A 144,179-nucleotide genomic window follows, 5' to 3' on the forward strand; every position below is an offset into this window, starting at 1 on the left:
ATTTGATCTCTGGTTCCTCTGCCTTTTCTAAATCCAGCTTGAACATCTGGAATTTCACAGTTCACGTACTATTGAAACCCGGCTTGGAATTTTGAGCATCACTTTACTAGTGTGTGAGATGAGTGCAACTGTGTGGTAGTTTGAGCATTCTTTGGCATTGCCTTTCTTTATATATGCACACACACGTACATATATACAATGGAATACTGGTCATACAAAAAAATGAAATAATGCCATTTGCAGCAACATGGATGGATCTAGAGATTGTCTTACTAATTGAAGTGAGTCAGATAAAGACAAATATTACATATCACTTATACGTAGAATCTAAGACCTGACACAAATGAACTTATGTATGAAACAGAAAGAAATTCACAGGCATAGAGAACAGACCTGCGGTTGTCAAGGGGAAGGGAAGTACTGGGAGACTGGGTATAGTAGATGCAAACCAATATATACAGAATGGATTAAAAAAAAAAAAGGTTTACTGTTTAGCACAGGGAACTATATTCAATATCCTGTAATAAACCATAATAGAAAAGAATATGAAAAAGTATATATACGCATGGGGCTTCCCTGGTGGCTTAGCTAGTAAAGTATCTACCTGCAGAGCAGGAGGCCTGGGTTCAATCCCTGGGTCGGGAAGATACCCTGGAAAAAGGAATAACTACACACTTCAGAATTCTTGCCTGGAAAATCCCATAGACAGAGGAGCCTGGCAGGCTACAGTCCATGTGGTCACATAGAGTTGGACATGACTGAGCAACTAACATACATATGTATAACTGAGTCACTTTGCTGAAAAATAGAAATTAGCACAACACTGTAAGTCAACCATACTTTAATAAAATGTATTTTTTTGAAAAGAGTGACTTGTAAATATCAAGTGAGATAAAGCATATACTGTACTTAATGCAGGGCCCTGGCCCACAGCAGGCACTCAAAAGTGTTATCATCTTAATATATATATATGTGTGAGTAATAATGAAAAAAGCAAAATCATAGGGAAAAAAATCTTTGCCTCTAAGTAGTTAACGTCCCCAGCCATTCTAGGGCTGGCCAGGAGTGAGGTATTTTTAGCTGGGGGAAGGGGCAGAGCTGACCCAGCGCAGAAGCAAAGCACAAGAGGGCACTTGAGCTTTCCGGCTGCACACCTTGAACTTTTGCTTGATAAAAGGCAAACATTAGTTGTCACTGTTTTTAAATTATCAGTGTGTTCTGAGAGATTGCAGGGAAACCAAACTTTATACACTATTATGTTTTAAATGCACAAGGGAATTCTCCTTTAATAGACTCCTTACAAATTATTACAGTTTAATTAAATGCAAATGACTGTTCAGTTTCTTTAAAAGAGGACATCCTGAAAGGTTTTTAAATGGCCATTACATGGACTGTAATTTTATAGATGTAACTGAGTGGGGAAAATGGTCATCTTGCCATCTGGCCCCAGTAAGCTAAGGGAGGAAACAATTTTTCTTCAAGGAAATACATGGATAAGCCTTTTGGGCACGGAAGATGAGACCCTGAATATTCAAGTAAGCAAGAGAAGTGGCCAGACTTCACAGGGTTAAAAAGCAGGCATTTGGGGTGGGAGATGAGCAGAGCCTGGGATATTAACCAACTCAGTGCAGGAGGAAAAGACTTGAAAACTAGGGTGGCTGTTAATTTTATGTCAATTTGTCTGGGCCATGAAGTTCCCAGATATGTGGTTAAACCTTGTTCTGTGATGTTCCTGTGATGGTGTTTTGGATAGACTAACATTTAAATTGGTGGGCTTTAAGGAAAGCAGATTGCCCACCATAATGTGGGTGGGCCTCATTCAATCAATTGAACATCTGACTAGAAGAAACAACTGACATATACACACCCTCACACACACCCCAACAAGAGGAAATTCTGCCAGTGGGTGGCCTTTGCAGTTGAACTGCCACACGAGATCTTTCTTCCATTTCCATTCTGTTGGCCTTCAGACTTAAACTACAGACTTAGGACTTGTCAATCTGCATAATCACATGAGCCAATTCCTTAAAGTCAATCTCTAGATAGGTAGATTAAGATAAAGATATAGATTATAGATATAGACCAAGCTCTCTCTTCTTCTCTCTCTACACATACTCACACACACACACACACACACACACACACACACACATCTTATTGGTTCTGTCTCTTAGGAAAATCCTGACTATTACGACCAAGATGTTGAATATTAAATGTGAAGTTGTACTGCCTTGAAGTCTATCTCCACTCCAATCAAACATGTTCAGTCTACAACTCACCCACTTGTCTTGTTGAAGTGGCTCTGTGTGTGTGTGTACATGCTCATATGTGTGAACAGAAGAAAGGGGCAAAGTTCCATGTCTGTGTTGTCGCAACAGAAAACAAAAATAACACCCGCAGATGGCAAGAAGACCTTCAACCTGAACCAGTTTGGAAGCAAGAATGGGGTGCCAGAAGACCCCCTTTCTTCTGTCTCCCTGGGGATTTGCACACTGTCAGAGAGAGCAACAGAGTTCCATAACATTCAAGCCAAACTCAAGGAGCTCTTAAAAGATGGGACAGGAAATTGCTCTTCCCACCTTTCCCCACCCCCACTAAGCTGGACATCTGAGTTGCATAAAATCTGAAATGCTTTCTCTTTCAAATTCCAACTTCAGCCAAGAAGTTTAAAAAGAACTTTTCTTGGCTCCTAGAAAAAGAGCCAAGTGATAAAACTTTTGCTAGTGATCACAGTTTGCTTTTAATTATTCATATTTTTCTCAGAGATTAAGAAAAAAAGAAAAACGCCAAACAAACCAAAACAAAACACTAAGAGAGGCAATACACAAAACAATGAGTGAAGCATCTTGATTCTGTAGAAGAGAAAAATGCCCCCCCGCTTTGTTGTCCTACTGTCTATGTTACAGTCCCACCGGGCACATTACCCACTGGGCAGAAATGGAAAGACAGAGTGGGGAGAAGAAGAGCATCTTGGGAAATTAATTGCTGGATGCCACCTGTAACCAGCCTGGTATGGTGGTCCATTCACTGGAGTTAGCAGAGAGAACCAAGCTCCTTATGATGGCACAAGATGACAGAGGTACTCAAACTAACCAAACATAATGTCTGAAAATAAATGACTTTCTAGGTGCCAAGGGAAGGGATAAAGATCAAACTGAGTTTCAAATGCCTATCTTCAGGGAGGAAAAACTGATAACTTGGACTATAGAGCAGTGCCTGGTAACCCAAACAGAATTCATTTCTAATGTGTTTATTGACAAGTGCTTGGAGTAGACTGTTGTATACTAGGTGTGTGTTGAACTGGTGGCCTTTTATAGTTGTTGGGAAACAGAGGCAGAATTCATGGTGTTTAGTGCTCGTCTACCAGTGCAGGAGACACAGAAGACATGGGTTTGATCCCTGGGTTGGGAAGATCCCCTGAAGAAAGAAATGGCCACCCACTCCAGTATTCTTGCCCAGAGAATCTCATGGATAAAGGAGCCTGGAGGACTACAGTCCACAGGGTTGCAAAAGAGTTGGACGTGACTGAGCAAACCTGGATCCTACTACTATCTCAGACAAAAACCCCACCCTGCTCCATCCAGTTTGTCTCATTGCCTTAATCAGAAAGTTTGAGAGGGGCATAATATTGTTTTCCACTGCCCGGAAAAAAATCATCCAGATTCATACCAATCACTTTTTTCTCTCTAACCTGTGTTACATAGTGCAAGTCTGCATGTGATTCAGAGGTCAAAGGAAAGAAATGTGAGAGTTATGATTTATTTTTAAAACGCAAAACAACACATTCTCAGGGTTAAGTAGAAAGGTCGCCACCAACAAAAACATCTAACCAGCCTCATTATGTTCCTTTAGCCACATTTCTCTTACTTAATAGAGCATGTCTCCTCTGAAGAAGCATTAGATTTCACAATAACACATGCAAAGACCAAGGAAGGAATCTGTGATGCAGCCAGGGAGCATCTGCCTCAGAGGGAGAAAAAGGAGAGACTAAAATTTAAAGAGGAGGATCAAGCCTCTGACATGTGCACCTTACCTGCAAAATTTAATAGAGTTTCGGTCAGATACCCCAGCGTGCAGCTGTGTGCTCAGTCACGTCCAGCTCTTTGCAACCCCCCATGGACTGTAGCCCACCAGGCTCCTCTGTCTGTGAAATTCTCCAGGCAAGAATACCGGAGTGGGTTGCCATTTCCTTCTCCAGGGGATCTTCCCAACCCAGAGATCGAACTTGCATCTTCTGTGTCTCCTGCTTTGGCAGGAGGGTTTTTAACCACTGAACCACCTGGGACAAATGAAACTATAAGAAACCTTGTTATTGAGCACCCTGTATGCCTCCTAGCTGTGGCAGACTCCTGCCTGGGATCACTGGAAGAGCCTCGGGCCAAGATTCCGAAAGCCATTGGCAGTCATTTACCTAACAAGCAAATGAGTGAATAGAGCTTCACTGTCTCAAGTTTCTCTTGAATGAAAAAATGTTTTTGTGACTTATGGATTCCTAGATTAAAATCTTCCTTCCAGGGGTTTTATGAAAAATTTCCCTCTGTGCCCTTGGCCACGGTTTCTCCATCTCCTTTATGCTCCCTCCTCCATCCTATGCCAAATGGGCTGCATCTTCTGTCATCTCCTTTCCCTGAGCAACCTCAGCCAGTCCCAGGACTTTATAATTATCATTTCTACACTGTTAACTCTTACAGGAACATGGTCAACATAGAACTCTCCTCTGAACTCTGAAATTGAGTATCCAGCTTCTGAGCTGACCCCTCTCCTTAACTGAGGACTTCACATCTCCAACATAGAATTTGACTTGCCACCCCAAGATCTGTTTTCCTATTAATAAGTGGCCCCAACATTTACTCCTTTGGTCAAACAAAGCCTAGGAGCCATCCTTGAGTTCTGCCCTTCGTCCATCATCAAATCCTCTCAGCTTACTTCTAAACTATGTTTCAAATCCCTCTTTCTCCTCTGGCACCACCCTTGTGCAGGCCACCACTCTCATGACTAAACTGCTTTGCTTGCTTCCTCAATGGTTTCCCCACTTCCACTCATACCTGCCCTCAATGCATTCTCCACAAAGCAGCCAGAGAGAGCTTTTTAAAATGTAAATCAGATAGCATCACTTTGCTGCTTAAAACTCTCCAGGAAGATTCAGCTTGCACTTAGGGTGCAAGAGAACATAGCTTCCCCAGCAATGAGAAAATGGCAGATAATCTATACAATCATAAATTTTCTTGAACACATCAAGGTATTGAGGTCACAAGGCACAGTAGAGACACAAATATTGTTCCAAGTAAGGAAGGAAGAGGTGGCTGCCATTCAAGTGGGTAGAAAGACATTATTTAACAGTTTGACATATTCTTAAAAGCCAGTGTGGGCTAGCTGATCAGTTTGGAGTAGGTAGGACCACAAGACACAGGAGAATTCTGTACTTGCAAGTTCTTTACCACTGACCTGTAGCTGGTGCTGATGAGAAAGATTGAAGAAAAAGCAAGAGACCAGAGAGAGGCCCTCTTAGTGATACAGGCGTAGCACTAAAGCCAAAGTAACAGTCTACATTGCCAGATTGGATAAAAAGCAAGACACAACTATATATTAATACTTTCCATCAGAACTCATTTTTTGGTATTTTTTAAGAGCTTTTTTTTTAATGTGGGCCATTTTTTTTAGTCTTTATTGAGTTTGTTACAGTATTGCTCCTGTTTTGTGTATGTGTGTGTCTGTTTGGCCGAAAGGCACATGGGATTTCAGCTCCCCAACCAGGGATCAAACCTACTTTGGAAGGAAAAGTCTTAACCAATGGACCATCAGGAAAGTCCCAGAAACCCACTTGAAAAATACGAAAACACAAACTATTTCGAAGTGAAAGAGTGGAAAAAGAGATATGCCATGGAATTGCTACTCAAAATGAAGCAGAAGTGGGTGCATTAATATCAGATGATGTGGATTTCAGACAAGAAAAAAAAAAGGAATATTGCCCGTGTTAAAGGGAGACCTTGCATCACGACGACATGGTCAATTCATCAAAAAGACATTATGATCCTCTGTGTGCATGCACCTAACAGAGCTTCAAAATACCTGAAGCATAAACTGATTAAACCAAAAGAAAAAAAATATATATATATATACATATACACACTCAATTATAATTGAAAAATTTGAAACTTCTCTCTCAATAATTGATAGACAATAGACAGGAAATCAATAAAACTGTATTAACCAACACTATTAAGCAAGTTGATCTGACATTTAGAGAACATGTTAACCAACAGCATCTGAATACATAGTCATCTGTCATGCTTATGAAGCATATGCCAAGATAGACCATATTCTGAGTCATAGAAAAGCCTCCGTAATTTTCACTTTATTTTTTTACTGGAGCAAAGAATGCTCAAACTACCGCACAATTGCACTCATCTCACACACTAGTAGAGTAATGCTCAAAATTCTCCAAGCCAGGCTTCAGCAGTACGTGAACTGTGAACTTCCTGATGTTCAAGCTGGTTTTAGAAAAGGCAGAGGAACCAGAGATCAAATTGCCAACATCTGCTGGATCATGGAAAAAGCAAGAGAGTTCCAGAAAAGCATCTATTTCTGCTTTATTGACTATACCAAAGCCTTTGACTGTGTGGATCACAATAAACTGTGGAAAATTCTGAAAGAGATGGGAATACCAGACCACCTGACCTGCCTCCTGAGAAATCTGTATCCAGGTCAGGAAGCAACAGTTAGAACTGGACATGGAACAACAGACTGGTTCCAAATATGAAAAGGAGTACATCAAGGCTGTATATTGTCACCCTGCTTATTTAACTTCTATGCAGAGTACATCATGAGAAACGCTGGACTGGAAGAAACACAAGCTGGAATCAAGATTGCCTGGAGAGATATCAATAAGCTCAGATATGCAGATGACACCACCCTTATGGCAGAACGTGAAGAGGAACTAAAAAGCCTCTTGATGAAAGTGAAAGAGGAGAGTGAAAAAGTTGGCTTAAAGCTCAACATTCAGAAAATGAAGATCATGGCATCTAGTCCCATCACTTCATGGGAAATAGATGGGGAAACAATGGAAACAGTGTCAGACTTTATTTTGGGGGGCTCCAAAATCACTGCAGATGGTGACTGCAGCCATGAAATTAAAAGACGCTTACTGCTTGGAAGAAAAGTTATGACCAACCTAGATAGCATATTCAAAAGCAGAGATATTACTTTGCCGACTAAGGTCCGTCTAGTCAAGGCTATGGTTTTTCCAGTGGTCATGTAGGGATGTGAGAGTTGGACTGTGAAGAAGGCTGAGAGCCAAAGAATTGATGCTTTTGAAGTGTGGTGTTGGAGAAGACTCTTGAGAGTCCCTTGGACTGCAAGGAGATCCAACCAGTCCATTCTGAAGATCATCCCTGGGATTTCTTTGGAAGGAATGATGCTAAAGCTGAAACTCTACTACTTTGGCCACCTCATGCAAAGAGTTGACTCATTGGAAAAGACTCTGATGCTGGGAGGGATTGGGGGCAGGAGGAGAAGGGGACGACAGAGGATGAGATGGCTGGATGGCATCACTGACTCGATGGCCATGAATCTGAGTGAACACTGGGATTTGGTGATGGACAGGGAGGCCTGGCGTGCTGCAGTTCATGGGGTCGCAAAGAGTCGGACACGACTGAGCGACTGAACTGAACTGAACTGATAATTCCTTTACAGTGTTGTGTTAGGTTCTGCTGCACAACAAAGTGAAGCAGTTACATGTATACATGTATCCCCTCCCTCTTGAGCCTTCCTCCCACCCCCCTCACTCCACTTCTCTAGGCCATCACAGAGCACTGAGTTGAGCATGCTGTGGTTTCCGACAACTTCCTGCTAGCTATCTATTTTACACACGACAGTGTATACATGTCAGCCCTACTCTCTCAATTCGTCCTAACTTCCTCGTCCCCCTGTGTCTACATGTCTGTTCTCTATGCTGCTTCTCCATTCCTGCCCTGCAGATAGGTTCATCTGTACCATTTTTCTAGATTCTGTATATATGCATTCATGTACGATATTTGTTTTTCTCTTTCTTACTTCTCTCTATAGGACAGAATCTAGGTCCATCCACCTCACTACAGATGACCCAATGTCACTCCTTTTTATGGCTGAGTAATATTCCATTGTATATATTACCATATCTTCTTTATCCATTCATCTGTTGATAGACATTTAGGTGCTTCCATGTCCTGAAAAGAGCTTCCATGATTTTTTAAAAATTAAAATTATTCAAAAAGTCTGTTCTCTGACCACAATAGTTTAAAACTAGAAATCAACAGAATCACATCCAGAAACATCAATAAATATTTCTTAAACAACCTCCTTGTAAATAATCCTTGGTTAAAAAGAGGAATTAGTAAAACATATCAGAAAATATTTTTATTAAGATGAAAAAGAAACTGTAACATCCCAAAACTAGAGGGACAGAGTAAAAGTGGTTGTTAGAGGGAAACTGATAGCACAAAATGCTTATATAAGAAAATTTTAAATGGGAAAAAAAACATGATTTCAAATCAATAAGGTAACTTTCAACTACATAACAAACTAAAGAAAAAAGAATAAATCAAACTCAAGCAAGCAGAAGGAAGGAAAGTATTTCATGTTTTTATTATTATTTTCTCATTGTTGGTGCCAAATATTGGCATGATGGTGCTCAAGTCAACATTTTTATATGACTCATAATGTTCATAACCATCCTTTAAAAAATTCCATTCCAGACTCATTGCATGTACCTGATTTGCTACCTATGAGTCCCTAAAGAAAAACATCTCCAGCATGCATCTCATGAAATGGTATAGGTAGACTATCAAGAAATATGTGAAGAATTGATTTCCCACATCTTCATATATGAAATGTATCTAAACAGCCCACCAGGCTCCCCTGTCCATGGAGATTCTCCTGGAAAAAATACTGGAGTGAGTTGCCATGCCCTCCTTCAGGAGATCTTCTCAACCCAAGGTTCCCACATTGTAGGTGTATTCCTTACCATCTGAGCCGTGAGGGAAGCCCAAAGAACAGATTCAGATCAATTAAAATGAATTTATTAGGATCTATGATCTGAAACCTTCTAAGGAAAGGTTTAGGTTCTTTCACTTTGACTAAAGTGTGAACTAAAGTGTGCATTTAAAAAAATGAATAAGGTACTTTCCTGGCCATCTAGTGGTTGGGACTCCAAGCTTCTACAGCAGAGGGTGTGGGTTCCAACCCTGGTCAGGGAACTAAGATCCAACATGTCCTGTGCCATGGCCAAAATAAAAAAATAAAAATAAAAATGTAATGGAGAAATGAAAAATAAGATGTTTGCACATTCACCATAATTATCACTTTAATGAAAGTCTTCTGTCTTCTACAAAAATATGAACAACTGCTAATGAAAGTGAAAGTGGAGAGTGAAATGTTGGCTTAAAGCTCAACATTCAGAAAACGAAGATCATGGCATCTGGTCCCATCATTTCATGACAAATAGATGGGGAAACAGTGGAAACAGTGGCAGACTTTATTTTGGGGGGCTCCAAAATCACTGCAGATGGTGATTGCAGCCATGAAATTAAAAGATGCTTACTCCTTGGAAGGAAAGTTATGACCAACCTAGACAGCATGTTAAAAAGCAGAGACATTACTTTGCCAACAAAGGTCTGTCTAGTCAAGGCTATGGTTTTCCCAGTGGTCACATATGGATGTGAGAGTTGGACTGTGAAGAAAGCTGAGCGCCAAAGAATTGATGCTTTTGAACTGTGGTGTTGGAGAAGACTCTTGAGAGTCCCTTGGACTGCAAGGAGATCCAACCAGTCCATCCTAAAGGAGATCAGTCCTGGGTGTTCATTGGAAGGACTGATGTTGAAACTGAAACTCCAATACTTTGGCAACTTCATGCAAAGAGCTGACTCATTGGAAAAGACCCTGATGCTGGGGAGGGATTGGGGGCAGGAGGAGAAGGGGACGACAGAGAATGAGATGGCTGGATGGCATCACCAACTCAATGGACATGAGTTTGGGTAAACTCCAGGAGTTGGTGATGGACAGGGAGGCCTGGCGTTCTGCGGTTCATGGGATCTCAAAGAGTCTGACATGACTGAGCGACTGAACTAAACTGAAGTCTTTTAGTCAGTACTTTCACATTCCAACAAAAGCAGGCAGGAACTGGGGGTTTGTTGTATACTTGACTATCAAAATCTGATTCATAAACTTGCTAGCAAGTCTTTCCTAAGGTTCAGTTCAGTTGGGAAAACCATAGCCTTGACTAGACGGACCGTTGTTGACAAAGTAATGTCTCTGCTTTTTAACATGCTGTCTAGGTTGGTCATAACTTTCCTTCCAAGGAGTAAGCATCTTTTAATTTCATGGCTGCAGTCATCATCTGCAGTGATTTTGGAGCCCCTCCCAAAAAAAGCCTGCCACTGTTTCCTCTGTTTCCCCATCTATTTGCCATGAAGGGACGGGACCAGATGCCATGATCTAGTTTTCTGAATGTTGAGCTTTAAGCCAACTTTTTCACTCTCCTCTTTCACTTTCATCAAGAGGCTCTTTAGTTCTTCTTCACTTTCTGCCATAAGGGTGGTGTCATCTGCATATCTGAGCTTATTGATAGTTCTCCCGGCAATCTTGATTCCAGCTTGTGCTTCTTCCAGCCCAACGTTTCTCGTGATATACTCTGCATAGAAGTTAAATAAGCAGGGTGACAATATACAGCCTTGATGTACTCCTTTTCCTATTTGGAACCAGTCTGTTGTTCCATGTCCAGTTCTAACTGTTGCTTCCTGACCCGCATACAGGTTTCTCAAGAGGCAGGTTAGGTGGTCTGGTATTCCCATCTCTTTCAGAATTTTCCACAGTTTATTGTGGTACACACAGTCAAAGACTTTGGCATAGTCAATAAAGCAGAAGTAGATGCTTTTCTGGAACTCTCTTGCTTTTTCCATGATCCAGCAGATGTTGACAATTTGATCTCTGGTTCCTCTGCCTTTTCTAAAACTAGCTTGAACATCTGGAAGTTCATGGTGCACATATTGCTGAAGCCTGGCTTGGAGAATTTTGAGCATTACTTTGCTAGTGTGTGAGATGAGTGCAATTGTGTGGTAGTTTGAGCATTCTTTGGCTTTGCTTTTCTTTGGGATTGGAATGAAAACGGGCCTTTTCCAGTCCTGTGGCCACTGCTGAGTTTTCCAAATTTGCTGGCATATTGAGTGCAACACTTCCACAGCATCATCTTTTAGAATTTGAAATAGCTCAACTGGAGTTCCATCACTTCCACTAGCTTTGTTCATAGTGATGCTTCCTAAGGCCCACTTGGCTTCACATTCCAGGATGTCTGGCTCTGGGTGAGTGATCACACCATCGTGATTATCTGGATCACAAAGATCTTTTTTGTACAGTTCTTCTGTATATTCTTGCCACCTCTTCTTAATACTTTCTGCTTCTGTTAGGTCCCTACCATTTCTGTCCTTTATTGAGCCCATCTTTGCATGAAATGTTCCCTTGGTGTCTCTAATTTTCTTGAGGAGATCTCTAGTCTTCCATTCTACTGTTTTCCTCTATTTCCTTGCATTGATAGTTGAGGAAGGCCTTCTTATCTCTTCTTGCTATTCCTTGGAACTCTGCATTCAAATGGGTATATCTTTCCTTTTCTCCTTTGCTTTTTGCCTCCCTTCTTTTCACAGCTATAATACCTTTTGTTTTGACTTTAACCTTGGTTCTCCTTTCATTTTAACATGTCCCTGAGGGCAGGGTTAGTGTTTGCTGAAGGACTGAATGGAGACCAGACCTTGGAGGGCATAGACATGGTCAGTAAAAATTCTACCCATTCAGACACGAGTTTAACCATGTCATGAATGTGGTACATCACAGTGGTTAAAAGTCCTGGCTTTGGAATCAGGAGGACTTGTGTTTGAATCTCACCTCTGCCACTTACTTGCTGAGTGAACTGAGCCAAGTTACTTAACTTCTCTGAATCCCTTTGCAATATCATATTTATACTGACATCACAGGGCTGGTGAAAAATTTTTTTAATTGATGGATATAAAGCATTTAGTATCCTAATAAATTATGGGCTTAATAAATGATAGCAATTATTAAATACTTAATGAAGGAGAAAGTTTGAATTATGGAATTTTTATTATAGAATTATTACTCTAATATACATGTAATAACTAAACTACACATGGTGACTATCATAATGTTTGACAAAATTATCCACAGACATTTCTGAAAATCTATTTAATTTAGGGCAATCAGTGCCATAGGCTAAAAAGAAAAGAAGGCGTGAATAACTATTTAGTTGAAGAAAGAGATTTAGTACAACCTAGTAAGCATCTTGAAAGGTTCTCCCTAAATAACTATGTAAAAATCACTTGAATTAGCATGTCCGTTCTTTGTCTGCTAGAGCTCATAAGTAGTTGGAAAAAAATTTCCTGAGTATTTTACTTATAATCTCTGCTATACTACTAAGGGTCTATGAAAATTCATTTTTGAAATTTATTTTTAAAAACTTTTATCGGAGTATAATTGCTTCACAATGTTGCATTAATTTCTGCTGTACAACAAAGTTAATCAGCTATATGTACACACATGTCCTCTGCTTCTTGAACCTCCTTCCCATTTCCCCTGCCCCTCCCAAAAAACCTCATTTTATTGCTTCCCTGGTGGTTCAGATGGTAAAGAATCTGTCTGCGATGCAGGAGACATGGGTTCAATCCCTGGGTTGGGAAGATCCCCTGAAGAAGGAAATGGCAACCCCGTCCAGTATTCTTGCATAGAGAATCCCATGGACAGAGGAGCCTGGCAGGCTACAGTCCATGGGGTCGCAAAGAGTCAGACACGACTGAAGTGACTTAGCACGCATGCAGGCACTGAGGTTTGTCAATCCCCTGGCATTAGTTTATCCCTTCCTTCAGATGGAGCCAGTAATTAGAAATCTAAGTCAGTTCTGAATTAGGTATTCATGATAACTGAAGAAGGCAGCAGCTCAGAGAACATTCCAACAGAGCCCCTTGACTGAGACACTGGGAGGGAGCCTGGTTGACTCACAGAGAACAGCCTTGACCTTTCAACCTTGCAAATTCAAATGCCGTTTGTCATCCAATGTCAAATGAATTTGGCCGTGTGTAGTGCTGCAGGATGGAGGGATGTTGGCCCGGAAAAACTCGAGAGAACGTGAAAGAGGGGCATTGAAAACCAAAATCCACAAAATGGTTGAGAACGCACATCATTATGCGCCTAACAAATTCCTTTTTCAAGATAATGGGCAGCCCTCTGATTCCTCAGGCAGTTCAGACTCTGTTAAACAGAAGGGCTCGAAGTGGGAAATTGATGCTAATTTTTTTCTCTCCCTGGAATTGGAATTATGGTTTTGTATTTCTGTTTCATCATCTCCTCTTGTCTCTTAAATGAGATCGTTCTGTTAGGAGTATTGTGGACTGAATTTCCTAGGTGGCGCTAGTGGTGGTAAAGAACGCACTGCCAGTGCAGGAGATGGACGAGGCACAGGTTTGATCCCTGGGTCTGGAAGATCCCCTGAAGAAGGGCATGGCAACCCACTCCAGTGTTCTTGCCCAGAGAATCCCATGGACAGAGAAGCCTGGTGGGCTACGGGCCATGGGGTCACAAAGAGTTGGACACGACTGAAGCAGCTTAGCACACGTGCATTGTGGTCTACCTCACGCTGATCACCAAAGAAGAAAGGTTGAATTGCAACTGTCTTTCTTTCATTCCAGAAACTTATTCTTTCTCTGAGGACCTTTCTGAGTAGGTCAGGAGCCAGGACTGGACAGAACTCACCCTTTGGGAGAGGCTCAGAGAACCAAACATAAAATTAAAGCACCAAATCGCTCAAATTTTGTGAGGAGATGTCCTGGGGGTTTCAGAACCTCCACTATTTTTTCCATCCAGGAAATTTTCAGCAGACCTAGCATTATCCCAAAGAGCATCCTCAAAGTAAGTTTCCCCTTTTTTTGGCTGTAGTTTCTAACTTGCTTAATGGCATCATTAATTGAGTAGTGGATGTGAAGACTGGAATGCACTGGAAGCCCTATGAATTATGACATGCAGTAAGTTTTCTATTTGGCATCTGGAGTTCATTATTAACATCCATTTGAAAGCTTGCAATTATGAAATAGAATGACCTTGTAAATAGCCACAAATAGTTTTCCAGTGAATTCTTTGCATGGCACACACTAATTCATGGAAGTTATTTGAATGATAAAGAGTAAAGAAAAAAAAAAAAAACCTCGGTGAATTTACTCTTTCTCTTATCTATTTTATCTTGAAGTGTTTTTAAAATTTCTTTCCTCCCAAGATGAAGGAAATATTCAAAAGTCCCACCTCCACTTGCCAGAGACACCTCTTATAAGGGTTGCCTCTATAATTACAAAAAGAGGATTCCTCTCCTTCATTAGTGGGGAACTCAATGCCCAGAAATTCACCATGACTCAGAGTAATTGTGCTTTTGAATATTTGGAAAGATAAATTTTTTTCTAAAAAGAGTGATCATGAAAATCATACTTCTTGCTTTCTTCCCCACTTTTATTGATAAGAAGCTGGGTTTAAACTATAACAGGAAAAGGGACTTCTCTCGTGGTCCAGTGGGTAAGACTCTGCACTGCGAATGCAGGGGGGCAGAAGTCCAGTCCCTGCTTGGAGAAGTAAGATCCCACATATCGAGTTGTTGTTTAGTCACTAAGTCGTGTCTGACACTTTGTGACCCCATGAACTGTAGCATGCCAGGCTTCCCTGTCCTTCATTATTTCCCTAATAGGTATCTTTTAGGACTTTAAATAGCTCCGCTGGAATTCCTTCACCTCCACTAACTTTGTTTGCAATAATGCTTCCTAAGGCCCACTTGACTTCACACTCCAGAATGTCTGATTTAGATGTCGTGGTTAACCAGGTCATTAAATGAGAATAATAATGATAACAATCATACCTGGCTCACTGGGCTGCTATGAGGAATAAATGAAACAATGTTGGTTAAATGTTTGGTATCTGACATCAAAAGGGCAGACAGCAAAGGTAATTACTAATCTGTGCATCTGTTACTAATCTGTGCATCTAAATGTCACCTGCTTTGTATCCATCCTCAGTTCTCAGGTCTCCATGGAGATGTCATACTCCCTCTTAGCAGATAACAACTTTTACAGTTTACTGTTCTCAGACTTCTAGTAATATTAATACTTCCTTGGCAACTAAGGGAGTCGGGGTGGGGAGCAGAGACAACAGTTTTCAAGACAGAAGCAGAATACTATAGTTAAGTCCCTCACGACAGACAATTTCGAGTGCATTGTTCATATGTGTCTTTCTTGCATTCATGTTAAACACGGGGCAACAGAGCTATTAATAAAGGAAAAAAGAAAAACACTGAAAGGAGGAGACAGCCTGGCAGGAGTGTGTGTGAAGAAATCAGATTCTCTGCTGTTTTGTTTTTTTTTTTTGATGTGGACCATATTTATAGTCTTTATTGAATTTGTTTACAATATTGCCTCTGTTTTATATTTTGTTTTTTTTGGCCTCAATGCATGTGGGATCTTAACCCAAACCCCCTGCATTGGAAGGTGAAGTCTTAACCACTGGACCACAAGGGAAGTCCCTCTGATGTTTTCTTGAACCAAAATAACATGAGTTGGATATTGTTGTTCTTTACTTGGAAAGTGAAGGGGAAAGAAAACGTCCAATGTAAAAGTTCACTGAAGAGAATATGTATCAACATTTGAATTCCGATATGAGTATTTACTTATCTTTCAAAAACGGAGTAGGGACATACTCACTTTTCCCTAAGTTCACAATTGTGAACAGGTCATTTAAGACATCAGAGCCGCCAGCCTGGCAGGAGAGCTCAGGAATGCTGGGAAAAGTCTTAACGCACTTGCACCACCATCCCCATCTTAACTGCAGCAGTTATCAAAAGAGGACTCCAGCTGGGTTCCTCCCTGCTCCCTGCACCCCAGATGGCAAACCGTGTCTCAGTGGGGAGCACTGGGGTCTCCCTTCACTCCAGATTTCTTAATCAGGTTCCTCAAGACTATTCGGAGAAGGCTCAGACACACAGCGGTGATTTTCTTTGTTGTCAGGAGCCTGCAAGCCCCCTTTCATCTTATTAAAATTATACCCTTTCTGCCAAGATTGAAAAGAAAATCAGGAATTTGTAACTGTATCTCACTCAACCCCCTCCAAATTGGGGAGAGTGTTTGATCAGCCCTTCTCGGCTTACAGAACTATTCTGTAGGGTGTCTGTTTCCCACACCCCGCCTCCCCACACGCCAAGATGGGAACCATCCCCAAGGATTAAAATAACGATTAAACTCCAAGTGGCAGACATGGGGTTCAGGGCTTTATACACGTTATTTCCTTAACACTCCCAACACCCCCCAAGAAGAAGGTGTTAGTATTATTGTGTGGGTTTTTTTTTAACATCTCAATTTTCCAGATGACACGTGGGGAGGCAAAGAAACCTGACCACAGTTAAACAGCTATCAAGATTAAGGGTGGAGATTTGACCCCAGGCAGCCTGATATCAGGGGCTTCCGGGATATGTGAATTCAGTTCCTGGGTCAGGAGTATCCCTTCGAGGAGGGCATGCAACCCACCCCAGTATTCTTGCTTGGAGAATCTCACAGAGAGAGGGGCCTGGTGGGCTACAGTCAATAGGGTTGCAAAGAGTCAGACACAACTGAAGCAACTTAGTACGCACGCAGCCTGACATCAGACCCCAAGTGGTTAGCCTGTATTCTAACCTGACTCTCAGAACTCCATCTGGCTGGGCAAAGATACTCACTATGTGACTAGAAGACCTAAAGTCCAGGATATACTCCACAACCCCGACTACTCTGATGGCAATACATGTGACACCCAGCAACCAACTGGCCGTGTGGGGCTTCAGTCTGGCACCCAAGACCACCTCCCTGACCCTGGGCTGGATCTCAGGAGGGTTAGTCCAAACAGGATTGGTAGTTAGGGGATGGATAGTCATCTGAAATTGTTTCAAATTTATGTGCCAAATCTAAAATGTAAATCAATTTTTGAATGCACTTAATCTGCTAAAATGCACTTAATCGGGGTCAGGAAGATCCCCTGGAGAAGGAAATGGCAACCCACTCCACTATTCTTGCCTGGAGAATCCCATGGACGGAGGAGCTTGGTGGGCTACAGTTCACGGGCTGCAAAGAGTCGGACACGACTGAGTGACTTCACTTCACTTTCACTAATCTGCTAAAACACATTTGTATTAAATTACGTTGACTTGTCATGGGTCAGAATGTCCTGTCTTTTTGTCCGTCTTTTTATTCTTGCCAAAACGATGCTCTATAAGCATAGACTTCAAGTCTGTCATAGCCCTAGAGTTATCGACTTTAGGATGAGCCCCTTGATGGCATTGTTTCACCAGGTCGTTTCTGGGAGACAGGTTTTTGGTTCTCTTCATGTGCATGTTATCTTGGATTATTCTCAAGTTTGTGGAGCGGTAGAAAAATTACAGGCTGATATCTCATTTGTATCAGATTAACAAATGATCCAAGAAAAACACTCCATGCATCAAAAGTGTTCTTCCCCTCATCTGTCCATTCTATATAGGTGTCCACTTACATTCTGAGGAAAGTGAGTTGTGTCTGTAAATGCGAACTCACACATTTCCTGTGTTTACCTGAACAGTTTGGTGGAATCATCAGGTTCTGGTGGCAATTTCTAGACTTCTTTGAACACAGGCATCAATCAGGATACAGACCATAAGCATTCTGAAAAAGCCATACATTAAGAGGTAAAAACTGCTTGAGGAATCACAAATATTTATTCTAAAGCAGACCTTAGTTCAGTTAGGGCTGTCTGCTGACAGTGGTCATCTATTCAACACCCCAAACCCATCCCAATAGGAGCTAGTTCATAATTCCAATGGGCAGTCCACCCCTATTTTCAAAGGAGAAAAATCCAGATAGAAAAATCAAATACATGTTAAGCACTTGAAATTATATTACTGATTATGTGGGTCTACAATGGACCTCAAGGAGCTTTATAAAGTGTTCCTGATGACCAGGTGCTGTGGAGCTGCTTGTCAGCAGCCATGTGGCACGATGGGAACCCCCTACTGTTATCATCAACGAAACTGTCCATACATAACAGCCTCATGTAACCTCATCTTTCAAGGCGCTAATGAGATCATGTGAGTGTAAGTGCTTTGTAAACCACAAATTACTACAAAGATGCCAGTGATTATTTAAATTTTAAACTATACCTTAGGGTTTATATTTCTCCTGATTTTCTGAGGTGGGAAACTAGACTCTCTCTCCCCTGATGCTTCACATCCTAAATGGAGTGAGGAAGGAGGAATTAGGGACAACTGACTCCACGCAGCTCTCATCAAGTGCTCAACACAAATGGCCCATCAAGTAAGTGCTATTGATGGGTGAGTCTGAGAAGGGCAGGTATGGACCTCCCCACGAGCATTTTTTGAGCTGGAAGGACATTCAAGATGACATTTTCAAAGAAGCTGTACTGTGATGGAAAGCAGGGACATGGGATTCAGGAAAGTGCAGGTTCAAATACAGGCTCTGGAACCTGAGAGCTCTGGGAACTTGGGTAAGTTATTAAATCACAATTGCTCTGTCTATGAAATGGGAAAACAATACCCTCACCTTGCCGGACACAGTGGAGAATTGTTGACCTGAAAGAAACGCTAAAATCAACGGCCAGCACAGCTGGGTGAGAAAAAAAGTCCTACAGATTAATCGGAAAATAAAGAGAAAAATATTGACAAATCTTAAGTTTCCAGTACTCCAGATATTTAAAACAGATAAGGATGATCTCAAGCATATTTGGTGTTCCTGAAGTAGAGAAATCAAAAATATGGGACAGAAAGAATGAATATTCAAAGATGCAATGAAAGAAAAAATTTCCCCAAAATGTAGAAAAAATTGAGTATGCACCTTTGAAAGAATATACTACCTTCCAGGAAATTTTACATAAAACTCCAGATTCTGGCTTCTCACATGACAGAACTGAAGCTAGGCAGTGAGTGCCCATTTATGAACAGAAAAACACGCCCCAGCTCACCAGAGCCTTCATCTGATTGGTGACGTTTAATGTGCTACTGACTTGGTATCTGTAGGCAGGTGAATTGATGAAGTCTCCCCTGTACTACCTAACACTCCAGCCAAGTACCTTATTCCCAAATGCATAGTATGTCCTTGGTTAGGTTATTCCATTTTCCTAGAAATGCCCTCTCCATCCACCATCCATGTCTTTAAGGCCCATTTCTAACACTGCATCTTCCATGAAGCTTTCTCTGACTTCCCTGCTGGATGTTAGTTACTGCTTCATTTTTGAAACTCTGTTAACACTCCGTGGGTCTCTTATGGCCCATTTCTCATTCTCCACTGGATCAGTCATCAGTATCCTTGATTTTTCCCTGTTTTTCAGGGAGGTGTATTGACAAACACTTCTCCCCAACTCCTCAGGCTTTCTTTTTTATGTGTTTTTTTTTTTTCTTTTTGATGTGTACCATTTTCAAAGTCTTTATTGAATTTGTTACAATATCGCTTCTCTTTTTTATGTCTTGATATTTTGGCTGCAAGGCACATTGACCTTAGCTCTCCGCCAGGGGATTGAACCAGCACTCCCTGCACTGAAAGGTCAAGTCTTAACCACTGGACTGCCAGGCAAGTCCTTCCTCAGGCTATCTTGAGGCTACCTCTCGACCTAGACCTTCCTCCTCCCCAGAGATACAGCGGGTCTCTCTTCCACCCCCGTTCGCTTCAGGGATGCCTTGTGCATGCAGGACAGATGCCTTGTTCTGCCTGGCAGTAGAGGCCTGACTGAGCAGGTGAGCCTGAGGTTGTCAGCGATACCTGATGTGCATTTGCTCAGTTCTCATGTTCAGTGCTAGGAAGTCCACTGCTGCCATACATCTCAGGCAGCATTTCCTTTCCAAGTTTTACCAGCAAACAAAGCGAATATTCTCATTTTCATCTGCTTGAATACTTACCTCAAAACTGCTTCCAAACTCAAGCAGGGACAAGGTGAGGATCTCATTGGATGCTTTCTAAGCCCAAAACTAAAGACTCACTCTTGAATCTGTTGCAGCTTCTAGCAAAGCTCATCATACAGACACTCAAAAAGCATTTATCAAATAGAATCCAAAGGTGTAACTGGTGTGCATAAAACTGACAGACTAAAATTTTTCTTATGCTTATGTGTATCAACTATAAAAATAATTGCCTTAGTGTCTCTGTGAGACTAACAAAATACAATATATTTCATATATAAGAGAAAACATTTATTTCCTATTTACATTTCCATTTTTATGTAAATCATTGCACATCATATCACATATCAAAAAAGAAAGAAAGGAAAAATATAAACTTTCAAAGTCAGTGAAGAAAGCATCACAGTGTATGATAATCAGCAGTCTCGAAGCTCTCGTTTCTTGCTCTTTTTAAATTTTTTGCTTGTTTCTTGACGAATGGTGTCATACTCCAAAATGGCCATGTTGGAAAGTCTCTGTAAGTACTGAGATGGTGCTCCAGCAAGAGGATCGCTGAAGCCAGAACCTGTAAACAAACAAACAAACAGAAAACACTTATTACAATTGAATTAAGCACACATGAATGATACTCTTTAGAGTACAAATGAAATATCTTTTCCTCAAATGACCATTAAACACCACTAGTTCTTCATATAACACATTCCTTGTAGTAGAAATGAAAGCCACTTAACTTTCTAAGTGAGTGGAATGGCAAAGTGAAAGCATTCAGTCGTTCAGTCCTGTCCAACTCTTTGTGACCCCATGGACTGTAGCCCGCCAGGATCTTCTGTCCATGGGGATTCTCCAGGCAAGAATACTGGAGTGGGTTGCCATTCCCTTCTCCAGAGGATCTTCCTGACCCAGGAATCGAACCTGGGTCTCCTGCATTGCAGGCTGATTCTTCACCGTCTGAGCCACAGGGATGACAAGTCATCCAAAAAATATTTAACTCAAAAATGCTCAATGCCGGTATTTAATGATATAAAACTAAATCAGAGTTTGTTATTGTCTCTAAATAAAACCATTTCTCATAAATGTTAAGTGAAGTAAAACAGTAAAGTTATAAAATAAGTCACTCACTAACTGAAACAGCAATAATGAAGTTTCTATTATAGAAGGAGAGTAATAACATAATAATAGATAACATTAATTGAATGATCTCTTGTATGTCAAGTATTTTTCATCTATATCATCTACACATCAATACTATGAAGTCAGTAACTAGTACTATCTTGGATTACAGCTTTAAAAAAGAGTTTAGAAATTGTTAGAGACAGGATTTAAATCAAGATCCATCAATTCAAAGTTCCTATGTAATACGTATAAATTCTTCTACTTAGAAACATACAAGGCTTTAATAGTAATAGACTGATCCATATTTCTTTAAAATGCTATTATTTAACTTCAGTTTCAAGTGCCAAAAATAAAAACTGTCTTCAGTTCTCCAATGTGGTTGGTATTTTTGTTTATTTCAGTGAGTAATGAAGTAGAAATTGCAGAGAAAGAGTAGAGGGGAAGAGCTGAGCAGGATTCCAGTTCTTAGCAGTACAATGAACTGGATGCTTAGAGTCTCTGGCTGCAAAAGGTAGATTCTAAGAATTATTGGAGAAGGAAATGACAATCCACTGCAGTATTCTTTCCTGGAAAATCCCATGGACAGAGGAGAAAACAGGGCTACAGTCCCTGGGGTCAAAAAGAGTCGGACACGACTGAGACTGAGCACCGAGCAAGCATTAAGCAAACCTCAAAACAGTTCAGAGAACTGGTATCATACAGACCAATGCAACTGAACTGGAGACTAACAGTAATTCTAAGATTCGCAAATATTTAGAAATGTATACACATTCTAAATTATTCATTCATCAAAAATAAATTGTAATAAACATTAAAAATACTTATAACTGATAAAAAATTACAAAACTTGTGTGATGTAGCAAAAGTTGTACATAGAAAGGTTTACACCTTAAGATTCCTGTTTTAAAAAAGAAGATTGAAAATTAATAGGCTCAACATAAGACATTCATTAGGGAAAGAACAACCCAAAGAACATGGATGTGCGCAGTCGCTCAGTTGCGGGTGACCCTTCTCGACCCCCTGGACTGTAGCCCGCCAGGCTCCTCTGGCCATGGGGTTCTCCAGGCAAGAATACTGCAGTGGGTTGCCATTTCCTTCTCCAAAAGAATATGGAAGAAGGACGTAACACAGGAAAGAAAATTCAGTGAAGTAGAAAACAAACTTACAAAAAGAAAGATTTTTAAAAAGATAAAAATTCTTCCTTGAAAAAACTAATAAAAAGGGAAGTTCTCTGGTTCAATTAATTAAGAAAAAAAACCAGAAAAGCTAGACTTAAATAACTAATATTAGGAAAAGTACAGATGGAACAAAAACTAAACTGCATGCCAATAAATTTGAAAATGTAGACAAAATGCAAAATTCTAGAAAATATAACTTACCAAAATTGATGGAAGGAGAATTACAATGCCTTAAGAGTCCTAAAATTAAAATGATTGAATTAATATTAAAAAATTCCTCCAAAGAAAACAAGTGATCCAAATAATTTTACAAATGAACTCTATCAGACTTTCAAGGTAGAAATCATTCCAATTTTAGGTCATATCCTTCAGAGAAAAGAAAAAGCAAATACTCCCCAGTTTATTTCATGAAGGCATTATAATCTTGACACTGAATTCAGGCAAAGAGAAAATTAGTGGTAATCTCACTCACTAAGATAGATTTTAAAAACCTAGCAAAATATTAAATATGGTAGTACACAAAATGATAGTGAATTATGCCTTAAATGTGGGTATCCAAGGGATGTAAAACTGGCTGAACATTTTTAAAAATCTACAAATGTCATTTTTCACATTAGAAAATTAAACAGAAAATCACAAGATCATTTCAATCAATTCAGAAGAAAATGTTTGATAAAAATTAAACTTTCATTTGTTTTTAAAATAAAAAACTCTAAGCAAATTAAAGAGAACTTCTTTATCTTGATAATGGATATCCACGCAAAACCTACACTACACATCATTCTTTACGAGAAAACATTAAGAGAGTTTACTTTAAAATCAGAAACAAGTCAAAGATGCCTATTTTTCATTTCTATTCACCACTGTATTGGTGGTTCTAGTCAGCTTAGTAAAATCAGAAAAATAAAAGCTTGGGTGGGGGGTAGGAAAAACCTTTGGAAAGAAAGAATAAAACTGGCATCATTCATATACGGTAATCTACATAAAGAACAATTATATATATTTCATATACTATATTAATATATATACATAATATAAAACATAAATCAAGAAATAACAAGAGACTTTATCAAGGTGGATGACTGTAAGATCAAATTGTAAAAAATTCACTACATTTCCAAATATCTGCAAGAGAAAGCTATAAATTTTAATTGTAAAAGAATTATGGCAGACTACTAATGATCTTTTCAAAACTTTTTACTCTTTCCAAAACAGAATTTTAGCTGAGGACAAGGTCAGCTAAAAGGGAGAGATTACCTTTCTCAGCTTGCTTTAGAGCTAAGTATAGCCTCGTTAGTGAGTGTGAACCAATAAGATACGAGCAAGTGTGCAAATTTTAAAATTATAGTCCTCTTATCCTAGGTTTCTGGACTTAATGTTTTTGTTGGGATGTATTTGATAACTGCTTCAATCTCCTCAATAGTTCAACTATAGCTCTGCACAGTTTGTCCCTTATTCATGATTCAGTCTTGGTAGGTTGTATGTTTCTATGAGCTTACCCATTTTTTCCTAGGTTCCCCAATTTGTTGACATAATTGTTCACAGTAGCGTCTTATAATCCTTTTTATTTCTGTAATCAGTTATAATGTCTCCTCTTTCATTTCTAATTTTAACTATTTGTGTCTTCTCTGTTTTTTTTCTAGTGTAACCAAGGATTCGTCAACTTTGTTTATCTTTTCTAAAAATTAAGTCTTGGTCCTGTTGATTTGTTTTCTGTTCTGTTTCATTTTGTTGTTGTTGCTGTTTAGTCACTAAGTCATGTCCCACTCTGTTGCAACCCCATGGACTGTAGCCCACCAGGCTCCTCTGTTCATGGGATTTCCCAGGGAAGAATACCGGAGTAAGTTGCCACTTCCTTCTCCAGGGGATCTTCCCAACCCAGAGATCGAACCTGCACCTCTTGCAATGCAGGCAGATTCTTTGTCACTGAGTCACCAAGGAAGCTTAATCTGTCTTTTCTCTAATGTTTATTATTTTCTTCCTTCTGCTAAGTTTGGGCTAAGTTTATTCTTCTTTTTCTAATTCCTTGAGGTGTAAGTCTATGTGATTCATTCAAGATCTTTTTCTTTTTTTTTTTTAATGTGTTTGCCACTATAAATTTCACTCTTAGCACACTGCTTTTGCTGCAACCTATAGGTACATTGCATTTTTAAATTTTTATTTGTCCCCAGATATTTTCCAAATTCCCTTGTGATTTCTTCTTTGACCCATTAGTTGTTTGAATGTACTGTTTACTGCAGGTTTTTTAAAGGCCATCTTTATCAAATTAAGAAAGTTCCCTTCTACTCATAGTTTGCTAAAAATATTTTTAATCATGAATATTGAACCCTATTAAAATATCTTTCACAGTTATTAAAGGGAACCTGTGCAGTTTCTCCTTTATTCCATTTACAAGATGATAGACATCAATTGCTTTTCTAATGTTAAATCAACCTCACATTTCTTAGATAAATCTGGCATGGTGTGTTACATTACCCTTCTTATATATCTATCACTGAACTTGAACTGATAAGTCTTGCTTAGAATTTTTACTTCTATTTTCTTAAGAAAAACTGGTCTATAATTTTAAGTTTCTTATAAGGTCAAAGCTAGGTTTCAGAATCAAGGTTAGTGACCTGATAAAATGGGTCTTCAAGTGTTCCTTCTTTTCTTATTTTCTGGAATAATTTATATCACGCAGCTTTTTAAAACTAAATGTTGGATAAAGAAGTTGTGGCACATATATACAATGGAATATTTCTCAGCCATAAGAAGGAATGAAGGTGAGTCAGCTGAACTAACATGGATGAACCTAGAGCCTGTTATACAGAGTGAAGTAAGTCAGAAAGAGGAAAACAAATATCGTATATTAACACATTATATGGAACCTAGAAGAAGGGTACTGATGAACCTATTTGCAGGCAGGAATAGAGATGCAGAGGCAGAGGAAGGACTCGTGGACACAGTGGGGAAAGGAGAGGGTGGGGCAGACTTAGCAAGCAGCACTGACATACCTGCACCACCTTGTGTAAAGCAGGTAACCAGCAGGAAGCTGCTGTGTAGCACAGGAGCTCACCACAGTGTCTGTGACAACCTGGAAGGGCGGGGTGAGGGGCGGGTAGGAGAGGGGCTCCAGAGGGAGGGGACATGTGCAGACTCATGACTGATTCGTGGTGTTGTATGGCAGAAATCAACACAAGAGTTGTAAAGCAATTATCCTCCAATTAAAAATAAATATATAAATGTCGGAAGAATTTACCAGTGTCATTCTGCTAGGTTGTGGTTTCTTTTTTTTTTTAATATGATACTGATAATCTCTCTCTCCTGTCAGTCTTGCTTCTCTCCTGTCAGTCTTGCTAGACATTTATCAATTTTATTCACGTTTTTAAAAAACTAACTTTTGGCTCTTGTTGATTTTTCCTGATTGAATATTTGTTTTCTACTTTGTTGATTTTTGCTCTTGATTATTTTTCCTTTTATTTTCTTTGATTTAATATGCTGTTCTTTTGTTAAATTCTTGAGATTAATGTTAAAATCATTGCTTATTAAGCCTTTCATCTTTTCTAATACAGGTACTTCATGCTTTAAGTTTCCCTAAAAGCTACGTTTTTACTGTACCCAAGGAGTTTTGATGTATCATATTTTCATCATCCTTCAGTTCAAACTAATATGTAAGTTCCACTGTATTTCTCCTTTGACTCACAAGTTACTTAAAAGTACATTTCTTAATACCCAAACCTCTGTGGGATTTTATAATTATTTTTAATTACTGATTTCTAGTTTAATTCCACTGCAGTCAGAGAATATGTGCTACATGATTTCACTTATTTGATATTTGTTTAAAAATCTCCTATAATGTCTACGTTCCTTTTCATTACATTCCTTTGATCTTTGTGTATTTTATCTTAACAGAGCATACAAATTTAGGATGGTTAAATCTTTCTGTTGTATTAATCCTTTTGTTACTATGAAATATCACTCTATTGCACATAATACTTCCTGCTTTGAAGTTTATTTTGTTTGATGTTAGTGTAGCTATAACAAGCTTTCTTTTAATTACCATTTACATGGTTTATATTTTTCTATCCTTTTATTTTTGATCTTTCCTGTCCTTATTTTTAAGGTATGCTTCTTATAACCAGCATATAATTATTTTTATTAGTCTGATGGGTTTTGTTTTTAGCTGAAATATTTAGTCCACTTATATCCAATGTATTTATTGTATGTTTAATTTTAATATTACTAGTTGTTTTCTATTTGTCCTATTTCATATTTCTTTTTTTCCTCTTTTCTTGCTTTGAGATGATTAAATATTTTTTACTTTTCTATTTCCCTATAATCTTGTTACTTGTATCCTTTTCTTTTAGTGGTTATCATACAGATTTTATCACACCTCTTTGACATATTACAATTGACTTTTTAAAAGAAATTTTATTTTTTGGCTGTGCTACGTGGTGTGTGGGATCTTAATTCCCCAATCAGGAAGCATAGAATCTTAACCACTGGACCACTAAGGGGAAGTCCCTACAATCTACTTTAACTTAATTACTATATTTCAAATAACGCAAGGATCTTACGACATTTTAACTCCATGTATGCCCCATCCCACTTCTGTGGTATTATTGTGTTTTATTTCTACATATATTTTAAACTTCATAAGACAATACTACTGCTACTGCTTCTCTTTCCTTTACAAGTTGTCATGCTTTCATCTTGTATCATATTATTTCTTTAATATGCTTTTAGTGTAGCTCTACTGACAATTAAATCTTTCAACTTCTATTTGAATAATAATGTCTTTATTTTGTTTTTGCTTTTAAGGATATTTTCATTGTATATACAGGTCAAGTTTGGCAGTTACTGTCATTCAGCACTTGAAAATACCACTGCTTTGTCTTCTTGCTTCCATTGTCTCCACTGGAAATACAACATACAACATACAACATACACTCAGTTGTATGTCTTACCATTGCTCTCCGGAAGAGAACTTTTCTTTTTTAAAAAATATTTAGCCTTTTTACTATGATGTGACTATGATTTTCTTTGTTGCTATTCTGCTGGAGGTTCATAGAAATTTTGTATCCACTGTTTGGTATTTTTTAGTCAGCTTGGGAAATTCTCAGCCAGTAAGTAAATACTGCTTGTCTCACTTTCTCTTGCTCCTCTTAATCTGGAATTAGAATTATATATGTCTAAAGTAGTTTTATCTTATCACATATTGTCTTTGCATATTCTGTTCCGTATTATCTTTCTCTCTTCACTTTAACTGGGTACTTTCATAATGCTCTATCTTTCATTTTACTAATCCTATGATATATTGTTTTCCATCTTTTACCAATTTTATTGAGGCATATATGATATAAATTGTATATGTTTAAAATATACCACTGATGACTTGCTTCCCTGGTAAGACAGTAAAGAAACCGCCTACAATGCTGGAGACCTGGGTTCGGATCCCTGTGTTGGGAAGATCCCCTGAAGAAGAAAATGGCAACCCACTCTAGCATTCTTGCCTGGAGAATTCCACGAACAGAGGAGCCTGGCAGACTATGGTCCTGCTACTGCTAATTCATTTCAGTCGTGTCCGACTCTGTGTGACCCCATAGATGGCTGCCTACCAGGCTCCCCCGTCCCTGGGATTCTCCAGGCAAGAACACTGGAGTGGGTTGCCAGTTCCTTCTCCAATGCATGAAAGTGAAAAGTGAAAGTGAAGTCGCTCAGTCGTGTCTGACTCTTCACGATCCCATGGACTGCAGCCTACCAGGCTCCTCCATCCATGGGATTTTCTAGGCAGGAGTACTGGAGTGGGTTGCCATTGCCTTGGATCGCAAAGAGTCAAACACGACTGAGCAACTCTCACTCACTCACTCACTGATGACTTGATATACACTGTAAAATGATTATCACAATTAAGTTAGTTAACACATCAATCATCTTACTTGTTTACCTTTTTGAGGGGGAAAGGAGATAAAAACACTTAAAATTCTACTCTCTCAGCAAACTTCAATACACCATATAGTATTACTAACTTCAGTCACCATGCTGTACATTATATCTCCAAAACATCTCCCCGTTTTCCCCAGTCCCCATTTACTGATAACCACTATTCTACCTTGTCTCTGTTTGACATTTTAAAACATTCTACATATAAGTGATACCATGCAGTATTTGTCTTTCTCTATCTGACTTATTTCACTTGTATAAAGTGTTCTGGGTTCATCCACATTGTTATAAAGGTAGGATTTCCTTAATTTTTATGGCAAAATACTATTCCATTGGGTATATATATACTGCATCTTCTTTATCAATTTATCTGTCAATGGACACTTGGGTTGTTTCCATATGCTGGCTATTGTGAATAATGCTGCAGTGAATATGTGAGTTCAGACCTCTTTGAGATATGGATTTCATTTCTTTTGGAAATATATCCAGTACTGAGATTGATGGATTACATGGTAGCTTTATTTTTAATTTTTTTGAGGAACCTCCATACTGTTTTCCATACTGCCTGGCAAGGTACAGGCCCTGGGGCTGCAAGAATCAGACACGACTTAGTGACTAAACAACAACAAATCATAAGGACCAGTTCAGTTCAGTTCAGTCCAGTCGCTCAGTCGTGTCTGACTCTTCACGACCCCATGAATCACAGCACGCCAGGCCTCCCTTCCATCACCAACTCCCGGAGTTCACTCAGACGGCCATCGAGTCATGATGCCATCCAGCCATCTCATCCTCGGTCGTCCCCTTCTCCTCCTGCCCCCAATCCCTCCCAGCATCAGGGTCTTTTCCAATGAGTCAACTCTTCGCATGAGGTGGCCAAAGTACTGGAGTTTCAATTTCACCATCATTCCTTCCAAAGAAATCCCAGGGCTGATCTCCTTCAGAATGGACTGGTTGGATCTCCTTGCAGTCCAAGGGACTCTCAAGAGTCTTCTCCAACACCACAGTTCAAAAGCATCAATTCTTCGGGGCTCAGCCTTCTTCACAGTTCCATTCTCACATCCATACATGACCACAGGAAAAACCATAGCCTTGACTAGACGGACCTTAGTCAGCAAAGTAATGTCTCTGCTTTTGAATATGCTATCTAGGCTGGTCATAACTTTTCTTCCAAGAAGCAAGCGTCTTTTAATTTCATGGCTGCAGTCACCATCTGCAGTGATTTTGGAGCCCAAAAAATAAAGTCTGACACTGTTTCCCCATCTATTTGCCATGAAGTGATGGGACCAGATGCCATTATCTTCGTTTTCTGAATGTTGAACTTTAAGCCAACATTTTCACTCTCTGCTTTCACTTTCATCAAGAGGCTTTTTAGTTCCTCTTCATGTTCTGCCATAAGGGTGGTGTCATCTGCATATCTGAGGTTATAGGTGGTCTCCAAACAATGATGAAGACCTTCCCTGACATATTCCTGGCACCCATGAGAATAGTTACCCATTCATAAATCTTGACTTAGGAATGTTCTTCCCATTTCTAAGCATATACTCCCATACGCTAGGTTAACTATAAATTTGTCCCAACAGCCAGTCGGTAATGCAGAATGCAGCTACAGATGTTTCCAAGTCGTTGTTCGCCCTGGAACTCCCACCCTGGGAATAAGTCACCATATAATAAGCTGATCCATTGATTAAATGGCACTGTCTGCCTTGGTTTTTGGTCTCAAGGTGCCTTCTCATTTTGAGAGGTACTGTTTATTTGCTCCATCTTCCAACATGACATGATAAAGGCATGTATATAGTGAACACAACATGCACTTAAGTTTATAAAACAAGCACAGCTTAAAAGAAAAATTAACAAAACAAAGACAATTAAGTCAGTGGAAAGAAAGGAAGTTTTAAAAAAGATAAGTATTTTCACACCCTTCATAAGACAAGTCATAGGAGAAAAAGATGACCCAGCTTACCTTTTGATTTCTCCTGAAGTGGTGTCACAGTGCATGCGGGCTTAGTCTTCTTTAACCTAAAATTATATGTTATCATAAATTCACTTTACATAAATCCAGGGTACATTAATTTTTTAAAATACATTGAGACAAGAAGCTTGCTTTCAGTGAAATTCACTTGCTGAAGATCATCATATAAAATTAAATAAACATTTAAAGGAAGGAAACTCCTCCCATCACAAATAACCCCATCAGAAGCAGATATGAGCCAACTCAGTATCTCGGTTTTTGCTAATAAATTTTACCAATGGGTGAGTGCTATGTGTCATCCTTTTCCCACCTTTATCTGAACTTATCACTAATCATGATTCAGGGAATGCTAGAGGAAGGGACTTAAGATTAATTAGCATAATATTTAGACATGCCAGATACCAGTTCAGTTCAATTCAGTTGAGTCTTTGAGACCCCATGGACTGCAGCATGTCAGGCTTCCCTGTCCATCATCAACTCCTGGAGCTTGCTCAAACTCATGTCCATCGAGTGGTGATGCCATCCAACCATCTCATCCTCTGTCATCCCCTCCTCCTCCTGCCTTCAATCTTTCCCACATCAGGGTCTTTTCCCATGAGTCAGTTCTTCATATCAGGTGGTCAAAGGATTGGAGCTTCAGCTCCAGCATCAGTTCTTCCAATGAATATTCAGGACTGATTTCCTTTAGGATGGACTTGGTTGGATCTCCTTGCAGTCCAAGGGACTCTCAAAAGTCTTCTCCATCACCACAGTTCAAAAGCATCAGTTCTTCAGCACTCAGCTTACTTCATGGTCCAACTCTCACATCCATACATGACTACTGGAAAAACCACAGCTTTGACTAGACAGACCTTGGTCAGCAAAGTAATATGCTTTTTAATATGCTTTTTAATATGCTCTCTAGGTTGATCATAGCTTTTCTTCCAAGGAGCAAGCGTCTTTTAATTACATGGCTGCAGTCACCATTTGCAGTGATTTTGGATCCCAAGAAAATAAAGTCTCTCACTGTTTCCATTGTTTCCCCATCTATTTGCCATGAAGTGATGGGACTGGATACCATGTTTTTTGAATGTAGAGTTTTAAGCCAGCCTTTTCACTGTTTTTAAGCCAGATACCAACTATCAGTTATTTGTGCTCATTTTACCTATTAATTACCACAATCAGAATTTTGTCATAATCAACTTCTGTTCCTATGAATAAACCTAGATAATGAGTAAGTTATTAGAGGAAATACATAATGATCAAATTGGCTCTAGGTAAGCTAACCCATAAGCATTCCAAATTTCTTGTAAGTACACTAAACTTACAAAACAGCTATAACTTTTTTTCCCCTCTATCCAATCAAAACATATATTCATTCTTAATCCATGTAATACACTAAACAAGGTCAGCTTCCATGGCTGCTTGGAGGTATCATAGCAACTTATTACCATGGCAACAGCACCCCTCCTAGACATCAAATATGGGTACAGTTGAGATAAGTATACCTAGTATTTACACTAGGTTGGAACTCAAGACCAGCCTTACTGACTGCTATGTAATAAGCTTTTAGTGGTCCCTAAGGATACTCCTCAGATTCTCTTGCACCTACTGAGAGATAATTGAAATTCTATGATTAATCTTCTTAGTGTGAAGGGTTTTGTGCATGCCTGTGCTAAGTTGCTTCAGTTGTGTCTGACTCTTTGCAACCCTGTGGACTATAGCCCACCAGGCTTCTCTATCCATGGGATTCTCCAGGCAAGAATACTGGAGTGGGTTGCCATGCCCTCCTCCAGGGGATCTTCCTGACCTAGGGATGGAACCTGCATCTCCTACATCTCCTGCCTTGGCAGATGGGTTCTTCACCACTAGAGTCACGTCCTCAAAAAACACAGAACATCCATTTTTAAAAAAACAGTATCCAATATCAGAACAAATATCTTGTGCTTGGCTGCATGGAACTTTTAAAGATAACACTGGTGAGTTGAGAGGTCATATTGTGTCAGTTTCATAATATTAATTTAATGGAATTAAACTCATAAATCATTGCTTCAGGTCTGCTAGTATGACAGCTGGTGGCAGTTTATCATATCATATGCAGAATAGTCAGCTGTAACTTTTAAATGCACTTCACCTCTAGGACTATTTTCAATTACATTACCAAAATACATCACCTTGCAATTCACTGAAAAATTTTATCATTAAATAAACTTAAAAACACATTAAACTTTTATCAGAGTATAAAATCAAATATCCATATATACAGAGTTTTTCTTTTTTTTAAGGGTATGGGATTGTATACAAGACAGATAAAAATGAGTACTTTCCTGCTTTGCCAAGACTGTCCTTTCACAGGGCGTTGTGCAATATGTAGAGGAGAATAAAATACTTGTAGGCAACTTGATATGTTCTCAGTAGAATGGCTAAAATAAAGACACAGGAAAAAGAAATAATATTTACGTCCACCAAGCACTTTGTAAACAGCATGGTTCTTAGCCACTACTCTTCCATTCTGTGTCTGAAAAACACTTGTCATAACATGAATATAATAAATTCAAATTATTCTTCATTAAAGTAAGTAAATTCACACTCAAGTTAATGTAAAATATTAAGAAATCATTTCACATACAGCCTAATTGTAAATGAAAAAAATAATGAACTGAAATCCGATGAAAAAGGTAGGAAGCCAAATGAAGACTTAAGATCTAAAGATCAAATGGGTTAATTCAGGAGATGCTTTCTGGGTTTGCAGTTTCTTTAAGATGGTCATATGATTGAAAGAAGACTGGTCTGTACTGAGACAAGGCCAAGGCCATAGGCAGCCTTACACACTTTTACTCAAAGGGTGAACTGAGTGTCAGGGAAACAGGTATCTTGATAATAAAAGAAACTCACTGTCCCTAAGTAGCTTTCACATGCATGTTTCCAATGGTCTCTCTTCTTTCTACATCCCCGCCATCCATCCTCTTTAACTGCTACCATCTGCTCCACTAGCAACTCACTGTCTCTCTTCTACCATCTCTGCTTCTGCATATGTTCAGTTGCTAAGTTGCATTCAACTCTTGGTGACCCCATGGACTACAGCATGCCAGGCTTCCCTGTCGTTCACTATCTGCCTTATTTCATTATAATCTCACTTCAGAAAGAATGATTTGGGTTTTTATATTTTATAGCTTGACAGTCTGTCCTCGGATGATATTAAAAACAATGGCAAAAGCTTTATGTGTGTTATTGTTCATTTATGGTGTCATTTACAAAGTGAAAAAAGTCAAAGCAATGACAGGAAAATTAAATAAAATTAAATAAACTATGAATCTAACAATGAAATATTTTATGTGGCCAGTAAGGACTGTTTGAAGATTATGTAGTAATACAGAAAAACTGTATACATGTAATATTAAGTAAAAAGGGTCAGAATAAAAAATTGGAATTATACTAAAATCACAACTAAAATAAAAATCCATGAAAATAGACGATGATAGAAGAGAAGCTCTAAGAATAAAAATGGGTATGTTAAAATGGGTAAGCTATCAAATAATTGTTTTTATTTTTTTCTCTAGATTTTCTACAAAATTCAAATTATTTTCATAAGTCAGATATAAACTATCTACAACTTTTCATCTTTAGTATATTCTAGTTCTTTATATTACAAAAATTTTACTTCAAGAGTAATTAACAAGACCAATAACACTAGTTGAAAAGTCAAGAGATATATATTCTAAAATTCCAATTATGTGTGTGCTATGTATAACTAAATGTCTTTAAAGCTCACTACAGCAGGAGAAAATATGAAAATCTGCATTTTCCACTAAAGAGAGTAACTGGCAAGAAAGAATTATATTCATTAGCCAGAAAAACCTCTACATTCAGCAGTGGTACTACAAATAAATATTCAACAAAAGAAAATGCTTCATCTTTTTCAGGCTGGCAAAGTGAATGAGTACTACACATTTAACACATACTTCATGAAAAAATAAAAGCAGGAACCAAATGGGGTATGAGACTATCTTACTAATTTTTAGGTCCCTTTGGAGAAAGAAGTTTTCTTTTAATGCTATCTGATTTGTAGAAGGAAAGGTATTCAAAATAAAGTTTTTAAATGCCAGAATTCAAAGTCAGTGGGACTTCTCTGGTTGACAAACTCATTTCATCTGATAGCAATACAAGGTCTTCATTAGACTGAATTCTCACTCAGAATTTCCTCTCACACCACTTCAATCAAACTAGAAATAAAACAAGGTTCTCTATTCAGGGTACAGAAGCCAGTTCCTATTGTAGAGATCTTGTTTATTTATATTGCTAAAACTTTCAGTATTCTCATGAGCAATCTATGCTAGAGCAATAAAGATTTTTTTTTTTTTAAGTTAGTTCTTAAACTCATTCTGGCAATGTTACTTGAAAACAGAAAAAAGTACCTACTGGTCAAACTGAATAAAATTGCTAATTGAGATTTTTAAAAATTAAATCCCTTATGCAAAAAAAAAAAAAAAAAGTTGGCAAGAGTTAGATTCACTAGCCAGAAAAATCTCTGTATTCAGTAGTGTTACTTCAAATAAATAGTCAACAAAAGAAAATCAAGTAGAAATGACCTACCTGACAGGAGGCACCTCAGTATCAGCATGCAGGAGTCTTCTATGAAACTCTAGTGGAGTGGAACTTACGCTCTTTTGGCAATTTTGCAATCCTGGTAAATATGGCATTTTGACACATTCTTTGAATTCTTCTAGACCAAATGCTGCAGTGTATTCTAATTTAAAATAGTATTATAACCATCTGTATTATTTCTTGATTAAATGTATATAACTTCTTTTACTATAAATGAAAGTGCATAATACATACACTAAATCAGTCATTAAGAAAATAAAATTAAGCTACTGTAATTGAGCAAACATCTTTCCCAAGAGAATATCTTTCAATTCCTAGGATAGGGACAGTAGAGAAGAGCTCATTATGGGGCTAAATACTAGAAGAAGGAAGGAGAGCTTCACAGATCTCCCAGACTCATCACTGTCCTCTGCCTTCATTATTTGGGTCAACCAGAATTCCCAGAACATTATACCTTCACATGGAAAAATAGCTTATTCTCCAAAGAAGACCTACAGATGGCCATCAAACACATGAGGAGATGCTCAACACCATCAATCATCAGAGAAATACAAATCAAAACCGCAATGAGGAATCACCTCACAGCAGTCAGAAGGCCATCAAAAAATCTACAAACAAAAAGTGCTGGAGAAGTCATCGAGCAAAGGGAACTCTCTTACACTGTTAGTGAGAGTATAAACTGATACAGCCTCTATGGAAAACAGTATGGAGCTTCCTTAAAAAACTTTAAAAAAAGACCCAGCAATCCCCCTACTGGGCACATAACCAGAGAAAATCATAATTCAAAAAGATACATGAACCCCAATATTCATAGCAGTATATAGTCAAGACATTAAAGCAACCTAAATGTCCATCAACAGCGGGATGTTTAAAGATGTGGTATGTGTATGCAGTGGAATATTACTCAGCCATAAAAAGGAACAAAACAGTCATTTGTAGAGATGTGGATGGACCTAGAGACTCTATACAGAGTGAAGTCAGAAGGAGAAAAATATCATATATTGACACATATATGTGGAATCTAGAAAAGTGGTATAGATGATCTTATTTGCAAAACAGAGACATAGACACAGAGAACAAATATATGGATACCAAGGGAGAACATGGGGGTGGGAGCAGTTGGGATATTGGGATTGACACATATACACTATTGATCCTATGTATAGAATGAACAACTAATGAAAACATACTGCACAGCACAGGGAACTCTACTTAATGCACTGTGGTGACTGGAATGGATGTCCAAAAGGGAGGAGATGTATGGATATGTATAGCTGATTCATTTTGCTGTACAGTAGAAAATAACACAAAATTATAAAACAAATTAATTTAAATTTATGAAATTATTAAATTTATTTATTTAATAAAAAGTTTTAAAAGAATTTAAAAGTACTTTCAAGAGTCTTATAATATCTGCTACTTTAAATCTTTCCGGCTTCCTACTTTTGTGTGATAATCAAGAGGCACAAATATAGGATTATCTGAGCTAGCAATGAGAGAGAAAAGAATTCCCTTTCAGGTACTGATTTTAATTTTCTCTCTGCAAAATTCCACACCAAACCTATAAAGAGCGACATCTGAAGTATCAAGACGGCTGCTTCTACTGACCTCATGCATCACTGGTAAAACAGGTTGTCAAAATGTTAACAACAGCAAAGTTCAAAATGATGACAGTGAGTGGAAAAAGCAGATTAAGAGATTAAAGGTTTGGATGACTTTTAAACATAGAGAATTATTTTTTTAAGCTTTCTCTACTAAGTAAATCTAGCACAGAAACAGAAATAGTATTTAATGGGACTGGAGTTATATGCTCAAAATGCCATTTTTCAATCTTTGATTTTTTTCTTTTGGAAAAAAAATAGTTTCTCTTCATCAAAAATCATAGAGTCTTTTTTCAGCAATTAGATGTGGAGGTAGGAGAACAGACAAACTGGTGTCTTCTGAGTGCCTTTACTGGGACACTAGAGGCAACACTGACAACATAGCAACACACAAAAAATGCCTGAATTTTGCTGTTTTCAAGAATTATATCTCCATTACGAAAGGGGAAGGCAGAATTCAGGATAAATAGGAAGTACAATTATATTTGAAATTAAGGGGGAAGCTTTACATTCGTATACAGGTTGAAAGTTCTCAGTTTAGTCTTTAGTGAGCAACTATAAGATATAAGATACTTTCCATATCACTCACTCAAAAAGTAAAATTTTGGTTAGAATTATTAATACAAAAAGTTTCTGCTAAAATTTTGGGTTTCTTAAAATATAAAAAACAACATGAGGTATTTAAAAATAAACACTACTTATATAAAGAAGTATGATCCAACAGAGATAGTACTACACTGATAACCAAGCTTAGGTCTTCAGAATGTTTCTATCGTGATTTTCAGAAATACCTTCAGTAAATTATTTCTAATCTGCTTCCATTTCTCTTTTCCATAAGCCTAAGGTATTATCCTTCTTACGTAAATGTTACAAAAATTATTTAACGTCTGTTGACTGCTTAAAAAGGTATGTGTAAATTCGAGGCACAACTTCTATACTTTATTAAGTAAAATAAGTAAATATGGAAGTTACCTTTCCTCATCTTTTGTGTTTCTAACACTGCTTTCCTCCAACTACTCTCAAAAAGAAAACAACCATCAAGGGTATTTCTGGTGACATTAGGAGGCTCAAATTTGATTTCAGGAGACAGCACTGGCATTACTTCTTCTTTCAACAGTGCTGATGAAAGTGAGATACTGCATCAGATTCACAATACAAAATACAAAAGAAAAAAAAAGGAATCAGAGATATACATTTTTAAAATTTGTTTTCCATCATATAAAGTAAATATTAATATAGATTTAAATGAAAAGTTTACTTATAACATGTAAATACAGACCCTTGGGATTTTAAAGCAAGAGGCCTTCAAGAATATAGCTAAAATAAGTTGTAAGGCTTTTTTCTTCTAAATATTTTAATGAGTTCTTTCAAATTCAAGGTTATAGGCATTTGGCAACATAAACAGTTTTAAATCCAACAGCAAGTGTGTGCTGTCACTCAGTTGTGCCCAACTCTTTGCAACCCCATGGACTGTAGCCCACCAGGCTCCTTTGTCCATAGAAATCTCCCAGCAAGAGGACTGAAGTGGGTTGCCATTTCCTTCTCCATCAACAGCAAGTAATAATCTACAGACAATGTAATATTTAGGATTCCTTCAAAAATATTACCAGTATGCACCATGACCAAATGCAGTTTGTCTCTGAGATGCAAGGACGGTTTGATATACCAAAATTGACTAATGATATATCACATTATAAAATGAGAGATTTTTTTAAAGATTACACGATCATCTCAGTTGATGCATGAAAACTTTTGATAAAATTCAACATCTTTTCATGATAAAAACTTTGAACAAACTAGAAACTGAGAGAAATTATCTCAACGTTAAAAAAGGCTAATCATGAAAAGCCCATAGTTAACATCATAATCAAAGGTAAAAATTGAAAGCTTTCCTCTAAGATCAGGAACAAGGTAGTGATGCCCAGTCTCACAACTTCCATTCATCATGGTACTGGCAGTCCTAGCCTTAGCAATTAGAAAGAAAAGGCATCCAGATTTGAAAGAAAAAAGTAAAACTGCCCCTGTTTTCAGATGGCATGATCATATACAACTCTGAAGACTCTACCAGAAAAAAAAAAAAAAACAACTTAGAACTAACAAAGGAATTCAGGAACGTTGCAGGATACAAAATCAAGAAACAAAAATCATTTGCATTTCTATACACTAACAACAAACTATCTGCAGATTCAGTGCAACCCTTATCAAAATTCCAATGTAAAACAATTCAAAACTGTAGTAAAAACAATTCAAAAATTCATATGGATTGTAAATCAGTGAGGTTCGAACACTCACATCATTCACAAAAATAAACCAAATATGGCTTAAAGACTTAAATATAAGACATGACACTGTAAAATTCCGAAAAGAGAATGTAGACAAATCATTCTCTGACATAACTTGTAGCAATGTGTAATTCGGTCTCCCAAGGTAAGAGAAACAAAAGCAAAAGTAAACAAATGGGACCTAATCAAACTTACAAGCTTTTATACAGCAAGGAAACCACAAACAAAATGAAAAGGTAACCCATGGACTGGGAGAAAATATTTGCAAATGATGCAACTGACAAGGCTTAATTTCCAAAATATACAAACAACTTATACAAGTCAATATCAACAAGACAAACAATCCAATTATAAAATGGGAAGAAGACCTAAGTATGCGTTTTTCCAAAGATGACATGCAAGTGGGCAAAATGCATATGAAAAGATGCCCAGTATCTCTAATTATTCAGTTCAGTTCAGTTCAGTCACTCAGTTGTGTCCGACTCTTTGCGACCCCATGAATCACAGCACTCCAGGCCTCCCTGTCCATCACCAAATCCCGGAGTTCACTCAGACTCACGGCCATCGAGTCAGTGATGCCATCCAGCTATCTCATCCTCTGTCATCCCGTTCTCCTCCTGCCCCCAATCCCTCCCAGCATCAGAGTCTTTTCCAATGAGTCAACTCTTTGCATGAGGTGGCCAAAGTACTGGAGTTTAGCTTTAGCATCATTCCTTCCAAAGAAATCCCAGGGATGATCTCCTTCAGAATGGACTGGTTGGATCTCCTTGCAGTCCAAGGGACTCTCAAGAGTCTTCTCCAACCACCACAGTTCAAAAGCATCAATTCTTCGGCGCTCAGCCTTCTTCACAGTCCAACTCTCACATCCGTACGTGACCACAGGAAAAACCATAGCCTTGACTAGATGGACCTTAGTCGGCAAAGCAATGTCTCTGCTTTTGAATATGCTATCTAGGTTGGTCATAACTTTCCTTCCAAGGAGTAAGCGTCTTTTAATTTCATGGCTGCAGTCACCATCTGCAGTGATTTTGGAGCCCCAAAATCACTTTCCACTGTTTCCCCATCTATTTCCAATGAAGTGATGGGACCAGATGCCATGATCTTCATTTTCTGAATGTTGAGCTTTAAGCCAACTTTTTCACTCTCCTCTTTCACTTTCATCAAGAGGCTTTTGAGTTCCTCTTCACTCTCTGCCATAAGGGTGGTGTCATCTGCATATCTGAGGTGATTGATACTTCTCCCGGCAATCTTGATTCCAGCTTGTGTTTCTTCCAGTCCAGCGTTTCTCATGATGTACTCTGCATAGAAGTTAAATAAGCAGGGTGACAATATACAGCCTTGATGTACTTCTTTTCCTATTTGGAACCAGTCTGTTGTTCCATGTCCAGTTCTAACTGTTGCTTCCTGACCTGGATACAGATTTCTCAAGAGGCAGGTCAGGTGGTCTGGTATTCCCATCTCTCTCAGAATTTTCCACAGTTTATTGTGAAGTATCACCTCACACCAGTCAGAGTGGCCATCATCAAAAAGTCTACAAATAATAAATGTTGGAGAGGGTGTGGAGATAAGGGTACCCTCCTATACTGTTAGTGGGAATGTAAATTGGTGCAGTCACTATGGAAGACAGTTATGCAGGCTCCTTAAAAAATTAAAAACAGAATTACCATGTGATCTAGCAATCTCACTCCTGGGCATATATCTGGAGAAAACTCTTAATTCAAAAAGAAAACTCTAATTCGAAAAGATAAGACCTCAGTGTTCACAGCAGCACCATTTACAACAGCAAAGACACAGAAGCAAACTAAACGTCCATTAACAAGAGGAATGGATAAAGAAGTTGTGGAACATACATACAATGGAATACTATTTAATCATAAAAAGAATGAAAGAATGCCATTTGCAGCAACATGGATAGACCTAGAGAGTATCACACTAAGTGTTAAAAAGTCAAAGACAAATATTATGCAATATCACTATATGTGGAATCTAAAAGAAAAGTATAGATGAACTTAGTTACAGAAAAGAAACAGACTCACAGACATAGAAAAAAAAAAAAAATTCATGGTTACCAAAGGGGAAAAAAGGGAGGGAAAAATTAGGAATATGGGATTAACACATGCACACTATCATATATAAAATAGATAAACAATAAGGCTTTACTGTATAGTGCAGGGAACTATATTCAATATCTTATAATAAATTAAACTGGAAAAGAACTGAAAAAAGATATATATATATATATATGTATAACTGAGTTACTTTGCTGAACACTTGAAACTAATATTATAAATCAACTATAGTTCATTTAAATAAATAAAAATTAATATGGAACCACAAAGGACCCCAGATAACCAAAATAGTCTAGAAAAATAAGATATAAAATAATCCAGAAAAAGAAGATGAAAGTTGAAGACATCAAACTTCCTGATTTCAAAAGATGTCACAAAGCTGTAGTATATAAAATGAAGGAATAGGCACTGTGAGTAAACCTTAGCAGGCCTGCCACGCTGGCTAAGGCAAAGTAACTCTTTAAAAACGAGAACGTGTCATTACTTCCCTCCAAGTCTGATAATATAATGGGGCTTCCCTGGTAGCTCAGATGGTAAAGGATCTGCTTGCACTGTGTGAGACTGGGATGCGATCCCTGGGTCGGGAAGATCCCCCAGAGAAGGAAATGGCTACCCACTCAAGTATTCTTCCCTGGAGAGTCCCATGGACAGAGGAGCCTTGTGGGCTATAGTCCATGGGGTTGCAAAGAGCTGGACACGATGGGGGAACTAACATACACGCAAGTCTGATAATGTAACACAGGAACTATTCAGCAATGGTCCAGCAGAATATGAGTAGTATACTGCTTTAATTCTCAAACAAGAATCTCAGTACAGACTACAGGAAGGTATTTTTACATATAGAAACAAATGATAGCTGCTATTATCATAATCATCATGATTATTATTATTATAGGCCAAGAACCAATTAATACCTGCAGTCCAGGAGGCACTGCTTGACTCAGTGACTCTTCCTCTTTACCCTTCTGGCTAAGAGTACAGTCTTAGACCTCTCCTGTTCTTATTCACACTGTCCCATTCTTGCCTTATGGTTTTCATCCCTTCATCTCCTTAAATACTGTAAAATTTTTTCCAAGATGTGTATTATTTTCTGTTTTTCAGCACAGATCTGCCATTTGCTGCATCCACTGGGTCTCCTTCCTTGTGGTTCCATTCCCTTGTATGATTTATAACCTTTGACTGCAAGCTCATTTTTATTTTATAAAAGTTTTGGGCTGCACTGGGCCTCCATTGTGGTATGTAGGTTTCTCTAGTTCTGCTTTGCAGGCTTAGCTGCCTGTGGGATCCTTGTTCCCCTACCAGGGATTGAACCGAGTTTCCCGCATTGGAAGGTGGGATTCTGGTTTGTTTGTTTTGGCTGTGCTGGGTCTTTGTTGCTGTGTGGGTTTTTCTCTAGTTGCAGCGAGCAGCGGTTACTTTCTAGTTGCGGTGCGTGGGCTGTTGTGGAGCATGGGCTTCAGAGCTGCCAGGCTTCAGCAGTTGTGGCCCCTGGGCTCGAGAGCACAGGTTCAATGTGGCACACTAGCTTAGTTGCTCCAGGGCATGTGGGATCTTCCCAGACCAGGGATTGAATACAAGTCTTCTGCATTGGCAGGCGACTCTTTACCACTGGGTTACCAGGGAAGCCCCTACAAGCTCATCTTTAGAGAGATTGCTATCTACAGGACACCAGTGCTCCCTGAGCTGTGGAAACCGCTATACATCTCTCCGTATGCTCTCAAATGGTCTCTGCCTGGCCCTGGGTTTCAGAGGTATCAGGTCAGTCAATACACCAATTTCTTCAACTGTGGTCCCTGAACCACGTGGTAATGTGACTGAACCATTTTGTGAGGAAGCTAAGTGACAGGGAGAGGCCACCATAGAAAGGTTCCATCTGATATCCACAGCTAAGGTCTCAGTCCACAGCCAGGATCAGCCACCAGATGGAGGAGTGAGCCTGCCTGCAGGTGTTCTCAGACCTAAGCCTTCAAATCTTCCATCTGAGGCCCCAGACATGGCGAAGCAGAGGCACGCTGTTGCTGCCACATCCAAATTCCGGCACGGTCCCACAGCATCTGTGAACTCAATAAAGGGCTGTTTTGTACCATTAAGTTTTGGAGAAGTTTGTGATGCAGTCATGGTAACTGGAACAGTACTCCTTTGTGACTCAGCTCCCAGCAGATGCTCAGCACTGCCTTCCTGTGTGAGCTTTCCTTCATTTCTGCCACCTGGGGATTGCCTCCTCTTGGTTCCTAGCTCAGCCACACACCCATAAATTATCTTAATACACTTTACCCTGCATTTGAAATACAGGGAAGCCAAGTGGAGCCTCTTCCATGTCAGCTTCCTCTGCCACACTGGCCAGAAGTTCCCAGAAAAAATGTTTCAAACAATGACATGAAGAACTGAAGAATTTAATTTCTTTTGTATGTAAAGATACTTAAAAGTCAATAGGCAAGTGAAGCCCAAGACAGTGTGTTTATTAAAAAACAGATAACTCGCTACAGGGAAAAAAAAAACCCACACATGGCCAATAAAGGTTTGACCTCACTAATATTCAAACAAAAGCAAAATAACATAATGAGCTATGACTTCTGTCCTGAAAATAGTAAAGACTTTTTTCTCTACTACTAAGACAGTGTAAGATGGGGTCCAAGGAAGCGGGTACCCTCATAAGATTTCACTGGAAATGTTAGTGTGATGTATCCAGAGAGCAACCTAACAATACTTCTGTCTTTATAATTTTATATATTTTGGGCTTCCCAAGAGCCTCAGATGGTAAAGAATCTGCCTGCAATTCTTCGAGACTGGGTTCAATCCCTGGGTTGGAAGATTCCCCTGGAGTAGGAAATGCAACCCACTCCAGTATTCTTGCCTGGAGAATCCCATGGACAGAGGAGCCTGGCGGGCTACAGTCCATAGGGTCAAAATTTTTTTTTTTAAATATACTTTGGACCCAGAAATCCCACTTCCAGTTTATCCTAAAGGAATGATCAATGATACATCCAAATATTTACATTCAAGAATGTCAAATCCTACAATTTTTTATAACAGAAAAGCAAAAAGACTGAAAACAGCCCAACATCAAAGAGCAGATGGTAATATTACCTTTATTTTTAGCTTTGATTAAACCAAAATAATCAAATGAACATAACGAAAGGCAAGTTGTGGATTCATTGAGAAAACTAGTTGTTTATGCATCCACAATGCCAGTCATTGTGTTAGGACTTGAAATACAAAAATGAATATGATGCAAAAGCGTACACTCTACTCAGGGGAACAGTAAATGAATGATTACAGTTCATTATGATACACATTGATGATCAATCTGTGCTTAGATTTTGTGGGACAACAGAGCTTTCGCTGACCTAACCAAATTAGGGCAGTAGCAGAGTTTTCCTTTTTTTAAAAAAAATTATTTATTTATTGTTGGCTGTGCTGGGTCTTCCTTGTTGTGCGGGCTTTCTCTAGTTGTGGGGAGTGGGGGCTGCTCTCTAGTTCCAGCTCACAGGCTTCTCTGTAGCGGCTTCTTGTCGCAGAGCATGGGCTCTGGGGCACGTGGGCCCAGCAGTTTCAGCACAGGGGCTTAGTTGTTCCACTGCATGTGGGATCTTCTCAGACCAGGGATTGAACCTGTGTCTCTTTATTTGGCAAGCAGATTCTTTACCACTGAACCAGCAGGGAAGCCCAAGTTTTGTTTTGTTTTTGAGCAAGGTATCTGCAAACAAAGCCCTACAGATTTTGATAAATAGAAATGAACTGTGGCAGAGAAGGCTGGATGCCCCAAGTTCTTTTTTCCTCTGGAGAACAGAGTTGTTCCTAGAAAGTGGCCATCTACCCTTGATTAGAATCCAGGTGAATGCAATGTGTAGCACTTTCTACAAGAAGCTTACAGGAAGCAGGCTTGCTTTTTTTTTTTTGAAGCCATTCAGCTTGTGGGATTTTAGTTCCCTGATCAGGGACTGAACCCAAGCCCTCTGCAGTTAAGAGCGCAGCACCCTAACCACTAGACCACCAGAGAATTCCCCAGGGTCTGCTTCCTCCAAACTTTCTCCTTTCCCTCCCATAGGCTGCACTTAAACCAACAGTGAAGCTAATGAATGGAAAAGCCTTGATCCTAGTACCAATAGGAAAAAAGCTGCCTGCTGATCAGGAACATCTGCCTTGGAACTGTCCTGTAAGAAATGAATTTCTACATTATATCAAAAATGTTTGGGACTATTTGTCATTATAGCTAGCAATACCCTAACACATAGGGCTTCTCTGGTGGCTCAGATGGTAAAGGATCTGCCTGCAATACAGGAGACATAAGAGACTTGGGTTAGATCCCTAGGTTGGGAAGATCCCCTGGAGGAAGGCATGGCAACCTAATCCAGTATTCTTGCCTGGAGAATCTCACAGACAGAGGAACCTGGCGGGCTATATAGTCCATGTGGTCGAAAAGAGTCAAACAGGACTGAAGTGTCTTAGCACTCACACAAATACCTGCGATCTTTTATTCCCAAGGGTGAATATATTAACTCTCTTACTCAAACATGTTCATTAAGCATATACTATCTACAAGTCTATGCATGACAAAAGCGCTACGTGCATGACAAATGCAAAGGTGAACTAGAGATTCTGCCTTCACAGAATTTCCAGCGCAGAAGGGAAGACAGTAGCCACTCACACAGCTAGCTATAAGACAAGGTGCCACATTACGGTCTTAGGGGAGCTAGACAGATAGATATACATTATCTCACATTAGAAGAGTTCAAAGCAGGGAGATATAATTTTCATGAGGGGGTTCACAAAATACTTGAAATAAACTGGAAAATGACATTTAGATAGAATTTAGATCAGCTGAAATGCAGGTAGAGGCCCTGCTGGGGAAGATGTGAAAGGAGGGAGACTTCTTGGCAGTTTGTTAATTAAGACTTCACCTTCTAATGCAAGGGGTGAGGGTTCAATTGGGAGTTAAGATCTGATATGCCTCATGGACATAAACATCAAAACATTAAAAAAAAAAGAAAAAGTAATATTGTAACAAATTCAATACATGCTTTAAAAATGGTCCACATTAAAAAAAAAAAAGAAAAGATGTGAATAGAGCCCTAAAATTGAGGGCTATAGGTTTGGTTTGGAGATGAAGTTCTGCTTTGTTTTTTAATATGTACTTGTCTGGTTGCACCGGATCTTGGTTGCAGCACGTGGGGTCTTCGATCTTGGTTGCAGCATGAGGGATCTCCCATAGTCATCTCACTATTTGAAATCTTTTACTTGCAGCATGAGGGATTTAGTTCCCTGACCAGGGAACAAACCTGGGCCCTCTGCATTGAGAGGGCGGACTGTAGCCACTGGACTACCATAAGTCCTGGAGATGAAGTTTTTAAGAATTATTTATTTACTGGTGAGAATTGAGAACAAGATTGGACTAGATTTGCAACGGAGATTTTCGAGGGAGAAGAAAGCCAGACTCCCTTAAAATATATGATGGGTAGGAAGATAAAGAGAATGCAGAAAAGTGACTAGAGAGGGAAATAATCCAGGGGAAACCAGAATCGTGCAAAAAAACTGGATCATGTCCAATCCTACAGGAGTTAGTAGAGCAAGAAACTACATACTAATAATACTGCAACACCAAACACATAATCTCACTGAATCCTCAAACCACCCAATGAAACACAGTTCCCTGTCAGCTACTGACCAGGCATTCAGATCCAACAAAGAACACAAGCATTGCAGTTAAATGAACCTGGATTCTAATCTTGGCTCTGCTTTTCAAAAGCTGCATAATAATCATGGGGTCATGGAAAAATTAATAGTGACTCTGACTCTCACAGTTAGTGAGGATTAAATTTTTAAATGCATGCCAAGTGCTCAGCACCATCCTGGACATGTAATAAACACTCAATAAGTGGGAGCTATTGTTTTTTAAATACTAATAAACACAGGTTTTTGTTTTTTTTTTTTTTCACCACAGCCTGTTTATGAAAATGTAAATCAGTAAAGACATTTTGGAAAGCAAGATTCCACCAACATCTTTTTAATTACATTTGACCCAGCAATTCTGCTTCAAGGAATTCACTTTATGAAACTGTTCCCATGTGTAAGAGTGTTCACTATTGCATTGTTTGTGATAAAGAAAAACTGGAACCAAACTTAAGGATGCTTACATAAACTATGACATATCTATACCATATGATCATACTTCTATATGACACATCTATGAAACATTCAATGAAGCTCTAAGTAAATTGATCTGAGGGGCTTCCCAGGCGGTGCCAGTGGTAAAGAATCCACCTGCCAATATACAAGATGTAAGAGGCGTAATGTGGGTTTGATCCCTGGGTCAGGAAGATCCCCTGGAGGAGGGCATGGCAACCCACTCTAGTATTCTTGCTTGGAGAATCCCCATGGATAGAGGAGCCTGGTGGCTAGAGTCCATGGGGTTACAAAGAGTTGGACATGATGGAAGCAACTTAGAATGCACGCATGCTGATATGAAAGGTATTCTCCATATCTTCTTAAAAAGGTAATTTCTCAAAAGAATCCATATGATTTCATTAAACATTAAAAAACATACATAAAAAGAATGAAAAAATAAATACTAAATTAACTATGAAGTGTTGGAAAGTAAAGGAGTAGAAACTAAGGGCTTTCACCTTTAAGTCTGTATACTTCTGTGCTGTTTGAATGAGAAGTACAACTGTATTATAACGCAATTTCAAAAATATAAGAATTTGAAAAAAATGTCAGAAGTATTTTAGAAGAAATGCCATGTAATGTAAGATTTAAACTCACCATTAACAATGTAGGTGGGGTGAATTGTGGGATTAGGATTGACATACATACACTATTATTACTATATATGAAATAGATAACTAATAAGAACCTACTGTATAGCTCAGGGAACTCTACTCAATGCTCTGTAGTGACCTAAATGGGAAGGAAGTCCAAAAAAAAAGGGGAATATATGTATACTCATAGCTGATTCACTTTGCTGTACAGCTGAAACTAACACAACAAACACTGTAAGCAACTGCAGGCTCCTCTGTCCATGCGATTCTCCAGGCAAGAATACTGGAGTGGGTAGCCATTCGCTTCTCCAGAGTATTTTCCTGACCCAGGAATCAAACCTGGGTCTCCTGCATTGCAGGCAGATGCATTACTGTCTGACCCACCACAGAAGCCCAAATGATCCAACAAAAATTAATTTCAAAAACAATGTAGATAAAAAGTCAATAAAGATAACAAACAGGGATTCTTGCACTTCAGAAAGTATAATACCCTGAGTGAGTGAAAGTTGCCCAGTCGTGTCCAGCTCTTTGCAACCCCATAGACTATACAGTTCATGGAATTCTCCAGGCCAGAATACTGGAGTGGGTTGCCTTTCCCTTTTCCAGAGGATGTGCCCAACCCAGGGATTGAACCCAGGTCTCCCACACTGCAGGCGGATTCTTAACCAGCTGAGCCACAAGGGAAGCCCTGAAAATGGTTGCAAATTTTCATTTATCTATGGAGAAGCTCCACAGTTTCCATGTCTATGACCCTAGGAAGGTGTAGGATGAGATGACCAGTACAATAGAACAGACTACCTGCATCGCACAAATCTTTTCTAGCATTTTTAATCTCTCCAAGAAAAAAGTAATAAATACACAAACTACATAGGTAAATCAAAAGTGGGACAAGGGAAAATGGCAATGAAAAGAGGGCCAGAGCTATGTGACTAACACGGTTAGCATCCGAAGTGCTGCTGGGGAAGGAAGGGAGATGCCAAGGCAATCAAAGAAGAAAACAGAAACACATTCAACCCCCTCTTCAGTTTAAGCCCTAGGAGGGTCGGAGGGCAAACCCGTAAGGGTGTGTCCACTCAAGGGGCCACTGAGTGTGCTGGCCCAGTAAGCCTCGATGCTGCAGGCAGGCCTCTTCGCCCGATCTTGCTCGCATGTCTCTGCACCGGTCCCGCCCGCAGCCTCAAACCCGGTCCCCCGCCAGCCCCTTGCCAGGAGAATCCGGAGATGCTTGGGGCGATCCACGTGCGTCAGGAGATTGGTTCCCCTGGATGGGAGGGGGCCGGACCAGCTGACCTCAGCGATCCAGCTCCCTTGCAGGACTAACTCTTGGCCACCCCCTACCCCCGGGACGTCCCTGGCGGGGGCTCCCCGGCACCAGGACCGGTGGCACTCACTGTCCCCGCAGCTCGGCCGTGGACGAGAGGGGCTTCTTCGCCGGCCCGGCCCGCGGCTGCGGCGCCCAGGTCTGCGGTTCCCGCAGCGGCTTCAGCGGGGGCAGCGAACCGCGCTGGAGCCAGCGGCGGCCCGGCGCCGAGCCGAACCCCCGGCCGGGATGGGCCGAGCTGCGGCGGCGGGGCGGGGCGAGCGGCCGCGCGCTCGCTCGGGCGCCGCTCTTCGGGCGAACATGCTCGGCGGCCGGCAGCCCGGCGACGCTCTGGAGGGCGGCGCGCCCGCCGCTCAGCCCCGCCCTGCTGGGCCCGTAGGCGGGTGATACGGCTGCCGCCCCGCCCGCCCGCTACGCGCGCCCGTTGCTAGGCGCCGGGAGCTTCCCGGCGGGCGGTCACCTGAGGGCGTGCCGCGGGGGTCAGGGAGCCGCGCCAGGATGGGGCATGGGCGGCGGGAGGCAGCCAGGACTTACTGGACAACTACTCTAGGGTGCCGCCGCCTGCGAGCTCACGGCTGCAGGGGGTAGGGTGGGAGGAGGCTGCGGAAACGAGGCTCAGACCCGACAGCAGGTCAGTGCGGCATGAAGCTGGTGCCACGTACTATAGATGGAGTGGGTGGTGGGCACTTGCACAAGATTAGTGAGGTGAGGCTCTCTGGGTTGCATTTTAATATTCAAACTAACCAGGCTTTCCAGAGTACTGATGAGTCTAGACCAGCAGTACCTGACTAGTCTATCTCTGTAAGTGACTCAGTCGTCCCGAGTTCCCGTTTCCCTCTCCGTGCCCTCAAGAATTCTGCGTTCTACGCCTCCTTTGTCGAGGTTCTTCGGTAGAAGGTTCGGTGGGAAGCCTAGCAGCCTGACAGCCTGTATATGCTCTTGCCGAGTTGTTGTAAACCCTATTTCTTGACCTCTCCACTGGGGTTGCAAGTTTAGCCCTGGTAAAAGGACTTCGGATTCCACAAAATCCGAAGGGCTGAAACTGCTTTCAGCACACCACTTTTCCGTTTTCATTAAGCTCGATACTAATCTTTCCTAGCTCCTCTGATTAAGAAAACCAACTCACATTACACCTGGAACCTAAACCCTTCGTTGTGTGATCCCAGAGGTCAGGAAGGTTATTAGTCCATTGACTAAAATATGAGACATCCTTGTGTAGCCTTATCTCACCATCTTTAAGTCTATTTTGCCCATTAGACTAATACATGAAAGCAGAGCTAGTTTCCTTTGTACATCCCTCTCAATGCTGAAGTTACACAGCAAATAGCATTTACTTAGCACTTTGGACCAGGTACTAACGACCTGTCATACTTTAATCTTCACCAAAATTCCTTTATTCCTTCACCACTATTTCCTTTATTTTGCTAAGGAAGGAGAGATGAAGTAATTTAACGACTCAAACTATTAAGTGGAAAAGTTAAAAGTTGCTCAGTGGTGTCTGACTCTTTGCACACTATGGACTTTACAGTCCATGGAGTTCTCCAGGCCAGAATACTGGAGTAAGTAGCCTTTCCCTTCTCCAGGGATCTTCCCAACCCAGAAATCGAACCCAGGTCTCCCGCATTGCCAGCAGATTCTTTACCAGCTGAGCCACAGGGGAAGCCCAATTAAGTGGAAGCTGGATATGAATTCAAGCAGTTTGGCTCCAGAGCCAGCACTCTAAATCATCTTACCACAAAGAAACCCTCAAAGATAAGCCAAGACCAGGGTAACACTGCTAAAAGCCAGTGAGTGCAACAGTTAAACTTTATGGCTAGGGTAGCCAGGATGACCTAATAATAAAGCTGGAGCTTTGAAGGCTACAACTGTAATGTCCTTCAGTTCAGTTGCTCAGTCGTGTCTGACTCTTTGCAACCCCATGAATCGCAGCACGCCAGGCCTCCCTGTCCATCACCATCTCCCGGAGTTCACTCAAACTGACGTCCATCGAGTCGGTGATGCCATCTAGCCATCTCATCCTGTTGTCCCCTTCTCCTCCTGCCCCCAATCCCTCCCAGCATCAGTCTTTCCCAATGAGTCAACTCTTTGCATGAGGTGGCCAAAGTACTGGAGTTTCAGATTCAGCATCATTCCTTCTAAAGAACACCCAGGGCTGATGATCTCCAGAATGGACTGGTTGGATCTGCTTGCAGCCCAAGCGACTCTCAAGAGTCTTCTCCAACACCACAGTTCAAAAGCATCAATTCTTCGGCGCTCAGCCTTCTTCACAGTCCAACTCTCGCATCCATATATGACTACTGGAAAAACCATAGCCTTGGAATGTCCTTACATGAGATCAATCTTTGCATAAGTGCAACCTGGGTGCCCAGAGTTTCATCAATGAGGCTGGTTAGCTTTCTGGTGATCTCTTATAGTAAGTGAAAGATTTGGGGTGAGTTTAAGTAAAATAAGGCATTAAGTTGCATTTTAGCAGGTTCTAAGAGTTCACAAAATATTCTCATGTGTTTTTAGTCCTTACACTCCTGTGAAGGCAGACGGTATCCTCCCCATTCTCATACATTTCCCTATTCTCTGGACCCATTTGGAAACTATGTGGAGAGTTGAATTTCTAGGATTGATTGTCTGCAGAAGACCTGTACAGCCCAAACACTGTTTCTTTCCTCTCCATATATCTAGGATCTTATCCTCACCAGCTTCAAAAACTTGGCTACTTTGGGAGATGAGTCAACATCCAAGGACTGTAACACGTGCCCCTCAGTGTTGATAGTGGGGGAAACTGGGTACTGGGCACAGCAAGATACATGGGAAATTTGCTGTGAACCTCAAACTGCTCTTAACGTTTTATAAGAGGCATTGTTGAAATACCATCCCACATATAATACCATTCCTGTTACTACTGCAAATCCTACACTGTTTCCCTCCACCCTCCCATGCCTAGGTAGTTAGCTGAACGCCACTTGAACCACCGTTACAGTAACCAGATGTTTTCTTCTGAGCCCCTTCAACCTTTCAGGATACTGGGATGGTCATCAAAGCAGTAAAATGAAATAGGTAATTTCAAAGCTTAAGACTTTTAGGCTACACCAAGAAATTAATGATTTTTAAACACAGATCCAACTGTTTACCAAGACATTAAATTTCCTGCAAAACACCTGATACTCATGTAACACTGGTTATAACAACCTTCTTAATTGCCTTCAAGGATTCAATGACTCTAAACTCACAGATAAACAGCTTTCAAGACCCAAGACTGTATTTAAATATACTTAACTTTCACATACTAAAAAGTAATGATTCTGGTACAATATTATCAAAAGTCATACTGCATCATACCCTTGGCTCAATCAGTGAGGATAGTAAAACTTTTTACTTATATGTATATGTATATTCCATGTTATGCAGGGAGTGTTATTTATAAATTACATCCACAGGCACATATTTTCTTTCTTGTTTACAATACATAGTAGAAATATTAAAAACTCTACTCAAGTATGGGTAGAAGATGCAAAGCAAAAATAAGATGAAATGCAAAAAGAAAACTGACATTAAGATTACCATTTTGTAAGCAAGTCAAGACCTGAGAAAACTGAATTTCTGCAACATTTTTAATCTGTAAACTGAACTTTTCATCATGCACAAAGGCCTATGAAATAGGCTTTCTTAGATTAGACCCAGTTTGGCCAACTAAAAATGGAAAATCAGGATGTTTTTTGTACAGGAAAATCTTCAATAAACCCAAGGAATGTTTTTCACAAGACACAGGCTGGACCCTAAGTTTTGCATCCAAGAGGCCAGGCTGTTGATTTGACTTAATCTTGTCGCACCAAGATTTGCAAAGGAAAGATAAAAGTCAACCAAGACACTACATTTCAATTTGTTTCAATTGTTTATTAACCAGAACACAAAAATAATCCTGGTAGATACCTGAAAGGAAGGAAAAAAACCCCATTAAACATAATAGTTAAAAATTAACATATACCAGGAGTTATCAATACCAATTGTTCCCACTTTTAAGTAGGAAAAAAAAAACCAGGCCTTTTCTTCTCTCCATATAGTCCTCAAAAGGGAAAACCAAATCAACTGTGATCATATTACACGGTTGATTTTCCCCCATTAAATGCCAACTCAGCAAAACCCTTATCAGCATTTACATTAAGTAAACTTCTTTCTGGATGTAGTTGCTCACCTTAGTTCATCCTTCTAATAAGCCTGTTGATCTGGTCTTCCCTGTTGCCAGCATCTCCACCTTCTACAAAATGGGTGGTCTTTTTCTTCATTCCACCTCGTGGAGAAGACAATTTAAAGGGCCACAGGAAGTTGTTTGCTTCTTTGAAACGTTTTCCAACGGTATAGATCTCATGAATCAGATCCTCCATGCAGATGATTCCATATTTCCCTGAATGTGTTCAAGATTATTTAAGATTAAAATTGTTTATTTTGAGACTATTACATTTTAAGGCATTAAAGAGTATAGGCTGTAACAGAGTTAATGGTAAATCAAGAGTGAAATTAACAAGGAAATATGAGGCTTTACATACAAAGATACAGTTCAAGCCAGTGAAATCACACCTTCCATTTTTTCATAAACAGTATTGGGAATAAGGGAAGGTTCTTAAAGAGTAAGAATAGCCAGGCTATTCTCAAGACACCAAAAAACAGCTTGTCTGATACAATAAATTTTATAATAATTACCTTTCCCAAAAAGGCAGAACCTACCAAGAGATCGAGCAATCAATGCATTGTCTGTCAGGGCAATTCGCTTTTTGTTGATTTTGCCATAACCACGCTTGTAGATCAATTCATTTACAGACTTCAGATTTGGGTACCTAAATACAAAAAGAAAAACAGGCATAAATGACCAAATAAGACTATCACTGTCAAAACCTCTATAATTCGTTTACCAAAAAAGAAGTCAAAGACACCTACCCCCATGCAATGTATGGCTCCACAATTCTCAGCATATTAATTGATGCCTTGTTGAGCTTCACAAAGGTGCCGTTGAAGATCTGCCGGAGGCGAAGGAGCTGCAGCACCTTTCGAACCTTTGGGCTCACACCGTTGATACTGCAAGGAGAAAACACAGAAAATTCCTTTAGCTTTCATCAAACCTTTTACAATAAAAAGACAGGGAACTAACATTTTGGGGCAACACATCACACCCAAATAGGAATAATCTCCTGTTACAACACCACTCTTTCCTTTAGTTATAGCTGTATTCCATCACCTGTCAACTTGCCTCCCCTGCAAGGAAACAGTCTTTTGGTATGTATGTTTCATATTCAAAAACTTCCCCAATGTTCTTATTACTTCCTTTTATATAGATCTGTTTTAAGTCATTCTCCAGGACACTGAACTCAAGTGTCACTCAATGGACACACGCTTTGGGCACAGGGCTTATCACTAAAATACTCCCCCACCCCATTCCACTTACCATTCAAGTTTCTGTTCCAGTGTATGAGAACCAAGGTCCCCACAAATGTGAAATTATGCAGAGTGGACAGTTTTCCCTTTAAAAATAGAATGCAATAAAAACTGAACCTACCCTCTGATCCTGATGACAAACGCCAATTTGGGTTCCGCAGGTACATAGAAGTTGCCGGCTTTTCGTGCCATCCTAGCCATTCGAATTTCAGTTCTGTACATCTGCCTGTATTCCTTGTGGTAATGCTTAGCTTTTTCATAGATAAGCTTCCTCCTTGCCTTTCGAAGCTGGAAAACCAACATTCTTCTTATTCATTTGCTTTTTGGCTCCCAAACACAATTAGCAATACCAGTTAAGAGAATACTCTTCTACCATATATATTAACATTCCAAGAGAAAGACACCAATTTCATTAGAAAAGATCATTCTAATAGTTAACCACACTGACTGGAACAGCAGCTGAAATAAGCCTTGTTAGAATTTCAATCACAGGACCTCTTCTTTACTGGTGAGTCAAAAAGTTTACTTACCATCTTTTGGGCAAACTTCTTTCTCAGTCGCTTGATCTTAAGCTCTGCGAAATTCTTCCGCTTTTTCTTAAGGGTTTCTGGCACAGCAGGAACCTTCTTTTTCTTCTCTCTGACAACAGCAGACAGAAAAAGAGTTAAAAGGCCCGCAGCACTACATCACTCCCCATTCAGTACTGGGCACGCTCTCAACGTACCTTTAACTGTTCTAGTATGCTATGCCTGTAATCTTTATGTCTAACAAGGGCCACTGTCTTTAAAACGAGTCATAAAGACAATCAATTCACAGTGAACCTACAATCAGTCCCGGGGTCCCAAGACAACAAAAAAAGCGACAGCCAAACACAGAGAGTCAAAGACTGCTCCAAGACACTGACCCCTAGACTATTAGAGTGACTACCAACCACCACCCCGATTCAAACCTCAAGTTCCACATGTTTAAGCAAAGGCCTGATACCAGGGATGCTTAGGGCAAAAGCCAGCTAAGGAAGAAACCAATTCGGAGGTTCGGACCCTCCCCCCTAGAACGAGGAACTGGATAACCCGCCAACCCCACATATATTCAGCTCTCACACCTTGTTCCCGGTACCTCCAAGACCTCCGCCCCAAGGCCTCCTGAATCCCATCTTAGCCTAAGACCACCAGTAGTGTCACAGCGCGTCACAAACACACAGATATGTTGTCAAAGATACAAGCTACAGACGGATAGAGGGAGACAGAGACTGGAGGGCTCTGGTTTCGGGGATGGAGGAGGATACTCGAGACGACGAGGAGAAACTTACTCTGCAACCTCCATGGTTCCAGCCGGGAAAGAGGAAGTTGGCGCATGCGCGCTGTCCACTTAAAGACGGCGAGGATGAAGCCCCACGACTCATAGGTGTCTCGAGATAAGCCAGAAAAGAACTCGGAACTAAGAACTAGACTCGCAGACGCAGAGCCAAGAATGCCTGACTCAGCCTCTTTACGATCAAGTTTCGGGTAAAATATGTATGGGGAAAATGAATACATTGGCTAGACTCTAATCGATACGATGAGAGCAAAGAGTGCCGATTCCTTGACTATTCGGGGTCCTAATCTTTAGGCTGCGTCGACAGGATATGGCTCGAATTCTACCCAGTAATGTATGCAAACGACACGCCGGCGGGGCGCGAACTACAAATCCCGGCATGCATCACGTTCACGGCCCGCCCGCCGAAAGGGCAACGCCGGTCCGTGTCTGAAGGGAAGCGCGGCGGTGGTGGTGCCAGCAGGGTAAATGGGGAGCCTCTTGGCCTTCTACCCAAAGGGCCAGCTACGATTCTAGGCTGCTCTCGGCTTTTGGCCGCCTTCCCGGCCCTTCGCTAATACCAGCAGCCGACCGGCACGCCCGTTGCCGCGCTGCCGAGGTCCTTGTCTTCGTTCCTTCAGACTGCAGGGCTGTCTTCCGCAGCGCCTGATCGCCGGCGGAGCCGTCCAGAACTCCTGGGTTAACGAAAGTGACTTAGACGGGTGAAAAGCGAGGACCAGACGGCCGGAGGACAGCCCGGGCACTGCCGACTGTCCGGCCTGGCGGGCGGAGGTCGGGACGCCCCAAGGCGGGGTGGGGGTGGGGGCGTGAACCGCGATGGGAGGTGCAAGGAGGGCTGGAGGCTGCGGCCACGGCCATGTGAGAGGGGCTGCCCCGCCGCTGCTCGGCGGACGGCGGGCGGGCGGGGGGCTGGGCCGGGGGCGGGGTGCGCCCGGGGGGCGGGGAGGGCCGAGCTGGGGGAGGGCCGATGCCGCCGCCGGCTCTTCCCGGTCGCGGGTTATATATCGCGGAGCGTGGAGCCCGCTCAGCGGCGGCTGGCGGCTCAGCTACTCGCCAGTGGCGCTGCGCTGCGGAACCCGGTGCCCGAGTGACAGCCGCGGGGGGGCGCAGGGCCAGGGTCCACGAGACCGCGAAGGCAGCCGCAAGCCGTGGGGGAGCGCTCGCCGGCGCCGATCGAGTCCCCTCTTCCCGGCGCTCCCGCTGCCCCGCACCCCACTCTCCCATCCTCTCGCAACTTGGGTCAAGTTGACAACTCCCGCGGCGGCCGGCCGACCCGTGCCGTCTCCGCCACGCGCCCCTCGCCCGGAGTGAGAGGGAGCCGCGGCGGCGCCTTGGCCATGAGAGCCGCGCGCGCTGCCTAACTCGCGGCTGTCACCGCCGCTGCAGCGGGACCGGCCGGCAGGGCGGGCGCTCCGGGACCGGCGGGCGGCAGCCGGCAGGAGGCGCCGAGCCGGGCACAGCCTGGGGCCACCGCGCCGAGCCCGGGCGGGAGTGGCCCCGCGCGAGCGGGGAGCGGCGCCGCGCACTCCAGCCCGGCGGGCACCTCGAGGGCGGGCGCGGGGCGCAGCCTTCGGGTCCCAGCAGCTCTGACCAGCGCCCCCGGGGCAGCTCGGGGAGTGGGGCGGACGCAGGCGCTGGGCTCGTGCGGGGGCTCCCCCGGGACGTCGCGATGAACATCGTGGTGGAGTTCTTCGTGGTCACTTTCAAAGTGCTCTGGGCGTTCGTGCTGGCCGCGGCGCGCTGGTTGGTGCGGCCCAAGGAGAAGAGCGTGGCCGGCCAGGTGTGCCTCATTACGGGCGCCGGCAGCGGCCTGGGCCGCCTCTTCGCGCTGGAGTTCGCCCGGCGCCGGGCGCTGCTGGTGCTCTGGGACATCAACACCCAGAGCAACGAGGAGACGGCGGGCATGGTGCGCCACATCTACCGCGACCTGGAGGCGGCCGACGCCGCGGCGCTGCAAGGTAACTCGGACCGGCGCCCGCGGCATTGTTGGGTCAAGCCTCTTCCCAGCCCCGCGCCCTCCCCCCGAGGGCGCCGGAACCCCACGGTCACAGCCGGTCCTGCTCTCAAGGAAGAGCACCCTACCCCCCGCAGCCCAGGCTTCCGCGAGTGGAATTTGCCCCCTGATCAGGGGCATGGGCCCTTCTGTATCAGAAGGGAGAAAGTGTGCCAAAGCCCGGTCTTAACGGAGGTCCAGTCCCTTTGGGGAAGACTGTGGGCTAAGAGTCTAAGCAGGGCGAGCGAACTTGGGACCCCCGGTTTGAATCCTAAAGAGATGTCTCAGTCTCGTTTGGGAAGGAGAAACTAGTGTCTTTGGGAAGTTGTTCTCAGACTCGCTCATTGATGCATACGTGTAAGTTACTGCGGTCTGAGGGGCTGAGACGAGGGCAGCATTGATGATTTCACTATAAGTTTAGCCACGGGAAAATAATTAACATTGTTGCACCGGAGATGTTAAGTCAGTGCTTGAGTTACATATTCAGCCCGATTGAAAGACACACGGCCTCTTAAGGGAAAACGCTTGAAGGATTTAAGCCTTATTGTAAAATTAATTCCATGTTTTTGATAACCTTAGGAAATCTGCATTTCTGGGTATTTATTAACTAACCTGAGTCTGAGACTTAAAAAAAAAAAGCCAAAGTGGAAAACATAACCGACCATAAGTATCGGTCTGGATTTGATAATGGCTCTTGCTTTTTGACAATTTTTTCATTTCCAGAGAAAACACCCAACTATATTGGGAGGATTAACTTGGACACCACCCCTCCCCGATATCGATCATTTGTCACCAAAATTATTGGCACCTGTCTTTTATGTCAGAAAACCGAAGGTCAAAACTGGTACATCTCCATTGGTATGAGGGTAGCAAACAGATTTCTGTGCTCCCTGCCCAAACCTAAAAGAGAAAGGTGGTTGTTTTCCAGAGAAGAGATCAGGTTTTTAGATTGAGTTCTTATACAGGAAAATCGCACATTTACCTGTCAACTCAGTTTATGTTAAGTCTGCTTCTTGGGGGTTTTAGCTACTCCAGATAGGACCAACCAGTGTGATCCCCACTTTGTCATAACAAATTCGGTTCACTTCTGGACTTTGGCTGAATTCAGATTATTACAGTTTTGATTTGTGAGCCTCGGGGCTCGCAGACAGACTAAATAGAGTAAGAGCTGCTTCTGACCACTGTTCCTCCCAAAGAGAAGTGTGTGTGTGTGTGTGTGTGTGTGTGTGTGTGTGTGTTAGGGAGGAGGAGGTGTTACTCTCTGGGCTGAGATCCGTTCATTCCAGGTGTCTTTAGCTCCAGAAAGCCAATCCCATGAGGTCTGACTTGTATTGGGCTGGTCACAATTACATGATTTTCCCCTAAGCAAAGTTATCCAGTAAATTGCTGTAATTCCCAGACTAGAGGGAGGAAGGCAGCTGTAAGTGCAGTCATTGGCAAGCCTTAGGGTGTTAGAAACTTGAAGCTCACTGTAGTATTTTTGTTTTGTGTGATCTTTGTCCTACTGATGGCCACGTGACTCACGTTTTGCACCCCCTCCCATCCCTTCTCTGTTCCATTTCTTTCCCTTCATCTGGACTTCTGAGGACAGCGGGGAACGGTGAGGAAGAAATTCTGCCCCACTGTAACCTGCAGGTTTTTACCTACACCTGTGATGTGGGAAAGAGGGAGAACGTCTACCTGACAGCGGAAAGGGTCCGGAAGGAAGTTGGCGAGGTCTCCGTCCTGGTCAATAATGCCGGCGTGGTGTCTGGGCATCACCTCCTGGAATGTCCCGATGAGCTCATTGAGAGAACCATGATGGTCAATTGCCATGCACACTTCTGGGTAAATATAAACATCCTTGTTTTTATTATTGGGCCCTACTCAGCAAGAAGGTTGGGAAAGAGCGAGACTTCAGTACCAGCCTGAAAGCCACCTGCACTCTTTCACCCACAAAGCTTCCTTCCAACTCTCTCTTCCCCCCTGGTGAATTACAGCATATGCTGGTTACTATTAAATGATTGTTTTCCTCCCCCCGACCCCCACTCCCAATTCAGAACTTCTGGAGAGGGTAGAGGACTGAACATTTTGAACTAGTTTGAAAGATTGCCATAAAAATAACAAGAGGGAGTATAAAACCCTGGGTTTGTTTATTTTACTTTCTGTCGAGTTTGTAAAACATCAGTTGTTCTTATGAATTCCTAAAGTCAGAGTTTAGGCTTCCAAATTACTGCTGAGCCACATTTCAGAAAACGCCAAAGATTCTGAGATCAGCATCTGTGGTCCAGTGGGAGTGGTCAGGCCACCCTGGCAGCCACTTACCATCCATTGACTATCCCCAGGGTCTGTGGCATATTGGGGCATATCTCAGAACTTTCTCAGCTTAGAAGATAAATCTCTAAGAAGTCAGTCTGAAAGGACCACAGAGTTCCTCTGTAGGGGGCAGAGGGGTTGAGAGTTGAGACCTAGCAAAACAGAGACTTGAACCATTTCAGCCTCCAGTCATCTCAGAACTATTACCTCATCTAAATAGATGAGAGAGCGGGCCTTCTGCTCTGGGGGCAAAACTAATCCCGGTTTGCCAGCTGACCTTTTCTAACGGTAGGCGTGACGCTCTCCCCTTTAACTGTACACTCTTGACCCACTTTATGCTCTTCTAACCCCCTTTACTTTTGTAGGCAGGTGGGATCCAATAAAGCAGGGATAAGGAAATAGGATTTTTGTTTATTTGTTGTCTCATAGGCGGATTAGTCTCCTAACAGAGCACAACAAAGAACTGTTTCTCCTAAATAGGTCACATTAAACCTCATTAATTTTTTAGCAACTGCTTAAAAACTTAATCTGGCTTTAGAAGTACTCGTTCAAACGTTGCTCCTTGAACAGTAAACCATTTCTCTGACCCCCGCAGAAGCTCATTTTTATGTTGTCTATTCAAGCATGAGCTTTAAATCATTTCCAAAGCTCTAAAACTGAACATATAAATGACAGACGCTAACTCATACCTATGTTTTAAGTGCGTAAAGTTACCAAATACAGTTTGGAGGGCTTCAAGTGTGTTTTGTGTGTGCGTGTGTGCACGCGTAGATGGGTATGTGTGGTGCGCAGTGGGAGTGGGAAACTGAATAAAAATCCTGTTGCCGTGGGGGCCGCAGAAACAGGGGGCAGGTGATCAGGTGGGTAAAAGTCAGTGCAAGAGAATAAACTTGGCAACACAGTTCATCAGGAATCTTGTGTGTTTATAATTTGGAGTAAATCAAAGAGCCACCACTTGAAGTAAAAGATGTACATAAATTGCAGGTAGACTGTAGTTTTCATATTTAAAGCCTGGTGAGGATGAGGCTGCCTGAGCAACTGCATCTGATTTCAGTCCATTTGTCATTCTTAAACAGAGCTCTAACCATCAGTTGACTAGTTATGAACCATGCATAGCAGGATTGGTTTTTTTTTTTCCCAGTCACCTCTGACTGAGATGATGCTGGTTTCCAAACTGTGAACCTTTACCTTCACAAAGTACTCTAAAGTTTAACCACCTTGCCCAATTGCCCTGCCTGATTATTTTGTTAAATTGTACAATGTCACACATAACCAGATTTTTAGAAAAACCCTGTACAATCTGAAGTTAGGTACTTGTAAGAGGAAAGCTTCTTTTTGTCAGACATCGTATAAAAAGAGAGCCAAGTCAAGTGTCTTAGGCATAAAGCATCCATAGCCTCAGCTTTGAAAATGCACATCAGTTGATAGACTTTCTAACCTAGGGAGGAAATTAAAGTTTGAACAGAAAAATTTTTGTGGCACCAAATCTCTCTACCAATGAGGAACGTACCACCTTCCCAGAGTGCTTCTTTTGCTTGGCAGTGTTGTTTAACTGCACAATTTAGGGAGTTCTTGGACGTTTTGACAGGAATGACGTCACTTCATATTAAACTATGGGAGGCTCCTGAATTCTCCAGCTGTTTTTCCCTTAAGCATCTAAACCTCAGAATTTATTTTCAAAATTGAGTCAGAAAATTCATTTTTAAGAGTTGGAGTTTCTGACTTCTTGCCAAGACTCACAAACCATTTAGGAAGAAATCTAGCAAGCCAACATTTAAAAGACGACTTACTATAATTTTATAGTGATTTCTTTGGGAGAGAGCATCGAGTAGTCTAAGAACCACCTGAATTCAGCTTCCCTTCCAGTAGTCCCCTTGGGTGAACATGTTCATGGTAACTATTCCAACATGCACTGCCATGTGCTGCTTTCCTTCCAGGAAAAGATGACTAGCGCAGTGTCTTTTTACTGCATCGGGGTGGGGAAAAGTAGTTGCCCCATACATTTTAAAGAGTGGATCATCTGAGCCAAGACTCGTTCAGTGATTGGAACAGGTCACCTTGAGCCAGACTTTTTAAGTAGCAGTTGATGTCTGTGTTCATAACATAATCAGCAGTATGTTGACCCTGACCCAGCTCTACAGTCATAGGCAGTGAACTGGAAACCACGTAGACGTTCACTGTGGGTGTTCGATTTCAAACCACCCCTTGTACCACTCCCCCAGCCTAGAGGGCCCTCTGCTCTGCTCCATATGTCTTTTCAGAGCTGGCTCAGGTGCTTCCTATGACCTGCATCCTCACTCTGGCCCTTATCTTGTGTTTTGATGTGTTGGAGCCACAAGGATCCTTAGAGACCATCTTGTCCAACCCTTTGTTTTCTGATGAAGCTGCAGTTGAATAACTGACCTCTTCTTTCTGTTGCTCTCTCGCGGTGTTTGTTGTCATCCTGGTCCTTTGTGCCTGCTATGTGCTCTCTGGGGTGCTTCCTGATCCATTGTGTCCCCGGAGCCCCAAGTAGATGGCAAGCTGTCTGAAGGCAACTTGTTACGGACCTCTGTTTGTTTTCCTCTGCCAGGGACAGAACTCTACTCCTAGTCACTTAGTAAATGTTTGATAGTAGAGGCTAGGCTTCTGCTTAAATATTTAGAAGATCACCTACTCAGAGAATGCTCCCATGAGCCTGGCTTCTGAAGTTTCAAAAGGTAAGCATTATGTTGGACTAATTCAAGCTGTGGAAGATTGACAGGATCTCCAAGTGAGGGATCTTATGTTTGTTACCGTGTGTCTCTCCTTTTGTTTTCATCCACAACTTTTCCATTCTCCGTGCCCACCTGTAAGCTTGCTTTTTGCTATAGTGTATTGACTCTGCTCATTGGTGCAAGGCTGGTGGTTGATAGATAAGTTTAAATGAGCTCAGTTTGAATATATGGCAGTCATTCCTGTTTCTAGCTGAGCCTTAAGGAAAGGATTCTGGCCATGGTTCGTTTCTCTTTTGATTTTTTTTTTAAACTTTTATATTGGAGTATAGCCGATTAACAAGGTTGTGATCGTTTCACGTGGACTGCAAAGGGACTCAGCCATACATGTACATGTATCCATTCTCCCCCAAACCCCCCTCCCATCCAGGCTGCCACATTACATTAAGCAGAGTTCCGTGTGCTATACAGTAGGTCCATGTTGGCTTTGCATTTTAAATACAGCAGTGTGTACTTGTCCATCCCATACTCCTTAACTATCCTTTCGCCCCATCCTTCCCTCCTTCCCTGGCAACCATAAGTTCATTCTTTAAGTCTGTGATGCAATTCCTTTCTTGCTTCTCGTCCTCTCGGACCTATTTCCATACCCATTAGAAGTGTTTGCAGTACTTAGCATTTTTTTGCACAGCCCTCCAGTCTGCTCTGGGCTTTCCTGGTGGCTTAGACAGTGAAAGATCTGCCTTCAGTGCAGGAGACCCAGATTTGATCTCTGGGTCAGGAAGATCCCCTGGAGAAGGGAACAGCAATCCACTCCACTATTCTTGCCTGAAAAATCCCATGGACAGAGGAGCCTGGTGGGCTACAGTCCATGGGCTCACAAAGCTATGGTACTCAGGGTTCTTCTAGCCCAGCAGCTCTCCTCAGAACCTTGTCTTGGTTACCAGTCAAGAAGTGATAGATTTTGAGGGTAGGTTTTAATCAGCATGATCTGTTGTGCAACGTTCAGTTAGGACATGAACGTGGGAATGTGCCATACAGTTCTCTTGACTTTTGGCATAAATCAGAGAAACCATCTATTCAGACTCACTCTGTATCTGGGTAAGAGGCAAAAACTTGAAAATACTTCTCTAGTATCCTTTGAAATATGGAGAACTGGCCTCCACATAGGAGCTACAAACCCATGTTTCCCCAAAAAACATTAATACTTTGCTTCACTTGTTATTTTTAAAGGGAATCTTTAAAAGAAAACAAAAAATCATAACTTGTCATTTCTAAAAGACAGAATTTATCTGTAGGTCCTTTTTGACCAAAGAGCTGCATTTGGCTTTTATACTTGAGCAGCAAATTGATCCCCGATTAACCAAAAGGGGGAAGCAAAAGCATTTAACTCCAGGCCTTTTTATGTTCTAAAGAAATTTTGCATGGTAAAGGGCTAAATCTGTCAAATTGCTAGTCGGTAATTTACTTCTATTGATATGATAGTCAGACAAGATAATTGGTAGTTAATTAATAGACCACTTAACTTAAAAGGTTTCACAGTTTTAAAATACTAATTACTGAATTGGGCATTTATCTATATCCAAGTGTCTAAAGTCTATTTAGTTAAAATCCATCCAGGAAAAGTAAAAGCCCACCAGCTAGATCTGAGTAATGTAGCACTTAAAGACATTAGTGCTGTGGTTGTACCTAATATCTCATGAATGGTCCCTAATCATTAATGTTTAAGTTCTTACGTGATTTATTGGTTTTTAATCTCAAATACTATATTCCTCTGTCCTCTGGTTAGAGAAATCTAGTTTTGTTCGTGGCTTCTTGGATTTAGAATTTTTTTTTTTAATCACTTCTAAAGTATTCTTATAAAACTATGTAGCTGATACTTCCTCCTCTAAAATGTAATATTAAGAATTCTTAGGGTAAATATTTTATAGAGTATTGTTTTCCTGTCTTAGGACAGCAACTAAAAATGTGAAAGTCGGGGTGGATTTTCAGATCTGTACTAAAGCTGGCTTTTGTTATTAAGTAAATTCATATGCATAAAAATCAAATGTTTTGAGCTTCTGCAATAAACTTTTTGTGTCTTGGACCAAATTGTAAACTGACATAGGGTCAGCATACTTTATGTTATTAATGCTCATGGTCACAGTTAGAAACCGAGTAAAATGTTTCTTTAGATAGCAACTGCTTGGGTACCTGGAACTCTTACATTCCTATCAGGGTCCTTTCATAGCCTTCTTTCCTAACATAAAATAAGATCACGTGCTCATTGAGCTTCAAGTGTCTGTATTTGATACATTACATGCTGGACCCAAATCTGGTGCTACTAGAAATAAACATCTATGACATGATAAATAATCGGTGTGAGCAGGGAACCATCCTACAAAAATCTTCCCAGCACCTTTGATATATGTTGTAATCTGGTTATCTCAGTTGTTTAGAGAATATTGCCAAGTAACCAATGTCATATGAGAAAATGGCCATATCCAGTGTGTGGCATGACCTTTCTACAGAAAGTGAGCCTGTCAAGCATCTCTCTGAGATGCTGGCGCCCTAGCTGCCATGATAAGCCCACTTTCTCCTGCTTCTCCCCGCATCTTCCCGGTTTTCTCTTCTCCTTGCCTGCAAGATCTGAGGGCTGTCTAGTGTGGCATGCTCAGACCGCTTCTCACTGTGCTCCTCAGCCTGGGTAGTCTGTTTACTTCAGTGGCTTTGACGGTGATTTCTGAGAGCTCCCAAGTTCATACAACTGTCTTGGCTCTTCCGTGCATTCCCTAAAACCAGAAAATCTCAAAACGGAAAGCGATTCCTCTTTGCCCCGTCTTGAATCCCCTGGTGTGTAGCAGATGCCAGGCCTGGAAACATCAGCAATGTCTTTAATCCTCCATCCTGCACACACTCGTGGGTCACGAAAGCCTGACTCTTCTGTTGCTACTGTGTACTTTGATCCCCTCCTTTCCATTCCCGCATCCTCCTCTGTGCTTCCGTCACCTCTTGCCTGGTCTCTGCAAAGAATCTGTGAACTTATCTCCCTGTTTCCAGCCTTTGTTCGCCAACCTCAGGTTACCTAAGCAGACCTGAATTGGTTGTATGCCTACTTAACGATTATGCTGACTAGAACCTTACCCCAAGCCCTTGCGTGACCATATTGTTCACAGCGTGAAGTCCAGGCTCGTTAGCGTGGCAGCTCCAGCCTTCCAAAGCCGATTTCCACCTGCCTGCCAAGCGCATTGCCTCACTGGGCCTGAAGGGGCCGGCACACTCACCTCTCCTACCATTTGGGTCCCGTCTTCCTGGGGGACAAAAGTTGAATAGTTCAGACAAAATGTATCACTACTCCTGAGAAAGAAAAACAAACACATTTGAAATCTTTTCACATTGACTTCATAGTGTCTTGATATACCAAAGGGGCAGTCCTTGTGGAATAGAATAGTTGCCTGTTCCTTCTTCAGGGAATGGCACTCTCTTGTTTAATTATGTGCTGTTTATCTTGATTTTTGGAAGCAAAATTGATGTTCTTTTCTCCTTCATTATTTCTGCATCCAGGGCTTTATCCAGTATCTGCCCAAGTAGACATTAACCTACAGGGCACATCAAAGTGGCAGCATTCGTTAACCTGCGCTAATGCCGACACTGCCGGATAGCTTTTTCAGAAAGGCTGAGTGGGGAGCACCTGGCAGAGTCCTCTGCCATCTGATTGGCTGCAGGATCAGGTCACCGTGGCCCAGAGGATGGCTACAGACCCTGTGCTTAAATGCTTCACTGCTCACATTCTCAGTGTATTCTCTTCTACAGTTGCCTTTCGTTGTTCAGTCACTGCGTAGTCTTTGACTCTTTGGGACCCCATGGACTGCAGCATGCCAGGCTTCCCTGTCCTTCACTATTTCCTGCAGCTTGCTCAGACTCAAGCTCAGACATTGAGCTTGCTCAGTGTCCATTGAGTCAATGATGCCATCCAACCATCTCATCCTCTGCACCCTGTTCTCCTCCTGCCTTCAGTCTTTCCCAGCATCAGGGTTCAGGGTCTTTTCCAATGAGTCAGCTCTTCATATCAGGTGGCCAAAGTATTGGAGCTTCAGCATCAGTCCTTCCAGTGACTATTCAGGGTTGATTTCCTTTAGGGTTGACTGGCTTGATCTCCTTGCAGTCCGAGGAACTTTCAAGAGTCTTCTCCAGCACCACAGTTTGAAAGCAATGTTTATCTTTACCTTAACCATTTTTCACATTTTCAGGATCTTTGGCAAATTCTAGTGAATTGACTTGAATAATTTGAACATACGTAAGATGTGACAATCAGAAAACTCCTTCCAAGCAGTTTAATACCCTCAATAGGGAGGGGGAATAATTTTTTTAAAGTAGGAAACCCTTCTCTAAATGTTTTTTTTTTCCCTTGAGTTAAGGAATATTAATAGCAGATTCATCTAAAATTCTTGTTCTAGTTCTTTCAGAAACTGAAATGATGATAAGTAGGCAACTTGTCTCTGCCTAATCCGGCTATCTGCCTGTGTGACTGGATGGAGAGATGATGTGTGTGGTTTGTGCACTTGTGTGGGAGTGCTCAGTGAGGAAGAAGGCTCCTGACCGTGGATGGTGCAGCTACAGCCTCTGGACTTGGAAAAGTGCTCCAGAGGCTGTGTTAAGTCCAAAACACCCGGGATGGTTTTGGACCCCCGCACTGTACTATGCTGAAATTCCACTAGGGGGTGTCCTGGCAGGGTGAATTTACGTCTTCCTTCCCCACACAGAGCCACTAGTTGTTCCAAGATAAAGGGCTTTTGTCGTTCATCTCTGGAGTGTGACAAACTCTTGAGAGTCCTTAAGAAATAGGGACCTGTTCCCTGCCTCAGCTGAAGGGGTTAAATCCAGTGTTTTGAGCCTGTAACTCCAGGGATCGGATTAAAATGTGTTAATCTCTCTTGGTTTAATTAGTGATTTCTTATCTCAGAAGTTACTGTTGTAGTTGGCTATTCAAAGAACAAACCCCTTCTTAAAGTTCTATCAACTGACCTAGGCAGAAACCCCTTGTAAGCATAACCAGAAAGTTACTCAGAGGATGGGATCTTTTAATTCTTTCTTTGAAAATATACAGTAGACAGGTAAAGCATACAGCTGGGCCCCATGATAGGGCTGTCTTAGAGAATCTCCCAGATTGTGGTCTAACCCTGATCAGACACCACTGTTTAGAGTAATTGTTGTCAGAGCATGGCCTTAGGACCTAATCTCGTTCACCCTGCCACACCTGGCCAGCCAGTTCCCATCGCCTGGACCTCTGGGTTTACACAGGCTTACGCCATCACGGCACCGCAGGCATGCCTTCTGACAAAAGGATGCCAATGTCTTTTACTTGCTCTTATCCAGCATGGCCTGCTCCCGAGCTGTTTCTTTTTCCTTTTCACTTTATTTGTCAAGTCCCTCAAAACTCAAGTTCACACCTGTCAGGGACCATTTTCCTAAATGCTCTGAAGCTAAAATTAAGTGAACCACAGGGAGGAAAAAAAAAAAAAAGAATATCCTCTCATAATGATGATAAGACTTCCAACACAGCAGCAAATGCTGCTAGAATATTGAACAAGGAAGGGCAATTACCGCCGCAAACTTGAGTGCTGTCAAACGAGCCCAACTGACAAGCCACTTACAGTGAATTCACATTTGGAAACACAACATGACTTGGTCGGTGAAACTTCCAAAGATCCCACAAAGATGTGTGAAAGGTGGCAGCGGTGTTAAAATTGGAAACACTGGCATTGTTGGGGGGGCTTGTGGAAACCAAAGTGTTTCTCTCTCATTTGCCGCTTGCATAAAAATGTGAATTTCCTGCCTTGCCTTCAAATGGCTTAGTACTGGAATTGCTGAATATTAACACGGTTCAGCTTCTCAGTGTTACTCTAAACAATGAGGCTCAAAATAACACTTCCCAAATCAGTGTAACTGGGAAAATATTTGTGGTGTAACTTATGTAAGCACATGGGTAGCTTGAGGACAAGTGAAAACTTCAAATTCAAAGCCTGAATTTTTTCCCACCTGCAAATTGTAATTAACATACTGCCCCCTACTGATTTCTCAAGGATCTTTTAAGTGAGGACAGTTCTGTAATCTCTCTGGAAAGAGAAACCTCAGGTCTGATAAATCATTGTTTAATAGTTCAGGACTGACTTTTAGTATTTTTATATTTGCTGGACTCTCCTTCATCAAACAGTGTCATTTGTGTTTTGAAACGGTGGTTCTCTGACCCCCAGAACAGAACTGAAGAAAAGGATTAGAGAAGAGGTGTTACTGGAAAGTGTCTGTTGTTTCTGAGCATCTCTCAGGATTCTGGAGGAAGAGAAGAGGTGTTACTGGAAAGTGTGTGTGGTTCCTGAGCATCTCCCAGGATTCTGGAGGAAGAGAAGTGTTACTGGAAAGTGTCTGTTGTTTCTGAGCATCTCCCAGGATTCTGGAGGAAGAGGGCGGGCAGCTGTCAGCCCCGGGTGTGTGAGACCGTTTCTGGTGGTCCAGTCCTGGGTTTTTGCCGGAAGTGTGGTCTGACACTGCCCGGAGGGCAGGGGGCCTGGGAACCATACATGGTAAGAACCTGGAACTGGCAGGAACTTGAAGAAACAGCATAACCAAAAATAGATAGCACTTCTAACCCAAGTAACCCATAAATACATGCTTGATTAACCTTGGGTGCATTTACTGTACTTTTATATAGCGCTTAAATTTTACAAAGCCCTTTCATGAATGCTCTTCTCTCATTTGCTCCTCACAGCAACTCTCAATTAAGTGGAGCCATTATCCCCATTTTTATGGATGAGGAGATAAACCGAAAGAGGCTATGGGACTTGCCTAAGGGCTCCACTGGGGAGGGAAGAATCTAGGAGCTAGACCCTCAGCCTAGGACCTTAGTTTGTGTGTGAGCACTCAGTCATGTCGGGCTCTTTGCGACTCCACGGACTGTAGCGCATCAGACTTCTCTGTCCATGGAATTCTCCAGGCAAGAATACTGGAGTATATCCATTCCCTTCTCCAGGGGATCCTTCCTGACCCAGGGGTCGAACCAAGGTCTTCCCACATTGCAAGCAGATTCTTCACCATCTATCTAAGCCACTAGGGAAGCCCAGAACCTTAGTGTAGAAGCTCTGCAGATACTTCTCCAGGCCACATGTTCTAAGGTGAATTCTCCTATGAGTCGCTTATGTTTGTGCCCTGTGGTATACTGTATGAATACACCTTCAAATGTTTTTTTTTTTTTTAATTAGCATGGTTAGTTTAGCAATGACTAATTAACCCTAACTTAATATTCCCAAAAGTCTGCTCCATAAATTAGATAAGCATGTAAAATTATAAAGAACCAGTACCACACTACAGTTTTATTTCCAAAGCCCAAGTCATGTGTTTTTCTATAAATTTCTGTGGTCTGTAGCTGAGGTGGTTACTTCATTGAGGAGAGTGTGGAGTATCCTTAGCCACCCAGCTTCCTTCTCTTCCTAATTTGCAGGTCAGCACTGACAGACACAGAAAGTAATGAATAAAAAGGGCTCTTCTAGATGGACCGGCTGAACAAAGTTCTGTAAATACTTGGTACTGAAATGTCAATAACAGTGTGATTTGAGTTTTGGTTTCTGTTGGTTTGTTCTAGGCTTATCTCCTGGAAAATGTAAAACCTTTATTCTGTTATATAATAATCTTATGAGATCAGAATTCCAGATAACTCCACGAGCTTTGCTTAGAAAACGTAATCATGGATTCTCAAAATTGTGCAGCTTTGGCCAGCTGAAAGTGTCCCAACTTGTGGACTAAGCATCTGACTTTTAAAGGAATAGTTCTTTTCCTATTAGGGTTTTCTCATAGGCTAATTGAAGCATGAAAACCTCAAAAGATAAATGTGGAAAATTTTTAAAGGTGAATATTGAGGCTAAAAAGGTCTAAATTCCTTGCCTTGAAAACTAAGCCATCAAAGCTCTGTAGATAAAGGGAAAGGATTTTGAAATCTTCTGGATCTCTTTTTGAGAGCTTGTTCTAATGCGGATGGGGGTGTCTTAGTCCATTTGGGCAGCTTGAGCAGAGAACCATGGACTGAGGGGCATATAAACAACAGGAATTTTTTGCTTACAGTTCTGGAGGCTGGACGAGGTCAAAGTCAAGGCTCTGGGAGATGGGTTGTCTGGTAAGGACCCATTCCCTAGTTTCTAGACAGCTATCTTTGCTGTATCTTCACATGGTGGAAGGGGGAAGGGTCTCTTTTACAAGGGCACATACCCTTTTCATGAGGGCCCTACCTTCATGACCCAGTAACATCACATTGGGCATTAGGTTTCAGCATGAATTTTGGAGGGGCACACAAGCATTCAAACTACAGCAGAGGGGCTTGCTGGTGCTAAAATGGAACCAAGGCAAATACATAAACAGTCAGCCTATAAACTCCCATCGTCGGCCATACAAATCTCCCAGGGCTCTTGACGTCAATTTGAACTGGTGTTTGTCTGACAAAACGTTATTGCGGAAAAGATGTGTGGAGTGGAGAACAGGACCTCTCAAGCCCAGATACCCTGGTTCAGAGAACACAGGTAGGAGAGATGGCAGAGAAATTAGTCTGCCTTTGTTGTTGAATTTCTAGGAGAAATCGATTTGAAGCCACTTGACGTTTGGAGTAGACATTAGCTGGCTCACACTGTAACCTTCTGCTCAGCCTGTGGTCCAGAGCAGTAGTGTTACCTGCCAGGCTGCACATTAGGAAACTTAGGCCTCTCCCACACCTCCTGGGTCAGGGTCTGCACTTGATTTAGATGCCAAGTGGTGCTTGTGCACATGACAGTTAGTGGAGGAACTGCTCTCGAGCATGTATTTCCATTCCCACTTTCTCAGTAGTCTTTGCATGTTTTTTCCCCAGAGCTAGGACTTAGGACTTTTGTAGGCTAGAAAAATGCCAGACCATGGACTCTGGGGTCCATCCTTGTCTAGGATTTTGATTGTTTTGTTTTTGTGGTTCCAGGCCATTGTTAAAAGATGCTCTCTTGCCCACTCCTCCCCTTGGTTGCTGTGCCCAGGATGGAGTTCACACAGTGCACTAAAGAGCTATGTTCTTCCTGCCTAGGACCAAAACGACTGTCTGAAAACAAGTTGCAGGAGGGCAGAGGCCTTGCCTCTTGTGCATCCCCCTCCTCCACTCCTGGTCCCTGCAAATCGTCAGCATTATTTACCTTCAACAGTATTTCTGAAGTGAGTGCTAGAGTGGTGGTTTGAAGGTTTTGACATGTAAACTAAAAATGGGCTTTTGAGCCTAACCCAATCAACAAGTGATTGAATGTAAGCTGTGAATTTAAGTTGTGATTTTTTTTTCAAGTCTTCCAAAGCTAGAAAATGTGATGACAATATGAGAATTAGAGCTCAGAAAAAAATCATCACTGGACCACATGGAACCTAATTTACTAATGTGCATATTCCTTCTAAAGAGTGGTTCTCATGGGGACTCTTCCTCCCCAGGGGCATTTGGCCACATCTAAAGATATTTTCCTGGGTCAGAACTGGTGGGGTTATTTCTGGCATCTGGTGGGTAGAGGCCGGAGATACTGCTTAACATCCTACAATGCACAAGACAGCCCTCCCACAGTATAAAATTATCCAGCACAAAATGTCAGTGGTGCTGAGGGCAAGATGACTCTCTTCTCAGGGTCTCAAATGCAGCTGCACAACAGAGTCACCTGGGGAACGGTGGCTCTGGTACTGGACTCCCTCCGGGGTATAACTGCTCCAGGGTGTGCCCCGGCACCAGAAGAAACTTCCCCAGATGATTCCAATGTATAGCGTAGTTTGAGAACCGATTTCTAGAAAACATGGCTTTTACAATCCTTAAGTTTCTTTCAGAAGGGCTTCCCAGGTGGCTCAGTGGTAAAGAATCTGCCTGCCAGTGCAGAAGACAGGTGGGCTTGATCCCTGGGTTAGCAAGATCCCCTGGAGGAGGAGATGGCAACCCACTCCAGGATTCTTGCCTAGTAAATCCTATGGGCAGAGGAGTCTGGCAGGTTACAGTCCATGCGATTGCAAAGATGTTTTTAAACAATGCCTAGCACAATACAGGAGACCCTCATAGACCCTCATACACAGTGAGTGAGTTCTAAATTGTTACAGTGCATGCCTAAGAATAAAGAAAGTTTTTAGGAGTAAGCTCTTGATGAGATGTACCTTGAGTTTAGGTAAAGATTTTATTTTCTATAAAGACTGCTACAAGAAGCACCCTAGAAGGTAGACAAGAATTTGGCACATATGAAGTACAAGAGATGACAGAAGGTGATCATGGGGGCCTTGCTGGGCTGTGGTTTGGGGGCGGGGGTGGGGCGGGGTGGGGGGCGACCTACCACCTAGGCAGTGGCTGAGCCCTTGTGCCTGTGGATGTGCCTCCTGAAAGTGGTTACCAGTCTCTGGAGCAGAACCAAAGCCCCTGCCCTTGGGAAGATCTGTCTTTATTACACTTTTGGTGATTTGAAAGCAAAGCAAAGGGATTAATGACAACCTGTTGTTAGCAGACTATTTGCAATTTTTCAGGCAATTTTCACTGTTCTATAAAGAGTTATTAAATCGGGGAAAGGGCCCGAGCTGGAGCTCATGGCACACTCCTTTGATCATCTAGGATTCAGCTGGGGGAGGGTCAGGGAATGTAGCATTTTGGAACCAGTGGGCAGCATTCATTGTCTCGCTCTTTTTTTTTTTTCATCGTTTCTTTTAACACACTGGGCTTTTGTGGACTCAAGTAAAAGACAGAAAAATGATTGTAATTTTTGTTTTACCAGGTAAGAGGCATGGATTCAAATTATCTTACTGTAAAAGGCACAGTCATGACAGCATATAAATGTTTAACGAACAGATATTTTTATTGCTCACCAGATTGGCAACTGTGCTAATGGAGTTGATACCTTACTGAGTCATTTATGAGAGTCTTAGGCAAGCAATACCTCAGTGTTAAGACTTGTGTATTGAACACGCAGTGGGAATCGAAGAACGAATGGTTGGATATAAGCCGTCGTCACACTTTTGAGCTAAGAAATCTTGCCTCTCTCCTTTTTGTCTCCCAAATGAGTTAAGCCAAGAGAGGTCAATTAACAAGGAAGGTTAAGTGATTGACAGTCAGAACTATGTGATCTCTGGACAGTAAAGACCAGTGTACTTTCCAGACACATTGAGTTTTTAAGTCCTTTCCTCTCTGGCATTTCTGCACAGTGAACTCTGAAGTGTCAGGATGTTGATATCTGAATCCCTGCCTCAAGCTAGATCCATCGTATGTTTTAACAGTGGGAAGGCAAGTTAATGAAGCATTTATTTTTGCTGAATAACTAATGGTGTCATCATCTAGGTGTTCCTTTGAAAAGCCCAGCTCTTTTATTAGCTTCTCGGTTGCAGGGCAACTGCAGGAGTAGACTCGTGCATGTGTGTTATGTATTAACTGCTGATGCCTCTAAATGTTAAACCAATCCCTGTGGGCTCAGAATAATTAGAAAAAGGACAGTAGCTGTAACATTGATAGGAATTTGATGATCATGACATATTCTCTACAGCTAAAGAGAGAGTATTTTATATCAAGCACATAGAGACTTTGATGAACATCTTAAGTCTGAGACTCATTCCAGCCTTCAGTATGTTTGAGACTCTCTTGCACAATTTGTCAGGACATCTTTCTTGTCATTACAAACATACCCGGACAGGAAAGGGAGAAAAGGGCTGTCGTCGCATTACATGAATTTCTGAATTTGTGTTGGATTCCTAGGTGGCGCAGTGGTACAGAACCCGCCTGCCAGTGCAAGACACACTAGAGACACCCGTTCAATCCCTGGGTCAGAAAGACTCCCTGGAGAAGGAAATGGCAACCCACTCCAGTATTCTTGCCTGGAAAATTTCAAGGACAGAGGAGCCTGATGGGCTGCAGTCTGTGGGGTCTCAGAGATTCAGACACAACTGAACATGAGCAAGCACCTTGTGAACTGCAAATGAAGTATTGAAAGCCAGTGTGTTGCTAGCAAATACAGATTTGAGTTTGACTTCCTAATTGAAGATAATTTTGTAATGAAAATTCTCAAGTTACAGTTTCTGTGGCCAAAATGAAGTTTACAACATTGGTGGTCAGTACATGGATTAAACAGATACCTGTAAATCGAAAGGATTAAGATTATTTATTTAGGCATGTGTTCCTTTCCTAAATTAGCTTGGGAGCACGTCACCTTTTTTTAATCTTTGAACACACTAATGATTTATCCTATCTTTTTAAACCCAGTTCCCTACATTTTCAGCACCCTCAATAGTTTGTAGTGTCGAGTCATAGCTTTCCAGGAGCAGTGACTGAGTTTTCGGAGCAATGTGCCACCAGATGTCATTTTAGCCTTGTAAATAAACAGTACGTCCCTTTGTGATTCTGATAAAGACAAGTAACTCTCATAGCGACACAGGCAGAAATAGCAAAACACCAAGGAGGGTCACTGAGCTGTTTGGAGGGATACCACAAGCCTGTCAGTTAAATGTTCTTTGTTTAATAGAATCTGTATTGCATTTTTTCCAAATCATACATATTGCTCTTATTTGGAAATTCTGAAAACCCTTAAACATACATCAGAAAACTGTCCAATACATGTGCTGATGGCATTAAGCCTTTTCCCATCATAATATGATTTTTGGTCCCCTTTAGGAATGAAGGGGACCTGAACTTCCCTGGTAGCTCAGACGGTAAAGCGTCTGCCTATAATGCAGGAGACCTGGGTTCAGTCCCTGGGTTGGGAAAATCCTCTGGAGGAGGAAATGGCAACCCACTCCAGTACTCTTGCCTGGGAAATCCCATGGACGGAGGATCCTGGAGAGCCACAGTCCATAAAGTCTAAAAGAGTCGGACACGACTGAGCGACTTCACTTAGAAGTGAAAGTTTTCTGTGTTATTTTTGGACATTTGGGTGAGAAATACTTCAAAATGATTTTTAAGATGACTTTTCTTGAATTAACCGCATGACAGTCAGGTAAATGCACAAAAATAGAGGATGTAGCCTTTTCCTACTGTGAGAAATTAGCTTTGCTCCTTCCTTAGTGTCCATTAACCTTGAAAAACTTGCAAATATGGAAAACATATTCTGAGTGTTTTACCTATACCTTTAAAATGTCATCAATCTCGAAATTTCTCGAGTCAGACTTTGCCGGATACCGCATTTCTTCACATTCTCTTTTGTTTAACTTTAGGTTAATTTGTCCTGACAGTGCAGCTGCAGGCTCTGCATTGCAGTCTGTCATTAAGAGCACCAAGAATGGACTGGAGGGTTGGAACTGTTGGGAGTTAATTTGGCGTAAACCTAACACTCAAAGATTTCTCAAGATATGACATGTCATGTCTATGTCCAGTCACACTTCTGTTTAAGAAGTTCTTGTTTATATTATAAATATGACCTTTACAGTTATCTTTCAAAGGTCCCAATGCTTTGAAGAGGAACCCTGAGGAGCTATGGAGATATTAAACTTGCGAAGCATGTTTTCATAGCAATGTCAGTGTCCATTTGAATATCCTTCTTCTTTCTTTTCTTTTTAGTCACATAGCAACCCTGTCAGCCAGTTGCAGGTTATGATTTTGGAGTCTTGTGATAAAATTCAACACAGGTAATCAAAAGTCTCTGATCACACTTTTTAGCCAGAGTCCATTACTAAAAGTTTTCTCTTTTGCAGATAAACTAATCCCACAGGGTCCCTTCCAACTCTAAATTGTCTCACTGAACATACAAATTGGTATATACTGGTCACTGACTCAGCCCCCCACCCCTGCCCCGATCCAGAGTCAACCACGTTTTCCTGATGACAAACTAGATGTCCTCCCCTGTGTCTCAGACATTTGAATAAGAGGACAGATATTGGAGTGCAGGCTTCCCTGGTGGTTCAGTTGGTAAAGAATCTGTCTGCAGTGCAGGAGACCCAGGTTCAGTCCCTGAATGGGGAAGAGAAACAGCAACCCACTCCAGTGTTCTTGCCTGGGAAATCCCTTGGACAGAAGAGCCTGGCCAGCTACAGTCCATAGGATCGCAAAGAGACTCAGCGATTATACCACCACCACCAAATAGGACCTAAAGTCCCCATCAGCACAGTCAGACTTAGGCTAAGCCTCAAGCTAACCTTGCCAGCTACCATTGGGACCTGCTAACTCTGGTGACTGATGAAATGTACTTCCTTTAGAGATCGCTTGACTAGCTGGTAAACTAGTCATAATAAACTAGTCATAAACTCCTGATAATTCGTCCTTCAGCGGTGTTCAGGAGGCTCTCTGAGTTGCCCCTCTCAGATTCACTGTCGGCAGCCCGTGTGTGAATTTACACTCAAACCTTTTGGGTGTGAGCAGATTTGCTCTTTATGTTCTTCTAACGAGTCTGAGACAAAGTTGAAGATCACGAACCTGAGCTTGAACTGACTGGTGTCATGGCAACTAGCACTTCACCTCTTGCTGGTCCCCCTCTCACACGTGCTACGATATTTGTGCACATTAGTAATTCATTACAAAGTGCCAGGGTTCTTTGTGCTGTCAAACCGTGTCAGGGACAGAATATGATGTGCTATCTCAGATGTCACCCACCAGACTGTCGAGGGCAAGAGTAATTAGAAAGGAAAACTTGTCGGGTTACTCTGGAAAGTTCCCGAGAACACGATGCTTTCTCGCCACCCATTTACAGCCTTTTTTTTTTTATTCCTAACATAAGGCCCAGGCTTCGTGTTGATCAAAGCGTATGTGGTAATGCGCCCCAGACACAAGGCAGGGGTTTGGTTGTGGAAAGAACGCCTGGGCAGTAATTGCTCGCCTCCATTCAGGCAGCAAAGGAAATGATTAACAGCCTCAGTGCTCAGTCACGTGGATCAGGCTCCAGCCTGAGCCGTGCAAACTTAGGTTTAAAAAGAAACCTGAGCAGCCCCGGTATGAAAGCTTTTCCCCCAGGCTTGCCTCCGCCTGGCACCCAGAAGGAGCTGAGTGGTGGCCGCCAGCTTTGGAAAGCAATCAGTCGGGGTCCCAAGGCCACCCGGCCCTTGAATGGCTCACTTCCCCTCCCAGTTTCCTCAGCGCCTGGTGTGTTGTCCCTGGTTTGCTAGGAATTGTAGTAACTAGTGTTAGACCTGTAAGTAGTGAGCCTTTCTAGATGAACATAGGCCTTTGCCTTGGAAGGTAGGAAGCATAATGACACACTGGGTTTTGTTTCTACAGAAGGCCAAATTTGTCCCTGGATGGGGAAAAGAAGTCACATATTTTACAAGAATCTTTGACTTGTCACACCCCTTTAAAAAAAAAAAAAATCAACCCCTCCCTCTAAAGAAAGCTTCATACTAAAACAAACAAACCTGTGTCACACTTTACTAGCTACTTAAAATGAAGCCCGTTTCCCTAAAAAATATGTTTACAACACACAGTTGGAAAAGACTTTAGTCACATAGCTATATTTGGATCCTTTTGTTTCTGTTGTTCTTTATTTCCTTTAAGCACAAACTGAGGAGCTTAAATGTCCCTCCAAACTACTTTGTGGGGTGGGAGGGGAAGCAGGTTCAAATCAGACTTTTTAGAATATGCAGCTGCAGCACACTGTCTTTGTGAAGGATAAACCAGAACTGTTTTCTATTTGTTGTACTGACGTAACACAGTTTGGTGCTGGTGAGTATGCCAAGTTGCTTCAGTCATGTCCGACTATTTGCAACCCCATTGACTGAAACCCGTCAGGCTCCTCTGTCCATGGGATTCTCCAGGCAAGAATAGTGGAGTGAGTTGCCATGCCCTTCTCCAGGGGATCTTTCCAACCCAGGGATCGAACCCACATCTCCTCTGTCTCTTGCACTGGCAGGCGGCTTCTTTACCACTGGTACCACCTGAGTATAAAAGTCTGCTTAGAGACAGGAATGAGACCTGCTCACATGTTCCCCATCATTGCTTGGCCAGGTTGTAATCAGGTCCTGCATGTAGTATGTGTTCAAGAAATACCGGTTGAAGGAATAAGTTAATTCCAGCAGGGCTAGAGGGGACATGAATCCATTTTAGAACCTTGCAAGAAATTAAAAACCATGAGGAACTTAAAACAGTTACCTGCCTTCATAAGGATTAGTCCTTTAACACCTGCAGCCACCAACATGGAGCACAAACATGGAGGAGTCACTAGAGCCAGCCCACTGGGCATCTGGGTTTCTGGGGAGGGCTGGCCACCTGGTAGAGTTAGCATGGATGCAGGCTAGGGATGACCACGGTCAGCAACTTGGAATTGTCGTAACCACGTAGCAAATTCCTGCTAGTATTCTGTACTGTATGAAATTGCTTAGGATTTACTCTCAAGTCCTTCTATTTTCTTAACTTAAAAATTGGACCTTCATGCTAAATCTATCCTTCTCTTCCAAGACGAGGGAAACTTTTAATACTCAGAAGTGATCTCTAGATAATGTCAAGACTAAATTTTATACTTTTGAGCTAATCTAGAAACAATTGATTATAATCAGATATTTAGAAGAAGACTCATAGGCATGAGTACTGAAGGATATGTTTTTAGTTTAGATTGATGTAGATAAGTTTCCCTGTGATGTTACTTTATTGTAATTCTGTGATATAGTGCTCATATACAAGTTATAAAGCCTAGAGTTTGCAGGTGCTGTAAACTGAAACAATCAAAAAAACCCCAAATTACCATAGAACATATATGTCACAATGAATGATACTGGTTATATGGACAAAGTCAAGGTGAATGGAATAACATTAACACTCTTAACTACCTGTGTTAGAGGATTTTTAAGGGGCTCCGGTGACATAATTAACATAAAGCACTTTGAAAAGTGTGAGAGGCTATGTAAATATGTGATTGATATTACACTTTGAGTTATATAAGAAGACTTTGGGGGCAGATTGTCAGAGAAGAGTTGAGTTCATGTGTCAAACTGTACAGATGAGAATAAGCATGACCCAGGCTTCCCTAGTAGCTCAGTTGATAAAGAATCTGCCTGCAATGCAGGAGACCCCACTTTGATTCCTGGGTTGGGAAGATCCTCTGGAGAAGGAATAGGCTACCCACTGCAGTATTCTTGGTCTTCCCTTGTGGCTCAGCTGGTAAAGAATCTGCCTGCAGTGAGGGAGACCTGGGTTCGATTCCTGGGTTGGGAAGATCCCCTGGAGAAGGAAAAGGCTACCCACTCCGGTATTGTGGCCTGGAGAATTCCATGGACTGTATAGTCCATGGGGTTGCAAAGAGTTGGACATGAGTGAGCGACTTTCAGGGAACAACAGTGCAGAGCCACAATGGATGTAAGTGGGGACTGAGGGGTTATATGATGATCAGGAGTCAGACTGGGGAAGACCTTGGGCTGCTTCACAAAATTTCATCTGACAACTGAATGCATCACGGATTGGAACATGGAAAAAACTTCAAAATTAGTGGACTGACTGTTTGATCTTGTCCACACAAAAGTTATCAGAGCAAATCAAATACGCGTGCAAAAATTCAGTAATGTCTTAACCGGGAAATCTTCTGAGGAGGGAATGCAGCACTTCAAGTCCACTGGGTAGTGTTGGGCTTTTTTTCTTAACTTCATAAATCATGGGAAGCTGTGTTGGCAGTGGGATATAACTCAGCAGTAGATGGATTGCTCTTTGCTGCTTTCTTTTAGGAAGCGGGTTATAAAACTGTTGGAAGCCTAGTGGAGTAGTTAATAGATTATCTTAAGCAATTTGAAGTAATTTAAAAAAAGAAAAATTACAGCTTTGCATCTTGAAGGCATGAAAGCTAGAGGGAAAAGAGAAGTTTAGTGAAATGAGAAATGGATGCCACCTCTGGGTCCACTGCCCTGGAGCTTCTGCCACATGCTCTGTCCCCCTACGGGTGGTCACCTGCCTCCACGGGAAAGACACTCCCCAGGAAACCCCACAGCAGAGCTTGGTCAGTCAGATGCCATGAGCTGTTGTCATGTAAAGTTAGCATTAGGACACAGTTTTCATTAAAACTATTCTGTACTTTTACCCTCTTTCTTTACACCTAAAATGCTTTACCTCCTGTGAGTAGACTCTGATAATACAGCTTGGATGTTTGAAGATGCTGCTGGAATATCTCAGCCTTCATGGGTCTGTTGCTGAGTAGACGTAGTCATGAGGCAAACATTACAGGAGCCTCCTATTTGTGGGCAGCGGGAGGTCCCTCCCAGACCATGAGATGCTGCACTCAACTGTCACAAGCATGAAAAGATCTCTGACCCAGGAGTAGTTTAGATTAGCAGATAACTCACTTGAAAGGTGATAAAGAGCCTTTTCCTAATGGCTTTCTTTTCATCTCTGGACATGGTCCCCGAAAGCGTTTGTATTACAGTCTTGTGGGTCACGGCTTGTAATAGGCCTGCCATGCCGATGACATGGTGCTAAGTGAACCAGGACGCTTCAGGGACCTTCTGTTTTTGATGAATGTGAAATGTTTTAAAACAAATTGGGGAATGTAGCATTATACCGATAAAATTTTGCTTCATGATCTTGAGTTGGTGGGGTTTTGGTTTGGTTTCATTGTTTTTTTGTTTTTTAGGTGAAATCCATAGGTCAGTTCTGAAGCTTACATCTTCCTTTTCTTTCAGACCACTAAGGCTTTTCTTCCTACCATGCTGGAGATTAATCATGGTCATATTGTGACAGTTGCGAGTTCCTTGGGATTGTTCAGCACTGCTGGAGTTGAGGTTTGTCATTATAAAGCGTTTCCTTCTTTCAATCAGTTCATCTCGTCACAAATAGACTACAGTTCTAGAAGCGTGCATGCTGCCCTCATATTCCTGCAAGCCTCTGGGAGCTACCTGTGTGCTGTTTGTAGAGTGCACCCCAGCACCCATCAGCTCTATATATTCTGCCATAAACTTACACTAGTTTGACACACCAACAGCAGCAGCAGAAGTAGGTGGGCCAGGCCTCAGTATGGCTCCATTCTCATTAGCAGTTTTACTTGACGACAGTGGGAAGACACAGGGTCAAGATGAAACTGGAGGGCACTGGCAGTGCCCCAGAGAAGAGATAAATGAGGCTAAAGGTTGACACTCTGTTTTGGTCAACTTGTCAAAAGTGAGCTATCTTGTGTTAGCTCATCAGATGAGATGGTTAAGGGTGGGTATGAGGTGTCTGCATGTTAAGTCTGTGGAACTGGGCTTAATCAGATGCTGTTCTTCACCAGCTTCAAGTTACAAAGCATGCATGTGTTTGTTGTTCCGTGCTGTTTGTCCCACGGTTGCCTGTAGCAGAAAATAGGAAACATCAGCCCATGCAAATATGCAAAAGGATGTGCAAGAGACAGCTTCTACATTGTACATTTCCATTCCTTAATTTAAAGTTGGGTAATGGAGAAGAACTTCCTTTCTATACCGTGAGTCCTTAGGTTGAATTCTAGTTGAAGTTTACAAGGTGGAATTATCATTTCCATTTTCACTTGGCCCTTAGAAAGAAGATTGGATCATAACAGCTCATAACTCCAGCTCTAGTCTCCTTTGTTCTCCTAGCATTAATTTAAACAAACTGGTTTTTCAGTCTCCTTTACTGAACAAGAGGCCATTTGTAAATTTTCCAGACACTTCAAAGTGAGCCTCTCTCCATTTTTAGCCCCAGCTTGTTAGCTTTCATAGACTCCTTTGTGGTAACTTCCCCCAAAGTAATTTGATACTTCGTTGATGTGGCAAAAAGTGTTCATCTGTTTCTGCTGTTGCTTTGAAAATATTATTTCTGCACCAAACCACATCAGATACCCGTCTTTTAGAATGCTCTCCTTTTTTTTTTGCTTAGTCACCTGTAACCTTTTGTATCAGACATGTAACCTGAGTAACGGGGCAACCTGGGGCTTGGTCCGGAATGTGCACTGTACTGAGTACCTCTGCCCTCTCTGCTTTGCCCCCAGGACTACTGCGCCAGTAAATTTGGAGTCGTGGGTTTTCATGAATCCCTAAGCCATGAGTTAAAGGCCGCAGAGAAGGATGGAATTAAAACAACGTTGGTCTGCCCTTACCTGGTGGACACTGGCATGTTCAGGGGCTGCCGAATCAGGTCAGTAAAGGACCTGCCTGAATGCTGACAATTAGCAGTTCTAACAGATCATCTTTCCATCTTGGGAGACTATGTGAAATCAGTCAAATCTCCAACCATAAACAGCCTGGCACTTCAACAGCTGACATTTTAGCTCATGTGTAGTTTTCATTGGTCAAGGTTTGTCAAGTTGATGCGTGTGTGATTGACAAGCAAGGGCTGGTATTAATTTGCAGAAGGCACGGAGCATCAGTAGGAAATGACCTCTCTGTTCGGAGCAAATACCTAGGATTTTACTTAGAAGCTACTTTGGAAGTGATTTTCTTTCTTTAACATCAGTGTAGTTAGTGCGCAGTCCCTCAGTCATGCCCAGCTCTTTGCGACCCTGTGGACTGTAGCCCGCCAGGCTCCTCTGTCCATGGGATCCTCCAGGCAAGAACACTGGAGCAGGTTACTGTGCCCTCCAGGGGATCTTCCCAACCCAGGGATCGAACCCGCATCTCTTGCATCTCCTGGATTGGCAGGTGGGTTCTTTACCACTGCCCCACCTGGGAAGCCCTTAACATCCATGTTTGCACATAAATATGACTTTGGTTTGGATACAGAACAGTGTCACTGCCACTGAGGAGGGTGGCCTTTCTTCCAAAAAGACCCTTCCCACATTTGGGAACTTCCTTTTTGCAGAGAGTGTCTGTAGCTAGAGTTACTCTGACAGAATGAGAAGAAACATTGAGATTTTCTACAAATGAAATAAAACACCCCCACACTTTGAAAGGAGGCACGTGGGAATGGCCATGTCAAGTCACATCTGACTCGAGCTACACAGAATAAACAAGGCCATGACTCATGAAGAGGACACTTGCAGAGACATGCCCACTGCGAGATCTTGGCTTAGATGAATTTGAAAGACAAAGCGAGATAAGTGAGCCAGTTCCCGGTGGCTCAGGGCCAATTTTGACACATTCTGAACCTGGGCCGGCTATGAAGTGAGTGGAGGTGGCTTGAGTCATTTCAATCTCAGGCTGAGTCCAGGTCCAGACTGGGAGTGGACTGGACCCCAGCTCTTTTTCTGTGTGTGTGTGTGCGCACATTGGTTTGGCTTTTGCCTCTTATAAACTTAAGAACCAGTTGCAGAGGGTCTGAGGAGCCCTGTCTCCTCTTTAGCATCATAGCGGGTATCCAAAGCTCTTGGGGGTGGGCATTGAAAAGTGAGGGGGTAAATTCTGTTAAGTTACTTCTCCGGGTATCTGGATGAATTCGGCTGAAGGTAGGCTGTCTCATGTGCACTTCATTTCAGAGACACCACCCCCCTCACTCCTCTCCCCACCCCCCCAAAAAAAGCCCCGGGCTTTTCCTCTCCAGGCATCCAGGGAGGCACACAGCTGAATTTTCTTTCACTCAGGAAGGTTTATGTCGGTGTTCACACACCATCATTTGAACTACGCTTAATGCTAAGTTTGGCATCCTGTTTGGGTTTACTGTTACGTCAGACACCCTCTCTTTTTTCAGTTGAAAGAAAAAAATAATAATAATTTGAAATACATTCCAAGGCATTTTGAAAACACAACTTTCTCACTTTACAGAAAAGCAGACCAATTCTGCTTTTCTTAAAACAAACAAACAAACAAACAAACTTGTTTTCCAGACAATGCAAATAAAATATGTTCACAGTAGGAAAATTTGGAAAATAGAGTGAAAGCCAAACGAAGTGAACAAACAGATTGCAAATCCTGTTGCTCAGATAACATCACCCTTCGTGTTTTGATGTGTATTTCTAGCCTTCCATATTTTGTGTGAATTCTTAATTTAATCTTGAATGTGTAACTCCCAGGAAAGAAATCGAGCCTTTCCTGCCCCCTCTGAAGCCTGATTACTGCGTGAAGCAGGCCATGAAGGCCATCCTCACCGACCAGCCCATGATCTGCACCCCCCGGCTCATGTACATCGTGACCTTCATGAAGAGGTGAGTGTGAGGGGCCTACCCCCTTGGCGGGCCTTCCCACACCCACCCTGTAACTTAACGAACACACCACATCTCACGTTTGCTACCTGTGACTCTTCCTTTTCCAGCATCCTCCCTTTTGAAGCAGTTGTGTGCATGTATCGGTTCCTAGGAGCAGACAAGTGTATGTACCCCTTTATCGCTCAGAGGAAACAAGCCACAAACAACAACGAAGCAAAAAACGGAATCTGAGGGTCTTATTTGTATAAAATATCATTTCTACCAGAAGACGATCAGGAGGACATCTTAGTGCGACCCACATCAGCTTGACTGATACTCTCTGGATTCTACGTCTGTGTTTTTTTTTTTTGTTTTTCAAATCAGCTTTTTACAAAAATAAATAAAGTGTAAATTAACTGACTAGAGTACTTGGAAAACATGATCAGCAAAAGTGAGCTTAAGTCATTGCCAACGGGGTCCTTTGCAGGCAGAACCCTAAGACCAGTCCAGTCTTTTAGACAACCGCTGTGTGATGTCGCCAGGCCACCATTATTATTATTATTTTCGGAATGAACAGGAAGTCTCAAGATGATAATGACTGTGTGTTTCACGTGTTTGTTTTCCTTCATTCCCATAGAGTTATTAATTCTTGTAATTAATCTCTAGCAAGTTGACACCCTTGCAACTTCAAGGACTGACAGTGCTGTATTTTCTCATGTTTTCTAAATTTCAGCTCTGTAAAGCCTGTGTGGCTCTTTCATGGTGTGTGTATATACAGCCCTTTTAAAAAGGCATTTTGAAATCCCCACCAATTGGAAGTAGAGGATGTCTGATTGTTACAGTAAAGTCATGTGATCAGGTCTCTTTGTTAAAGTCACAACGACCGAATTGTTGGTCGAATTTTAAAATGTATCTCTGAGGTCTTTCCTTAAGGATCTATTCCTCTGGAGACCTATTTATCGAAAAAAAAAAAAAAAATCATAGATTTTCTACCTGTGAATTTTGCTGCATACAGAAAGTGCCCTTTCCTAAGAAAGTTGCTGTGTTTCATTTCTTCAGTTGGACTTTGATCTAGAATACATAGCAGCTCTGCAAAGAAACAGTTTCTAAAAGTGTGAACTTGTGCACCTAAAAACGTCCCCATTTCTGTGCCAACTATGATTAGCAGGGGGGGATAAATCTTACACTATGGAATACATATGGAAGGGTGTAAAGATTCTTTTGAAAGTTTTATTCACATTGTAGAACAGCAAATGACATTTTTACAGTATTTTTTTGTAAAGCAAACTATTTTGTGCCTTGAATTTGGTAAATGTGTATTAGTGAAACATTGTAAAAGTGAACTTCTACCTCTGTATCTAAATGTATACCATCCACTTGTAAATTACTATAAACTATTATGTGATTGCTCTCTTTTTTAGAATGTCTTGTTTAAATAGTGGCCAATGTTTTAGGCTATTCAAATAAGCCATCTTTTACTAATTAATTGGGAGATTTTATAAAGGAGTGATTAAATTTAAAGACAACTTACATACAAATGACTGTGTGATCATTAGTTATCAGCAGTGTTGTTGGGACAGACACTGTGTCCTTTTTTCTTTGCCATGTCACTCATTAATGAAAAACGTTTGAACAGGCTTGTGTTCAGGGACACTGGTAGGTTAGGGAGCCCTACACTCACATTTCTTATGTTACCATCTTCTCAGATTAGATACTTTATGAAGGGCTTGTTGATACTAAAGGTGGGGAGATAGAAAGAACCCCACTGCCTGTGTGTTGTCCGGCTGCACCACAGATGAGTTCTGCCATTATCCACATATAGGAAAGTACTGCCTCACCGCTAGTGTTCCAGCACTGGTCTTAAGCAATAGCTTTATTCCGTGTTTAAATTTCTTTTTATAAATGATAACTAAACTTGAAGCCACTGAGGCACTGGCTATCTCTTATTTTCCATTTCGGATTTTAAGTACAGTTGACCCTCAAACATCATGGGGGTTAGAGGATCAGCCCTCCGTGTAGTCAAAAATCCATGTATAATTTATAATCAGCCCCCTGTATCCATGGTTCCTCTGTTCCCCCAATCCCCGTCTACTGATTCCACCAACCACGGATTGTGTAGTACTATAGAATTTACTACTGAAAAAATATTTGTGTATAAGTAGATTGGCACAGTTCAAACATACATTATTCAAGAGTCAACTGTGCTTTGAAGTAAACCTCATATAACAACATGAGGTGGAGCCATATTTTCAGTGGTTCTCCAGGTGTGCCTGTCAGTTAACTCCCAGCACCCTCCAACCATCCTACAAGATATCTGTTCCAATACTCTAAAACCCACTTATCAACCTTAAGACTAAAGCAAGTCTGCCCTACATTTAATTTTATACTCATATGTTGTCATTTAAACCCTTTTCTGTTCCTGTTGTTGCCCTGACAAGGCTGTCCATCTCTAAATTCAATAAACAAAATTCACTTAACTTTTTGGTATAAGTCTTCAATTCCCATGTCCCAGCCTTAGTTGAATTACCTCTGTGCCTCTTCCTTGAATATCATCCAAATTCTCTTTCCCATCTTTAGCTGTGAAGTTGGGAAGGGGACTGAGTCAGTGCAAGCTCAGGGCTGCAGGATTCCTACCTGTTGCACTGCTTGACTCCCATCTCCTGTTCTTAAGCTATTAGGTACATTAATGATGCTCTTCTCCCCAAAAGTGAACTGTCTTCTAGTCAACCCTGCCCACTTCTGTTGATTATCTAAGTAAATGCCAAGGCTGCTTTTCTGGCTGATTATTCACTGACACCCCCAATTCCACTTTGAGATTAATGCTGACTTGGAATATGTTACCTTTTTCTGTTGTCTGGCCCTTTCAGGCACTGTTTAGGGCAACTGGGCTCAAGGCTGACCCCCTAGGGAGGCCACTTCTGTCCCCTAGCTAGAACTGGTTCTCTCTAACCTCTCAAGCAGTTTAATGATAATCATATTGAGTGGAACCCAGGAATCAAAAGTTTCAAAGGCAGCAAAGATAAATTCCAACTATCGTATCCCCCCTTGATCTACCAGGTCTGTTGTTCTGTCACAAAAGATTAGATGAGCTTGACAGGATTGAATTACATAAAGCCAGGCTGGTGGGTGAGTTTTTGTTGTTGTTGTTTTTTAAGTATCCTGTTTCCTTGAAAGGCTAACAGCTTTCAAATTTTTCCCCAAGTTGAAGAAAAAAAGTCAAATGTCTTTTTCAAAGTGTTCTTTTCCAGCTGGCAGAAAGAATTTGAAATTGGTGTTGACCTGAATCTTGGAAATTTGCTTTTGCCTCCAACAAAATATAAAATCAGTGGGGGCTGGTCGGGGGGTGGGGGGGTAGTTCTTTCCATGCCAAATTTATTGCCTGTGTCTGATTAAAAAGAGTAGAGAAAGCGAGGCTGTAATGGGCCAGAAGTGGCTGGGACGGGGTGGGGAGCATCAAGCCAGCATTTGTCCACACTCAGTTTAACAGATAAACCAGGCATCTACTAGGCCCAGGGACTCAAGTAGCATACAATTTGCACACAAGTTCAAATACATGTACCTTTCTGGGCATACCACAGATTAACCTCAGGTGTGATAAAGTCTTAGTGAGGTGGGGAGGCACCTGAGAGAAGCCCTGCAGGTCGGTGATGCAACGGATGAGGGTGAGAGCGTGGACACTGCAAGGGATAAATGATCAGGAAAGGCCCAGAGGCTGAAAAACAAATATAATATTCATCATGCCTGAAACAGAACATATGAAGGGAGTGCCACACAACCCCATGACAAAAGGCCCATTTTGAAAAGAAGCCTTCATTCTGGGAGGAGGAAGGGGTGCTTCATTTGATGGAGAAGAGGGAAGCCCAGGGAGGTTTTTTTGCAGGGAAGTGACAGGAGCAGAGTTGGGGAGTTAAGAGCATCAATCAAGTTGTAAAAATTTTGAGCTGCTGGGAGCCGGGAGAGCGGTCAGGAGGGAAGCTGTGATGCTGAGCGGTGACGGGCCTGCGAGCCAGCCTGGCAGTGAGACTGGAAAATAACACAGTGAGAGTTTAGGAGGTAGGAGAACTCTGTAAGGCCGAACAGCTGATTGCCCACAAGATCTGGCTTAGGCTCAAGTGACCGGAGCCTCTCGAGTCAAAAGCCAGGTGGTTTTTAGTTTTGTTTTTACTTTTTAATTTACTTTTTTTAAAAAAAATCTTTGGGCCATACTGTGTGGCAATGTGGGATCTATTAATAATTCCTTGACCAGAGATCAAATCCATGCCCTGTGCATTGGGAGTACGGAGTCTTAACCACTGGATCTCCAGGGAAGTCCCTGTTTTTATTTTTAACTTACAAATTTTTTTAAATTGAAGTCTAGTTGATTTACAGTGTTGCATTAGTTGCAGGTGTATAGCAGTGATTCAGTTATGCACACCTATATATATTCTTTTTCATATGCTTTTCCTTAACTGGCTGTGTGGCACAATGGATAGCACATTGGACTTCTAGCTGGCCTAGATGTAGTTATTCCTATGATTTTCCATTATACACTGCTGTGCTCAGTCATGTCCCACTCCTTGAGACACCATGGACTGTAGCCCATAAGGCTCCTCTGTTTCCAGACAAGAATGCTGGAGTGGGTGACCATTTCCTACTCCAGGAGATCTCCCCAACCCAGGGACCAAACCCGCATCTTTAGCATCTCTGCATTGGCAGGTGGATTCATTACCACTGTTCCACCTGGGAAGCTCAGAAGACATTGAATATCAGACCTAGAGATTATCACACTAAGTGAAGTAAGTCAGACAGAGCCAGGCCTTTTCTAAGTGGGAACAGCAGAACCAGCAGGGAATCTCAGAAAAACTGCATTCGAGCTGACAATCCATCCCCAACAGAAAGGGGGACATTAGAGCTGGCTCCCAGGAGAGAAATGGGTGCTGGGACTCTGGACGGAAACTGGGAGTGGGGAAGCACAGAATGAGAAGGTCCAGGGCTCAAAACCCGGGGAACGTGAGAGAGCAGCTGAGGGGAGAGTCATAAGGGGTGACATCTGAGCAAAGTTCCGACGGGAACTTCCTCCTCCCAAGGAGAAACCAGACTAGAAACAATTATCTCCTCTGCCTGGGCCTAATCTCCAGTCTGAGTCACACTTAAGAAACCTCCGTCTGGCCCAAGAAAAAGAGTCTGTGTGGCCAGCCCTAGGGCAGAGGCCCAGAAGGTGAAGGGCAGTGTTAACAGATAGCACATGGCGGCTATCTACCCGAGTACTTGGGCTCCTAGTAACTGAGTCATTGCTGAAATGACCAGAGGAGAATTTCTACATGAAGGCTGGAGACTGAGGTCTGACCATTTTGTTGGCTTGGTCTCAGAAGCATGACTTGCTTAAATGTGCAAGGCCATGTTTCATGAGAACCCGGGGGAAAACCAAAGTGCTTTCCAAGTATCACCAAATGGATACTTGTTAGTTCAAGTGAACTCCTTGTGACTTGCCAAAAAAGATGGGACAGAACCAGCTTCTATCAGTCTGCTCAATGAGACAGTCTCCTCTCTGGTTCCCTCAAGTACTGAACTCTTACACAAGATCTACTCCAGGCAGGTCCCCAAGGTCAAGATGAACATCCGGGGACTCCCCAGTTCTCCCAGGAGTCAAGGCCAGAGCTGTCTGTGACCACAGTCCTAGGTACTCTCTCGTGACTCTTCCTGGGCCTTGCAGTTTCTACCATACAACAGTGCTTAACACATTTCCCTGTCTCTTTGGACAAGTATTGAGGATATGCAGTCATGAATTCTACTCACTGGGTCTCTAGTTCTCATTTAACTTTCTGCATTTCTGTAGAGCATTCCCAAGATGTCTTCCAAGAGCTTCCAACAAGCTTTTCAGCTGTCAAATGTTGAAATCTTTCTAACCACTCACTGAAAGCAAGAGAACTGATTAGCAAGAAAAACAAAGCATCTTCAGCTCAGATTCTCCGTTTGAGGTTTTCCTGTCAAGGTGATTTAAACCATACTGCAGGGAGAGATGTGTGTTCACAACAGCCATGAAAAATGCCCCCTTGCCTTGCCCACACGTCCTGGGTGGTCCACCTGGATTCCTCGACAGCCTCCCCTCCCCCACAGAGGAGGAGCCTGGCTCCTCCTCTCCAGCCCTCTGCCTGTACCCACACTGTCACCCCAGCTAGCCTGGTTCTGTAAAGGGTGTGCGTGATTCAGGAGGCCAATGGGCAGGTTGGAATCCTGGCAGCAACACAGGCATGCAGCATCCTGAAACCATAGATTCCCCACTGAAGCTCAGCGTTGTGTGGATCAAAATGTGTCCCCCCACCCCCCGAAAAAATAATGTCCTGAACTCATAACCCCCTGCTGCTGCTGCTGCTGCTAAGTCGCTTCAGTCGTGTCCAACTCTGTGCGATCCCATAGACAGCAGCCCACCAGGTTTCCCTGTCCCTGGGATTCTCTAGGCAGGAATACTGGAGCAGGTTGCCATTTCCTTCTCCAATGCATGCATGCATGCTAAGTTGCTTCAGTCATGTCCGACTCTGTGCGACCCCATGGACAGCAGCCCACCAGGCTTCTCTGTCCACGGAATTCTCTAGGCAAGAATACGGGAGTGGGTTGTCATTTCCTTCTCCCCCAACCCCCTAGTTCCTGTAAATGTGACCATATTTGGAAATAGGGGCTTTGCAAATGTAATCATGATGAGTTCGTATTACAAGAAGGGACACCCTCAGTCCAATCACTTGGAGTTCTTCTGAGAAAGATGGAAACCTACGGGGAGAAGATTGTGTGATGACAAAGGCAAAGCTGGGAGGGACGCGGCTACAAGCCAGGGAATGCCGAGGACGGCCAGCAAGGACAGCAAGGAAGAAAGGGGCAGCAGGTTTCCCCCCAGAGCCCAGCAAAAAGGAATCAAGCCTGTCAACACCCTGACTTCAGATTGCTAGCCTCTGAAACTCTGAGAGAATACATTTAACAAAAACCATCTATAACTTCTTTTATCTTATGATTTAATATAGAATATAAACCTCTTTGTCAAAAATGCATAAAAGGGGGACTTCCCTGGTGGCTAAGACTCCACACTCCCAATCCAACAGGTCTGAGGGCGATTCCTGGTCAGGGAACTTGATCCCACATGCCAAAACCAAGAGTTCACATGCCACAACTAAGACCTGGAGCAGCCAAATAAATAAATATATTTTTAAAGAGACATAAAAAGAACTTCCCTGATGGTGCAATGGTTAAGATTCCATGCTTCCCCTGCAAAGGGCATGGGTTCGACCCCTGGTTGGGGAACTAAGATCCCACATGCTGTACATTTATTTATAAATAATGTGTTTTATTTAGTGCACAAAAAATTGCCTTGTATATGTATTTAAATTTCACTTCATTGTATCTTTTTTCTTTTTTCTAATATTTATTTGTATTTATTTATTTGGCTGTGTCAGGTCTTAGTTGCAGCATGCAGGATATTTGTTACATCATGTGGGATCTTTGCTGGATGCTCCCAGGTTTAACTGCCCTGTGGCAAGTGGGATCTTAGTTCCCAGACCAGGGATCAGACATTCGATCCCCTGCATTTCAGATTGGATTACCACTGGACTACCAGGGAAATCCCTGTGTGTTTTTTCATTTGGTACACAAAGAAATGTACTCATCATAGATTTACTCTTTTTAACATGTGAACTATTATTAAACTTTACTCTCATTCCTAATATTTGTGTAGAACAGACTTTTGGACTCTGGGGGAGAGGGAGAGGGTGGGATGACTTGGGAGAATGGCATTGAAACATGTATACTATCATGTAAGAAACGAAGTGCCAGTCTATGTTCAATACAGGATACAGGATGCCTGGGGCTGGTGCATGGGGATGATCCAGAGAGATGATATGGGGTGGGAAGTGGGAGGGGGATTCAGGATTGGGAGCTTGTATACACCCATGGTGGATTCATGTCAATGTATGGCAAAACCAATACAGTATTGAAAAGTAAAATAAAGTAAAAAGAAAAAAATAAAAATAAAAATTTAAAAAAATAAAAACTTCTGCACTTAGAAGTAAAAAAAAAAATAAATTAATTAATTAAAAAAAAAAACATCCAGTCTGTGGCACTCTGCTAAGGCAGCCCAAGGAAAGGAGCATATCAGAGTCTGCTGACATACAGCCTGTGCTCAAAACCAGGTCTGCCCCTCACTGGCCATTTATCCTCGGCCTTTTCCTTAGCTTCTGGAAGTCTCAGTCTCCTCAAGTATAAACTGGGAATAACAGTGGTACCGATCTCCAGAATATTGTGAGGAATATTCAAGGGGACGCATGTAAAGCACTCAGTACTGTGCCTGCTACCAATTAGAAATGCTGAAGAAAAGGCATTAGGTTGAATTATATCAAAATGCTGTGACCATTATTTTTGACTTACAAAAAAGGCAATTTCATAGGGTTCAGCCTAGCAGTAATGATAGCCATGGTGGTAAGAACAGAGACCTTGTTTGTAACCATTTGGTTTTTCCAATAGCAATTCTCAGCTCTCTGACCCCAACTGGGGGTCCTACAGTTCAGTTTCAATTCTGACACCTCTCAAGGTGAGCACAGACCCACAGGTTAAAGGCTAAGTCCCACGAGACTGCCCCTACTTCAGATGCCAGCTGCAAATGGTAGCCCTAGGTTACTCACACATCTGTCCAGCTGACTCCAAAGTCACGGGTTCCCACAACACCCCCTTGGGTTTGCTACTTCGTTGGAACAACTCGAAACGCAGGTAAACACTGTACTTAAGATAACAGTTTATTATAAAGGATACAAATCAACAGCCAGATGAAAAGTTTGCACAGATCAAGGATGCGGAGGGGACACACCTCTCCAGGCACACTGCCCTCCCAGCATTCAAGGCGTACGCTCACCTGAAGGCTCTCCAAATCTCATAGCTCCAGAATTTTCACCCTTGGCTATTCTCCTGAAACTCCCACAAGACTGTTAATTGGCTAACCTGCTCAGACGCTCAGTCCTGTCCAACTCTTTGCGACCCCATGGATTGTGGCCCACCAGGCTCCTCTGTGCATGGGATTTCCCAGGCAAGAACACTGGAGTGGGTTGCCGTTTCCTTCTCCAGAGGATCTTCCCAATCCAGGGATTGAACCCATGTCTTCTGCGTTGGCAGTCAGGTTCTTTACCACTAGTGCCACCTGGGAAATTATACAAAATAAAAAGTTAAAAAAAAAAAAAAAGAATTTTTATTCCTTGTCAGTCCAATGGTTAGGACACAGTATTTCTACTACAGAGGGGTTTGATCTCTGGTCAAGGAACTAAGATTCCCCCAAGCCACATGGTATGGCAAAAAGAAAAAGAACTTTTATGGTGGTTTTATTAAGTAGGCAAGATTGACTAAATCATTGGCCACTGATGAACTCAATTTCCATCACCTCTTCCTACCCAAGAGGTTGCTGGTGGGAGGGGATGAATGGCAGTTGAAACTTCCAACCCTCTAGGCAAGGCCAACCCCCTCCTTGAAACCATCTAACTGCCAACTTCGAGTCACCTCATTAGCATAAATTCAGGCTTAGTTGAAAGGGGCTTGTTATGAATAACAAAAGACACTTCACTCCTGAAATTCCAAAGGTTTTAAGAGTTCTATGCCAGGAACTGGCGGCAAAGAACAAATATATATGTCATTTTATTATAACACAAAAATCTGTTGTTGTTTAGTTTGTTTTAGTCACTAAAGTCCTGTCTGACTCTTTGCAACCCCATGGAATCTACTATGTTGCAATTATTTGTACATCTGAGGTCAACCGTCCTGTTTATTCGTCTCAACCGTCCTAGTCCTAGCACATCAAATAGAGCCAAGCACACAGTTAGATGCTCAATTAATGTTGACTGAATGACCTTTGTGTTTTTCACATATTACTTGGTGGCCATCTCATCCATGCAATAAAAAGGAACTTTCCCAAATCTTGTGTGCATTAAAGGAGTTGTTTTCCTGCTCTATTGCTTCTAAAGGAATTATGAGTACAAAGGAATTTTGAATTCACATGCCATTGGCAGACTTTACTCCAATCAACCTCACCAGTACATAACGTTCTAAAGACCAGAAAAATTTGTAAGGCACCTATAGATGCTGTTCCACCAATGCTGGCCCTCCCAACCCCTCTGAGTATCTCACCAGGCTTGGAAAGTCAAGAGAGAAAAACAAAAGTTAACCACATTTTGTAAAAGATGAGCATTGAGGCAGACACAGAGAAGTTGAATCGGACCTCTAACACATCATTTTCTTCTGTCTTGAAGTGACAGTGGAAAGCTTATCTTTTTCAGGAGAAGAAGAAAAAGAGAAAGAAGAAATAGATGCTTCTCTTGTCCAGAATCTTTTCTGTGGCTTTGCTCTGACTTTGGCAACAACATTGTCAGACTTTTCTGGGCGCTACAGCAAGATGGATGCTAGAGGATCTTTGCCACATTCCCGGGAGGGGACCGAAGATGCCTTTCTCATGACAGCCTTTGGAGTCCAACTTGCTGCCCTCAGCATTCCTGAAGCAGCAGAGGGAGATTCCCCCCACCCCTGCCCTGCCCCCTCAAGCCATCCCCCTACTCCCCTACCTCCGCCCACCCCGGACTGTGAGCCGGGGAAACAGAGAACCTGGCCAGAGAGTGAAGAAATGAATCTGGCTGTCACGGAAGGAACTAGATGGAGCAAAAGCTGTGGCCCCGGGGGAGATTCCCTAACCAGAGTTCCTCCAGCTGCTCTGACTTCCTGCTCCACCACCGCCTGGAGTCTGTCCCCGAGGACCTTCCCGAGGCCAGCTGAAAGCCAGAAACCATCCCTCCTTACCTGCTCCAGATGCAGTGCAGAGCATTCTGGAGAGAGGGGCCAGCAGGATCCCCTCTCTGGGATGGAGGTTTCAGGAACAAGTTTCATTCGAAATTCTAGGTTTTAGCTCCGAGAGCCACAGGATAAAAAGGGTGCACAATCTGGGTTCTCAATGAAGAACTGTCCATTTGAAATCATTTCTCTTAGAAGGGACGAAGTAGTGCTTTACGGAAGGGAGAAAAAAACTTCACAGATCAGTTCACTGTCAGCTTAAGAGGAAGGGAGGAGGAGATGGTGGACTACAGAAACATACACACAATTGTAGGATTCCCCAGGCCAGTCTACTTGGCCCTCCCAGGCAGTGGAGTGTTGTAGCCTGAAGCAGATTCCTTAATCAGCCTTGGGATTTCTAGTATTTTCTCATTGTATAAGATCTCCAAAAACCAGATTCATTTGCAACCACACCAGCTACAATCTGGGAGGTGGGAAGATGAAAAAGGAAAAGAAAGAAAATGTTTCTGTATTTCTAAGTTCAAACAAGTTATTTAAAGAGCATACCTCAGTCTTAGAAGAACAGGTATTTCAAAGACTGGAACACCTGCGAGCTATTGTAAACAGCTGCATGCTGGAATGTAAAATGTTGCAGCCACTATGGAAAAAGTATAGTAGTCTCTCAAAAAATTAAAAATAGGATTTTCATATGATCCAGCAATTCTACTTCTCTATATATCCAAAAGAATGAAAAGCAGGTCTCAAGGACTTCTCTGGTGGTCTGGTGGTAAAGAATCCGCCTGCCCATGCAGGGGACACAGGTTCAATCCCTGGTCTGGGAAGATCCCACATGCCTTGGGACAACTAAGCCCCTGTGCCACAATTACTGAGCCCGTGCTTTAAAGCCCACCAGCAGCAAGAGAAGTCACCACAGTGAGAAGTTCAAGCACCACAATGAGGACCCAACACAACCAAATACAAAAAAATAAATACAAATTTAAAAATAAAGCAGCGCGTCAAAGAGTTATTTGTAACCTATGTTCATAGCACTATTCACAAGAAAAGCTACAACCAACCTAGACAGCATATTGAAAACCAGAGACATTACTTTGCCAACTAAGGTCCGTCTAGTCAAAGCTATGGTTTTCCCAGTAGTCATGTATGGATGTGAGAGTTGGACTATAAAGAAAGCTGAGCACCGAAAAATTGATGCTTTTGAACTATGGTGTTGGAGAAGACTCTTGAGCATCCCTTTGACAGCAAGGAGATCAAACCAGTCCATCCTAAAGGAAATCAGTCCTGAATATTCATTGGAAGGACTGATGCTGAAGCTGAAACTCCAATACTTTGGCCACTGAATGTGAAGAACTGACTCATTGGAAAAGACCCTGATGCTGGGAAAGATTGAAGGCAGGAGGAGAAGGGGATGACAGAGGATAAGATAGTTGGATGGCATCACCAACTCAGTGGACATGAGTTTGAGTAAACTCCGGGAGTTGGTGATGGACAGGGAGGGCTGGCATGCGGCAGTCCATGGGGTCACAAAGAGACTGAGCGACTGAACTGACTGACTGAAAAAGTGAAAGAAACCCACATGTCCATTGACAGATGAGTGGATAAACAAAATTCGGTATAGACATACAATGGAATATTATTCCACCCTACAAAGACAAGAAATTCTGAGACATACCACGACAGGGATGAACCTAGACGACATGATGCTCAGTGAAATAGACAAGTCACAAAAGGACAAATACTGTATGAGTCCACTCATACGAGGTACCTAGAGTAATCAAATTCATGGCAACAGAAAGTAGAATGTTGGTTGTTAGGGGACGGTTGGGAGGCCAAGATGAGGGGGAAGGAAATGGGAATTTATTCAATGGGTACAAAGTTTCAGTTCTGCAAGACAAAAACATCTAGAGACTGATTGCACAACGATGTGAATATATGTAATGCTATTAAACTGTAAACTTGGGAATTCCCTGGTGGTCCAGTGGTTAGGACTCCATGCTCCCATTGCCAGGGCCCAGTTTCAATCCAAGATGGAAGTAAGGAAATTAAAATCCTACAAATCCATGTAGTGCAGTCAGAAAAAAAAATGTTTGAACTGGAAACTTAAAAATGGTCAAGATGGTAAATTGTACCATACTCGTGTATCCTCAAAGATGATGCTGTGAAAGTGCTGCACTCAATATGCTAGCAAATTTGGAAAAATTTGCAGTGGCCACAGGACTGGAAAAGGTCAGTTTTCATTCCAATCCCAAAGAAAGGCAATGCCAAAGAATGCTCAAACCACCGCACAATTGCACTCATCTCACACGCTAGCAAAGTAATGCTCAAAATTCTCCAAGCCAGGCTTCAACAGAACATGAACTGCAAACTTCCAGATGTTCAAGCTAGTTTTAGAAAGGGCAGAGGAACCAGCGATCAAATTGCCAACATCCACTGGATCATCAAAAAAGCAAGAGAGTTCCAGAAAAACATCTACTTCTGCTTTATTGACTATGCCAAAGTCTTTAACTGTGTAGATCACAACAAACTGGAAAATTCTTCAAGAGATAGGAATACCAGACCACCTGACCTGCCTCCTGGGAAATTTGTATGCAAGTCCAGAAGCAACAGTTAGAACCAGGCATGGAACAACAGACTGGTTCCAAATTGGGAAAGGAGTATGTCAAGGCTGTATATTGTCACTCTTATTTAACTTCTATGCAGAGTACATCATGAGAAATGCAGGGCTGGATGAAGCACAAGCTGGATTCAAGATTGCCAGGAGAAATGTCAATAACCTGAGATATGCAGATAATACCACCCTTACGGCAGAAAGTGAAGAGGAACGAAAGAATCTCTTGATGAAAGTGAAAGAGGAGAGTGAAAAAGTTGGCTTAAAGCTCAACATTCAAAAAACTAAGATCATGGCATCCAGTCCCATCACTTCATGGCAAATAGATGGGGAAACAATGGAAACAGTGTCAGACTTTATTTTGGGGGGCTCCAAAATCACTGCAGATGGTGAGTGCAGCCAGGAAATTAAAAGAGGCTTGCTCCTTGGAAGAAAAGCTATGACCAACCTAGACAGCATATTAAAAAGCAGAGACATTACTTGGCCAACAAAAGAAATCCGTCCTGAATATTCATTGGAAAGACTGATGCTAAAGCTGAAACTCCAATTCTTTGGCTACCGGATTCGAAGAGCTGACTCATTTGAAAAGACTCTGATGCTGAGAAAGATTGAAGGCGGGAGGAGAAGGGGACAACAGAGGATGAGATGGTTGGATGGTGTCACCAACTCAATGGACATGAGTTTGCATGGAGTTAGTGTGCTGCAGTCCATGGGGTCGCAAAGAGTCAGACACAACTGAGTGAGTGATTTAACTGATCTGAACCGTGTATCTGTGTGTGTGTGTGCATGCTCAGTCACCTCAGTCGTATCTGAGTTTTTGTGATCCTGAGGACTGTATCCCTCCAGGCTCCCCTGTCCATGGGGAGTCTCCAGACAAGACTACTGGAGTGGGTTTCCATGCTCTCCTCCAGGGGATCTTCCCGAACCAGGGATCGAACCCAAGTCTCCTGCATTGCAGGTGGATTATTTACCACTGAGCCACTGGGGAAGCCCACTTGTGTATCTTACTACAATTTAAACAAAAAACACCTGGATGGCCCGGCCTTTGGGGCCACTATGAAGAAGGTGACATTTCACCCGTAAGTGACCATAGTAGATTTTCTCCTTACGGGATGCTATCTTTGCCTGTGACAAGAGAGGAAGAAATCACAGGGCAAGCACTACGAGCTGATGCCCCATGCTGAGCAGTGAGGGTGCAAAGGTGACCAGGACACACATCCTTAGGGGACTGAAGGCCGGACACTCAGAGGAAATGATTGCTGTATGAGCACTGCAAAGGCTGTTGCCAGGTGTACTTTCTAAGCCACCACCACTGCCGGCTCCAGTTTCCAGTGACTTCTTCAGCTCCCAGACTGCACCTCACTCACAACATCAAGCATGCTCACGTGAAATACAGCACCTTTTCCCCACGAGTCTCCAGAGTTACTCCTAGGAAAGTGCTCACGGCCAGAGACCATTCCCAGTGCATCAGGAACACCCCTCAGTCCTGAGGGGTAGCCAGTTCTGAGCTACCTTGGGAATTCAGCTGCTGTTTACACCTCTGTGTGGTTGATCCCGGCTTGACCGGGGCTCTCTGCAAATCAGGGTTGAGTCTTGGTTTCCTCCCAGGCTTGGCACCGAGAAGGCCTTCAGGGCACATGAGCTATTGCTTTGTACCACTGTTTTCCTTCCCAAACTGAGGAGAGAGTTTTCCTAGTTGGGAGCCAGCTCTCTCATTGGTCTGGGGTGGAAGGTAATGCAGCCACTGTGGTTTTTCCCAGGAGTCCTGGCCCTTCATCTGGGTTGGAAGTGACCTGAGGCATTACCGGAAACCACTAAGCTGAGGCCCGGCCGGGCCCGGCAGCTCACAGAGCAGGCCGTGGGCTCAGACAAAGAGTGGGGACCCAGAGGCAGGCGGCAGGCCACCAGTCATCCTGGCTCTGCAGAGTGGTCCAGGTTCTAACACAGAAGTCCCCCAGTAGGAAACAGGACTTCTCTGGGCTCCAAGGTCTTCAGGCAGCCTCTTCTTAGCCACATTCACACACCTGAGTCATAGCAGCCCCACCACAAACTGGTACAACCGCTCTGTTGCCGCATCCAGGGGACAGTTCCTGATAGGTTGGTACTCAGTTTCCGAGCACTTAAAATCCTTAGACGAAACTTCCATTCATGTTGTTGTTATTCTGTGTTCTGTAGTTTCATCTTATCCTTTTTTTCTTGTTTTATTTCTACCTGTTTATTGCTACCAATCCATCTCCCTCCACCCCCCTCTCATGCGTGCGTGCTCAGTCATGTGACCCCATGGACTGTAGCCTGCCAGGCTCCTCTGTCCATGGAATTTTCCAGGAAAGAATACTGGAGTAAGTTGTTATTTCCTTTTCCTCATCTTGTCAATTTTTAATTGTGCATCATCTCATTCATGTATCCCTCCTCCCCTACATGCTTCCCCCCACCTCTGTCCCCAACATTCTCCTGTATTTACTATCTTCCTGGGGGTCTTTGGGCTTCCCAGGTGGCTCAGTGGTAAAGAATCCACCTTCCAGGGCAGGAGATGCAGATTCGATCCCTGGGCCTGGAAGATCAATCCCCTGGAGGAGGAAATGGCAACTTGTTCCAGTATTCTTGCCTGGAGAATCCCAAGGACAGAGGAGCATGGCAGGCTACAGTCCATAGCGTGGGAGAGTCGGACATGACGGAGCATGCGGGCCACATGGGGATCTTTGAGCTTTTGCCAGGCCATTTCTACCATTTTCCCACTTTCAATGTGGGGTCCCAGGCTCACTCCCTCCATGGAACCCCCAAATTGCTCCACCAGAAGTGCAGTCTCCTTCCCTCCACTGAACTCTCTGAGTGCCAGGTCTGTGCTGGGGGCACTCCCTGTTCACATCTCTGCTGCAAGCAGTTAGAAGGTAGGGATCTTACTTTATCCATCTTTATATTTCTCCTCCCGTGTCATTCCCCCATGCCTCACACAAAATTTATGCTTAGAAAATGTTTACAGAAAGAACACATGCAACTCAACTGTATAAAACCGAACAGCCCAATTAAAACACGAACAAAGAACTTGAATAGACATTTCTCCAAAGATCTGCAAACAGCCAATGAGCACATGAGATGTTCAATGTCATGAGTCATTAGAGAAACACCAATCAAGATCATAATAAGACAGCACTTCACATCCACTAGAGTGGCTATCATAATAAAAATAACAATAAAAACAGAAAACAAATGTTGGCAAGGATGTGGGAGAATTGATATACTTGCACATTGCTGGTGGGGATGTAAAATGGTTCAGCTGCTGTGGAAAACAATTTGGTAGTTCCTAAAAAAGTTAAACCAAGAATTACCGTGTGTGTGTGTGTGTGTGTGTGTGTGTGTGTGTGTGCTTAGTCGCTTCAGTCATGTCCGACTCTTTGCGACCCTATGGACTGTAGCTTGCCAGGCTCCTCTGTCCATTGGATTCTCCAGGCAAGAATACTGGAGTGGATTGCCATGCCCTCCTCCAGGGATCTTCCCAACCCAGAGATCGAGCTCAAGTCTCCTGTGTCTTCTGCATTGACAGGTGGGTTCTTTGCCACTAGTGCCACCTGGGAAGCCCAAGAACTGCCACATGACCTAGCAATTCCACATCTAGGCGTATACCCCAAAGATTCAGAAGTAGGTATTTAAATGAAAACTTGTACATGAATGTTCATTGTAGCACCATTCACAATAGTCAAAAGGCGGAAACAATATGGGTTTCCAGCAACAGATGAACGTGCTCTACAGGCTTCAACTTGAATGAGCCTTGAAAACATTACTCTAAGGAGCCAGGTGCAAAAGATGACACATTGCCATGTCATTCCTTTGTATGAAATGTCCAGAACAGGCAAAGCTGTAGGTACAGAAATTAGATCAATAGTTGCTTACAACTAGGAATAGAGATGGAGGCTGGGGTGTGATGGCCAAAGTGCATGGAGTTTTTCTTTGAGGTGATAAAAATGCTCTAAAATGGACTTTGACCTTGGTTGCACAACTCTGTGTAAGGACTAAAAATCACTGAATTGTACACTTTATTTATTTATTAATTTTGGCCACACTGTGCAGCTTGTGGGATCTTAGGTCCCCAAACCAGGGATTGAACCCAGCCCTTGGCAGTGAAAGCACCAAGTTCTAACCATTAGACTACCAGGGAATTTCCTGAATTACCTACTTTAAATGAGTGATTTGTATGGTACATAAATTTTATTTCAGTGAAGTTCTCTTTAAAAAAAAGAATAAATGAATGTGCTTAATAAACTTTTACCATTCAAGTTTTCACATTCGTGTTTTTGAATATTCATGCAGCGTACTGAAGAAGACATGCCATCATTTAAAATTTGCTGGGGCCCAATTTGAATTCCACAAGTCAAGAAACTGGCATACTTAAGGTAGTTCTTGGGCCAAATAAGAAGACCAGATGCCAGCTAGATTCCTTTATACTCACAAGGCATTAATGGCTTTCGTACATTAAGATAGAGAAGAAGTGATAGAAATTTTAATACCGTTTTGTTTCTCTGTGAAAAAGAAATGGCCCCAGTCAGTGGGGAAGGGAGTCATAAAATCAATAGGTATAGCCCACGTGCAGGGCAGCAAAGGCGACACACATAAAGAACTGACTTTTGGACAGAGTGGGAGAAGGAGAGAGTGGGATGATTTGAGAGAATAGCATTGAAACATATACATTACCATATGTAAAATAGCCACTGAGAGTTTGATGTATGAAGCAGGGAACCCCAAGCCAGCACTCTGTGACAACCTAGAGGGATGGGGTGGGGAGAGAAGAGGAGGGGGTGGTTCAGGAGGGAGGGGACACATACGTATGCCTATAGCTGATTCATGTTGATGTATGGCAAAAATGATCACAACATTGTCAAGCAATTATCCTCCAGTTAAAATAAATAAATAAAAAATTTAAAAAGTCCATAGGTGTAAAAAAGTGACACTGTCCAAGAGTTAGAATTCCATGAAAGTCTTCACATCTCCCCAGGAAATATTGACTACCTGTTGTTGCTGTTGTTTAGTCGCTGAGTCATGTCCAGCTCTTTGTGACTCCATCGACTACAGCATGCAAGGCTTCTTCATCCTTCACCGTCTCCCAGAGTTTACTCTGACTCATGTCCATTGAGTCAGTGATGCCATCCAACCATCTCATCCTCTGTCGTCCCCTTTTCCTTCTGCCTTCTGTCTTTCCCAGCATCAGGGTCTTTTCCAATGAGTCTAGTATATTTAGAATCCTAGCTTTTAAGGAACTCTTCTGGTGGTCCAGTGGTTAAGACTCTGTTCTTCAAATGCAGAGGGTGCAGATTCAATCTTTGTTCAGGGAAACTGAGATTCTACACACCATTAAAAAAATTTAGAGGCGGAATGTCCAGATTTGCAGTGCTTATCCCACAAAATTGGCTCCAACCTGGAACTGATACCCAAACAAAGCTCACTAGTTGGAGATAAAGATCTCTCTATGCAGGTACCATACCTTTAGAGTCGAGGATATCCTAGCCCTTGGCAAGTGAGCCTCATCTAATACTCCGGGTTAGTTATAGACGACTAGGAAAGTGAAGCTTTGCTGGAGAGGGAAGTGCAGGGGTGATAAGGAAAAGATCGACAAGCAACAGAGTGGCAGTGGATCCTCCTGCTGCCAAGGCAACCACTGTATATTTACAGGATAACAAAACAAAATTCATCCCTGGTATGGTTGTTGAAGCTATCAGTTCCCTCCAACTCTTGTGTCTGCCCCCCACCTTCAAACAGCTGGGCTGTCCCCTGCTCTTGGCCACAGGAGAAGAAAACCTCACAGCAAAGGCTCTGTAAGCAGATCTCACTGATAATCAGGGAAATGGGATTTTAAACCACAAGGAGGGACTTCCCTGGTGGTCCAGTGGCTGAGACTCTGAGTTCCCAAAGCAGGCGGCCTGGATTCAACCCTTGGTTGGGAAACTAGATCCCACATGCCGCAACTAAGAGTTCACATGTGGAAGTGAACGTCACTCAGTCATGTCCAACTCTTTGTGACCCCATGCACTGTAGCCCACCAGGCTCCTCTGTCCATGGGATTCTCCAGGCAAGAATACTGGAGTGGGTAGCCATTCCCTTCTCCAGGGGATCTTCCTGACATGGGTCTCCTGCATTGCAGGCAGATTCTTTACCATCTGAGCCACCAGGGAAGTCCAAGAAATCACATGCTTCAACTAAAAAAATTTTTTTTTTATTAAAAACCAAAAGAAAACCTCAAAGAGATACCGTTTCATGCCTATCACTACTGGCAACAGTGAAACAACTCTAACAATACCTTGTCCAGAGTGTGAAGCAACAGGAACTCTCCTAATTGCTGGAGAGAGTATACCACCTTTGACATCTCCAGAAAAATTCAAGCAGCACACACAGCATTACCCTACAACCCCACCCTAGGTAAAAAGCCTAGAGAAATCCTCACATATGTGTACAAGAGGATGCAAACAAGAACAACCACTGTAACATACTTGTATAAACAGACTGGAAATGATCAAAAGGTCCATCAAGAGGAGAATAAACACACTGTGACATATTCGTTCAATGGATTATTATAAAGCAGTGAAAAAAGGAATGAACCATGGCTATATGCATCAACATGTGGAAGTCTCAAAACATATTATTGAATACAATAAGGACATTGTAGAGAGATGCAGTATGTCATTTATTTACAGTTCAAAAATATGCAAAATTATTTTATGCTTATTCTTGGATGCATATATTAAATATAAGAATCACTATGAAAGCATCCACAAAATGCTAAGCACCAAAACAAGATAGTACTAGCCCTAGGAGAGAGAAAGGAATAGGATCAGATGAGGGTTGAGTGTGCGGGGGTTTCAACTGTAGAATGTTTTTGGTCTTTTTCCAAGTATATATATGTATATGTGCATTCGTGCTAAGTCACTTCAGTAGTTTCCTATTCTTTGCAACCCCATGAACTGTAGTCCACCAGGATTCTCTGTCCATGGGCTTCTCCGGGCAAGAATACTGGAGTGGGTTGCCATTTCCTCCTCCAGGGGGTCTTCTCGACCCAGGGATCAAACCCAGGTCTCCCGCATTGCAGGCAGATTCTTTACTGTCTAAGCCACCAGGGAAATCCTATTTACACATACACCTGAAGGAAATAATGGAAAATCATTAAATTCTGATATACTGGGTGGTAGAATAACGGAGTATGCTGACATTTTTATATTGACTTTTATTCTTTTTTTGCATGTTTGAGTACTTCCTAGTTTTCTAAAAGTCAGAAGATATAAAAGCAAAGAAATCTTCCTGCATTTGCCTTCTAAAAATGTATGAATTTAAAACATTCCTTAGAGGAAACAAGAATGTACACAAAGCATTTGGGATCAGAGGGTTTAAGAAGAGTAAAGTGATCCCACTCACCCTTATTCCACAGAAATACTCCCAGAGCTAGGGATCTCACAGGGGGAAGATGGAGAAGAAGTCGAGAAAGAATATTGATTCTGGGGTCTGAGGGTAAAGAGCCTCCTGCCCCACCCCCATGCAGAACTATGGGGAGGTGGCAGCAGCCAAGATAGTCTAGGAGGATCTGCGTTGGAAGAGACCCATGCCCTGCCCCAGGGAATTGCTGGGCAAGCTGCTGCCTTAGCATGGGACAGAGGCGGTAAGTGGGTTCAGAGCCCTAGCGTGACTTTTATGATCTCAAGTCTGGAGTTAGGCAAAACCACATGGCAAACAATCCAAATGTGTGTCATTAAGTAGCTATGAGAGTTGTGGTCCTCCTAGACAAGAAGAATATATGGGAATGGGGGGATTCCGAACAGAGTGTATCTGTGTACTAAGTCACATAGTCGTGCCTGACTCTGGGCAACCCTATGGACCATAGCCCGCCAGGCTCCTCTGTCCATGGGATTCTCTAGGCAAGAATACTCTAGTGGATGGCCATGCCCTTCTGCAGGGGACCTTCCCAACTCAGGGACCAAACCAGAGTCTCTTATGTCTCCTGCATTGGGAGATGGGGTCTTTACCACTCATGCCACCCGGGGAGCCCCTCTAAACAGAATCAAGCAACAAATAAAAAAGATGAAGCAACCCTAGTGCAGGGAGTTTCAGACTCAGACCACATAGAGACTCGGGTGACATACACCTTGAATCCTGGAGATTCCAAACCCCTCTACAAAGCAAGAATACTAGTCAGCGCATCTGTGAGTCACAAGGAAAACTGGACCCTAAGTCCCCAGTAAAATCACCTCAGTCCACTGAGATGGGAACCACAACTTGCTAGTTTCAATTTTGCTGTTTCCTCCATGTGTAAGTGTCTTTGTCCTTGGAAAGGATTCAACCTAAGTATTAATACTCCTCTATTAGGATTTGCAATGATTTGTGTATATTGGGCATTTTGAGTGTTTGTAATGTTTAAGAGGCGTCGGCATTAAAGAATCTAATATATTAGCCTCATGATTCCAATTTAAAATGTGTAATTGAGTAATTGTTTAGATTTGTGATTTTACTAGGTTTGTAAACAATATTGGAATGTTTATGAGAACTTGAGATGCATTGGATTTTTAAGTTTAATTTATTATACTTATTAGGATTGTTTTAGTCTTGAGGAATGTTCTGATTGTTAGCTATTTGAAGTGTTTATAAATAAAGCCAAATATGTTACATTTACAAATCCAATTTAAAATATATAAGGGGATTTGATTAATAAAATGTGAAAAGCCCCTTTAAGAGTGATTGTTAAAATTTACTAGATTTATAAATAAAATAATGAGTTGTCAGTTAAACTTAAAAGCTTAAGGAAAATTAGGGGGTTTTCCTCAAAGTATTAAGTTGAGTAGAATTTTTTTAAAGTAACCACATGCATTGTTGGGCTTCCCTGGTGGCTCAGATGGTAAAGAATCGGCCTACAACGCAGGAGACCCGGGTTTGATGCTTGGGTCAGGAAGAGCCTCTGGAGAAGGAAATGGCAACCCACTCCAGTATTCCTGTCTGGAGAATTCTGTGGACAGAGAAGCCTGGTGGGCTGCAGTCCATGGGGTCACAAAGAGTAGGACACGGCTGAGTGACTAATATACACACAAGTAGTGTCTCTTTTACACAGCGATCTCCCCTCTCGGACATTACACAAGTCACTGATCGTTACACTTTATAGAAGCGGCAGAGGGGCTGCCCAGGGCTTTGCAGGTGGGAAGGGAGGACAAGCTGGGCACCACTACGGGCTGCCGTCTGGGGCCAAGTGTTCTTCTCCCCCCGATTCCTGCTGCTGCGTAAACACAGAGGCTCCATGGAATCGTTTTCCAGTGTTCAATTATGAAAATTTTCAAACATACAAAAAATTGAAAAATGTACAGCACAATAAACACCCGTACACCTATCCCTAGATTCGAAAGTTGCAAACGTCATGCCATACTGGTTTTATTTGCATCTATTTATCTGGGCTTCCCTGGTGACTAGACAGGAAAGAATCTCCCTGCAATGCAGGAGACTTGGGTTCGATTCCTGGGTTGAGAAGATCCCCTGGAGAAGGAAATGGCAACCCACTCCAGTATACTTGTCGGGGAAATCCCATGGACAGAGGAACCAGGCAGGCTACAGTCCATGGGGTCACAAAGAGTCAGACATGGCTGAGCAACTAACGCTTCTCTTCTGTCATCTATCTATCACCTGTTTATCTATCTAACAGAAATCATAAAGCAATTTGCTGATATCACGACACTTCATCTCAAAATGCTTCACTAGAAATCTCCTAAAAGTAAGGTTTTTCTCTGATAGAACCATACCACCATGTTGCACCTGACAATGTGAACAAGGATTTCTTGGAATTCCCTGATGGCCCAGTGGTTAGGACTCTGTGCTTTCATTGCCGAGAGGCAGGTTCAATACCTGGAAGGGGATTAAGCTGTGAGGCAGAGCCAAATTAAAAGCAAACAAACAAAAAATCTAAGGATTTCCTAAAATCATTTAAATTCTTGGTCCATATTCAAATGTTTTCAAATGTATGTCCCACTGATTTTTTTTCATTTGGGTCTGATTTATTTAATTCACATGCTTTTGAGATACATATATGTAGTGTGATGCATCAGTACATTGTTTAATATATACCTAAATAGAAAACTGTGGGCTTCCCAGGTGGCTCAGTGTGTAAAGAATCTGCCTGTGATGCAGGAGACTCAGGGGATGCAAGTTTGATCTCTGAGTCAGGAAGATCCCCTGGAGGAAGGCATGGCAACCCACTTCCACATTCTTGCCTTGAGAATGTCATGGACAGAGGAGCCTGGTGGGCTACAGTCCATAGGGTCGCAGAGTCAGACACAAATGAAGCAACTGAGGCTGCACACCAGAATATTGTGCTGTATAATGTATTACACTGATATATCATATTCTATTATAAAATATATATGTTTATATATCCATTCAACCAGTTGTAAGTATTATTTTTTCTAGTTTTTGCCTAAGTAAATGGTGTTTTCTTTTTTAAAATTAATGAATAATTTTTTAGTATTTTTGGCCGCAGTGGGTCTTTGTGGCTGCACTCAGGCTTTCTTTAATAGCGATGAGTGGGAGCTACTCTTCATTGAGGTGCACACGCTTCTCATTGCAGTGGCTTGCCTTGTTGCAGACCATAGACTCTGGGCCCACAGGCTTCAGTAGTTACAGCATGCAGGCTCAGTAGTTGTGGTGCATGGGCTTACTGCTCAGCAGCACATGGAATTCTCCTGGACTGGTGATTGAACCCCTGTTCCCTGCATTGACAGGCATATTCTTATCCACTGTACCATCAGAGAAGTCCAGTGCTTTCTTAAACTACTTTCCAAGCAAGAGTCATGCATATTATTTAATCTGGAACAACTCTTCGTCTTTATCATTAATTTCATGAAGCTGATGTTCTTCCAGGTTCAGTTGTCTTAAAGAATGTCCCAAATTATGAATTTGTCTTTTTTTGCCTGACACTATTTTAATGTCCCCCTATCTCTGTTTTTCCTGTAAACTAGAAGTTAGGCCAAAAGAGTCATTTAGGTTCAGGTTAAATATTTTTGGCAAGAATGCATCATAGGTGATAATGTACTAAATATTTTATCATATCATCAGGAGATTCATAATATCGGATCATCCCAGTAGAACTTGCTGAAGATGACAATGTGCAGGACTTCCCTGCTGGTCCAGTGGTTAAGAATCTGACTTCCAACATAGGAGACTTGAGTCTGAACCCTGGTTGGGTAACTGGGATCCCACAGGCTGTGGGGCAAGTAAGCCCGTGGGCCACAAGAGTTCACCAAAAGTAGACAAGCCCAGATGCCACAACAAAGACCCAGTGTGGCTGAAAAAAAATCATAGTAAAATAAATAAATAATTTTTAAAAGGACGGCAATATGCTTTTTAAGTGTTGGAACACAGCAAACACAAAATAAATGTTGTCTATTATTAACCCCATTTTACATATGAGGAAACTGAGACTCCTACATTTTCAGCTAACTTTCTTCAGATAACTTACCTTGTGAGTGGCAAAGCTGGGACTCAATGCTAGGCCCTCTGATTCCAAATACAGACTTCTTTCCCTTCACTAGCCAAATTCCCATCTTCATAGAATTAAAAGTGAAAATTGCTCAATTGTGTCCAAATCTGAGTGGATAGCCTTTCGCTTCCCTAGGGGATCTTCCCAACCCAGGGATCAAATCCAGGTCTCGTGCATTGTAGGTGGATTCTTTACCAACTGAGCTATCAGGGAAGCCCACAGAACTAAAAGGTACCTTACAAATTATTCAATAATTTACTAGTTCATTTCACAAATAATTAATGCAAGCTTACTGTGAGCCATTCGGGCCTGGTCTCAGGTCCATAGGATGCTTCAGTGATAAAACAAGTCCACAGGAAACTTACGTTGTCATGGTGTGAGATGGACAGTAAACGCAAACAAAAAGTAAAATTATAGAATATGTTGGCTTCCCTGGTGGCTCAGACAGTTAAGAATCTGCCTGTAACATAGGAGACCTGGATTCAATCCTTGGGTTGGGAAGATCTCCTAGAGAAGAAAATGGCTACCCCTCTGGTATTCTGGTCTGGAAAATTCCATGGACAGAGGCACAGTCCAGGGGGTTTCACAGAAGATATTACATGATCTGGAGGAAAATAAAGGGGAATGGGGTGGGTCTCACTGAGAAGGTGATTTTTGAGCAAAGACTTATAAGAGGGGGAGAGGATAAGCCATGTAGAAATTTTGGGGGAGAGCGTTCTAAGCAAAGGAAACAGCCAGGGGACCTGCCTGGTGGTCCAGTGACTAAGAATTTGTGCTTTCAATGTAGGGGGCCGGAGTTTGATCCCTGGTCAGGGAACTAGATTACACATGTCACAACTAAGAGTCTGCACATCCATGTCCCATACCTAAGACCTGATGCAGCCAAATAAATAAATAAAATATTTTTTAAAATAAATAAATCTATACATAGTTCAAGGTGAGGTCTAGTAGAGGAACTTGAACTGGAAGCTGTAGGAAACTGAGGTTTCCAGTCTTTGCAACCCACATCCCTGATTTACCAATGTGGAGATGGGTGGACACAGCTGAGCATCTGAGAAGTTCTGGAGGCCCAGAGAATAGAGTAAGGAACCATGTATGAGTCTCAGGCCTGCCCTGGGAAGGCCACGGATCTTCCTGCCTGCCTTGGGCTGGGGTTCTCCAGGCCAGATCTCCACGGGTATCCCCTGAATTAAGAGACTGGGTTGCACTCTCGTGGGTGGGTCATTGGAAAAGTCTGAGCTTGAAGAGCTCATGAAGCTAATCAGAGCCAGCGGGACACTGTGCTGATCACAGAATGCATTCATTCACCTGCTCCTCAGATGAGGACGTGGCTACAAGTGTGCAAGCATTTGGACCAGAGCCTTAGAGCTCCTGCTGCTGGATGAAAGAATTATCCAGAAGCGGTTGACCTGTCCCGCCCAGAGCATGGATGGCTCTAGCCAAGCGCCCCAGATGTGCCCTTGAGACCAGAACTGGTGATGCTGCTGTGGTTTGCATCCCCACCCTCATCTTCACTCTCCATCCATTGCCCAGCTTCCTCTCCTGGCTAGAATGTTCTCCGGCAGCTAAAACAATTTCTGCTCACTGGGGCTGCAAAGCAGGCTGTGAAATGGATGACAAACGCAGAAGTTCAAAGGGACTTTCTTCTCTTCCCCAAAGAGATTTCCTGCCTAGGATTTCTAAGGCTTGAGGGGAGGGTGTGAGAGAATCAGGGGAGCTGAAGGAAGCACGGGGCGGCACAGGGAGCCATTGTTAGGACAGGTTCCAGGTAGAGTCCCAGAAGCATCTCTGGAGGGTAGAGGTGAGGTTGGCCAACCCTCATGCCAAGGGGACTGAGGTCCAGTGAGAGGCGGGGGAGGATTCAGAGATGGTGCGGGGGGTGTGAGATAGAGGGGGAGGTGGATTTTCCTTTCTGCCTATCGTGCCCAGGCAGCTGTGGTCCAGGGGACTACACTGGCCTTTCACATTCTACCTCTCCCATTCCATGTTCCTGGCCCCATGTCTGATGATCAGAGCTGCACATTGTTCAAAGAGTTCCATCAAAGTTTTGCTTTGACACAATAGGAGCTATGAACTGAGACCACACTCTTTTTTTGCTTTGAAGACAGCCAAACAACAGATAAGAGAGTCCCTATGTAGTTCAATGGAAGATGGCCTTAAAGAACTTGAAGGAGGCTGGGGAGCTGAGCAGGACAAACCTGAGCTTGATGGGCCGTGGCTAGCTGAAGCTGAAATTCAGAATGCCGGGGACAGTAATTGCACACCCTGACCGAGTGCTGGCTTTCATATAGTAACTCATCTAATCTTCACAACAACCCCGTGAGTCAGTTACTATTATTAAGCCCAGTTACAGGATACAGCATGCTTGGGGCTGGTGCATGGTGATGACCCAGAGAGATGTTATGGGGAGGGAGGTGGGAGGGGGGTTCATGTTTGGGAACGCATGTACACCCGTGGTGGATTCATGTCAATGTATGGCAAAACCAATACAGTATTGTAAAGTAAAATAAAGTAAAAATAAAAATTAAAAAAAAATAAAGACATACAGATGTCCAATAGGCACATTAAAAAAAAACAAAAACAAAGGCACAGAGACAGGCAGTGACTCAGCCCAAAGTCATAGAGATGATGTAGAGCCAGGCTTTTCTCATTTCTCATTAAGCCTCAGTCGTGTCCGACTCTTTGCAACCCCATAGACTGTAGCCTACCAAGCTCCTCTGTCCATGGGATTTTCCAGGCAATAGTACTGGAGTGGGTTGCCATTTCCTTCTCCAGGGGATCTTCCCAACCCAGGGCTCAAACCCTGGTCTCCCGCATTGTAGAAAGACGCTTTACCATCTGAGCCACCAGGGAAGTCTCATTAAGCTTAGGAAGATCAATCAATAGAGCTTCCTTACATCCATTTAGAGTCTATGAAGATTTCTGTAATATACTGTAAATATTCCTCAATGATTAAATATATTTTCAAAAAATAATCTCTGAAAGTTAAGATAGTAAAGTAGAACATTTCTCTCAATTAATATCTTTAATAATTCTCATGTAGAATATACTATTTTTTCTCCACCAAAATAACAATATATTTGGAGGTAGAAACATTTATGATTTTTAAAAGCACTTATGAAATCTTAGAGCAGAACCACTATTCCAATAATACTTGTAATAAAATTAAAATAACTTAAAACATTTCCATAAACAATCAGGGGTACTGAGATCCTTGATTTTCCCATAGGAATATGAATACCCATACACAATTCCAGAAATTTCCTTATTGATATATTAGGCAATGGGAAAACAGCTTGTATCAGAGTGGAATTTAATTTACTTCTCAATAAGGCTCTAGCAATATCCTCAAAAGGATATAAGATAAAGCTGACTTAACAACAGCCTCTTTCCCCATATATTCCAGACCTAGAACACCCATAATCTGTTTTCGGAGTCTGCACCCAGCTACTCCTCCTTCTCACTTGCCCACACTTTAAGTCAGGGGCTGATGGCCCAGTTTAGCAGAGGAGGTTGGGCTCAGATTCCTCTGCCACACATGAAGGTGAAACAGGACCCAGAAAACCAGTCTCGTACCCTGATGATGAAGGGGAAACCAAGGGGAAGAATCACAGTCTCCAGTGCATTTTCCAATGAAGCACAACCTCAGACCAGACAACTGAGTCAAGTCCTACCTCTGGTTCAACAACACAAAGTGAAGGAAAAGATGCTCAGTGTCATTCATCAATAGGAAGATGCAAATCAAAGCCACAGAGAGATACAACTCCATACCCCCTAGGATGGCTATCATCAAAAAGTCTGAAGGGGAGTGTTGGTGAGATGTGTGTTGGTACAGAAACTGGAACCCTCATCCATTGATGGTGGGAATGTGAAATGGTGCAGCTGCATTGGAAAATGGTCTGACAGGCTCTCAAAAAGTTAAATACAGAGTTACTATATGATCCAGCAATTCCACTCCTAGATACAGTCCCCCGAAGAACTGAAAACAGGGATTCAAACAGATTATTGTGTACACATGTCCATAGATAGCCAAAAAGCAGAAACAACCCAAATGTCCATCAATGGAAGAATGGCAAAAACAAAATGTCATATATCCTTTCACTGGAATATTATTCAGCTATCAAAAGGAACAAAGTATCAGTACCTGCTACAATGTGGATGAACCTTGGAAACATTATGCTAAGTGAAAGAAGCCAGATACAAAATGTCATCTAGTCTATGATTCCATTTATATGATATCTTATGCGGAAGAGGTAAGCACATAGAAACAGAAAATAGATCTGTGGCCTCCAGGATTTGGTGGGAGAGAGGCCTGGGAGTGCTTTCTTAACAGATATACAGTTTCCTTTTAAAATGACTCAAACCTTTTGAAACTCTGTTGAGTCGATGGTTGCACAATGTGATGAATGTGCCAAATACCACTGAAGTATTCATGTCCAAATGTTATTTGAATCTACCTCCATTGAAAAAAAAAAGAGTAAAACCAAAATGTACAGTGTAGAAAAGAGGAGAAACGTAGTTTGGCATCTGTTTTTCTGAAAACCTGAGTGTTCGGGTGAGTGTGGCTGAGTGTGAACCGTGGACACCATGATAACAATGACTGACATGCCTCCTCTGCCCACAAGCTGCCCTAGGGCCTCACACCATTGACCTATCTGCTCCTCACAACACCATGAAGGTGATGGCCAGGGAACGTAGAGTCAGCTGTATGGGTAGAAAAAGGCAGAGCTGGGATCTGAAACCACGCACCATCCTCTAGAGTTCTTGCCCTAACCCAAATAACTCTGCTTTTCTGTAGGAGTAGCGACAATGTTGAGAGGCACAATAACCAACATTTAATCAGTTATACTCTTAGTGGGTGCTAAGAAATTTGTTTTTTCACATATCCATTCCACAAGCATTTATTAAGCACCTACTCTGTGCCGATTGCTTTTCTAGGAGACAGACCAGGTCCCTATGCTCGTGAAGCTTACATTCCAGGAGAGAGAGAGACAACATAGTAATAAATGTGAATATTGCATGAAGTAAGGGCTAGTCAAGAAAGAAAAATAGTAAAGGAGAGGGAGTGACAGGGTAGGCTGGAGGGAAACAAGTGTGGTGGGGAGATCCAGGGAAACTGCTCCGAGAAGAGGATGACTCTGAGCAGACTTGATGAAGTGAGGGAGAAAGATTGGCAAACACTGGGACTTCCTTGGTGGTCCAGTGGCTAAGACTCCTAGCTCCCAGATGCAAGGGGCCTGGGTTCAATCCCTGGTTTGGAAACTAGATCCCACATGCCACAACTAAGAGTGTGAGCCACAACTAAGACCCAGTACAGCTAAATAGATAATAAAAAAAAAAAAAATTGGCAAAGACCTCAGGGGAGAAAAACTCAGGCAAGGGACCAGTAGATGCACAGGCCCCAAGATGAAAGTCAACTTGAGGAGCAGCGGGGAGATCTGTGTCCATGGGATGAGGGGTGGGCAGTGGGGAGGGGAGCAGTCATCAGTTTCCTGCACAGAAGTCAGAGCACAAGGGGACTCACAGAGAAACGTGCATGTTTAATGAGAAGTCATATACTACTACTATCTCCACGAACTCTCACAAGCAACACTATGTGAATGTGAAAGTCGCTCACTCATGTCCAACTCTTTTCGATCCCACAGACTGTAGCTCACCAGGCTCCTCTGTCCATGGGATTCTCAGGCAAGAATACTGGAGTGGGTAGCTATGCCCTCCTCCAGTGGATCTTTCCAACCCAGGGATCGAACCTGAATCTCCCGAATTGCAGGCAGATTCTTTACCATCTGAGTCACCAGGGATAGACCTGCTTTATGAGGCACATACTATTGTTATTATCATCCCTGTTTTAATTTTTTTTTTTTTGCCTTTCATTCAACACTTTATTTTTTTAAGGGTTTATTGGATTTATAGTTATATCATGTAATTTTAATCCTCCTTTTCTTTCTTTCTTTTTTTTTTTTAACTTTATTTTGCTTTACAATACTGTATTGGTTTTGCCATACATTGACATGAATCAGCCACAGGTGTACATGAGTTCCCAATCCTGAACCCCCCCTCCCACCTCCCACCCCACCTCTCATCCCTGTTTTATATGGAAAAAAAAAAATCTGAAGCTCAGAGTGGTTAGGTAACAAACTCAAGATTCCACAGGAGTAAGTTTGGAGCAGAGATGTGACCCAGGAGTTGTGATTCCAGAGCCCAAAACCTTAAACAAACAAACACATACCTCGGCTACAGACCTTTTAGCAACACAAGCACAGCCTCAAGCTGAGCCGGTTCAAGCCCCCTAGAAGCGCACACTCTGCTTACACTCTGCACCTGAGGCAGAAGTCAAGGTGTTGGGAGGACGATGGTGTCGAGCCCTGGTCCCACACGGCCTCCGCTCCATCCTCCCCCAGCCTCGGAGTAGGATTAAAGCCTTGTTTAGAAATGAGGAAAACTGAGACACAGAGAGGTCTCCACATTGCCAGGGGTACGAAGTGGGTCAGGTGGTGGAGCTGGAACTTGGACCCAGACAGTTTCAGACCAGAGGCAAGGAGTTCACCCACAGACCCACATTACTTTTGTCATGGGTCCCCGATGCCATTAGACTCATGAACTTCAGATGGCCTCACCTTAGATTTCCCTGGTGGTCTGGTGGTTAGGACTCTGGACTTCCACTGCAGGGGACACAGGTTCAGTTCCTGGTGGGGGAACTAAGATCCCACAAGCCTTGGGGCACTACCAAAAATTTTTTTTTAATTTAAAAAATAATTATAAAACCAAAACAGGATCTTCCCTGGTGGTTCAGTGGTAAAGAATCCGCCTGCAAAATGCAGTTCGATCCCTGGTCTGGGAAGATCCCACATGCCTTGGAGCAACTAAGCTGGTGTGCCGCAACTCCTGAGCCCACACTCGAGAGCCCAGGAGCTGCAACTACTGAAGCCAGCACACTCTAGAGCCCGTGCTCCACAATGAGAAAAGACACGGCAACTAGAGAGAAGCCCACGCTCGCTGCAGCTAGAGAAAACCCCAAGCAGCGACACACACACAAATAAAACCAATGGCTACACCTCCCTGATCCTGTACTCCTTACCCCTGTCGGAGAGTTGGGGACCATCCAGTCATCCCGCTCCTCCTTCCACATCCCTCTTCCCCGTTACCCTGCAACTCAGAGCTTTCTTCCGTCCCTGTGTGCACACATGCATGCATGCATGCTAAGTCGCTTCAGTCATGTCTGACTCTTTGCAACCCTATGGACTATAGCCCGCCGGGTTCCTCTGCCCATGGGGTTCTCCAGGCAAGAATACTGGAGTGGGTTGCCATGCCCTCCTCCAAGCGATCTTCCCAACCCAGGGATTGAACCCGCATTTCCTGTGGCTCCTACATTGCAGGCAGATTCTTTACCACTGAGCCACCAGGGCAGCTCTCGTCTACCACCCATGACCTGTTGCCAAATCCTGCCAAGATGCCTCAAGCCTACTCATTCCCTCTTCTCCACATGCAGTGCCCCGTGACTCTGTCATTCTCTTACAAACTGGAAATGCGAAGACAACCAGATGCAGCCCCACCCTCAAGGAGCTTACCATCCAATGGGCAGAAACCAATGAGTAGGCAATTCATGTTTGGTGAGTAAATCCATGAGAAAAGAAGACACATGGTCACACCTACAAATGTGTGTGTTGAAGGGGAGGCATATGGGTGACATCTAGGTAACTTGAAGAAATCAGGGAAGGCTCCCTGGAGGAGGTGATATCTGAATTGAGCCTTGATGGCAGAAGGGACAAGAGACAGGGCCCAGCTCAAGATCCCCCAAGAATCCTGTGCTCTACATACTCTCGATCCTACAACTTTTGCTCAAAGAGTAACTGGAAGAGGACAAAACAATGTTGACAGACCTGGGTTCAAATCCCCACTCTAACACAACCCAGCAGCATTGGGCAGGTTGTTAATCTCACTGAGCCCTTCTTTCCTCAGCTGTAAAATAGAATAATGCCTACCGTGTGTAGCTGTTAAAAGAATTAATGATAACATATGTCCCAACCTGACACATGGCAGTTATTTAGTAAGTGGTTGCTCTTGTTATTAGACTGTACTGCGAAAATACCTTTACCCTCAAACCTCAATTTCTTTAAGAAATCATCTGAGATCCGAGAGTGGAAATTAGAATCTCCTCTTTCAGATCTGTTTCATTGCTATCAGTGGACCTCTCAGAGTCTGCCTTGCATCAGTGGTGTGTGGTTTGTCTGACTCTCGTAATAGATGTTCAGCTCCTGAGAATAATAATTGTGTTTCATTCATTTTTTTGTAAAGTCTTTATCAAATTTGTTACAATATTTTTTCTGTTTTTATGTTTTGGTTTCTTGGCCTGGAGGCATGTAGGACCTTAGCTTTCTGACCAGGGATCGAATCCACAGCTCTAGAACTGGAAGCACAGAGTCTTAACCACGGGACTGCCAGAGAAGTCCCTGTTTCATTCATTTTTAGCCCCTTCATGCTCAGCTCAGTCCAGGCTTAATCAGCGTTAATAAGACTGAAATATGGACCAAATCTTGTCCTGAGGGATGCCTGAAGCAATTTGGGGATGGAGATGGGGGTGGTGTGTCATTCTGGCCATGGGCCACAGCAGGCATAGGCCAGGGGATGGGAACCCAATGTTGAATGTGCAGTGATGGGGGATGGGGATGGGAACAACAAGGATCAGACAGAAGAGGTGGAAAATACAGAAAAGAAAAGGTGGACATTAGTAAAACAACATACTTCAAATTGTCTGACCATATAAATTGGAGTCACTTTGCTTCGCATTTAAAAATCTTTCGCAGGGACTTCCTGGTGGTCCAGTGGTTAAGAATCCACCTTGCCAATGCAGGAGACAGGGGACACGGGTTCGATCCCTATTCCTGGAAAATTCCACATGCCATGAGGCAGCTAAGCCCTTGCACCACCACTACTGAGTTCGCATGCCACGCTCCACAACAATAGAAGCCATCGCCATGAGAAACCCCCGCACTGCAACTAGAGAGTAGCCCTCACGCACCACGGCCAGAGAAAGCTGGGGCACAGCAAACAAGACAAAAGATATAAGTCAAATTAATTTAAAAATTCTCCCGCAAATGGGCAATCCCCAAAACAAGAGTTAAAGAAACATTCATTGTATGAAAAATGGCCAAACTCACGAGAAGTAAAAAGTGATGCAAGACACAAGAGCTGCGCTTCCCTGATATCTCAGTGGTAAAGAACCCATCTGCCGGCGCAGGAAACACGGGGCCGATCCCTGATACGGGAAGATCCCGGGTGCCACGGAGCCGCAAAGCCCACGTACCGCAACTATCTAGCCTGCGCTTGAGAGCCTGTGAGCGGCAACTACTGAGCCCACGTGCCCTGGAACCTGCGCTCCACACAAGAGAAGCCACCCCGGTGAGAAGCCCACGCACAGCTAGAGAGCATCCCCTGCTTGCAGCAACTAGAGAAAGCCCTTGGCAGCAACTAAGACCTAGCACAGTCAAAAATATATATAATCATATATAATATTTGTTTTATACTATATAGCACATACATACAATATATGTATTAATAACAAACAATAATATATACTATATATTATATACATATATTATATATATACATATGTATAAAAGACAAAAGAGCTCAGAGTAGTAAAGACAGAAACAACGTATATGCCTCACTGGTGGCCCTGTAATCTATCCCGACAGGATATAAATTGATCCAACATTACAATGTGCCTACCCTTTATTTCTACAATCTTATTTCTAGGAATTTCTTTTAAGGAAATTATCAAATAAGAATGTCATAGCCTGGACAAAACGATTTATTACAGCACTGCCTATTAATAATAGCCCCCAAATGCCAAACAGTGAAATACCCAATGATAGGATGCTATGAAATGATGGCACAATATTATGCAACCGTTAAAAATAACATGGCAAATCTGTATTTCTCCACATCAAAGGATTCTGTGATAGGGTAAAAGTAAAAACAGAGCAGGTTACAGAATGACAGTGTCTTATTTTTTGTATTTGTATATTTATATACAGAGATTAAGAGATTTAAAAAATGCACCTGTGTACAGTGGTTACATATGCATACTTTCTAATTTTTCTGCAATTAAATAAAATAAATTTTGTGTTCCACATGGGCTGTAAGTGACCTGGCCTTTGGGTAAAGCAAGTAACTCCTCCTTCTAGAGAGTGAACACCGGGCCACCCTTGTACTCACCCAGGATCCCAGTTACTTGGTCCCCATCAGGACACGAGTCTAAAGCCACCAGCACAGAAACTCTTCCCAGATCAGAGCGGGTCACGCAGTCTTGCCTCTGAAAGCAGAAGAGAATCTGTGAGCAGATGGGCAGGTTTGTGAGGACAGAGGGGGGGCTGTTCCCAGAAGCTCTCCTCCGGAATTAGGGGTTGTAAACTCACACGGGCAGTCGGACAGCCCGAGGTTCTTCCTCACAAAGTAGAGATGTGCCATGGTGGGGGAGGAAGGTAAGACCCCCTTACCCCAGGAGGTCACCAAGTTAAGACCTCATTATCACAACTAGTCCTTGCAATGACAGGTTTTGTCAACTCAGATAAGAGAAATCTGATATTTGATATTAACAGATCACCAGCCAGTGTGACCATTCCTCCCTGCCTGAGCAGGCTCCAAGTGCCAGCATATGTTTGAAGTAAATCCTTGGGCTTGAACTTGCTCCAGGATGCAAAGCTGACACCTCTCTGGATGAATGGAGAAGCAAACAGGATGGAGTTGAGTAGAAAGGCAGGAAGACAGTCCTTAGAGATAGGTCCTACTTCCTGTAAGAGTCCACCAGAACTTTTCCTTCTATTATTCACTGACAGTGAACACTTCCTGCTCGGTACTATTGTCTTTTTATGTCTTTTCAGGCACTTCGTAGTTCAGATGAACTTTATTAGATTGACCATGCCCCCAAGGGAAAGGCCAGTTTCACTGGTCTTTCTATCCCTCCACCCACTCCACACCCACCCCTTCAGTACCAAGCAAGGTGTCTGGAGCAATAAGATCACTCCTTCAACATGTACTTACTGAAGTCTCACTAAACGATGCTAGGAGAGTCTATAGTGAACAGGGCAGACGCACTTTCAAACTCATTGAATATCCATTCTAGTAGATGGACACCAGACCTTATATGAACAAGCAAACAAATGAGAGAACTTAGTAGACTTACATAATTTTAACTACGTTTGTTCAGCAATTCTCAGTAACACTGAGAATGATAAAAATAGCAGTGACATCAGGCCAGCAATTCCACCTGCCATTGCATTCCGTGAGCACATCTAAGGGCTTCCCTGGTGGCTTAGTGGTGAAGAATCTGCCTGCCTATGCAGGAGACACAGGTTGGATCCCTCACCCAGGAAGAGCCCACATGCTGCAGGGCAACGAAGCCCATGCACCACAACTACTGAGCTTGTGCTCTAGAGCCTGGGAGCCACAGCTACTGAGCCCATGTGCCACAACTTTCAAAACCATTGCCCTAGCGCCTGTGCCCTGCAACAACTGTGAGCACACCCAGGGAGAGCGTGGGATGGACAAAGGGCACCTGCTATCCTGTCCTGGGCATCTCACCTTGCTGAGTGGGACTCGTTGTTTTTTCAGAAAGCATCACTCTTAAATAAAAGCCATCTGGTGCTCAATCAGAGGAAACAGTGATCTGTTCCAACTTGGAGGGCAAACAGTTCTGTCAAACAGTTCTGTCAAACTTACTGAGAGATGGTCAGTGGTATTTCAGTATGCTGTCTCCCTGGGTTGGGGGGAGGGAGGAGGGTTTTAAGGATTGTTTCGATTACATGTCATTTCCACAGTGCATGTGAACTTGAGGTTTGATTCCCGATGACGTTTGACTCCCCTGTGTATATGCTGTCTGACAATTTTCCTAACTCCATCTATGGTATCTGATAACCCCATACCATTTTTTAATCAGGGCTTCCATGGTGCCTCAGATGGCAATGAACCTGCTTTTCAGTGCAGGAGAGTTCCAGAAAAACATCTACTTCTGCTTTATTAACTATGCCAAAGACTTTGACTGTGTGGATCACAACAAACTGTGGAAAATTCTTCAAGAGATGGGAATACCAGACCACCTGACCTGCCTCCTGAGAAATCTGTATGCAGGTCAAGAAGCAACAGTTAGAATGGGACATGGAACAGACTGGTTTCAAATTGGGAAAGGAGTATGTCAAGGCTGTATATTGTCACCCTGCTTATTTAACTTCTATGCAGAGTACACCATGCGAAATGCTGGGCTGGATGAAGCACAAGCTGGAATCAAGATTGCCAGGAGAAATATCAATAACCTCAGATATGCAGATGACACTACCTTTATGGCAGAAAGTGAAGAGGAACTAAAGAATCTCTCGATGAAAATGAAAAAGGAGAGTACAAAAGTTGACTTAAAACTTAACATTCAAAAAACTAAGATCATGGCATCCAGTCCCATCACTTCATGGCAAATAGATGGGGAAACAATGGAAATAGTAACAGAGTTTATTTTCTTGGGCTCCAAAATTACTGAAGATGGTGACTGCAGCCAGAAAATTAAGATGCTTGCTCCTTGGAAGAAAAGTTATGACCAACCTAGAGAGCATATTAAAAAGCAGAGACATTACTTTGCTGACAAAGGTCCGGTTAGTCAAAGCTATGGTTTTCCCAGTAATCATGTATGGATATGAGAGTTGGACTCTAAAGAAAGCTGAGCGCTGAAGAATTGATGCTTTTGAACTGTGGTGTTGGAGAAGACTCTTGAGAGTCCCTTGGACTGCAAGGAGATCCAACCAGTCCATCCTAAAGGAAATCAGTCCTGAATATTCATTGGAAGGACTGATGCTGAAGCTGAAACTCCAATATTTTGGCCACCTGATGTGAAGAACTGACTCACTGGAAAAGACCCTGATACTGTGAAAGATGGAAGATGGGAGGAGAAGGGGATGACAGAGGATGAGATGGTTGGATGGCATCACTGATTTGATGGACATGAGTTTGAGCAAGCTCTTGGAGTTGCTGATGGCCAGGGAAGCCTGGCATGCTGCAGTCTATGGGGTCGCAAAGAGTCAGACACGACTGAGTGACTGAACTGAACCAAACTGCCAGTGCAGGAGACACAGGTTTGATCCCTGGATCGGGAAGATCCCTTGGAGAAGGAAATGGCAACCCACTCCAGTATTCTTCCTGGAGAATTCCCTGGACAGAGGAGCCTGGAGGGCTACAATCCGTGGAATCACAAGAGAAGGACACAACTCAGTGACCGAACAACAACAAATTTTTTATGAATTCCCTATTATAATCAGTATTATAATGTGTCAGTATCTACTCTGCACACTGCAACTAGAAATGAGTCCAAAGAATCCCACTCTCAAAGAGTGAATGAAGTCTTCTATTTGCAGGGTGCTTTGTATCTACAAAGTATTTTTGTAAAGTTGACCTAATGGTTATCTGCCCAGCATCTCTATTCTTTTTCTGGGAATTGCACTCCGTTGCAGCCACACTTTTAGAAAATGCTCCTTTTCAGGATACAACCCTGGGTTTGGAGTGGAAGCTATCACTGTTTTCCAGTATCTCATCCCTTGCTCCTCAGTGGATTTAAAGTGGAACTAAAAGCAGAGTTGCAGGCACTTCTGGTGGGGAAGCGCTGAGATCTGGTGTGGTCATGGCAGTGGCCACGCTTGCACACCATGCAGAGTAAGGGAACATGCAGGAAAGCACTAACATTCAGCTGGGAGCAGAAATGGGGGAGATACAGAGGAGCCTCCCTGCAGCAAGCATTCCCATCACCCGGAGGATTCCCCAAAACATGAGGATTTCCCATCAATTCTTTTGCCTGAGCCAGTTCAAGACTCAACCAAAGCGTCTGAGATATGCCTCTATTTATCATGCATTCCTCACCTTGAAGAAGGCGCTTAAAGAGGTTAAGTGAGCTCAGAGAGACCAGGAGGAACTGCAACAGTGCTTCAGAACCTGTTTCACATACTTAACCCTTGTAAGGGGGTTCCCTGGTTTTAGTCTCACCTCCACTCAAGTAAGATCTGCACACTCTGGTCCATGTCTTTTTCCCAATGCAAAGCTGAGTGCATGGCACATCCGGGTCCCAGTCCTCTGGTGACAGTCCCACCTGAGACTCCTCTGCAGGCCTCTGGTCCATCTTTCCAGGTTGCACTCCCTCCCTCGGCTCACGTGTGCCCCCTGCAACTCCTCATCCCCAGAGAGCCAAGTGCTCAGGCTCTGTGGGTGCACTGCTGCCCCTGGCAGGAGCCCTCTCTCGCCTCCACCTCGTTCCTCCAGTCCCCACACAACCAGGTAGCCTCGCTGCCATCCACCACCCCAGGCAGGACCACCCCTCCTCCTTCCTTTGCACCTCTCTTGGATCTGCCCCTAACAAGGCACCCATCTCTTTGTTTCTTAGTCTCATCCTCTGCATTCTAGAATCAAGGTTCAGGGAGCCAGAGATAGTGACGTCATCTATCTCTATGCCCTGGCCCAACGCGTGGCACACAGTAGGCACTCACTCCGTGTTTGCAGAAGGGGCGAACAAGAGGATAAGGAATATGGAGTCGGTGCAAATATTAATCTCCAAGCATTTATACTTCATTAATAATCAGCATCAGTTTGGGGTCATGCAATGTGCTGCTCTGAAGCCAGTGAGAGCTGAACAGGCAAATCTGAAATACCTTTTCAGAGATTCATCTTCACTCTGTGTACCCAATTAACTTGGGACCATTAGTCCCTTCTCAAGCTGCCAGGATCTATTAAGCCATTTAACTTATCCTCAGGCACTTCAGGATCAGTCCCAAGGGCATTTTTTTCAGGCATGGGCAGCCAAAGCCTAAGTGACTTCAGTGGTGAGCTTTCTATCACTCCCACTGGGAAGCCATCCACCGAAGCGAAACTTTAATGGCTCTAAAGGGCTGTGGAGCAGGAAACCTCCTACAGCTCCTACAGCCTCAACCCTTAAAGAAATGCTGGTCTGGTGCCCTTCCTAAGGGCTGGCCTTCTGAGTAACTGGAACAGGAAACCACCCTCCGTAGAGTGATAGGAATGGTCCTAGGAAAGTCCCCAGGCCTAAAGGATGTCCCTCAGCCATGCACTCCACTGCCTGAAATTCCCCCCATTAATCATTTAGCAAATATTTATTGAGCACCTACTAGGTGCCAGGCACTCGGGGATTCTGACACAAATCATTACACATTTATTATTTTGAACTAAGTCAGAGCTTTATGCTGAGCTCAAAAGCAATTGTCCTTTTGAGCATGACCCACTAAACATTATCAGTCATTAATACCATCTTGCCAAGAAGACTATTGGGGGAGGAGACAGCTGTATGGTGGGGTTTTATGATACAAAGGGGTGCAAGTTGCTGGGGAACAAGAAGGGGTGTGGTCTTACAAACTAACTTCAAGTGTGGTGATTGGACACTGTGATTGAGGTTAGCCATTTCCATTCCTTTCTCATACCCCTTCCTACCCTCTGCAGCCACCTGGAGTTGCTAGATTAGAGAAACAAGCAGAATTGACCAGTCAAATATACCTTGTTTATAGGATTAGCCTGTATTCCACAGCTTGGTCACACTTAATTCCATTGGGAAATGCCCCAGGTTTGCATTTGGAGAGTGTGTGCAAGCAGATCCAGGATTCCTAGTTTGGGCATTTAGTTTAGCCTCTGCGAACAAAACTAAGGCCAGGGTCAACTCTTTATGTGGTAGCAGTTATAACACAATAACTATCATTGTTGTTGAAAGCTGTCATTGTATGAAAGCTATCATTTATTAAGAACCTACTAGGTGGCAGGCATTTTAGCAGATGCTCTATTTAATCCATTTTTCACAATAATGTTGAGGTATGCATTTTGAAGAAACCACATATTTTTGTTTTGTTTTTGACTGCATGGCTTGTGGGATATTAGTTCCCTGATCAGGGATGGAACCTGTGCCCCCTGGAGTGGAAGCTCAGAGTTTCAACCACTTCACCATCAGGGAAGTTCCAAGAAACCAAGTCTCAGAAGGGCTATTTGCTTAAGGTCACACCTCAACCGCTGAGGTAGGGTTGCAACACAGTCCCTATGTGGCTCCAGAGCCCATTTTCTTTAATGTTAGGCTACACAAATCATGGGTACGGTTAATTTTTAGTACCATCCTTGTCTAGACCCAGAAGAGCAACATGAATGATCTGATCAGAGCTTAGAGGGGAAAGGGTTTGCCCTCTGAGACCTGTTATAAAAGTAAAGTTACAAGGGACTTTCCTGGTGGTCCAGTGGTTAAGAATCCTCCTTGCAATGCTGGGGATGTAGAAAGTTTAATCCCTTGTTGAGGAACTAAGATCCCACATGCCTCAGAGCAACTAAGCCCGTGTGCTTCGACTACTGAGCCCAGGTGCTCTGGAGCCCTTGAGCCACAACTAGAGAGTCTGTGTGCTGTAACAAAAGATTCCATGTGCTGCAATTAAGACCTGAAGCAGCCAGATAAATAAATAAAATAACAAGGAACAGTTCCTCTAAGCAGAGGGGTTGACTCAACCATGACCTCATTAAAGATATGGAAAAAGGAAGAGGGTTAGGTGGCTAGGAGAGGACTCCTACAACAGATGAAATCAGGAGTGCACGTGTCTATATTTTTGGCCCTGTTCTCTTAAGGAAGTGATGTGCCACTGATGGGCAGTATCCGCTCTGGTGGAGACAGATGTATCAGGAAGTGTCCCAGCCTGATGAAACCAGTCACCACCACCTTCTCCCACTGGGTATTGGTCCCCCGTAACATGCAATTCAGTGGCCAGAGTTATCTGATTCTTAATGATTCAGCTCCTTGTAAATGAACAAACTGAAATTGTGATTATTCATCTTCTTTCATCATCTTATGGGCTTCCCTGGTGGCTCAGACAATAAAGAATCTGCCTGCAGTGCAGGAGACTGGGTTTGATCCCTGGGTTGGGAAGATCCCCTGGAGGAGGAAATGGCAACCCGTTCCAATATTCTTGCCTGGGAAATCCCATGGACAGAGAATCCTGGCGGGCTACAGTCCATGGGGTTGAAAAGAGTCGAACACGACTGAGTGACTAACGCTTCATTATCTTAAGGCCTTAGTTCAGCTCAGTCATTCAGTCGTGTCCATCTCTTTGAGACCCCATGGACAGCAGCACGCCAGGCTTCCCTGGCCATCACAACCCCCAGAGCTTGTTCAAACTCATGTCCATCAAGTCAGTGATGCCATTCAACCATCTCATCCTCAGTCGTCCCCTTTTCCTCCTGCCTTCAATTTTTCTCAACTTCAGGGTCTTTTCTAAGGAGTCAGTTCTTCACATCAGGTGGCCAAAGTATTGGAACTTCAGCTTCAGCATCAGTCCTTCCAATAAATATTCAGGATTGATTTCCTTTAGGATTGACTGGTTTGATCTCCTTGCAGTTCAAGGGACTCTCAAGAGTCTTCTCCAACACCACAGTTCAAAAGCATCAATTCTTCAGTGCTCAGCTTTCTTCTTAGGGCCTAGTATATCCAGATATACCAATAATAGCCCTGAGACCCACCACTGAGGTCTGTCTGGATGGTAAACTGGCAGGCCCCAGGAGACCCTCTAGCCAGCCTCAGGCTTTCTTTAGGTGGTATGGCCCTGCCAACTCTCCCTCCCTCCTTAGGAATTTGGTGCCTCCAGCTACACTCCTCACCGGAGACCCAGGGACAACCCGGTACCCACAGGGGTGAGGAGCGTCTTGCTAGCTTCTTTCCCGTTTTCTTTGTATTTTGCCTTCTATGATTTCATGCACCTTCACCTGATAAACCAATTCTCATGTTACCTTTCCCAGGCATTAAAAATAAAAATAGCTTCTGAAGTGTTAAAAATCATAATTTTTATTATAGAAAATATATATTTCAACTGTATAATTAAGTATAGTATTGTATATTATTTATAAATATAGCAAAAGGTCCCTTAGTTAAAATTAAATTCTAGAACTTTTCAACTTATAAGAAGCAGAGGAAAGAATATAATGAACTCCTACATCCTCACCATCTACTTTCAATAATAATCAACATTTTAATCAATCTGGTTTCATCCATCCCCTACACTTTTTTGCTCTGAGCATTTTTAAAATAACCAGAAGACATATGACTTTACCCACAAAAACTTACATATGTGCCATTAACAGAAAGCACATTTTAAAAGACATAACCTGAGCTTCCCTGGTGGTCCAGAGGTTACGACTCTGTGCTTCCAATGCAGTGGGCCTGGGCTCAGTCTTGGGTCGGAATATAAGCGCCCACATGCAGTACAGTGTGGCCAAAAGATATAAGATAAAATAAAAATATAGGACATAACCGTAATGCCACTATCACCTTTAACAAAATAAACAATAAACCCTTAATAAAACCGTAATGCCACTATCACCTTTAACAAAATAAACAATAAACCCTTAATATGCTCTAATACTCAGTTCCAAAGTTCAAATTTCCCAGATCATTTCCAGAATGTCTTATTATAACTATCTATTCCTACTTCTCTGGAGACAAATACAAGAGTTCATACAGATTATGAACCATGTTGTTTCAGGTTTCCTATTTTAAAATTCCCTGTTAACCTTTCACTAGATAGTTTTAGCATCCATTGATGATCATTTCTAAATCCATTATCTTATCAGGGGTTGCAAAAGTCATCATTTTCTAGTTCTGTTATTCCTTGTTATTAGGCAGAATTTTGATGTAAAGATGAACTTTATCTTACCAGATCTTTGGCTACTATGACATACTGTTCGTGAAGGAAAGGTGGGATATTCTCATTTTCATCAATTTTCATTGGTACCCAGACAACCTCTAATAGTGACCAATAAGGAGCTTGTTTTTTAAATCATTATAAATTTTGAGTTTTCTATTTTTGCCACCTTTCAGTACATTGCAGTCATTATTCTTTTTGATGCTAAAAATTTCCCATCTTTGGCCAGTGGAACTCTCCACGTGGCTCCTGGGCCAGGTGTTTTAACTGCATTTAATTTATTTGGCTGTGCCAAGTCTTAGTTGTGTGGCAGTGAGGTCTTCAGTTGTAGCATGAGGGATCTAGTTCCCTGACCAGGGACCGAACCCAAGTACCCTGCATTAGCAGCATGGAGTCTTAGCGACTGGACCACCAGGAAAGTCCCCGGGCCAGCTGTTGCTAGCTTCCCTGCTTTCTGGCACAATCATGTAGAACCATCTTGGACATTTCTTCCTCTGATCGGAAAGCAATTCTTTTTCCAAGGAGCTCTGGTTCCTTTCAGTGTTCCAGGCATCTTTAAAGGACTCCCACTGGGATGATAACACATCTACCCTAGCAGAATTGAATAAAACTGGGAATTAGAAGCACCAAGATGAGTAAATAAGACAAAGGTTTTCTTCTTTGGGGATGGAGAAGGGTGGGATGAGGGGAGAAAGGAAGATTTCAGAGACCCTCACACAATTCTCCCTGCCCTGCTCATCCCTTTCTCTGAATCTCCACTCCCCATATGCTCTAGTCTTAGGACTAGAACTTTCCATTGCTGGAAATACAGGTGAAAATTCGGTCAACTCGGAACCCTGGGGCCCCACCTGACCTCCCTCCGCAAAGAGCCCATAGCCTTTGTGCAGCGTTACATCACTTCCCACCCAGCCCTTCCTGAGCCAGCTCCCTGATGTCTTCCAATAACACAACCGGCCTCATCCCAGTGACATCAGGGAAACTCCCATTTCCAACAGTTTCTCCTTCAGCTGCAAAAATGTGCAGCGGTAGACAGGGTGTGGGCTTCTGAAGTCTCTGCAGGAAGCAGAGTTGTTTTCTCAGCACCCCCTCTGAGCGCATCTTCCGTGAGGGCTGTGGTTGCTCAGCTGGTGTGGAACCTTCGCATCCCCTCACCCGGTCCCACCCCACCCACAGGGGTCAGGGAGGGCAGACCCCACACCAAGTGGAGGCTGTTGAGGACGACAGAGGACCAGCGCAGAGCAGCAAAATCTAACGGAGGCTGGCCAGGGGGCTGCCTGAGATTCCCCCCACCCCTCACGAATTTCTTGAGTTTTGTTTGTTTCTTCCACCCCCTTGCTCAAAGAGACAGTAGATATCACTGCACTTAAACTGACATGGGGTGAAGAGAGTCTGAAATTCTGCCACACTCCATCAGCGTGTTCATGAATCTACAGTCATATTTCATATGGTTATCACAGTCTGCTGTTGCTGCCAGCTGGAATGTTTATCATGACAACTTCCTGAAACCAAGGAAAGAAGTCTCCATTTAACAGCACTCAGAAACTGGCTAGTCCTGGCAAAGAGCTCCGAGGACCTACTGTGGGCCCAGCGTGCTTTCCCGTGGGTTCCGTTTGCTCCTCCCAAGATCCCACGGTGGACTCAGGCCAGCTCTCAATGTTCTGAGGCCATCTGCTCCCCTCTGTTTCTACTTTCCAGACTCTGCAGTGAACCCTCTTAATTGGGACCAGAAAATCCATGAGATTTTTCCTTTTAGGAACAAAAAGTTGCATAATTATTGCTAAGTATTAGAACCACCATGCCCTGACTTCTGTTTTCAGTTCAGTTCAGTTCAGTCGCTCAGTCGTGTCCGACTCTTTGAGACCCCATGAATCGCAGCACGCCAGGCCTCCCTGTCCATCACCATCTCCCGGAGTTCACTCAGACTCACGTCCATCGAGTCAGTGATGCCATCCAACCATCTTATCCTCTGTCGTTCCCCTCTCCTCCTGCCCCCAATCTCTCCCAGCATCAAAGTCTTTTCCAATGAGTCAACTCTTTGCATGAGGTGGCCAAAGTACTGGAGTTTCAGCATTAGCATCATTCCTTCCAAAGAAATCCCAGGGTTGATCTCCTTCAGAATGGACTGGTTGGATCTCCTTGCAGTCCAAGGGGCTCTCAAGAGTCTTCTCCAACACCACAGTTCAAAAGCATCAATTCTTCGGCGCTCAGCCTTCTTCATAGTCCAACTCTCACATCCATACATGACTACTGGAAAAACCATAGCCTTGACTAGACGGACCTTAGTCAGCAAACTAATGTCTGCTTTTGAATATACTATCTAGGTTGGTCATAACTTTCCTTCCAAGGAGTAAGCATCTTTTATTTTCATGGCTGCATTCACCATCTGCAGTGATTTTGGAGCCTAAAAAAATAAAGTCTGACACTGTTTCAACTGTTTCTCCATCTATTTCTGTTTTAGACCTAGAGAAATAGACCCTGGCTCTGTGATATTGTTGTTGTTGCTATTGTTCAGTCCTGCTGACTCTTTGCTGTTGTTCAGCTAAGTCCTGTCTGACTCTTTGCAACCCCATGGACTGTAGCACGCCAGGATTCTCCATTCTTCACTACCTCCCGGAGTTTGCTCAAACTCGTGTTCATTGAGTTGGTGATGCCATCCAACCACCTCATCCTCTATCACCCTTGTCTCCTGCCCACAATCTTTCCCAGCATCTGGATCTTTTCCAATGAGTTGGCTCTTCCCACCAGGTGGCCAAAGTATTGGAGCTTCAGCATCAGTCCTTCCAATGAATATTTAGGGTTGATTTCCTTTAGGATGGACAGGTTTGATCTCCTTGCTGTCCAAGGGACTCTCAGGAGTCTTCTCCAGCACCACAGTTCGAGAGCATTAATTCTTCAGCACTCAGCCTTCTTTATGGTCTAACTCTAACATCCTGACCTGACTACTGGAAAAATCATAGCTTTGACTATACAGAACTTTGTCAGCAAAGTGATGTCTTTGCTTTTTAATATGCTGTCTAGGCTTGCCACGGCTTTTCTTCCAGGGAGCAAGCATCTTTTAATTTCATGGCTGCGGTTACCGTCCACAGTGACTTTGGAGCCCAAGTCACTGCTTCAACTTTTTTTCCATCTATTTGCCATGAACGGGTGGGACCAGCTCTGGCTTGTGGCTAATATAAACTCGGCAGAATAGGGTAAGTCAGATCACACCTACCTCTGTTCATAGATTTTCAATATCTACTCATCTCAGACTACTAGTCAAGGCCCTTATAATGGATTTCAAGGTCCTACAGTAACTCCAACCGACCCTCATGTGTGTCACCCAGCTCCAGCCACAGGTGGGGGACACATTTCCCATCATGGTCTCTGTAAGTGCCTCTTCTTGGGGATGTGTAGGGCTCATGATCCTGCAACTCTCCTGCTGTGCTTGGTCCACTCCACTCCACTCCAGCCAGGTCAGCCTCTTTGCTCTCCCCTGACACCCAGCCACATCTCTGCCCTGGGGAATTTGTACTTGCTGTTCTAGAGCTAGTAGCTGGTGGAAGTGAGATTCAGATTCAGGCATCAGGTCTAGAGCCCGCACTCTTTACCGTGAAGCTCTACTGCTTTTTCCCATTTAAATATTTTCACACTGGACTCTGTCTTTCCCTTTTGCAGGAGAGATGCCCAGTAATATCAAATGATAGCACCGCATTTTCTAGTTCATCTGTGGATTCTCACATGAGCTCGGAAACCTGGGCATTAGCGAGAAGGACTCCTGCTGCTTCCAGTAATCCAAAGGAAGCTTTGGAAGGCAGGATGCCTCCCAAGCACGTCCTGATGGGTTTATGATTGTGTCCCGTTTTCTTTTCTTATCTTAAGCCTTGGGAGCAGGACTCCTCCCGTGACTTCAAATCTCTTTCAGAGGCTGCTGGTTTTACATTTAATCTTGAGAAGGCCCTGCTGGGACAGGTATGTCCACCTTGCTATTGGCTGGATGTGTCTGTTCTTGGGTGATTACCACATCTGCACTTGCTGCCACCAGTGAGTATGGCCACCTTCCCTGCAGTGGCATCTATGTTTATTATCTCATTTCAACTTTACCCCACTTTGTAAAGTGGTTCTTAATATGCCAACTTTACAAATGAAGAACCTTGTCTGATGCCACCAAGATTTATAAGTAAGCATGACTCCAAAGCACATGCTTTTTCCAATTAGCGACCCTGCCTTTCTAAAGTAGGTTGTCTCTCTGTCTTTCCCAGCCTTCAATGTCTAGATCCATGGTGCATAAAATACATAAAAATGCAAATAGACACTGCAATGCTTCAAGGTCTAAACAGTATTCAGCCTTACTTGACTTAACCTTATTCTAACCTTATTAAACCTTATTTGGGCTTCCCAGCTGGCTCAGTGGATGAAGAGTCTGCTTGCAGTGGAGGAGACTTGGGTTCGATCCCTGGGTCAGGAAAATCCCCTGGAGGAGGGCATGGCAACCCACTTCAGTATTCTTGCCTGGAGAATCCCATGGACTGAAGAGCCTGTTGAGATACAGTTCGTAGGATTATAAAGACTTGGACACGACTAAAGCAACTTAGCATCCACAAACCTTATTTAAAACTTTATTTTTATTGATTTATGTATGTATGTATTTCAGCTGTGCCACAAGGCTTGTGGAATCTTCGTTCACTAACCAGGGATCAAACCCAGAGCCCAGCAAAGAATGCACCAAGTCCTAATCACTGGACCGCCAAAGAGTTCCCAAGCCTTTGTTAACCTTAGAAGACACTGGCAGACTTCTCTGGTAGTCCAGCAGTTAGGAATCCACTTAATAATGCAGAGGATTGGTCTGGGAAAAGCCCACTGTGCCATGGAGCAACCAAGCCCGTGGACCACACTCCTGAGCCCGTGTACAGCAACTGCTGAAGCCTGAGACCTAGAGCCTGTGCTCCACAAGAAAAGCCACCTCACTGAGAAGCCCACACATGGCAAGGAAGAGTAGCCCCTCCTCACAGCAACTGGAGAAAGCCTGAGCACAGCAATGAAGGCCCAGCACAGGCAAAAAACAGAAAAGAAGATGCTGACATCTGGAACCCACTCCAGTTTGGTGTTGTTCAAAGTATGCCGCTCTTTAGGACTTGATAACATTTTAGTTGATATTTAATGTTTTTAATTTTAATATTCTTTAGGAAAAATACAACCAGCATGCCAAACCTATTATTTAAGATACTAATTAGGATGAAACTATGTTTTAAACAGTCATTAAAAATAGTAGGAAACTAATGGTACCACGGATTCACAGAAGTGGCAAAAATCAAGACTGCAAATGACAACTATGAGAAATGTGTACACTTCAATGTATAATGAGCAACTGGCTCTCCTCTCTGTCTATCCAGCCACTATCCTGACTTTTTAGCAATTTAATGCTAATGATTGTAAAGCAGCATGGGGTTCTCTAGAATTGTCTATCACTGGCTTTTATCACTATCTAAAAATGGAACTATGGTTTCCTAGTCTCTGGCACCTTAAATACAAATAGAAAACATAAAATGAAGAACATCTCCCCATCATGTAGGAGTCCCATGAGATTTACTGAAAAACTACCTTTATCACTACCCTGGTTTTTGGGAACTAATAATCCACCCCAAGAATAAACAGTAAAAGGGATGACGATTTTCTAGGAAGCACAGAATCTGGCTGCAAATAGCAGCAGCAATGAGCCCAGAGAGATTTTTTGGCAGCGCTCGAGGGCCGTGGAAAACCGTGAATTCTGATTAAGAAAGCACTCATCTGTTTATCTCCGTGGGAGTTGGGGAGCGCCTTCTGTGAGGCATGAGGGTGTCGGTCTTATCTGGGGATTTCCTTTGGCATTACAGAAAATGATTCAGGGGTGCCTCCATTCCCCAGAAGGACCGGCAAGAGGCCGGCCAGGCGGCCTACTCTGTGGGGTCCGGATTTTCACTAATGTTGGCTCAGGAACCCTATCAAAATGATTCATCTGCTGCCTGGCATGGCTTGGAGGACAGCTCCAAGCCGGGTTTCCAAGAGTAAGTGAAAGCCTTGGTAAGAACAAGCACAGTGGTTCACGGAATCTCTTTTACAAACAAGGCTGCTCCATGTGTAGAAATGTTCATCGCAGCACTGCTGGCAACAGCAAAAAAGTCGGAGGCAGCTGTGTCTCTGAGTGGGAGACTGATTTAGGGTACTGTGGTATGTCTGGAATGGCGTGTGATGAAATACAGTGAAACTATTTTTGAAAGATGACAGTAAATCTATGTGAATTGACAGTGAAAGACGTCCAGTATGTTTCAACAGAAAGACTAAGCCTCAGAACCATGAGTAGAAGTGTGTGGGGAAGAAAATTTGCCTGCAGATGGTGTGGGCAGAGCTGCTTCATGAGCTTGAGGAGGGGGTAAGAAATGGATTGTGTGATGTTGCCCCTCTTTTCATGATCAGTCATTCTATGAACACAAAAGAGATTCTGACTGAATAGTGGGCTTGAAACTGAGCTTGTTCCTACGACCCTCTTGGGGAAACCTGAACCTTTTAGATTTTTCTGGAACTGGGAAGTACTGCCAGTGAGACTCACCCCTTGTCTACAGAGGTGATCAGACTCTGTGTCCTGAGGACCAGCCAGAATGACATTGCCCGGGTGATATTGAAGGGTTTAGTTGTCTGACTCTTTGTGACCCCATGGACTGCAGCATGCCAGGCTTCCCTGTCCTTCACTGTCTCTTGGAGTTTCCTCAAACTCATATCCATTGAGTTATTGATGCCATCCAACCATCTCATCCTCTGTTGCCCCCTTCTCCTTTTGCCTTCAATCTCTCCTAGCATCAGAGTCTTTTCCAATAAGTCAGCTCTTTGCATCAGGTGGCTAAAGTATTGGAGCTTCAGCTTCAGCATCAGTTCTTCCAATGAATATTCAGGGTTGATTTCCTTTAGGATTGACAAGTTTGATCTCCTTGCTGTCCAAGGGACCCTCAAGAGTCTTCCCCAGCACCAGTTTGAAAGTATCAATTCTTTGGTGCTCAGCTTTTTTTATGGGACAACTCTTAACATCCATACATGACTAGTGGAAAAACAATAGCTTTGACTATACGGACTTTTGTCAGCAAAGTGACATCTTTGCTTTTTAATATGCTGTCTAGGTTTGACATTGAAGAGGGTGGAGCCTATTCCATCCCTGGGACTGGACCACTTCCTCTTCCTTCTTTCCCAATGCCCGTGACTCCCAACCTGCACCTGAATTCCCCAGGGCGCATCTCTCTTCCCTGGGCATTTCCCTAAACTTGAGGGCTTCCGTTACCTCTATACTTCAGTCCTATCAAGTCATCCTTCAAATCCTTGTTCTCTGGGAGGAAACCATTACATTTCAGGTGTCTCTGCCAGGCCACACATTTGCATGTTAACTGGGATTTTTCTGGGAAAAAAATCCTTACCCAAAACAAACCCACACATTCTTTCAGCCAGGTGCTGGGAATAAAAAGCGAGCCTTGTCTGGTGGAAGACCTCCTGCAGGGCTGCAGTATGGTGCAGGTTGGGATTTCAGACAAGAGGTCAGCAAAAGATGTTCTGGGAGAAGTGAGTTTCATCCACATGATCAGAAAGCAGACCAAGTAGGCTCTGCCTATTTTTTTCCTGTTGTGTTCCTGTTGTTTAGTTGCTCAGTGTCCAACTCCCTGTGACCCCATGGACTGTATATAGCCCACCAGGCTTGTCTGTCCATGGAATTTCCCAGGCAAGAATACTGGAGTGGGTTGCCATGCCTTCTTCCAGGGGACCTTCCTGACCCAGGGCTTGAACCCATGTCTTCTACAGCTTCTTCACTGCAGGCCGCTGAACCACCAGGGAAGCCCACCAGGGATAGAATATCTAGGTTCAAATCTTGTGTCTATCACCTATTCCCTGGCTGACTTTAGGCAAATCAAGTCACTCAAATCTACAATTTCCTCATGAGTGAAGTAAGGATAAAAGCAGTGCCTGCGTCCTAACCCATGGGATTCTAGTTGTACTAACTGAGGTGTCTTGTATTTTACATTCCACATCACAATGTCCCAGCTGAATGTGGCTGAGGTGTCTGCTAGTTCTTCTGGAGGCAAAATGTGACCTTATAGCTGGTGCTCCCTTGCCTTAGTGGGTTGGGCTCATGACACAGCAGATTGACATTGTAGTCTGGGCCAACCAAGAGTGCCAAATGTGGCCAGATGCTCAGACTCCTACACCAGGTGTCTGGGTCCAACTCTGTGACCTTAGGCAGGAGATTAAACCTTGCAGGACCCCAGTGTTCTCATTTTTAAATGGAGTCAATAATGAAACTCACCACATTGCTGTGTTGAGAGAATTAAATTCATGCAAAAGCAACATACATGATAAGCTCCTTGACATCAATCTTGGCGATGAATTTTTGACACCAAAAGCAAAGGCAAATATAAACAGTTCAGACTATATCAAACTGAAAAGCTTCTGCACAGCAAAGGAAACCATCAACAAAATGAATGCAACCTACTGATGGGAGAAACTATTTACAAATCTTATCTGAGAAGTGGTTAATATCTAAAATATATGATGAACCCACACCACTTAGTAGCAAAAAGAACAAAAAATCCAGTTTTCAAAATGGGCAGAGGATCTGAATAGGTGTTTTTCTAAAAAAGATATACAGATGACCAACAAGTGTATAAGAAGTTGCTCAATACCACTAGTCATCAGAGAAATGGAAATCAAAACCACAATGATATCACCTCATATCTGATAGAGTGGCCATTATGAAACCATAAGAGAGAAATGCTGGTGAGAATGTAGAGAAAAGGGAACACTGTGCTCTGTAGGTGGAAATGTAAATTGTTGCTCCCACCATGGAAACAGTGTGGAGTTTCTTCAAAAAATTAAGAATAGAGCCATTTAAAGAAATTAATAGATTAATTTTTAAAAATAGAATAGATTAAATTAATAGAGCCATTTAAAAATCCATATTTTATGGATCATAAAAATATGATCCAACAATTCCTCCTTTTATATGATCCAATAAATTCCTGGGTATCTATCAAAAAAAAAATCCAAAAACACTAACTCAAAAATACACCTGCATCACCATTTTATTGCAGCTTTATTTTCAATAGCTAAGATGTTGAAACAACCTAAGTATCCATTGATAAATGAATGGCTAAAAAATTCATATATATATATATATATATATATATATATATATATATATACACATACACACACAGGCACACAAACACACACACACACACACAAACACATACACACACACACAGAGGCTTCCCAGGTGGGGCTAGCAGTAAAGACTCTACCCGTCAGTGTAGGAGACAAGAGACTCGGGTTGGATGCCTGGGTTAGGAAGATCCCCTGGAGGAGGGCATGGCAATCCACTCCAGTCTGCTTGCCTGGCAAATCCCTTGGACAGAGAATCCTGGCAGGCTACAAGTCCGTAGAGTCACACAGAGCTGGGCACGCCTGAAGCAATAGCATGGATGCACACACGCGTATATGGGCTTCCCTGATGGCTCAGCCAGTAAACAATCTGCCTACAATGCAGGAGACCTGGGTTCGATCCCTAGGTGGGGAAGAGTCCCTGGAGAAAGAAATGGCAACCTACTCCAGTATTCTTGCCTGGGAAATCCCATGGACAGAAGACCCTGGCAGTCCATAGTCCATGGGGTCCCAAAGAGCTGGACACAACTGAGTGACTAGCACTATATATATAAAATTCAGCCACAAAAAGAAGAAAGTCTTGCCATTTGTGACAAAATAAATGGATCTTGAGGGCATTTTGCTAAGTGAAATAAGTCAGACAGAAAAAGACAAAATCCATATAGTCTCTTACATGTTAAAGCTAAAAAAAATCCCCAAACCAAACACCAAAAAACCTCATAGATGTAGAAATCATAGATATAGGAGCAGATCTGTGGTTGCCAGAGGCAGTGGGTAGGGGGCTTGGGAGAAATGGATGAGGGTGGTCACAAAGTGCAAACTTCCAATAATAAGTAAGTCATGAGGCTCTAATATACAACATGATGACTATAGTTAACATTATTATATTTGTAAGTTACTAGGAGAATAACTCTTAAAAGCTCTCATCATAAGGAGAAAAAGTTTGTAACTATGTATAGTGATGGATGTTAACTAGACTTATGGTGGTTATCGTTTTCACAACATATACATATGTTGAATCATGTGGTACAACTGAAACCAATGCAGTTATATGTCAATTATATCTCAATTTCTTAAAATTCCATGTAAAAGCAGGTGAACAGTGCCTGACTAGGGTTGGTTCAGTGTGAGCTGTCGGTAAGGACCACTGAGGAAGGGTCGTACACTCAGTGATGACTAAGGCTGGGTGGTGGGTACACCAAGCACATGGGACGTTAGAGAATTCTATTTCATTTCCTATCAGAAAGGAGCTGAGAAGAAGCAATCACGACTAGTAGTCCCTATCACACTGATTCTCTGACTATAGCGTCAGTCACAGATAAAGAGGCATCAAATCCCAGAATGTGAAGCTTCACATTCTGAAACAGGAAGGGAGTACAAATATAATAATAAAACTCTCAGTGGTCTATTTAGAAAGAGCAAAGCTGGAACTCCCCTGGTGGTCCAGAGGCTAAGACTCTGAGCTCCCAACGCAAGGGGCTTGGGTTTGATCCCTTTTCAGGAAACTAGATCCCACATGCTGCCACCAAGAATTTTCAGTCTGTGACTAAAGATCCTGCATGCCACAACTAAGAGAGCAGCCAAATGAATAAATAAATAGATTTTTCTGAAAAAAAAAATCAAACTATTCACTATATCTACTCAGCAAACTGTAGAGTGTTACACAAAGTTGGTTCCCATAATCCTTAAAAGAAATAAAATTTAAAAAAGCAAAGCTAGGGACTTCCACAACCAGTTTTGAGGATAACTAAAAATCAGTGGGAAATAACTACTCTAAAATGAATTAAATTTATGAAGCAGTTGAATTCTGAGCATTTTCCTGTTGATCGTGGTGGGGGTCGGGCTGGGGGGTTCCAGGAATACCTGGGAACTTCAGGTGTCATTCAAACAGCGCTGACCTCACACTCAGTTGTGCTCGAATCTAGATGGAAGACAGGGAGACAAGATGTTGCGCCATCCTTCTTTCAGCATCAGTGATGAGTTGTGTGCTAAGTGCTGGTGGGCAGTATAGCAGTAAAGCCTCTGGGATTTTGGAGGAAGGCTTGAGTTTTGAGGCCTGGGGTGAGTAGGGCAGGAATCAAGGAGGGGATAGTTTCTGAGTCAGACAAGATGATGAAAAAGAATTTGTCCAAGAGAAACTCTTTGGTACCAAAAAAAGGATCCATTTTAAGCCTCTTTAAATTTGGTAGGAGATGGACTAGAAAGAAAAGAAGAGGAGAATTTTAGGGATTAGTATGGCAGAGGGTCAGTGGGCAAGGGTTTCTTGGACAAAGTAAAACCAGAATCTACCCACTGGCATTACCTTCCTGGAGACCTGGAGACCTCAGGCCTCAGGCCACCATATCCCTAGGAAGAGGCACAAACTCAAAGGGATACAGGTTTCCATGTACCTTCTAGACCAGACTTCAGCTGACTTTCCAAAAATATTTTTTCAGATATTCCAACTCCATATATATCCAGTCAACTTGGGGGCAGTTCAAAACAGTAAACAAAACTCTTTTGTTCCTATTTGTGTGATCAGGAGAGCATTATATATAGACTTGTGCCATAGACTCCTGGGGCTTGAGTTTTGTTGTTTTCATTTCCCCCTAGTCAGCATCTAAGTGAGGGTGTGCATTTCTAGCCCCCCAGAGAGAAATGACATGTAAGAGTAAAAGGGAGAGACATTTGCAGTTTCTGGTGTGGTCATGACTTTGGGAGGTGGAACCCATCTCCAACAGGGTGGTGCCTTCAAAAGCCCAAGAAGTTTAACTCAATCACCAGCCTTTCTGTCCACTATCATTAATGGACACTATCACTGTTTACCATGTCATTGCTTACCATGGGCTGAATGTCCACCTCCCGCCCACCCCCTCCCCCTGCCACTTCCAAAAATGAAAAAGACATGGAACCTGTGAATGTGACCTTATTTGGGAAAAATCTTTTCAGATCTAATCAATTTAAGGATCTTGAGATGAGTTCATCCTGGATTAGGGTAGGCTCTAAAACTAATGACAAATGGTCTTTATAAAAGAGGAGAGAATCCCCAGGCAGTCCAGTAGTTAGAAATCCACGATTCCACTGCAGGGGGCCTGGGTTCGATTCCTGGTTGGGGAAAAGATCCCACAAGCCACATGGCATGGCCAAAAATAAATAAATATTTTTAAAATTAATTGTTAAAAATTTATTTATTGACTAAACTGGGTCTTCATTGCTGCGTGTGCTTTTCTTTAGTTGCAGCGAGTGAGGGCTACTCTCTAGTTGTGGTGCTTGGACTTGAGAGCCCAAGCTCAGGAACTGTGGTGCACAGGCTTAGTTGCTCCTCGGCTTCCGGGATCTTCGGGACCAGGGACTGAACCCATGCCCCCTGCACTAGCAGGAATATTCTTTACCAGTGAGCCACCAGTTCAGTTCAGTTCAGTTCAGTCGCTCAGTCGTGTCCGGAGGAGCCCCAAAATAAATATCTTTTTTTTTAAAGTCATAAGAGATCCAACATCATCACTGGTTTCACTAATAAAGAGGAGATTTTTCAGAGTTAGTATTTTTGTGGTGAAGAATCACTTATCTAAAGTCTGGCAATACCTTTGATTACTTTTTTTTTTTCTGTTAAATTCAAGAAAAATGGAATGTTTAACTTAAAACATCCATGTATTAAATAATCTCATATTTGTCAAGCTTATCTATCTGACTCTGCCTTTTTCTTCCTATGGTCCTATAAGTCTATACACACACAAAGACGTTGGGGAAGGTGTTCATCAAATGTTGACAATGGTACGTTATGAAATGATTTTCCTTTGCGTGTTTCTAGGTTCCTGAGGCCTGTATAAAAAAGCATTTATTTTCACAGAAACAGCAACGTTATTTCTAAAAGCTTATGTGTTGGTACATACAATAAGCAAGTGCTTCCCTGGTAGTTCAGCTGGTAAGGAATCTGCCTGCAATGCAGGAGATGCCAGTTTGACTCCTGGGATGGGAAGTTTCCCTGGAGAAGGGCTAGGCTACCTATACCAGTGTGCTTGGGCTTCCCTTGTGGCTCAGGTGGTAAAGAATCCACCTGCAATGTGGGAGACCTGGGTTTGATCCCTGGGTTGGGAAGATCCCCTGGAGGAGGGCATGGCATCCCACTCCAGTATTCTTGTCTAGAGAATCCCATGGACAGAGGAGCCTGGCAGGCTACAGTCCATGGGGTCACAAAGAGTCAGACACGACTGAGCAACTAAGCACAGCACAGCAGCACAGAGTAGCCAAGTTTATGGAGACAGAAAACAGATGAGAGTTTCTAGGGATCTGGGGGAGTGAGAAATAGGTAATTATTATTTAATGGGTACAGAGTTTCTCTGTTTGGGATGATGAAAAAGCTCTGGAAATGGGTAGTAGTGATGGTTGCACATTGTGAACGTGCTTAACACCACTGAATTGTACACTGAAAAAAGGTTAAACTAGTAGATTTTATAATACAATCACACACACACACACCCATATAGAATACATATATGTATATTATGGGCTTCCCTGGTGGCTCAGATGGTAAAGAATCTGCCTGCGATTCAGGAGACCCAGGCTTGATCCCTGGATTGGGAAGATCTCCTGGAGAAGGGAATGGCTATCCACTCCAGTATTGTTTCCTGGAGAATTCCATGGATAGAGAAGCCTGGCGGGCTACAGTCCATGTGGTCACGAAGAGTCGGACACGACTGAGCGACTAACACTTTCATTTTCACATGTATATTACATGTGTGTGTGATTGTATTATGTGAACTTATCTCTTGTGTTTCCCTTGGGCACTATGACAGTCAACGCTAAGGTAACCAAGGTGGGGCAGATGAGCATGGCCAATGGGCTGACATCTGTTCAGTATTTGCACAAATGACACTGTAATGGTTTAACCTCAAGAAGAGACTGAAATGGGAATTTGAGGATCTTAGGGAGATCCCAAAGAAGAAAAACCTGCTAAATACTTTGAGTGGAAGAGAGGAGTGGGGTTGAAGAAAATCTTTTCTGTTGCCCTTGAAAGCCTGGCAGGTTAGGTGGGGGCTTTTCTTTTCCTTTTCTTTTGCAAAATTGGCCAAGGAGGTCTGAGCTCTGCTCTGCTATTGGATCCCTGTGCTCTGTATCTTCTCATCCAGCTAAGTGTCCCATGTTTGGCCCAGCGATCCACTAACCAAGTCCAAGTTCACGTCTGTGTGTCTGGTCTGGAGCCTGTCATCTTCTAAGGAAGTGCAATCCTGGACTCTGTGCTCTCTCTCTGAGGAAGACAGATGGATCAGCAAATCGTGGGCTGGAGACAGGAACTCAGGCCCCACCTCCGGCATGTCAATTCCAAGCCCCTCAGAACCTCTGTTGTAGCTTGCTGCCATAGCAACTGCTGGGAAAACACCTGGCCGAGAGGGAGCCTGCCAAAACCCACTGGAGCAACAGCGAGGAGGGACAAGGAAGAGGGTATTTCCGGGACAGTCAGTGAGCAGTTAGAGACGAGGGGGCCAGATCAGAGCCAGCTAGCCTGAACAGTCTGGAAGTGTTTGACCCAGAGTTTAAACCACAGAGGTTGAAAATATAAATTTTTAAAAAATTTAATATAATTGCTTCTGTAAGCACTGAATACTGAAGGCCTGTTTGTAAGTTGCTTTCTCAATCTTTATTCTGGGGCATGATGACCAGTAAGAAGGCTGGCCTCCATTCCTGGCCCTTCATGGGGTTTATAATTACAGCATATCCACAGAGAGCTCCCAAACACCCCGGCCAGCCAGGCGGACACCAGCTGTTTGCACATAGACCTTGAAGACTGCGATGCCTGCAGACAGTAAAACATGTTCTCATATTAGCGTCTTGCTAGGAGCACTGCTCCCTTACACTGTTAACAGAAGACACAGGAGGCAAAGTGGCTTCCCTGTGTGTGTTTCTCCTCTCCACTCCCTTTTCTTTTCTCTCTTTTTTTTTTTAACATGAAGTTTTAAATTTCAGGTTCTGTGATCTAACTTCCCATTTCCCACTCACAAACAAATGACATCTGGCCACTCTCAACAATAAACTTGGAAAGATGAGACATTTCCTGTTAGTTCTTCTTGTAACCCCTGCTTAAACTTTCAAATTCCTGAAAGAATTGCCTGAAAAATAAATGGATCATTAAAAAGTGAGGAAAAGGTGGGGGGTTGGGGTAGAGGGGACCTGCACAAGGGCCCTTTGGCAATTAATGCTCATAAGCTCTTACCAATATTTCTGCTTTTCTTTCTTTCTTTCTTTTTTTTTCACCACGTCAGAGCCCTGAAAGATCAAAACAGATTTTGTTATTCTGCACAACCACCCTGTGGAAATAGCAACTGGTAAAACCTTCCACCAGGCTGCTGGAACCCCCATTGTGGCTAATTGCCCAATTCCTTTAAGTGGTGGCAGATAATATTATTTTAAAGCACTCATCTGTTTCTTAGCACCCTGCTTATCTATCCACTTGACTTTCTGAGAAATGGCATCTGGCCTCACAATCTCAACAGTTACACAACACGTTTCTTTCAAATCTGCGTTTCCAAACCTGGACTTTATTGTCTCATCTTCAGCTGCCAGTGGGACATGGGGCCATTTCTCCCTGGAGGCCCTCCTTTATCTCATAATCAGCATGACTAAAACTGCTCCTTGCTCACTGGTTTCCCAAAGCCAGCTCCCTTTGCCACACTTCCTCTTTCTCTCGATGATTCCAACTTTTTCCAAGACCCAGGCTCAAGCTGTGATGTCACCAAAGAGGGCCTGGGCTCTTCCCCAACTCGGCCCACGGAGGCTGCTCCATCCTATCACGTCACACAAGCTCGCCTCTCTTCCCATTTCTACAACCACCAACCTGCTCTGTGCTTGCCAAGTCCACTCATTTCCTAACAGGTATCTCGGCCACTTCCTGACCCCGTTTATCCAGGAGGCAGCAGACAGGTAATCTTCCCTGCTCACATCTCTCCATGCGTTCTCAAGGCTTACACAAGGTGAGGCGGGGTGGAGCAGTGGGGTCTTCATGGGGGTGCCAGCTGGGCAGTGGCACAGGGCCCCGAGGACTCAGGACGGCGGTACATTTGGTTCAGTGCTCCGC

General features: G+C 42.8%; 3 protein-coding genes across 3 annotated transcripts; 1 reads left to right on the plus strand and 2 right to left on the minus strand.

Moving 5' to 3' along the window:
* Positions 1-20,391: 20,391 nt before the first annotated feature.
* Positions 20,392-37,441, minus strand: C14H8orf89 (chromosome 14 C8orf89 homolog). The gene is made up of 4 exons (XM_052651575.1): positions 37,315-37,441; positions 34,730-34,883; positions 30,149-30,204; positions 20,392-20,540 (listed from the first exon to the last, which is right to left on the minus strand). Exons 1-4 carry the CDS (start codon positions 37,439-37,441, stop codon positions 20,392-20,394), a joined length of 486 nt encoding a protein of 161 aa, XP_052507535.1.
* A 15,119-nt stretch (positions 37,442-52,560) lies between these two features.
* RPL7 (ribosomal protein L7) lies at positions 52,561-55,531 on the minus strand. The gene is made up of 7 exons (XM_052651648.1): positions 55,503-55,531; positions 54,724-54,832; positions 54,315-54,481; positions 53,699-53,836; positions 53,489-53,598; positions 52,959-53,168; positions 52,561-52,696 (listed from the first exon to the last, which is right to left on the minus strand). Exons 1-6 carry the CDS (start codon positions 55,514-55,516, stop codon positions 52,960-52,962), a joined length of 747 nt encoding a protein of 248 aa, XP_052507608.1. The 5' UTR covers positions 55,517-55,531; the 3' UTR covers positions 52,561-52,696; position 52,959.
* A 1,645-nt stretch (positions 55,532-57,176) lies between these two features.
* On the plus strand, positions 57,177-85,928 carry RDH10 (retinol dehydrogenase 10). Its single transcript, XM_052651822.1, has 6 exons — positions 57,177-57,465; positions 59,092-59,327; positions 81,041-81,139; positions 82,339-82,484; positions 84,295-84,426; positions 84,534-85,928. Exons 1-6 carry the CDS (start codon positions 57,177-57,179, stop codon positions 84,655-84,657), a joined length of 1,026 nt encoding a protein of 341 aa, XP_052507782.1. The 3' UTR covers positions 84,658-85,928.
* Positions 85,929-144,179: the final 58,251 nt, after the last annotated feature.

Source organism: Budorcas taxicolor, chromosome 14, assembly GCF_023091745.1.
Source record: "Budorcas taxicolor isolate Tak-1 chromosome 14, Takin1.1, whole genome shotgun sequence".
Classification (NCBI taxonomy): Eukaryota; Metazoa; Chordata; class Mammalia; order Artiodactyla; family Bovidae; genus Budorcas; species Budorcas taxicolor.

Excerpts from the sequence above, each read along its gene's own strand:
- C14H8orf89 (XM_052651575.1), bottom strand. The coding sequence starts at position 37,441 with ATGCCAGTGCTGTCTCCTGAAATCAAATTTGAGCCTCCTAATGTCACC. Across the intron at positions 34,884-37,314 it reads AACACAAAAGATGAGGAAAG|AATACACTGCAGCATTTGGT; the intron begins GTAACTTCCATA and ends ATTTTAAATTAG. Across the intron at positions 20,541-30,148 it reads ACTTCAGGAGAAATCAAAAG|GTTCTGGCTTCAGCGATCCT; the intron begins GTAAGCTGGGTC and ends GTTTGTTTACAG.
- RPL7 (XM_052651648.1), bottom strand. Across the intron at positions 54,482-54,723 it reads AGAAGTTTGCCCAAAAGATG|CTTCGAAAGGCAAGGAGGAA; the intron begins GTAAGTAAACTT and ends TTGGTTTTCCAG. Across the intron at positions 53,837-54,314 it reads TTTGTCATCAGGATCAGAGG|TATCAACGGTGTGAGCCCAA; the intron begins GTAGGTTCAGTT and ends TTCTCCTTGCAG.
- RDH10 (XM_052651822.1), top strand. The coding sequence starts at position 57,177 with ATGAACATCGTGGTGGAGTTCTTCGTGGTCACTTTCAAAGTGCTCTGG. Across the intron at positions 81,140-82,338 it reads TCAGCACTGCTGGAGTTGAG|GACTACTGCGCCAGTAAATT; the intron begins GTTTGTCATTAT and ends CTTTGCCCCCAG. Across the intron at positions 82,485-84,294 it reads TTCAGGGGCTGCCGAATCAG|GAAAGAAATCGAGCCTTTCC; the intron begins GTCAGTAAAGGA and ends TGTAACTCCCAG.